The sequence below is a fragment of the Lethenteron reissneri genome, chromosome 36 (genome assembly GCF_015708825.2).
Source record: "Lethenteron reissneri isolate LAM-NWPU_2019-01 chromosome 36, ASM1570882v1, whole genome shotgun sequence".
Lineage (NCBI taxonomy): Eukaryota > Metazoa > Chordata > Hyperoartia > Petromyzontiformes > Petromyzontidae > Lethenteron > Lethenteron reissneri.
This window is the reverse complement of record NC_083814.1, coordinates 3859007-4003185: the sequence shown is the minus strand read 5'-3', so window position 1 is coordinate 4003185 and position 144179 is coordinate 3859007. Positions and strand designations below refer to the sequence as shown.

At 47.0% G+C, this 144179-nt stretch overlaps 3 protein-coding genes and 1 long non-coding RNA gene across 4 annotated transcripts; all 4 read right to left on the bottom strand.

Annotated features, from left to right (window-relative positions):
* Positions 1-39069: 39069 nt before the first annotated feature.
* Positions 39070-87086, bottom strand: LOC133351259 (mucin-4-like). Its single transcript, XM_061566363.1, has 15 exons — positions 85989-87086; positions 85369-85502; positions 84470-84637; positions 83662-83844; positions 82827-82963; positions 82064-82149; positions 80653-80871; positions 79844-80002; positions 78528-78644; positions 78013-78233; positions 76107-76173; positions 74742-74915; positions 61428-61503; positions 39911-40057; positions 39070-39217 (listed from the first exon to the last, which is right to left on the bottom strand). The coding sequence occupies exons 1-15, from the start codon at positions 86500-86502 to the stop codon at positions 39070-39072; spliced, it is 2550 nt and encodes an 849-aa protein (XP_061422347.1). The 5' UTR covers positions 86503-87086.
* Positions 87087-91160: 4074 nt separating this feature from the next.
* LOC133351258 (fibulin-1-like) lies at positions 91161-101419 on the bottom strand. Its single transcript, XM_061566362.1, has 7 exons — positions 101402-101419; positions 96018-96117; positions 94763-94888; positions 93534-93677; positions 92880-92996; positions 92099-92189; positions 91161-91602 (listed from the first exon to the last, which is right to left on the bottom strand). Exons 1-7 carry the CDS (start codon positions 101417-101419, stop codon positions 91302-91304), a joined length of 897 nt encoding a protein of 298 aa, XP_061422346.1. The 3' UTR covers positions 91161-91301.
* Positions 101420-103677: 2258 nt separating this feature from the next.
* LOC133351257 (mucin-like protein) lies at positions 103678-117761 on the bottom strand. The gene is made up of 11 exons (XM_061566361.1): positions 116990-117761; positions 114456-114566; positions 113354-113559; positions 112192-112258; positions 111820-111987; positions 111539-111655; positions 109639-109902; positions 108293-108439; positions 107738-107925; positions 106195-106376; positions 103678-103681 (listed from the first exon to the last, which is right to left on the bottom strand). The coding sequence occupies exons 1-11, from the start codon at positions 117759-117761 to the stop codon at positions 103678-103680; spliced, it is 2226 nt and encodes a 741-aa protein (XP_061422345.1).
* A 2054-nt stretch (positions 117762-119815) lies between these two features.
* Positions 119816-121038, bottom strand: LOC133351283 (uncharacterized). The gene is made up of 3 exons (XR_009756168.1): positions 120947-121038; positions 120365-120580; positions 119816-120004 (listed from the first exon to the last, which is right to left on the bottom strand). It is a non-coding gene; the product is annotated as an uncharacterized LOC133351283 (long non-coding RNA).
* Positions 121039-144179: the final 23141 nt, after the last annotated feature.

Here is a 144179-nt window from a genome sequence, read left to right as displayed (position 1 = left end):
GCGGTTGACTACGTACGGTGTGAAAGACGTTCAACATACATAACATACAAGGAGGGAGCTTGGACCTGCCATGGATCTGCCCTTATGCACGAGGCCTTTAGAAGAAGGACGACGTTGGGTTAATTCTGAAAGGAAAGGTGTGGTTTCACAAATAACCCAGGGAATCACACCCTGGGGTCCTGTCGCTCATTTGGTGCAATGCAAAACGCCGGCTGAAATGTTTAATCAACACTGTTACATAGAAGGGAACATGCAGTCTTGATAAAAAAAAATATAGACAGCTCGTATATTTATAACCAGGAAAGAACCCACTGAGATAGTGTTTCTTTTGCAGGGACAACTAAGGTAAACTGCAGGCAAAATAAAATACTTTACAAACGTCGTGAGAATTGTATTTTATTATGTTTTATTTTTATTATTTTATTATTTCCCTTCTACGTAACTTTACCAAAAGAACCAAGAAGATGAATCCCTGCAGTCACGAAAGCTTTAAATCGAAATTTAAGTGTCTAAAGCGGTCGCAGATGATACACCCATACAAGTTATAATTACTGGAGAAACCAGGAAAGTACAGTGTGAATAATTATATAATTAACTAGCGGAAGTACCCGGCTTTGCCCGGGTGAAAAATATCTTTCTTAAAAACCTTACATATATATACACAGATACTAAGGTATTGTCAAAGCCCGGTGGGCTGTTTGTACATTTCTCCACCAACAAATATATAAGAGGCTTTCACAAGTCCAAAAAGTTGTAGAAAGTGTGGGGTAAATAGTTGATGTCAAAATGTTTCCGAAAATTGTGGTCTCCCCCCCCCCCTCAAAAAATATCTTTACCCCTCGTAGGTATATATACTAACAACACCTTACATACAACAGAGGAAGTGGTATCTATTGACTCTGTAGTAGTATCTACTGACTGTACCGTAGTATCTACTGAGCCAGTAGTAGCTACTGACTGTGTAGTAGTATTTAGTGACTGTAATAACTACTGACCATAGTAGTATTTACTGGGCCTACAGTAGTATCTACCGACTATATACTCGTAACGACTAACTGTATAGTATCTGCTGACTATAGTAGTAACTACAAAATCTATAGCAGTATCTACTCACACTATAATAGTATCTACTGACTCTAGTAGCTACTCACCGTAGCAGTATGTACTGACTGTATAGTAGTATATACTGACTGTAGCAGTATTGACTGACTGTAGTGGTATATACTGACTGTTTTAGTATTTACTATAGCGGTATCTACCAACTCGATAGCAGTATCTACTATCACTACAGCAGTGTATACCGACTGAGGTCGTACCTGCTATCACTACAGCAGTGCATACTGCTGTGTTGGTACTTGTTATGATGACAGCAGTGCATATTGTGGTGGAACCTGCTATGATTACAGCAGTGCATACTGCTGTGGTGGTATCTGCTATGATTACAGCAGTGCATACTGCTGTGGTGGTATCTGCTATGATGAGAGGAGTACATATTGTGGTGGTGGTACCTGGTATGATAACAGCAGTGCATATTGACTGTACTCATCATTCACCCTCACCATTCACCACTCACAACTCACCCTCACCACTCATCCTCACCACTCACCACTCCCACTCACTATTCACCATTCACCCTCACAACTCACCACTCACCAACCTCCCTCACCAATCTCCCTCACCACTCACCCTCACCACTCACCCTCACCACTCACCCTCACCACTCACCCTCACCACTCACTCTCACCACTAACCCTCCCCACTAACCCTCACCACTCTCACTCACCACTCTCCCTCACCACTCACCACTCACTCTTACCATTCACCCTCCCCATTCAGCCTCACCACTCACCCTCACCACTCACCCTCACCACTCACCGTCACAACCACCACTCACCCTCACCACTCAACTTCACCCTCACTACTCACCATTCATCCTCACCAATCACCACTGACCAATAACCACTCACCACTCTCCACTAACCCTCACCACTCAACCTCACCACTCACCCTCAAAACTAACCACTCTCTCACCACTCACCCTCACCACTCAGCACTCACCCTCACCACTCACCCTCACCACTCACCCTCACCACTCACCCCTCACCGCTCACCACTCACCCATCACCACTCACAACCGCCACTCACCCTCACCACTCACCCTCACCACTCATCCTCACCACTCACCCTCACAACAACCACTCACCCTCACCACTCACCCTGACCACTCACCACTCATCCTCACCAATCACACCCTCACCAATCACCACTCACCCGCACTGCTCACCCTGACCACTCACGCTCACCCTCACCACTCACCCCTCACTAATCACCACTCATAACCGCCACTCACCCTCACCACTCACCCTCAACACTCACCCTCACCACTCACCGTCACCACTCACTCTCACTACTCACCACTCATCCTCACCAATCACACCCTCAACAATCACCACTCACCCTCACCACTCACCCTCACCACTCACTCTCACCACTCACCCTCACAACAACCACTCACCCTCACCGCTCAGCACTCACCCTCACTACTCACCCTCACCACTCACCACTAATCCTCACCAATCACACCATCACCAATCACCACCCACCCTCACCACTTGCCACTCACCCTCATCACTCACCCTCACCACTCACCCTCACATAAACCACTCACCCTCACTACTCATCCTCACCAATCGCACCCTAACCAATCACCACTCACCCTCACTGCTCACCCTCACCGCTCACCACTCAACCTCACCCTCACCACTCACGCTCACCCTCACCACTCACCTCTCACTAATCACCACTCACAACTGCCACTCACCCTCCCCACTCACCCTCACCACTCACCCTCACCAATCACCACTCACCCTCACCACTCACCCTCACCATTCACCCTCACCACTCACCCTCACCATTCACCCTCACCACTTTCCCTCAGCACTCTCCCTCACCACTCATCCTCACCACTCATCAGTCACGCTCACCACTCACCCTCACTACTCACCACTCACCCTCAACACTCACCCTCACCGCTCACCACTCACCCTCAACACTCACCCTCACCGCTCACCACTCACCCTGACCACTCACCACTCATCCTCACCAATCACATCCTCACCAATCACCACTCACCCTCACTGCTCACCCTCACCGCTCACCCTCACCACTCACCCTCACCACTCACGCTCACCCTCACCACTCACCCCTCACTAATCACCACTAACAACCGTCACTCACCCTCACCACTCACTCTTACCACTCACCCTCACCACGCACCCTCACAACAACCACTCACCCTCACAACAACCACTCACCCTCACTACTCACCCTCACCACTCATCCTCCCCAATCACACCCTCACCAATCACCACTCACCCTCACTGCTCACCACTCAACCTCACCACTCACGCTCACCCTCACCACTCACCCCTCACTAATCACCACTAACAACCGCCACTCACCCTCCCCACTCACCCTCACCACTCACCCTCACCAATCACCACTCACCCTCACCACTTACCACTCACCCTCACCACTCACTACTCACCCTCACCACTCTCCCTCACCACTCTCCCTCACCACTCTCCCTCACCAATCACCACTCACCCTCACCACTTACCACTCACCCTCACCACTCACTACTCTCCCTCACCACTCTCCCTCACCACTCTCCCTCACCACTCTCCCTCACCAGTCACGCTCACCACTCACCACTCACGCTCACCACTCACCCTCACTACTCACCCTAACCACCCACCACTCACCCTCAACACTCACCCTCACTGCTCACCACTCATCCTCACCCTGACCACTCACCACTCATCCTCACCAATCACACCCTCACCAATCACCACTCACCCTCACTGCTCACCCTCACCGCTCACCCTCACCCTAACCACTCACACTCACCCTCACCACTCACCCCTCACTAATCACCACTCACAACCGCCACTCATCCTCACCACTCACCCTCACCATTCACCCTCACCACTCACCCTCACCATTCACCCTCCCCACTTTCCCTCAGCACTCTCCCTCACCACTCATCCTCACCACTCATCAGTCACGCTCACCACTCACCCTCACTACTCACCACTCACCCTCAACACTCACCCTCACCGCTCACCACTCACCCTCAACACTCACCCTCACCGCTCACCACTCACCCTGACCACTCACCACTCATCCTCACCAATCACATCCTCACCAATCACCACTCACCCTCACTGCTCACCCTCACCGCTCACCCTCACCACTTACCACTCACGCTCACCCTCACCACTCACCCCTCACTAATCACCACTAACAACCGTCACTCACCCTCACCACTCACTCTTACCACTCACCCTCACCACGCACCCTCACAACAACCACTCACCCTCACAACAACCACTCACCCTCACTACTCACCCTCACCACTCATCCTCCCCAATCACACCCTCACCAATCACCACTCACCCTCACTGCTCACCACTCAACCTCACCACTCACGCTCACCCTCACCACTCACCCCTCACTAATCACCACTAACAACCGCCACTCACCCTCCCCACTCACCCTCACCACTCACCCTCACCAATCACCACTCACCCTCACCACTTACCACTCACCCTCACCACTCACTACTCACCCTCACCACTCTCCCTCACCACTCTCCCTCACCACTCTCCCTCACCAATCACCACTCACCCTCACCACTTACCACTCACCCTCACCACTCACTACTCTCCCTCACCACTCTCCCTCACCACTCTCCCTCACCACTCTCCCTCACCAGTCACGCTCACCACTCACCACTCACGCTCACCACTCACCCTCACTACTCACCCTAACCACCCACCACTCACCCTCAACACTCACCCTCACCGCTCACCACTCATCCTCACCCTGACCACTCACCACTCATCCTCACCAATCACACCCTCACCAATCACCACTCACCCTCACTGCTCACCCTCACCGCTCACCCTCACCCTAACCACTCACACTCACCCTCACCACTCACCCCTCACTAATCACCACTCACAACCGCCACTCATACTCACCACTCACCCTCACTACTCACCACTCATCCTCACCAATCACACCCTCAACAATCACCACTCAATCTCACCACTCACGCTGAACACTCACCCTCACCACTCATGCTCACCACTAACCCTCACCACTCACCCTCACCACTCACTAATCACCTCTCACAACCGTCACTCACCCTCACCACTCACTCTTACCACTCACCCTCACCACTCACCTTCACAACAACCACTCACCCTCACAACAACCACTCACCCTCACTACTCACCCTCACCACTCATCCTCACCAATCACACCCTCACCAATCACCACTCACCCTCACTGCTCACCACTCAACCTCACCCTCACCACTCACGCTCACCCTCACCACTCACCCCTCACTAATCACCACTAACAACCGCCACTCACCCTCCCCACTCACCCTCACCCTCACCAATCACCACTCACCCTCACCACTCAACCTCACCCTCACCCTCACCACTCACCCTCACCACTTACCACTCACCCTCACCACTCACACTCACTCTCACCACTCACTCTCTCCCTCACCACTCACTCTCTCCCTCACCACTCACTCTCTCCCTCACCACTCACTCTCTCCCTCACCACTCACTCTCTCCCTCACCACTCACTCTCTCCCTCACCACTCTCACCACTCTCACCACTCTCACCACTCTCTCCCTCACCACTCTCTCCCTCACCACTCTCACCACTCTCACCACTCTCACCACTCTCTCCCTCACCACTCTCTCCCTCACCACCACTCTCCCTCACCACTCTCTCCCTCACCACTCTCACCACTCTCTCCCTCACCACTCTCTCCCTCACCACCACTCTCCCTCACCACTCTCTCCCTCACCACTCTCTCCCTCACCACTCTCTCCCTCACCACTCTCACCACTCTCACCACTCTCTCCCTCACCACTCTCTCCCTCACCACTCTCTCCCTCACCACCACTCTCCCCCTCACCACTCTCCCCCTCACCACTCTCCCCCTCACCACTCTCCCCCTCACCACTCTCCCCCTCACCTCTCTCCCCCTCACCACTCTCCCCCTCACCACTCTCCCCCTCACCACACTCTCCCTCACCACTCTCCACCTCACCACTCTCTCCCTCACCACTCTCTCCCTCACCACTCTCCCCCTCACCACTCTCTCCCTCACCACTCTCTCCCTCACCACTCTCCCCCTCACCACTCTCCCCCTCACCACTCTCCCCCTCACCACTCTCCCCCTCACCACTCTCCCCCTCACCACTCTCCCCCTCACCACTCTCTCCCTCACCACTCTCTCCCTCACCACCACTCTCCCTCACCACTCTCCCCCTCACCACTCTCTCCCTCACCACTCTCCCCCTCACCACTCTCACCACTCTCTCCCTCACCACTCTCTCCCTCACCACTCTCTCCCTCACAACCACTCTCCCTCACCACTCTCTCCCTCACCACTCTCTCCCTCACCACATGTTAAGAGCGATCCTAAAGGAATCTACAACCTTCGATGATTCCTTTGCGCGATTCAAAGAATCGATTCCTGGCGCATAGGAGGTTTCCATTTTTAATTACAGAGTTTTATTTTCATTGTTATGTTATGTTTTAAAGTTTTCAGGAGTTTTTAATTATATTTTAGCCCCAGTCAACGCCGGATATTTCCCATTCGTAGCAGTTTATATCAACTCTATAACCAACTTTATTAAACGGAAATAAGGCGATTCTAAATGAATCTACAACCTTCGATTCCTTTTCGCGATTCAGAGAATCGATTCTTGGCGCGGTCGGGTTTATAATTTTAATTACACAGTTGTATTTTCATTGGTATGTTACAATAATACTGTCTAATCGCTATAATTTTATTATCTACCGACCCTATAATAGTAATTGCACACATTGGGGTGGAAGGGGAGTGAAGAGGACGTGAAACTTTGATGAATTTACCTCAGAGTCGCGTGTTAATGCGTGCGCATATTTGTAACGGGAATTAAAAATGGCGTCCACCCCGCAGCGAAGTTGTTGCTACCCGTTGCCAGGGGCAACCGCCGTGGTCCGCGCCGGCCGGCAATATTAAATAAATAAATATATACTTATATAACTAAATAAAGAGCAATCGCACTAAATCGATAATCGGTCCGATTTAAAGTTTAGAGACGAAAAATCGGAAATGCCTAAGTTTACCGCGGGCCGGGGGCGTGCCCACCTGCAAAATTTAATCTCGGCGAACCCCACGGTCCGAGAGCTAAATCCCCCGGAAGGGAGCGTACGCAGACGGATAAACAGACAGACAGACAGACAGATAGACAGACAGACAAAAAATGAATTATATAGATTAGATAAGTAATGCACACATACTTTTACAAACTGTTGCTGACTTCAGATAGTGTTCAAGTGACGAAAGCTGCCAACAGCAGCATAATCCAAGGAAAATGTAAACATGTGCAAACGTTTTAATTAATATTCTTGACGCTCTTGGTAGCAGTCACTTAAAAAGAGATTGAGGTCAAACGCTGTGGTGTAAGGGTCAGCACACTGTGGACACGCAGAGGGCGAGTTTATTAAATCCCCCCTGCCTGCGTCCACCCAGGAGTGCAAATGCATTAACACCGCAGTTAGTCGATCGGTAAGGCCACGTGGTGGCGGTGGGGTAAAGTGCGAACACTCCCGACCTCTTCCAAAACATCTAGGCAGCGTGGAAGAGTAGGCCAAATACCATCTTAAGTGGGTCACTCTGAGGGCTCTCTCAAGCGGCGGCAGCCCCTTCCATCAACAGCGGTGTGAGTGGGGTAATTTCATCCTTGCGCCTTCACATTTCCTGCGCGGTGGTCAACTGCACGGGGCTATTACTGGAAAGAGGAGCGACGGAGGGCCGCACCCGTTAATACGCAGTGCACACTCTCGTCACTCCAGGAGCCGCATGAGTGGAGGCGCGCTCGCTGCTATGTGACCTTGATCATCTCCCGTGTGCGTGTTGGGTTTAATGCGGAAACGGGGGGTGGGGGGGAGAGAGAGATTTGCCGAAATGATGACAGTACCTCGCTGGTTAATCCGCAGTGGAACGGACTTTACTTATTCATAAACGCCAATAATAATATCGTCAACGACCGCTCAGAATGACACGCTCCGAATGTGTTCCACCACCTTCTGGTATTTACGCGCTAAAATGAAACCTTTTCCATGGACGACCGCAGTCTCTGGATTCAAGTGACTTAGCAGACAGTTGCGTGCGTGCTCTCTGCGTTCATCAACTTACATCCTCGCCTATATCCGGCGAATCAGCTGATGGCCAGAGGCTTTTAAGTTCACTCCAAGTTTAGCAACGAAATTCGCCACGTCAATAAACGGCAGCAGGGGGAGTAGTTTCCATGATATCCATGAGGATGAAGACCCATAAAGGAGTAAGTTCAGGTCCAATAGTGCGGTGCTGGTGTGCACGTGTAGTTTAACTATTGTCAAAGGGTACATTGCTCGTGTTAAAGAAATCTAAAAAATATTACCATTGAGGACGTATTTTTTTTTCAATATGTAGCAAGGTTGGCCAAGTAAACAGTTCCAATATTATGAGCTTGAGCATTGTCCTGTGTATGCATGTTAAAAGCTACAGTGAAAAATCACTGGATCTGATATTGATCAGTCTTCTTGAGCGTTTTCTTTTAAATGCATCAGCTAAATCATATGTGAATAAAATTGCAGCATTTACCAATGAAACTGCTCATCTAACAGTGCTGTCAAATCGTGAGGGATTTTAAAAGTGCGGACAATTCTCGTTGCTCCGCCTAATGGCTTCAATTCAAGCCTCATCACGGATATCTCAGTGAAACTAAATATAATTTAAGATAAATATTTCTCAGTGACAAACAGGCAAGACGTCGTTCCTGTTGAGACAAAAACTGAAAAACGACACACCCTTGCGAATATTTCCACGTTCCATATTTACGCTCAAAAATGAGCAAACGAGCTGCTGCTCCTTTGCTGCAATGGACTTGTTTGGTTACGTTCCCACAACGTGGGAGTGACGAGGCTGGCTGTGTTACTTGGGAACGCAAGGCCCGCCTGCCACCCCCCCGAGGGGCATGCAACCACCCACTGAAGCCACCGTACCCCGGGGTAAGTGCACGGCGAGTGCTTGTGAGCCATCGCTTGGCAACCAGAGAGCGCTAATTCAGAGTTGGACCTATGCACGACGGGCACATCGCCACGTTAAAGAGGTCGGCGCATTCACACAAACATTGCATCACGGAGATGTGTGAGGAGTTATCCTTTCATTGTGCTGCAAATCACAGTGGCCTTTATGCAGCGGTCTATGTCCGTGTGTATTGAATTGCATTACACTGTGGGGAGCGGTAGTGTAGCGGTTAGCGCACTGCGCTACGAACCCGGCGATACGAGTTCAATTCCCGCTAATTGCCAACACCAGTGACGATTATCTGAACCAGTCCTGGGCCTCTCCTCGGTCGACTCAGCCTCAAATGAGTAGCTAGTGTGGTGTTTAAGCATTGCCACACGGGAGACAAAGGTGGTCGCGCATTGTGCTTTCATAGGTGCTCGCTAACTGTACTTGCCCCAACAGTATGTAAAGGCTATATGGGGGACATTTGTCTTGTTTTGTATTTCATTAATATATTTTAAATACAATGAAACTAATTGAAAAGTAAGTTTAAATTATACCATTATGATAAATACGAACTTTTTTAAAATAAGAATTATACAGGAGGATGTCTAACTTTTGAAAAGCCACACTAAACCACTGTTAATGAACAGATTGTAAAACGACGGGTTGGTGGTAGATAGTAGGAGGTGGTTGAATTGTTGCCAAAATCTGAAAATTACTGACATTTCATGTTGATATCAGGCTTTTTTGAGGATGCATAAATTTGCCTCGATAAGCAAACAATTAATGCATCCAGAAGCAGTTATTAACCAGCCCCCACCCCCCAAAAAGTCTTCCCTGCTTAAATATTGAGTTTCTTTTCTTATTATTGTTGCTGTTGTTGTAATTTGAACCTTAAATTGCTCTGGCATCACAGCCAGATTGTGATAAAAAAAATATTCCACTGGATGGAATGTGGAAATCGTTGCAGTTGTCTGCCGTAGGTGTTGTCGAAGAAAACGGCGCTGTTTGTGATGTTATTGATGTTGTCGACAATGGAGATGTCGCTCCTGATGTTGCCACCGTTAGAATACTGGAAGTTGTTGCAGTCGCTGATGTAAATGGTGTTGTTGACAATGCACAAGTTGCTGCTGCTGTTGAGACAGTTTCAGTGCTTGAAGTTGTCGATTCTGAGGTAATGGTGGATGGATAAATAGTTGTAGTGTCTGACAGGTGTTGTGGAAGAAAACGTTTTAGTCGAAGATGTGAAAGGTATTGTTGACAATGGATACGTTGTTTCTGCTGTTGAGACAGATTCAGTGCTTGAAGTTGTCGATTCTGAGGAAATGGTGGATGGAGAATTAGTTGTAGTGTCTGACATAGGTGTTGTGGAAGAAAACGTTGTAGTAGGAGATGTAAATGGTGTTGTTGACAATGGAGACGTTGTTGCTGCTGTTGAGACAGATTCAGTGCTTGAAGTTGTCGATTCTGAGGTAATGGTGGATGGAGAAATAGCTGTAGTGTCTGACATAGGTGTTGTGGAAGAAATAGTTGTACTCGGAGATGTGAATAGTGTCGTTGACAATGGAGACGTTGTTGCTGCCGTTGAGACAGATTCAGTGCTCGAAGTTGTTGATTCTGAGATAATGGTGGATGGAGATATAGTTGTAGTGTCGGAAATAGGTGCTGTCAAAGAAATCGGTGATGTTTGTGATGTGAATGATGTTGTTGACAATGGAGAAGTTGCACCTGATGTTGACATCGTTTCTATATTGGAAGTTTTTGCAGTCGCTGATGTGAAAGGTGTCGTTGACAATGGAGATGTTGCGGCTGTTGAAATCGTTTCAGTACTTGAAGTTGTTGCTTCTGAGGTAATGGTGGATGTGGAAATCGTTGCAGTGTCTGCCGTAGGTGTTGTCGAAGAAAACGGCGCTGTTGGTGATGTTATTGATGTTGTCGACAATGGAGATGTCGCTCCTGATGTTGCCACCGTTAGTATACTGGAAGTTGTTGCAGTCGCTGATTTAAATGGTGTTGTTGACAATGGAGACGTTGTTGCTGTTGTTGAGACAGTTTCAGTGCTTGAAGTTATCTATTCTGAGGTAATGGTGGATGGAGAAATAGCTGTAGTGTCTGACATAGGTGTTGTGGAAGAAATAGTTGTACTCGGAGATGTGAATAGTGTCGTTGACAATGGAGACGTTGTTGCTGCCGTTGAGACAGATTCAGTGCTCGAAGTTGTTGATTCTGAGATAATGGTGGATGGAGATATAGTTGTAGTGTCGGAAATAGGTGCTGTCAAAGAAATCGGTGATGTTTGTGATGTGAATGATGTTGTTGACAATGGAGAAGTTGCACCTGATGTTGACATCGTTTCTATATTGGAAGTTCTTGCAGTCGCTGATGTGAAAGGTGTCGTTGACAATGGAGATGTTGCGGCTGTTGAAATCGTTTCAGTACTTGAAGTTGTTGCTTCTGAGGTAATGGTGGATGTGGAAATCGTTGCAGTGTCTGCCGTAGGTGTTGTCGAAGAAAACGGCGCTGTTGGTGATGTTATTGATGTTGTCGACAATGGAGATGTCGCTCCTGATGTTGCCACCGTTAGTATACTGGAAGTTGTTGCAGTCGCTGATTTAAATGGTGTTGTTGACAATGCAGAAGTTGCTGCTGTTGTTGAGACAGTTTCAGTGCTTGAAGTTATCTATTCTGAGGTAATGGTGGATGGAGAAATAGTTGTAGTGTCTGACATAGGTGTTGTGGAAGAAATCGTTGTACTCAGAGATGTGAATAGTGTCGTTGACAATGGAGACGTTGTTGCTGCCGTTGAGACAGATTCAGTGCTCGAAGTTGTTGATTCTGAGATAATGGTGGATGGAGATATAGTTGTAGTGTCGGAAATAGATGCTGTCAAAGTAATCGGTGATGTTTGTGATGTGAATGATGTTGTTGACAATGGAGAAGTTGCACCTGATGTTGACATCGTTTCTATATTGGAAGTTCTTGCAGTCGCTGATGTGAAAGGTGTTGTTGACAATGGAGATGTTGCGGCTGTTGAAATCGTTTCAGTACTTGAAGTTGTTGCTTCTAAGGTAATGGTGGATGTGGAAATCGTGGCAGTGTCTGCCGTAGGTGTTGTCGAAGAAAACGACGCTGTTGGTGATGTTATTGATGTTGTCGACAATGGAGATGTCGCTCCTGATGTTGCCACCGTTAGAATACTGGAAGTTGTTGCAGTCGCTGATGTAAATGGTGTTGTTGACAATGCAAAAGTTGCTGCTGCTGTTGAGACAGTTTCAGTACTTGAAGTTGTCGATTCTGAGGTAATGGTGGATGGATAAATAGTTGTAGTGTCTGACATAGGTGTTGTGGAAGAAAACGTTTTAGTCGAAGATGTGAAAGGTATTGTTGACAATGGATACGTTGTTTCTGCTGTTGAGACAGATTCAGTGCTTGAAGTTGTTGATTCTGAGGAAATGGTGGATGGAGAATTAGTTTTAGTGTCTGACATAGGTGTTGTGGAAGAAAACGTTGTAGTAGGAGATGTAAATGGTGTTGTTGACAATGGAGACGTTGTTGCTGCTGTTGAGACAGATTCAGTGCTTGAAGTTGTCGATTCTGAGGTAATGGTGGATGGAGAAATAGTTGTAGTGTCTGACATAGGTGTTGTGGAAGAAATAGTTGTACTCGGAGATGTGAATAGTGTCGTTGACAATGGAGACGTTGTTGCTGCCGTTGAGACAGATTCAGTGCTCGAAGTTGTTGATTCTGAGATAATGGTGGATGAAGATATAATTGTAGTGTCGGAAATAGGTGTTGTCAAAGAAATCGGTGATGTTGGTGATGTGAATGATGTTGTTGACAATGGAGAAGTTGCACCTGATGTTAACATCGTTTCTATATTGGAAGTTCTTGCAGTCGCTGATGTGAAAGGTGTTGTTGACAATGGAGATGTTGCGGCTGTTGAAATCCTTTCAGTACTTGAAGTTGTTGCTTCTGAGGTAATGGTGGATGTGGAAATCGTGGCAGTGTCTGCCGTAGGTGTTGTCGAAGAAAACGGCGCTGTTGGTGATGTTATTAATGTCTTGCCTCACGGCAGATGGGGAGCGTACGTTAACAGGAAGTTCCTGTTTTTTTATGCTAATGTTGGTCACGTGACCAGGAAGTGACGATGTTAGATTTCCACTGTACCACGCGGGCTTCAGCCATTACTCAGATAAGTCAAGATGGCGGCACGCATCGCATCTCAGTGAGACCACAGCCGCACTTATCCATTGTGGGAGCTTAAGAAGCATTATCTGTAAGTTGTTTATATTCCTCTAATATTGGAAATGCTGTTGTAATGTTGGAATGACCGTTATAGCAATGTAAATGCCTTTATGGTGCCGTTAAGTTGTTGTAGTAAATACGAGGCCTAGTTAGTAACGAAGCGTGTGACTTTCCTTATTGTAGATGTTACTTGTGATTTAGTAGGTCGAGTCAGACTTGTGCCTATGTTGCGATCCTGAGAGTGATGACGAAGTATCTCATCCACAGTTTAGTGTTAAGTGTAATGCTGTACATTTGGGGTGCAGTGGGATGAATACACTGTGCCTGTATGCAACGCATCAGCTTGTGCCTTTGTCTAGTTGTTCAGGGGTAATGTGGGGGCCTGGTCCTTCCAGGATCTATTGTTAACTGAGACAATGTTCTGATGCTGTGGTGTTCATTGTGTGGGTGTTTCCGAATTATAACAGATGCTGTATCTGTGTTTTCTCACCAGTTTTACCTGTTACAATCAATAAATGACGATCGGAGTTAGACGGTCATCCTGGCTTCGAGGGTTTATTGAACACATGGTTGTCTACTCGACTAGCGGTGCAACGCAGCGCACAGCGAGGCCGAGATAGTAAAAATATATTCTTCCTGAAGCTCCCAACCAGTGCTGCAGCCAGCTCTCTGCAGCCAAGTAAAAAGATATTCTTCCTGAAGCTCCCAACCAGTGCTGCAGCCAGCTCTCTGCAGCCAAGTAAAAAGATATTCTTCCTGAAGCTCCCAACCAGTGCTGCAGCCAGCTCTCTGCAGCCAAGTAAAAAGATACTCTTCTTAAAGCTCCCAAGAAGCTCTGAAGTCAACTCTGCAGCCAGCTCTCAAGCAGTCAGCCTGCAGCAAGCAACCAGCTCTCAAGCAGTCAGCCTGCAGCAAGCAACCAGCTCTCAAGCAGTCAGCCTGCAGCAAGCAAGGAGCTCTGCAACGAGTCTACATTAAAATCGTGCTGCAAGCATCACAGCATGGAAAGACACAGTTCAGCAGGGAGAGATGCTGAAGAAGGTGAACCAAGCAATCCAGGATCTCCCATCCTGCCTTAAGAGGACCAAGGGAGTTCAAGGCCCCAGAGGGAGGTCAGGTTGACGCAACGGGCCTTGGAAAGCTATGAGGCTGAGAAACAGGACCTGGATGCCAGGATACAACGGGCATGGAACCGGGTTGAAGCAGATTTATCTGAAGCTTCAAATGCCTCAGACACAGTGGGCTCAATTCAGCGGGCCATCCAGCGAGTGAATGTGAGCAGCTCAAGCTACAAGCTCCTGGCAAATAGATACATCTCCCTCCTGATGAAGGTGAAAACAGATGAGGGCATTGAGGGAGTGCGCAGACAAGAGCACTTCCTTGAACTGCCCGATGATAATGTGCAGGCAGTGATACAAGATGCAATGGACCGTGTGGAGGGCTTAAGAGAGACACGATCTCAACACTCTGTCTCATCCAGGTCCACCACAAGATCTAAAGCCTCAGCACACTCAAAGACATCATATACTAGTATGGCAGCAGCTCAGGCACGCGCAGCAGCAGAAGCAGAAAACGCCCGTATTGCCTACATGGCTGAAGAGGAAGCCATGCTAATTGAAAAGGCTCGCATACAAGAGCAAGAGAGTACATTAGCAGCTACTGCCGCACGGAAGAAAGCAGAGCTTGAAGAGCAAGAGCGTATATTAGTGGCTACTGCCACACGGAAGAAAATTGAGCTGGATGCTAAGTTAAGCACCCTACAACTCAAAAGGGAAGCAGCTGCTGCAAGGGCCCAGGCAGAGGTGCTCGAAGCAGCAGCCAACCTGGATAAGGAAGAGAATTGGAGTGAGTTTGGCACGCAGATACCTGTCAAGGACCGTTATCAACTCACCAGAAAAAATATTTTGGACTGGTCTGAACAATGCATCAATGCTCCTCCACCAAACCATACTGAACAAATGGTGGACGTTCAGGCTTCGCCATCTCCACACCGAATGAACATGAATGCTGACTACGGGAATGGTGGAAATGCATATCCCGCTCTGGCAGTTAGTCGCCAACTCAGCGTCGCGCACGTGGGGTCAGACGTGGATGCACCAAGTCAGACCCACATTCCAGACAGTCACATAAGGGGATCCAACCAACGTGATCGAAACCCTTTGGGCCCACAGTCCAACGCCATCGCAAATGACGGCATGCAAGGCAATGCAGCAAATAATAGCACCTCACAAGCGCCAATATGGACACACTCTGGATCAGCAGGACTAGGGGACTTTGCTAGGTACCTGGCTCACCGCGAACTAATCAACACAGGACTCGTTAAGTTTGATGACCACTCTGAGAACTATCGAGCCTGGAGATCTACCTTCAGGAATGCAATCCGAAATGCAGACATCTCTGCAAGTGAAGAACTCGACCTGTTGGTGAAATGGTTAGGAAATGAATCTGCAGAGTACGCAAAGAGGATCCGTTCAGCAAACATTGACGACCCCGCCTCAAGCCTGCATGCGGTGTGAGAGAAGCTCGAGGAGTGCTATGGTAGCCCAGAAACCATTGAGAAGGCTCTCTTCAAGAAGTTGCAGAACTTTCCAAAAATCTCTGGTCGAGACAATAAAAGGTTACGGGAGCTTGGAGATCTTTTGATGGAGCTTGAATCAGCCCAGGCTGACCCCTACTTACCAGGTCTCATTTTCTTGAATACCTACCATGGCGTGAACCCCATCGTAGAGAAATTGCCATTTGACGTGCAGGAAAAATGGAGAACAGCGGGTTCAAGATACAAGTCAGAGCATCAGGTTGCATTCCCCCCATTCTCTTTTTTCTCAAAGTTTATCCGCAACCTGGCTAAGACTAGAAATGACCCGAGTTTCATGTTTGGCACCATGGGGATTTCCAGTCCAGATCTCCCAAAAATGGAAAGAGCAATGGCGAAACGAGGAACAGCGAGAGTGCCAATTTCCGTACACAAAACTGAGGTCTCTCCTACGACATTCGCAAACTCTGTCCAGGCAACCACCACAAAGAAAAAGATAGAGGATCCAGAGAAGCAATGCCCATTGCATGATAAACCTCACTCCCTCCAGAAATGCCGTGAGTTCAGGAGGAAGCCATTGGAAGAGCGGAAGAACATGCTGAAAGAATTTGGAGTGTGCTTCAAATGCTGTGCTTCTACGAACCACCTTGCAAGGAATTGCAAGGCAGATATCAAGTGCGAGGAATGTGGCAGCGACAAACACGCAACTGCTCTGCACACATTTTACTCGAAACCCAGTAGCACTAAGGCTTCCGATCCCGAAGCAGAGCACGGCGGGGAGCAAGGCGAGACCGCCGCACTCACTTCGTCAATCACAACCAAATGCACAGAAGTCTGTGGAGAAGGCTTCAAAGGAAGATCTTGCTCAAAGATATGCCTCGTCCGAGTCTATCCCAAAGGACATCCTGAAAGGGCAGTAAGGATGTACGCCATAATGGACGACCAGAGCAACAGGTCTTTGGCAAGGTCAGAGTTCTTTGATCAGCTAAGTGTAGGTGGGAATTCCTTTCCATACACGCTCAGAACATGCTCAGGACTGATGGAGACAGCGGGAAGAAGAGCGAGCGGCCTCATGGTGGAAACCATAGATAGCACCATGAAGCTAGCTCTTCCTACGGTGACAGAGTGCAACGAGATACCGGACGACAGGAGTGAGATTCCCACGCCCGAAGTTGCATGTCACCACCCACACCTGAAACCCATAGCAGAGTTCATCCCGCCATTGTGTGGAGCGGTTCTTGCTACAGAGGTGGCGGAACTGATCCTAGACGAATTTGACGTCAAACTGGACGCGGTCAAGTTCTACACAAACAGTAAGGTCGTACTAGGCTACATAAACAACCAAACCAGAAGGTTCTACACCTACATCAGCAACCGGGTGGAGCGCATCAGGAGATCGACGCAGCCGGAGCAATGGAATTACGTTCCAACTGACCAGAATCCAGCAGATCTCGCAACTAGGTCCGTCCCTGCATCTCTGCTGAATCAAACCATCTGGCTGACGGGTCCAGCGTTCCTGCTACGACGTGACGTTGGCCCATGTAGTACCAAGGAGACCTTTGGACTCATAGAGCCCGAGTCCGACAAGGAGATTCGTCCTCTAGTGACAACTTTCGTAACAAATGTGCGACCAAGAAGTCCACTGAGTCCACACCATTTTGAACATTTCTCGAAATGGACAACGCTCGTGCGAGCGATAGCACATTTAACGCATATTGCAGACTGCTTCCATCGCCCAATGAGAGGCACCACTGGTAGCTGCAATGGATGGTATTACTGCACAGTGCCACGCACTGAAGACGAGCTTTCCAGAGCAAGGAAATCAATCTTCCGCTGTGTGCAACAGGCAGCTTATGCAAGTGAGATCAAGGCCATCAACAAGGGAGAAGACCTTCCTAGGGTCATCACCCTCAGGAAGCTAAACCCCGGGATGGACAAAGACGACTTGCTCAGGATCGGTGGTCGGCTAGGGAATGCAAAATTAGATGAGAATGAACGAAACCCCCTCATAATCCCAAGCCAGAGCCACATCGCAATCTTACTCGTGCGCCACTACCACGAGAAGGTCAAGCACCAAGGTCGGCACTTCACAGAAGGAGCAATCCGATCTGCAGGGCTGTGGATCGTTGGAGCAAAGAGGTGCATCGCCAGCACAATCCACAAGTGTATCCGGTGTCGCAAGCTACGTGGAAAACAGGAAGAACAGAAAATGTCAGACCTCCCAGCCGATCGACTCAGTGTGGAACCTCCCTTCACCTCTGTAGGGATCGACGTGTTCGGACCGTGGACAGTCATCTCCCGCCGCACCAGAGGAGGGCTCGCAAACAGCAAACGTTGGGCAGTGCTGTTCACCTGTATGAGTACACGAGCAGTGCACATCGAAGTCATCGAGTCCATGGACTCTTCGAGCTTTATAAATGCACTCCGGAGGTTCTTCGCCATCAGAGGGCCAGCCAAGCAACTCCGTTCTGATTGTGGAACCAATTTCATAGGAGCATGTAAAGAGCTTAAGATCAATACAGAGAATGTCGAAGATTATTCTGTCAGGAAATACCTTAGTGATCAAGGCTGCACATGGATCTTCAATCCTCCCCACTCTTCGCACATGGGTGGAGCCTGGGAACGCATGATCGGGATTGCTCAACGCATTCTCGACTCCATGCTATGTGATGTCGGGTCCACACGGCTCTCTCACGAGGTCTTGACCACTCTCATGGCCGAGGTTTCAGCCATAATTAACTCAAGACCCCTGATTCCCGTCTCAACCGACCCGGAGTCACCATTCATCTTGACTCCTGCTACACTTCTTACCCAGAAGACAGATGTGCTCACAGCACCTACCGAGGAGGCCAGCACTGCAGACCTCTACAGACGTCAATGGAGACAAGTGCAGAGCTTCGCGAACACGTTCTGGCGTCGCTGGAAAAACGAGTACCTTACGACACTCCAAGTGCGCAACAAGTGGCAGTCTAATAGACCAGACATCCAAGAAGGCGACCTCGTCCTACTGAAGGACAACCAAGCCAAACGGAATGAGTGGCCAATGGGCCGCATCCTCAAATCGATTCCAAGTGCCGATGGAAAAGTTCGAAAGGTCGAGGTTATGATTGCGAAGCAAGGTGACGCAAGAACTTTCATCAGGCCCATAGTCGAGATAGTACTACTTCTCTCTCGCAAAGATATGGACAAATAAGTCGACCCGTTGAAGGTGTTATACACTTGTTTATGAGATAGGAAATAAATGGTGGTATCTCCTAGATACCAGACGAGGAGTGTCTTGCCTCACGGCAGATGGGGAGCTTACGTTAACAGGAAGTTCCTGTTTTTTGATGCTAATGTTTGTCACGTGACCAGGAAGTGACGATGTTAGATTTCCACTGTACCACGCGGGGCTTCAGCCATTACTCAGATAAGTCAAGATGGCGGCACGCATCGCATCTCAGTGAGACCACAGCCGCACTTATCCATTGTGGGAGCTTAAGAAGCATTATCTGTAAGTTGTTTATATTCCTCTAATATTGGAAATGCTGTTGTAATGTTGGAATGACCGTTATAGCAATGTAAATGCCTTTATGGTGCCGTTAAGTTGTTGTAGTAAATACGAGGCCTAGTTAGTAACGAAGCCTGTGACTTTCCTTATTGTGGATGTTACTTGGGATTTAGTAGGTCGAGTCAGACTTGTGCCTATGTTGCGATCCAGAGAGTGATGACGAAGTATCTCATCCACAGTTTAGTGTTAAGTGTAATGCTGTACATTTGGGGTGCAGTGGGATGAATACACTGTGCCTGTATGCAACGCATCAGCTTGTGCCTTTGGCTAGTTGTTCAGGGGTAATGTGGGGGCCTGGTCCTTCCAGGATCTATTGTTATCTGAGACAATGTTCTGATGCTGTGGTGTTCATTGTGTGGGTGTTTCCGAATTATAACAGATGCTGTATCTGTGTTTTCTCACCAGTTTTACCTGTTACAATCAATAAATGACGATCGGAGTTAGACGGTCATCCTGGCTTCGAGGGTTAATTGAACACATGGTTGTCTACTCGACTAGCGGTGCAACGCAGCGCACACCGAGGCCGAGATAATTAATGTTGTCGACAATGGAGATGTCGTTCCTGATGTTGCCACCGCTAGAATACTGGAAGTTGTTGCAGTCGCTGATGTAAATAGTGTTGTTGACAATGCAGAAGTTGCTGCTGCTGTTGAGACAGTTTCAGTGCTTGAAGTTGTCGATTCTGAGGTAATGGTGGATGGATAAATAGTTGTAGTGTTTGACATCGGTGCTGTGGAAGAAAACGTTGTAGTCGGAGATGTGAAAGGTATTGTTGACAATGGAGACGTTGTTTCTGCTGTTGAGACAGATTCAGTGGTTGAAGTTGTCAATTCTGAGGTAATGGTGGATGTAGAATTATTTGTAGTGTGTGACATAGGTGTTGTGGAAGAAAACGTTGTAGTAGGAGATTTAAATGGTGTTGTTGACAATGGAGACGTTGCTGCTGTTGAGACAGTTTCAGTGCTTGAAGTTGTCGATTCTGAGGCAATGGTGGATGGAGAATTAGTTGTAGTGTCTGACATAGGTGTTGTGGAAGAAAACGTTGTAGTAGGAGATGTGAATAGTGTCGTTGACAATGGAGACGTTGTTGCTACCGTTGAGACAGATTCAGTGCTCGAAGTTGTTGATTCTGAGATAATGGTGGATGGAGATATAGTTGTATTGTCGGAAATAGGTGTTGTCAAAGAAATCGGTGATGTTGGTGATGTGAATGATGTTGTTGACAATGGAGACGTTGTTGCTGCTGTTGAGACGATTGAGTGCTTGAAGTTGTCGATTCTGAGGTAATAGTGGATGGAGAATTAGTTGTAGTGTCTGACATAGGTGTTGTGGAAGAAAACGTTGTAGTAGGAGATGTAAATGGTTTTGTTGACAATGCAGAAGTTGCTGCTGTTGTTGAGACAGTTTCAGTGCTTGAAGTTGTCGATTCTGAGGTAATGGTGGATGGAGAAATAGTTGTAGTGTCTGACATAGGTGTTGTGGAAGAAAACGTTTTAGTCGAAGATGTGAAATGTATTGTTGACAATGGATACGTTGTTTCTGCTGTTGAGACAGATTCAGTGCTTGAAGTTGTCGATTCTGAGGAATGGTGGATGGAGAATTAGTCGTAGTGTCTGACATAGGTGTTGTGGAAGAAAACGTTGTAGTAGGAGATGTAAATGGTGTTGTTGACAATGGAGACGTTGTTGCTGCTGTTGAGACAGATTCAGTGCTTGAAATTGTCGATTCTGAGGTAATGGTGGATGGAGAAATAGTTGTTATGTCTGACATAGGTGTTGTGGAAGAAATAGTTGTACTCGGAGATGTGAATAGTGTCTTTGACAATGGAGACGTTGTTGCTACCGTTGAGACAGATTTAGTGCTCGAAGTTGTTGATTCTAAGATAATGGTGGATGGAGATATAGTTGTAGTGTCGGAAATAGGTGTTGTCAAAGAAATCGGTGATGTTGGTGATGTGAATGATGTTGTTGACAATGGAGAAGTTGCAATGGAGAAGTTGCACCTGATGTTGACATCGTTTCTATATTGGAAGTTCTTGCAGTCGCTGAGGTGAAAGGTGTTGTTGACAATGGAGATGTTGCGGCTGTTGAAATCGTTTCAGTACTTGAAGTTGTTGCTTCTGAGGTAATGGTGGATGTGGAAATCGTGGCAGTGTCTGCCGTAGGTGTTGTCGAAGAAAACGGCGCTGTTGGTGATGTTATTAATGTTGTCGACAATGGAGAAGTCGCTCCTGATGTTGCCACCGTTAGAATACTGGAAGTTGTTGCAGTCGCTGATGTAAATAGTGTTGTTGACAATGCAGAAGTTGCTGCTGCTGCTGTTGAGACAGTTTCAGTGCTTGAAGTTGTCGATTCTGAGGTAATGGTGGATGGATAAATAGTTGTAGTGTCTGACATAGGTGTTGTGGAAGAAAACGTTGTAGTCGGAGATGTTTAAGGTATTGTTGACAATGGAGACGTTGCTGCTGTTGAGACAGATTTAGTGCTTGAAGATGTCGATTCTGAGATAATGGTGGATGGAGAAATAGTTGTAGTGTCTGAAATAGCTGTTGTCGAAAAAAACGGAGATGCCGCTCCTGATGTTGCCACCGTTAGGATACTGGAAGTTGTTGCAGTCGCTGATGTAAATGGTGTTGTTGACAATGCAGAAGTTGCTGCTGTTGTTGAGACAGTTTCAGTGCTTGAAGTTGTTGATTCTGAGGTAATGGTGGATGGAGAAATAGTTCTAGTGTCTGACATAGGTGTTGTGGAAGAAATCGTTGTACTCGGAGATGTGAAAGGTATTGTTGACAATGGAGACGTTGTTGCTGCTGTTGAGACAGTTTCAGTGCTTGAAGATGTCGATTCTGAGATAATGGTGGATGGAGAAATGGTTGTAGTGTCTGAAATAACTGTTGTCGAAGAAAACGGAGATGTCGCTCCTGATGTTGCCACCGTTAGAATACTGGAAGTTGTTGCAGTCGCTGATGTAAATGGTGTTGTTGACAATGCAGAAGTTGCTGCTGCTGTTGAGACAGTTTCAGTGCTTGAAGTTGTCGATTCTGAGGTAATGGTGGATGGATAAATAGTTGTAATGTCTGACATAGGAGTTGTGGAAGAACACGTTGTAGTAGGAGATGTAAATGGTGTTGTTGACAATGGAGACGTTGCTGCTGTTGAGACAGATTCAGTGCTTGAAGTTGTCGATTCTGAGGTAATGGTGGATGGAGAAATAGTTGTAGTGTCTGACATAGGTGTTGTGGAAGAAATCGTTGTACTCGGAGATGTGAATAGTGTCGTTGACAATGGAGACGTTGTTGCTGCCGTTGAGACAGGTTCAGTGCTCGAAGTTGTTGATTCTGAGATAATGGTGGATGGATATATAGTTGTAGTGTCGGAAATATGTGTTGTCAAAGAAATCGGTGATGTTGGTGATGTGAATGATGTTGTTGACAATGGAGAAGTTGCACTCTGATGTTGACATCGTTTCTATATTGGAAGTTCTTGCAGTCGCTGATGTGAAATGTGTTGTTGACAATGGAGATGTTGCGGCTGTTGAAATCGTTTCAGTACTTGAAGTTGTTGCTTCTGAGGTAATGGTCTATGTGGAAATCGTTGCAGTGTCTGCCGTAGGTGTTGTCGAAGAAAACGGCGCTGTTGGTGATGTTATTGATCTTGTCGACAATGGAGATGTCGCTCCTGATGTTGCCAACGTTAGAATACTGGAAGTTGTTGCAGTCGCTGATGTAAATGGTGTTGTTGACAATGAAGAAGTTGCTGCTGCTGTTGAGACAGTTTCAGTGCTAGAAGTTGTCGATTCTTAGGTAATGGTGGATGGAGAAATAGTTGTAGTGTCTGACATAGGTGTTGTGGAAGAAAACGTTGTAGTCGGAGATTTGAAAGGTATTGTTGACAATGGAGACGTTCTTGCTGCTGTTGAGACAGTTTCAGTGCTTGAAGTTGTCGATTCTGAGGTAATGGTGGATGGATAAATAGTTGTAATGTCTGACATAGGAGTTGTGGAAGAACACGTTGTAGTAGGAGATGTAAATGGTGTTGTTGACAATGGAGACGTTGCTGCTGTTGAGACAGATTCAGTGCTTGAAGTTGTCGATTCTGAGGTAATGGTGGATGGAGAAATAGTTGTAGTGTCTGACATAGGTGTTGTGGAAGAAATAGTTGTACTCGGAGATGTGAATAGTGTCGTTGACAATGGAGACGTTGTTGCTGCCGTTGAGACAGATTCAGTGCTCGAAGTTGTTGGTTCTGAGATAATGGTGGATGGAGATATAATTGTAGTGTCGGAAATAGGTGTTGTCAAAGAAATCGGTGATGTTGGTGATGTGAATGATGTTGTTGACAATGGAGAAGTTGCACCTGATGTTGACATCGTTTCTATATTGGAAGTTCTTGCAGTCGCTGATTTGAAAGGTGTTGTTGACAATGGAGATGTTGCGGCTGTTGAAATCCTTTCAGTACTTGAAGTTGTTGCTTCTGAGGTAATGGTGGATGTGGAAATCGTGGCAGTGTCTGCCGTAGGTGTTGTCGAAGAAAACGGCGCTGTTGGTGATGTTATTAATGTTGTCGACAATGGAGATGTCGCTCCTGATGTTGCCACCGTTAGAATACTGGAAATTGTGGCAGTTGCTGATGTAAATAGTGTTGTTGACAATGCAGAAGTTGCTGCTGCTGTTGAGACAGTTTCAGTGCTTGAAGTTGTCGATTCTGAGGTAATGGTGGATGGATAAATAGTTGTAGTGTCTGACATAGGTGTTGTGGAAGAAAACGTTGTAGTCGGAGATTTGAAAGGTATTGTTGACAATGGAGACGTTGTTGCTGCTGTTGAGACGATTCAGTGCTTGAAGATGTCGATTCTGAGATAATGGTGGATGGAGAAATAGTTGTAGTGTCTGACATAGGTGTTGTGGAAGAAATCGTTGTACTCGGAGATGTGAATAGTGTCGTTGACAATGGAGACGTTGTTGCTGCCGTTGAGACAGGTTCAGTGCTCGAAGTTGTTGATTCTGAGATAATGGTGGATGGATATATAGTTGTAGTGTCGGAAATATGTGTTGTCAAAGAAATCGGTGATGTTGGTGATGTGAATGATGTTGTTGACAATGGAGAAGTTGCACTCTGATGTTGACATCGTTTCTATATTGGAAGTTCTTGCAGTCGCTGATGTGAAATGTGTTGTTGACAATGGAGATGTTGCGGCTGTTGAAATCGTTTCAGTACTTGAAGTTGTTGCTTCTGAGGTAATGGTCTATGTGGAAATCGTTGCAGTGTCTGCCGTAGGTGTTGTCGAAGAAAACGGCGCTGTTGGTGATGTTATTGATCTTGTCGACAATGGAGATGTCGCTCCTGATGTTGCCAACGTTAGAATACTGGAAGTTGTTGCAGTCGCTGATGTAAATGGTGTTGTTGACAATGAAGAAGTTGCTGCTGCTGTTGAGACAGTTTCAGTGCTAGAAGTTGTCGATTCTGAGGTAATGGTGGATGGAGAAATAGTTGTAGTGTCTGACATAGGTGTTGTGGAAGAAAACGTTGTAGTCGGAGATTTGAAAGGTATTGTTGACAATGGAGACGTTCTTGCTGCTGTTGAGACAGATTTAGTGCTTGAAGTTGTCGATTCTGAGGTAATAGTGGATGGAGAATTAGTTGTAGTGTCTGAAATAGCTGTTGTCGAAGAAAACGGAGATGCCGCTCCTGATGTTGCCACCGTTAGGATACTGGAAGTTGTTGCAGTCGCTGATGTAAATGGTGTTGTTGACAATGCAGAAGTTGCTGCTGTTGTTGAGACAGTTTCAGTGCTTGAAGTTGTCGATTCTGAGGTAATGGTGGATGGAGAAATAGTTGTAATGTCTGACATAGGTGTTGTGGAAGAAATCGTTGTACTCGGAGATGTGAATAGTGTTGTTGACAATGGAGACGTTGTTGCTGCCGTTGAGACAGATTGAGTGCTCGAAGTTGTTGATTCTGAGATAATGGTGGATGGCGATATAGTTGTAGTGTCAGAAATAGGTGTTGTCAAAGAAATAAGTGATGTTGGTGATGTGAATGATGTTGTTGACAATGGAGAAGTTGCACTCTGATGTTGACATCATTTCTATATTGGAAGTTCTTGCAGTCGCTGATGTGAAAGGTGTTGTTGACAATGGAGATGTTGCGGCTGTTGAAATCGTTTCAGTACTTGAAGTTGTTGCTTCTGAGGTAATGGTGGATGTGGAAATCGTTGCAGTGTCTGCCGTAGGTGTCGTCGAAGAAAACGGCGCTGTTGGTGATGTTATTGATGTTGTCGACAATGGAGATGTCGCTCCTGATGTTGCCACCGTTAGAATACTGGAAGTTGTTGCAGTCCCTGATGTAAATGGTGTTGTTGACAATGCAGAAGTTGCTGCTGCTGTTGAGACAGTTTCAGTGCTTGAAGTTGTCGATTCTGAGGTAATGGTGGATGGATAAATAGTTGTAGTGTCTGACATAGGTGTTGTGGAAGAAAACGCTGTAGTCGGAGATGTGAAAGGTATTGTTGACAATGGAGACGTTGCTGCTGCTGTTGAGACAGTTTCAGTGCTTGAAGTTGTCGATTCTGAGGTAATGGTGGATGGATAAATAGTTGTAGTGTTTGACATCGGTGCTGTGGAAGAAAACGTTGTAGTCGGAGATGTGAAAGGTATTGTTGACAATGGAGACGTTGTTTCTGCTGTTGAGACAGATTCAGTGGTTGAAGTTGTCAATTCTGAGGTAATGGTGGATGTAGAATTATTTGTAGTGTGTGACATAGGTGTTGTGGAAGAAAACGTTGTAGTAGGAGATTTAAATGGTGTTGTTGACAATGGAGACGTTGCTGCTGTTGAGACAGTTTCAGTGCTTGAAGTTGTCGATTCTGAGGCAATGGTGGATGGAGAATTAGTTGTAGTGTCTGACATAGGTGTTGTGGAAGAAAACGTTGTAGTAGGAGATGTGAATAGTGTCGTTGACAATGGAGACGTTGTTGCTACCGTTGAGACAGATTCAGTGATCGAAGTTGTTGATTCTGAGATAATGGTGGATGGAGATATAGTTGTATTGTCGGAAATAGGTGTTGTCAAAGAAATCGGTAATGTTGGTGATGTGAATGATGTTGTTGACAATGGAGAAGTTGCACCTGATGTTGACATCGTTTCTATATTGGAAGTTCTTGCAGTCGCTGATGTGAAAGGTGTTGTTGACAATGGAGATGTTGCGGCTGTTGAAATCGTTTCAGTACTTGAAGTTGTTGCTTCCGAGGTAATGGTGGATGTGGAAATCGTGGCAGTGTCTGCCGTAGGTGTTGTCGAAGGAAACGGCGCTGTTGGTGATGTTATTGATGTTGTCGACAATGGAGATGTCGCTCCTGATGTTGCCACCGTTAGAATACTGGAAGTTGTTTCAGTCGCAGATATAAATGGTGTTGTTGACAATGCAGAAGTTGATGCTGCTGTTGAGACAGTTTCAGTGCTTGAAGTTGTCGATTCTGAGGAAATGGTGGATGGAGAATTAGTTGTAGTGTCTGACATAAGTGTTGTGGAAGAAAACGTTGTAGTAGGATATGTAAATGGTGTTGTTGACAATGGAGACGTTGTTGCTGCTGTTGAGACAGATTCGGTGCTTGAAGTTGTCGATTCTGAGGTAATGGTGGATGGAGAAATAGTTGTAGTGTCTGAAATAGCTGTTGTCGAAGAAAATGGATATGTCGCTCCTGATGTTGCCACGGTTAGGATACTGGAAGTTGTTGCAGTCGCTGATGTAAATGATGTTGTTGAAAATGGAGACGTTGTTGCTGTTGTTGAGACAGATTCAGTGCTTGAAGTTGTCGATTCTGAGGTAATGGTGGATGGAGAAATAGTTGTAGTGTCGGACATAGGTGTTGTGGAAGAAAAAGTTGTAGTAGGAGATGTAAATGGTGTTTTTGACAATGCAGACGTTGTTGCTGCTGCTGCTGTTGAGACAGATTCAGTGCTTGAAGTTGTCGATTCTGAGGTAATGGTGGATGGAGAAATAGTTGTAGTGTCTGAAATAGCTATTGTCGAAGAAAACGGAGATGTCGCTCCTGATGTTGCCACCGTTAGGATACTGGAAGTTGTTGCAGTCGCTGATGTAAATGATGTGGTTGAAAATGGAGACATTGTTGCTGTTATTGAGACAGATTCAGTGCTTGAAGTTGTCGATTCTGAGGTAATTGTGGATGGGGAAACAGTTGCATTGTCTGATATAGGTGTTGTCGAAAAAAACGGTGATGTTGGTGATGTGGATGATGTTGTCGATAATGGAGATGTCTCTCCTGATGTTGCCACCGTTAGTATACTGGAAGTTGTTGCAGTCGCTGATGTAAATGATGTTGTTGAAAATGTAGAAGTTGTTAATGCTCTTGAGACAGATACAGTGATTGAAGTTGTCGATTCTGAGGTAATTGTGGATGGGGAAACAGTTGCAGTGTCTGTTGTCAAAGAAAACAGTGATGTTGGTGATGTGAATGATGTTGTTGAAAATGGAGAAGTTGTTGCTGCTGTTGAGACAGATTCAGTGCTTGAAGTTGTCGATTCTGAGGGAATTGTGGGTGGGGAAACAGTTGCAGTGTCTGCTGTAGGTGTTGTCGAAGAAAACGGTGATGTTGGTGATGTGGATGATGCTGTCGATAATTGAGATGTCGCTCCTGATGTTGCCACCGTTAGTATACTGGAAGCTGTTGCAGTCGTTGATGTAAATGTTGTTGTTGACAATGGAGACGTTGCTGCTGTTGAGACGGATTCAGTGCTTGAAGTTGTCGATTCTGAGATATTGGTGGATGGAGAAATAGTTGTAGTGTCTGAAATAGCTGTTGTCGAAGAAAATGGATATGTCGCTCCTGATGTTGCCACGGTTAGGATACTGGAAGTTGTTGCAGTCGCTGATGTAAATGATGTTGTTGAAAATGGAGACGTTGTTGCTGTTGTTGAGACAGATTCAGTGCTTGAAGTTGTCGATTCTGAGGTAATGGTGGCTGGAGAAATAGTTGTAGTGTCGGACATAGGTGTTGTGGAAGAAAAAGTTGTAGTAGGAGATGTAAATGGTGTTTTTGACAATGCAGACGTTGTTGCTGCTGTTGAGACAGATTCAGTGCTTGAAGTTGTCGATTCTGAGGTAATGGTGGATGGAGAAATAGTTGTAGTGTCTGAAATAGCTATTGTCGAAGAAAACGGGGATGTCGCTTCTGATGTTGCCACCGTTAGGATACTGGAAGTTGTTGCAGTCGCTGATGTAAATGATGTTGTTGAAAATGTAGAAGTTGTTTATGCTCTTGAGACAGATACAGTGATTGAAGTTGTCGATTCTGAGGTAATTGTGGATGGGGAAACAGTTGCAGTGTCTGTTGTCGAAGAAAACAGTGATGTTGGTGATGTGAATGATGTTGTTGAAAATGGAGAAGTTGTTGCTGCTGTTGAGACAGATTCAGTGCTTGAAGTTGTCGATTCTGAGGGAATTGTGGATGGGGAAACAGTTGCAGTGTCTGCTGTAGGTGTTGTCGAAGAAAACGGTCATGTTGGTGATGTGGATGATGCTGTCGATAATTGAGATGTCGCTCCTGATGTTGCCACCGTTAGTATACTGGAAGCTGTTGGAGTCGTTGATGTAAATGTTGTTGTTGACAATGGAGAAGTTGCTGCTGCTGTTGAGACAGTTTCAGTGCTCGAAGTTGTATATTCTGAGGTAATGGTGGATGGATAATTAGTTGTAGTGTCTGACATAGGTGTTGTGGAACAAAACGTTGTAGTAGGAGATGTAAATGGTGTTGTTGACAATGGAGACGTTGCTGCTGTTGAGACAGATTCAGTGCTTGAAGTTGTCGATTCTGAGGTAATGGTGGATGGAGAAATAGTTGTAGTGTCTGACATAGGTGTTGTGGAAGAAATAGTTGTACTCGGAGATGTGAATAGTGTCGTTGACAATGGAGACGTTGTTGCTGCTGTTGAGACAGATTCAGTGCTTGAAGTTGTCGATTCTGAGAAAATGGTGGATGGAGAATTAGTTGTAGTGTCATAGGTGTTGTGGAAGAAAACGTTGTAGTAGGAGATGTAAATGATGTTGTTGAAAATGGAGACGTTGTTGCTGTTGTTGAGACAGATTCAGTGCTTGAAGTTGTCGATTCTGAGGTAATGGTGGCTGGAGAAATAGTTGTAGTGTCGGACATAGGTGTTGTGGAAGAACAAGTTGTAGTAGGAGATGTAAATGGTGTTTTTGACAATGCAGACGTTGTTGCTGCTGTTGAGACAGATTCAGTGCTTGAAGTTGTCGATTCTGAGGTAATGGTGGATGGAGAAATAGTTGTAGTGTCTGAAATAGCTATTGTCGAAGAAAACGGAGATGTCGCTCCTGATGTTGCCACCGTTAGGATACTGGAAGTTGTTGCAGTCGCTGATGTAAATGATGTGGTTGAAAATGGAGACATTGTTGCTGTTGTTGAGACAGATTCAGTGCTTGAAGTTGTCGATTCTGAGGTAATGGTGGATGGAGAAATAGTTGTAGTGTCGGACATAGGTGTTGTGGAAGAAATCCTTGTACTCGGAGATGTGAATAGTGTAGGGGTGTTACGGAGGGGGTGTTATACAGTTGTGTCGGACGGTAAACAAACACACTGGGCGTGGCTATGTCTTTGCGCGGGGAGGTGCTCACAGCGACGTCCGCACCGTTCAGCCTTGGGGGCTGACACGGAGCTGGGATCCCCCGCGGCCCCACCCCTCAACGGGGGAGGGATATATAAAGGGGTGAGCCGGAGGGCTCGGGGCAGTATGTATTAAGCGTAAACCAGTGAAGAAGGAAGATCTACTAGATAGAGCCCTGGGACTCCCCTGGATCGCTGCCCTTCTCAGGGCCAACCAGGACCGAGCCAGTGGCGTGGCTCCGAGAGCCAGAGCCGATGCTCTTGTCAGAGCCGGTCTGCGGACTCCAGGCGCCGTAATCCCAGCTTAACCAGGGCTGGGTTAGCTAGCCTCCCCTAGCCCGATAGTGGAGGACCTAGAGGCAGGCTAGGTGTAGCCTGGAGCGTGACTTCCCAGTTAGACGGGTGAAGGGGCCGACACCCCTTCCAGTGCTGTACGTCCCGGTCTGTGTTGTACCTTGTACTGAATAAACAAGTGTGCCTCCAACCCCGGCGTCCAAGTCCTCCTGAACATTATTACATCTGGCATCAGAAGTGGTCTTCTACGAAGATGGACACGAGACGGACGGCTCGCACCAGGGAACCGGGGGCGGAGGAAACCACGGCCGACTTTGAGCCCGAGATGGCTGAAGGCGACACCGAGCAGCCAGGGCCAAGTCCATCCACACCGCAACGTCTGGACGGATGGGGGCCGTCGGCTGACGGACTGCGGCAGGCTCATTCACGACTGGTGGAACTACTTTACGCTGCAGCCGCCACACTAGAAGAAATTACGCCACTGGGGGCTGGTGGAGCTGCACGGAGCAATGACAGCCGACATGCAGCACCAGTTCCCGCCATTTCCATGGGGCCTGATTTCGAATTTTCCGCCATGGCTCCAGTGAGTGCTGAGGGCGTGGCCGGGCTAAGTCACACGTCCGACGTCGGGCATACAGAAGCCGCCACGTCGTCAGGAGTGGCCAGCGCGTCACCAACAGAGCGACCGCCGATGCCACATGCCCTTCCCGCCAAAACCGTGCGGAGTGACGGGAGCGACGGAGGGCGACCCTGGACTGCGGACGCCGCATTACACCAGCGCTTACCACCTCTCAAAGAGTTCGTGGGCGAAGACGGTGACTGGGGCGGCTACCAGAGACGTTTTCTCGCTCACCAAGAGATGGCACAATGGACGGATGCTGAAGCACTCCGCGCGCTGCCGGCGATGCTCGACAGTGATGCCCTCGCTACCCTCACCTCGGCGCCGAGAGCGAAGCGTGCCACGCTGCAGATGGCGCTTCAACTCCTGGCTGCAGTCTATGGACCACCTTCGGACTGCAGGCAGCTGTTCTACGATTGCCAGCGGGGTGCCAAGGAGTCACCCCTGGCGTACCGTATGGCTCTCCTGGCACTGGCGAAAACGGCTTTCCCGCGGATGGATGAGGAAGGGGTGGACGCCATGGTGATGGAGAAAATCCTGCTGTTGGCTGACGAGTTGGACAATGTCGTCTTGGCGCAAGACGACACGGAGATGTGTTCCCTGCGGGCCGCGCGACACATCCATGCGAACTTGCTGTCCCAGCGTCGAAAGGCCAGCAAGGCGGCGGCCAGCTATACCGTGGCTGCAGCCACCCTCCTAGCGGAAGAAATCTGTGCCGTCGATCGCCAGACAGAGTGGAGATCGGGAGTACGACCAGCTCGGGACGGACCGAGCCGCCAGGACCAGCCCAAGTCATCTGGAGCACTCACGCGCTGCTACAATTTTGGCCTCCGGGGCCATGTGGCCTCAGGATGCCGGGCTCCTCGACAGCGCGGGGCGACGCCTCGGCAGGACGTCGCGCCTCTACCCAAGCTTCACCAGCAAACCCCGGCGAGTCGTGGCACCCCACATGTTTGGCCTACGCACACACCCGTCACACACTCACGCACCGCAACGGACGGGGGTCGTAAATTACCTGTCGTCGCGCCGAAACGTGCCACTGTGGGGAGTGCATTCCAACCGAGCTAGTGGTCCGAGTTGGCCCATCGCGTTGTTGCCGCGTCGTCGGGGTCGTCGGTTGTTGTGGGGCATATTGACGGGGTTGAGGTGCGAATCCTGGTCGATACGGGAGCATCGGCGACTATTGTTTCCGAATTGATTTATAACATTCTCCCCATTCAAAGCCGTCCCCTGCTCCCCGTTGATGTTCCGTGCTACGCTGCTAACGGGGGCTCACTGGGCATTATTGGACAGATCCACGCGCAGATTTGTATTGGGGATATTAAATTTTCTGGCCCAATATTGGTCTCCTCCTCGCTGGCGGTTCCATGCCTGTTGGGGACGGATTTCTTGGCCAAAATGCCGATTCGTATCCTAGTCGATCAGGGTTGCATTGAACTCCCGTCGGGCCGACGTGTTTCGTTCCTGCCCTCCCCCTCTACGGGTCAGACGGCATTTGCGACGGTACCGGCGCTGGTTGCGAGGACGGTACACGTACCACCGGGAGCTCAGATGCTCGTGCCTCTTAGGCTACGTCGACCATTTGCCAAGGGGATTGGGGACCAGGGGGTTCTGTGGGGAATCATCTAAGGTCGGCGTTAACGGACCTGACTTAATACCGGCCCAGACCATCGTAAAAGGGGACAGGGACCCTTTCATCGCGGTCCTCAATGTGGGGTCGCGAACGGCGGTGGTTCTTCAAGGGACCGTGCTTGCGCACGCAACGCCGGTGCCCTGTGAGGAGCCCGTCATTAGTCACGTAAGCACTGCTCCTCCGTCGCAACCACATACGGACCGTGATGAAGGGTGGCTCGATGCGCTTTGTGCGGGATCATCGGACCTGTCCGACTCACAGCGTGAGAAACTTAGAATCCTTCTGCATGAGTTTTCCGACGTTTTTAGTCAATACAAATACGATCTGGGTTGTACTAAACTGCTGCGACACCATATTGACATGGGTGACAGCGCGCCAATACGCCAAAATCCTTTTCGGTTAAGTCCCGCCGAAAAGGACCATGTAAAATCGGCCGTTGATGACATGTTAGCCGCCGATATCATTTCTCCTTCTACCAGCCCTTGGGGTGCGCCGATTGTCTTACTTAAAAAAACATGACGGCTCGTTGCGCTTTTGCATCGATTTTCGTCGGCTGAACAAAATTTCTGTAGCCGACGCATACCCGCTTCCTCGGATAGACGAATCGCTTGACGCCTTGGCAGGGGCGCGATTCTTCTCCACATTGGATTTGCTTTCAGGATTCTGGCAGCTCCCTCTGGATGACGAATCAAAACCTAAAACTGCTTTCCGTACGCCGCACGGCCTTTTCCAATTCAACCGCTTGCCGATGGAGCTCCACTCAGCGCCGGCAACTTTCCAGCGATTGATGGAATTGGTCTTGGCTGGGTTGCAATGGGATTCATGTTTGATTTATTTAGACGACGTCATCGTCTTCAGTAAAACATTCGAGGAACACCTCCAGAGGTTCCGTGCGGTTTTTCTCAAAATGCGGGCTGCTAATTTGAAATTTAAACCCCAGAAATGTCATTTGCTACGCGAATCAGTGCGGTATTTGGGACACATCGTCGGACGCTCAGGTATTGCTACCGATCCTGCCAAAACGCAATGTGTCAGCTCCTGGTCGACCCCCCACCTCCGTGGGAGAGGTCAGGAGTTTCGTTGGATTCGCGTCATATTACCGACGTTTTGTCGCTGAATTCGCGACAATTGCAAAGCCCTTACATGCTTTGACATCGAAGGGGGTCAGGTTTCACTAGGGACAGGAGGAGGAGGCTGCTTTTCGATCCCTCCGGGACGCTCTAGTGGGGGCTCCGCCATTGATTTATCCTGACTTTACTAAACCCTTTTTGCTCGATACGGACGCGAGCAACACGGGCATTGGGGGCTTGCTTTCGCAGGTGGTTGACGGCGTGGAACGTGTGGTAGCGTACGGCAGTCGGGTGTTGTCTCCGGTGGAACAAAGATACTGTGTTACCCAACGGGAACTATTGGCAATTGTTAACTTCATTCAACAGTATCGCCCATATCTGTACGGTCGTCATTTCACCGTCCGCACAGATCATGCGGCACTGCAGTACGCCTTGCGAGTTCAACAGCCATCGGGGCAATTGTCTCGATGGTTGGAGATTCTCCAGGATTTCGATTTTGACACTACGTATCGTAAGGGCGTTCGCCACACGAATGCAGACGCTCTGTCACGGTTACCAACCACCTCCAAGTGCGCATGCCTCCTGGGTTCGGGGCGTTGCAAGCCTCCGAATGAGATATCTGATCTGGTCTTGGCGGCCGCCGCTGACGCGCCTTCGATAACGGGTCCGATTGAGCAACAGGGGAGGGATTCCTTGCTGGGGTTGCCTGTTGCGGAATGGGGGCGCCTCCAGATGGAGGACACCTCCCTCCTCGCTTTGCGCCATCGCGTCGGGGGGGGGGAGAATGTCGACTCGTGGGGGTTGGTTCAGGGTCTGTTGATTCATTGGGACGGGAGATCCCGCCGACACCGGCTGGTGGTGCCTTCCGCTTTGAGGGGTAGAGTGGTGTGGGCTGCGCACGAGCATCTCCTTCACCTGGGGACTCACAAAACCCTTGCCATGCTGCAGCTGGATTTTTCTTGGCCGGGCATGGCAAGGGATGTTGAGGATCTTTTAGGGTCGTGTACTCAGTGCGCGCAACGGAAACCACCAGCGCGGGGGTCTAACCCGCCATTGCAATCTACCAAAGTTTCCAGGGTGAACGAGCTCGTTGCGCTTGATATTCTAGGCCCATTCCCCGCTACGCCCAGGGGAAATAGATACCTATTGACCGGGGTAGAATATTTTACGTACTGGCCTATGGCCTGGCCCCTCACCAACCAGTCGGCAGCAGCCATCGTGGAGACCTTTGTCCAGGGCTACATCCTCGACAAAGGTGCTCCGGAGCGGCTGTTGGTGATGTGAATGATGTTGTTGACAATGGAGAAGTTGCACCTGATGTTGACATCGTTTCTATATTGGAAGTTCTTGCAGTCGCTGATGTGAAAGGTGTTGTTGACAATGGAGATGTTGCGGCTGTTGAAATCGTTTCAGTACTTGAAGTTGTTGCTTCCGAGGTAATGGTGGATGTGGAAATCGTGGCAGTGTCTGCCGTAGGTGTTGTCGAAGGAAACGGCGCTGTTGGTGATGTTATTGATGTTGTCGACAATGGAGATGTCGCTCCTGATGTTGCCACCGTTAGAATACTGGAAGTTGTTTCAGTCGCAGATATAAATGGTGTTGTTGACAATGCAGAAGTTGATGCTGCTGTTGAGACAGTTTCAGTGCTTGAAGTTGTCGATTCTGAGGAAATGGTGGATGGAGAATTAGTTGTAGTGTCTGACATAGGTGTTGTGGAAGAAAACGTTGTAGTAGGATATGTAAATGGTGTTGTTGACAATGGAGACGTTGTTGCTGCTGTTGAGACAGATTCGGTGCTTGAAGTTGTCGATTCTGAGGTAATGGTGGATGGAGAAATAGTTGTAGTGTCTGAAATAGCTGTTGTCGAAGAAAATGGATATGTCGCTCCTGATGTTGCCACGGTTAGGATACTGGAAGTTGTTGCAGTCGCTGATGTAAATGATGTTGTTGAAAATGGAGACGTTGTTGCTGTTGTTGAGACAGATTCAGTGCTTGAAGTTGTCGATTCTGAGGTAATGGTGGATGGAGAAATAGTTGTAGTGTCGGACATAGGTGTTGTGGAAGAAAAAGTTGTAGTAGGAGATGTAAATGGTGTTTTTGACAATGCAGACGTTGTTGCTGCTGCTGCTGTTGAGACAGATTCAGTGCTTGAAGTTGTCGATTCTGAGGTAATGGTGGATGGAGAAATAGTTGTAGTGTCTGAAATAGCTATTGTCGAAGAAAACGGAGATGTCGCTCCTGATGTTGCCACCGTTAGGATACTGGAAGTTGTTGCAGTCGCTGATGTAAATGATGTGGTTGAAAATGGAGACATTGTTGCTGTTATTGAGACAGATTCAGTGCTTGAAGTTGTCGATTCTGAGGTAATTGTGGATGGGGAAACAGTTGCATTGTCTGATATAGGTGTTGTCGAAAAAAACGGTGATGTTGGTGATGTGGATGATGTTGTCGATAATGGAGATGTCTCTCCTGATGTTGCCACCGTTAGTATACTGGAAGTTGTTGCAGTCGCTGATGTAAATGATGTTGTTGAAAATGTAGAAGTTGTTAATGCTCTTGAGACAGATACAGTGATTGAAGTTGTCGATTCTGAGGTAATTGTGGATGGGGAAACAGTTGCAGTGTCTGTTGTCAAAGAAAACAGTGATGTTGGTGATGTGAATGATGTTGTTGAAAATGGAGAAGTTGTTGCTGCTGTTGAGACAGATTCAGTGCTTGAAGTTGTCGATTCTGAGGGAATTGTGGGTGGGGAAACAGTTGCAGTGTCTGCTGTAGGTGTTGTCGAAGAAAACGGTGATGTTGGTGATGTGGATGATGCTGTCGATAATTGAGATGTCGCTCCTGATGTTGCCACCGTTAGTATACTGGAAGCTGTTGCAGTCGTTGATGTAAATGTTGTTGTTGACAATGGAGACGTTGCTGCTGTTGAGACGGATTCAGTGCTTGAAGTTGTCGATTCTGAGGTATTGGTGGATGGAGAAATAGTTGTAGTGTCTGAAATAGCTGTTGTCGAAGAAAATGGATATGTCGCTCCTGATGTTGCCACGGTTAGGATACTGGAAGTTGTTGCAGTCGCTGATGTAAATGATGTTGTTGAAAATGGAGACGTTGTTGCTGTTGTTGAGACAGATTCAGTGCTTGAAGTTGTCGATTCTGAGGTAATGGTGGCTGGAGAAATAGTTGTAGTGTCGGACATAGGTGTTGTGGAAGAAAAAGTTGTAGTAGGAGATGTAAATGGTGTTTTTGACAATGCAGACGTTGTTGCTGCTGTTGAGACAGATTCAGTGCTTGAAGTTGTCGATTCTGAGGTAATGGTGGATGGAGAAATAGTTGTAGTGTCTGAAATAGCTATTGTCGAAGAAAACGGGGATGTCGCTTCTGATGTTGCCACCGTTAGGATACTGGAAGTTGTTGCAGTCGCTGATGTAAATGATGTTGTTGAAAATGTAGAAGTTGTTTATGCTCTTGAGACAGATACAGTGATTGAAGTTGTCGATTCTGAGGTAATTGTGGATGGGGAAACAGTTGCAGTGTCTGTTGTCGAAGAAAACAGTGATGTTGGTGATGTGAATGATGTTGTTGAAAATGGAGAAGTTGTTGCTGCTGTTGAGACAGATTCAGTGCTTGAAGTTGTCGATTCTGAGGGAATTGTGGATGGGGAAACAGTTGCAGTGTCTGCTGTAGGTGTTGTCGAAGAAAACGGTCATGTTGGTGATGTGGATGATGCTGTCGATAATTGAGATGTCGCTCCTGATGTTGCCACCGTTAGTATACTGGAAGCTGTTGGAGTCGTTGATGTAAATGTTGTTGTTGACAATGGAGAAGTTGCTGCTGCTGTTGAGACAGTTTCAGTGCTCGAAGTTGTATATTCTGAGGTAATGGTGGATGGATAATTAGTTGTAGTGTCTGACATAGGTGTTGTGGAACAAAACGTTGTAGTAGGAGATGTAAATGGTGTTGTTGACAATGGAGACGTTGCTGCTGTTGAGACAGATTCAGTGCTTGAAGTTGTCGATTCTGAGGTAATGGTGGATGGAGAAATAGTTGTAGTGTCTGACATAGGTGTTGTGGAAGAAATAGTTGTACTCGGAGATGTGAATAGTGTCGTTGACAATGGAGACGTTGTTGCTGCTGTTGAGACAGATTCAGTGCTTGAAGTTGTCGATTCTGAGAAAATGGTGGATGGAGAATTAGTTGTAGTGTCATAGGTGTTGTGGAAGAAAACGTTGTAGTAGGAGATGTAAATGATGTTGTTGAAAATGGAGACGTTGTTGCTGTTGTTGAGACAGATTCAGTGCTTGAAGTTGTCGATTCTGAGGTAATGGTGGCTGGAGAAATAGTTGTAGTGTCGGACATAGGTGTTGTGGAAGAACAAGTTGTAGTAGGAGATGTAAATGGTGTTTTTGACAATGCAGACGTTGTTGCTGCTGTTGAGACAGATTCAGTGCTTGAAGTTGTCGATTCTGAGGTAATGGTGGATGGAGAAATAGTTGTAGTGTCTGAAATAGCTATTGTCGAAGAAAACGGAGATGTCGCTCCTGATGTTGCCACCGTTAGGATACTGGAAGTTGTTGCAGTCGCTGATGTAAATGATGTGGTTGAAAATGGAGACATTGTTGCTGTTGTTGAGACAGATTCAGTGCTTGAAGTTGTCGATTCTGAGGTAATGGTGGATGGAGAAATAGTTGTAGTGTCGGACATAGGTGTTGTGGAAGAAATCCTTGTACTCGGAGATGTGAATAGTGTAGGGGTGTTACGGAGGGGGTGTTATACAGTTGTGTCGGACGGTAAACAAACACACTGGGCGTGGCTATGTCTGTGCGCGGGGAGGTGCTCACAGCGACGTCCGCACCGTTCAGCCTGGGGGGCTGACACGGAGCTGGGATCCCCCGCGGCCCCACCCCTCAACGGGGGAGGGATATATAAGGGGGTGAGCCGGAGGGCTCGAGGCAGAATGTATGAAGCTCAACCAGTGAAGAAGGAAGATCTACTAGATAGAGCCCTGGGACTCCCCTGGATCGCTGCCCTTCTCAGGGCCGACCAGGATCGAGCCAGTGGCGTGGCCCCGAGAGGCAGAGTCGATGCTCTTGTCAGAGCCGGTCTGGGGACTCCGGGCGCCGTAATCCCAACTTAACCAGGGCTGGGTTAGCTAGCCTCCCCTAGCCCGATAGTGGAGGACCTAGAGGTAGGCTAGGTGTAGCCTAGAGCATGACTTCCCAGTTAGACGGGTGAAGGGGCCGACACCCCTTCCAGTGCTGTACGTCCCGGTCTGTGTTGTACCTTGTACTGAATAAATAAGTGTGCGTCCAACCCCGGCGTCCAAGTCCTCCTGAACATTATTACATCTGGCGTCAGAAGTGGTCTTCTACGAAGATGGACACGAGACAGACGGCTCGTACCAGGGAACCGGGGGCGGAGGAAACCACGGCCGACTTTGAGCCGGAGATGGCTGAAGGCGACACCGAGCAGCCAGGGCCAAGTCCATCCACACCGCAACGTCTGGACGGATGGGGGCCGTCGGTTGACGGACTGCGGCAGGCTCATTCGCGACTGGCGGAACTACTTTACGCTGCAGCCGCCACACTAGAAGAAATTACGCGACTGGGGGCTGGTGGAGATGCACGGAGCAATGACAGCCGACACGCAGCGCCGGTTCCTGCCATTTCCACGGGGCCTGATTTCGAATTTTCCGCCATGGCTACAGTGAGTGCTGAGGGCATGGCCGGGCTAAGTCACGCGTCCGAGGTCGGGCATACAGAAGCCGCCACGTCGTCAGAAGCGGCCAGCACGTCACCAACAGAGCGACCGCCAATGCCACACGCCCTTCCCGCCAAAACCGTGCGGAGTGACGGGAGCGACGGAGGGCGACCCTCGACTGCGGACGCCGCGTTACACCAGCGCTTACCACCTCTCAAGGAGTTCGTGGGCGAAGACGGTGACTGGGGCGGCTTCCAGAGACATTTTCTGGCTCACCAAGAGATGGCACAATGGACGGATGCCGAAGCACTCCGCGCGCTGCCGGCGATGCTCGACAGTGATGCCCTCGCTACCCTCACCTCGGCGCCGAGAGCGAAGCGCGCCACACTGCAGATGGCGCTTCAACTCCTGGCTGCAGTCTATGGACCACCTTCGGACTGCAGGTAGCTGTTCTACGATCGCCAGCAGGGTGCCAAGGAGTCGCCCCTGGCGTACCGTACGGCTCTCCTGGCACTGGCGAAAACGGCTTTCCTGCGGATGGATGAGGAAGGGGTGGACGCCATGGTGACGGAGAAAATCCTGCTGTTGGCTGACGAGTTAGACATTGTCGTCTTGGCGCAAGACGACATGGAGATGTGTTCCCTGCGGGCCGCGCGACACATCCATGTGAACTTGCTGTCCCAGCGTCGAAAGGCCAGCAAGGCGGTGGCCAGCCATACCGTGGCTGCAGCCACCCTCCCAGCGGAAAAAATCTGCGCCGTCGATCGCCCGACGGAGTGGAGATCGGGAGTACGACTAGCTCGGGACGGACCGAGCCGCCAGGACCAGCCCAAGTCATCCGGAGCACTCACGCGCTGCTACAATTGTGGCCTCCGGGGCCATGTGGCCTCAGGATGCCGGGCTCCTCAACAGCGCGGGGCGACACCTCGGCAGGACATCGCGCCTCTACCCAAGTTTCACCAGCAAACCCCGGCGAGTCGTGGCACCCCACATGTTTGGCCCACGCACACACCCGTCACACACTCACGCACCGCAACGGACAGGGGTCGTAAATTACCTGTCGTCGCGCCGAAACGTGCCACTGTGGGGAGTGCATTCCAACCGAGCCAGTGGTCCGAGTTGGCCCATCGCGTTGTTGCCGCGTCGTCGGGGTCGTCGGTCATTGTGGGGCATATTGACGGGGTTGAGGTGCGAATCCTGGTCGATACGGGAGCATCGGCGACTATTGTTTCCGAATTGATTTATAACATTCTCCCCATTCAAAGCCGTTCCCTGCTCCCCGTTGATGTTCCGTGCTACGCTGCTAACGGGGGCTCACTGGGCATTATTGGACAGATCTGCGCGCAAATTTGTATTGGGGATATTAAATTTTCTGGCCCAATATTGTCCTCCTCCTCACTGGCGGTTCCGTGCCTGTTGGGGACAGATTTCTTGGCCAAAATGCTGATTCGTATCCTAGTCGATCAGGGTTACATTGAACTCCCGTCGGGCCGACGTGTTTCGTTCCTGCCCTCCCCCTCTACGGATCGGACGGCATTTGCGACGGTACCAGCGCTGGTTGCGAGGACGGTACGCGTACCACCGGGAGCTCAGATGCTCGTGCCTCTTAGGCTACGTCGACCATTTGCTAAGGGGATTGGGGACCTAGGGGGTTCTGTTGGGAATCATCTAGGTCGGCGTTAACGGACCTGACTTAATACCGGCCCAGACCATCGTAAAAGGGGACAGGGACCCTTTCATCGCGGTCCTCAATGTGGGGTCATGTACGGCGGTGGTTCCTCAAGGGACCGTGCTTGCGCACGCAACGCCGGTGCCCTGTGAGGAACCCGTCATTAGTCAGGTAAGCACTGCTCCTCCGTTGCAACCACATACGGACCGTGATGAAGGGTGGCTCGATGCGCTTTGTGCGGGATCATCGGACCTGTCCGACCCACAGCGTGAGAAACTTAGAATCCTTCTGCGCGAGCTTTCCGACGTTTTTAGTCAACACAAATACGATCTGGGTTGTACTAAACTGCTGCGACACCATATTGACATGGGTGACAGCGCGCCAATACGCCAAAATCCTTTTCGGTTAAGTCCCACCGAAAAGGACCATGTCAAATCGGCCGTTGATGACATGTTAGCCGCCGATATCATTTCTCCTTCTACCAGCCCTTGGGGTGCGCCGATTGTCTTAGTTAAAAAGCATGACGGCTCATTGCGCTTTTGTGTCGATTTTCGTCGGCTGAACAAAATTTCTGTAGCCGACGCATACCCGCTCCCTCAGATGGACGAATCGCTTGACGCCTTGGCAGGGGCGCGATTCTTCTCCACATTGGATTTGCTTTCAGGATTCTGGCAGCTCCCTCTGGATGACGAATCAAAACCTAAAACTGCTTTCCGTATGCCGCACGGCCTTTTCCAATTCAACCGCTTGCCGATGGAGCTCCACTCAGCGCCGGCAACTTTCCAGCGATTGATAGAATTGGTCTTGGCTGGGTTGCAATGGGATTCATGTTTGATTTATTTAGACGACGTCATCGTCTTCAGTAAAACATTCGATGAACACCTCCAGAGGTTGCGTGCGGTTTTTCTCAAAATGCGGGCTGCTAATTTGAAATTTCAAACCCCAGAAATGTCATTTGCTACGCGAAATCAGTGCAGGTATTTGGGACACATCAGTCGGACGCTCAGGTATTGCTACCGATCCTGCCAAAACGCAATGTGTCAGCTCCTGGTCGACCCCCCACCTCCGTGGGAGAGGTCAGGAGTTTCGTTGGATTCGCGTCATATTACCGACGTTTTGTCGCTGAATTCGCGACAATTGCAAAGCCCTTACATGCTTTGACATCGAAGGGGGTCAGGTTTCACTAGGGACAGGAGGAGGAGGCTGCTTTTCGATCCCTCCGGGACGCTCTAGTGGGGGCTCCGCCATTGATTTATCCTGACTTTACTAAACCCTTTTTGCTCGATACGGACGCGAGCAACACGGGCATTGGGGGCTTGCTTTCGCAGGTGGTTGACGGCGTGGAACGTGTGGTAGCGTACGGCAGTCGGGTGTTGTCTCCGGTGGAACAAAGATACTGTGTTACCCAACGGGAACTATTGGCAATTGTTAACTTCATTCAACAGTATCGCCCATATCTGTACGGTCGTCATTTCACCGTCCGCACAGATCATGCGGCACTGCAGTACGCCTTGCGAGTTCAACAGCCATCGGGGCAATTGTCTCGATGGTTGGAGATTCTCCAGGATTTCGATTTTGACACTACGTATCGTAAGGGCGTTCGCCACACGAATGCAGACGCTCTGTCACGGTTACCAACCACCTCCAAGTGCGCATGCCTCCTGGGTTCGGGGCGTTGCAAGCCTCCGAATGAGATATCTGATCTGGTCTTGGCGGCCGCCGCTGACGCGCCTTCGATAACGGGTCCGATTGAGCAACAGGGGAGGGATTCCTTGCTGGGGTTGCCTGTTGCGGAATGGGGGCGCCTCCAGATGGAGGACACCTCCCTCCTCGCTTTGCGCCATCGCGTCGGGGGGGGGGAGAATGTCGACTCGTGGGGGTTGGTTCAGGGTCTGTTGATTCATTGGGACGGGAGATCCCGCCGACACCGGCTGGTGGTGCCTTCCGCTTTGAGGGGTAGAGTGGTGTGGGCTGCGCACGAGCATCTCCTTCACCTGGGGACTCACAAAACCCTTGCCATGCTGCAGCTGGATTTTTCTTGGCCGGGCATGGCAAGGGATGTTGAGGATCTTTTAGGGTCGTGTACTCAGTGCGCGCAACGGAAACCACCAGCGCGGGGGTCTAACCCGCCATTGCAATCTACCAAAGTTTCCAGGGTGAACGAGCTCGTTGCGCTTGATATTCTAGGCCCATTCCCCGCTACGCCCAGGGGAAATAGATACCTATTGACCGGGGTAGAATATTTTACGTACTGGCCTATGGCCTGGCCCCTCACCAACCAGTCGGCAGCAGCCATCGTGGAGACCTTTGTCCAGGGCTACATCCTCGACAAAGGTGCTCCGGAGCGGCTGCTGACCGACCAAGGTAAAAAAATTTCAGGTAAACTTCTCCACGAAGTCTGCGAGCTCCTGGGAACGAAAAAGATTCGTACCTCCCCATATCATCCGCAAACTGACGGGATGGTGGAGCGTCTGCATCGGACTATCACGTCCATGCTGTCCCAACAGGTCTCTGACTCACAGACCGATTGGGACCTTCAGATTCCGGGGGTGTTGGCGGCATACAGAATGGCTCCCCATGCGCGACCGGATTTTCGCCCTTCTTCCTGATGTACGGCCACGAGCCTAACCCACCTGTTCTGACTCAGCTGCAGATCTCCACGCCGCAGGGTAAATCTAAATTGGCCGAACATGTTAAATTCAACATCGCTAAGTTGACAGAGGCACGGGAGGCGGCCATGCAGAATTCGGACCTCCGCCAGAAGGCTAATGAGAGGCTCAGGCTGGGTCGGGCGCATGTGCTTCAATGGAAACCAGGTGACAGGGCGTGGTTGCACTGTCCCCAAGTACCACTGGCGACCTCCTCTAAGCTGGTGCCGCCGTGGCGGGGTCCTTTGGAAGTGGTGCAGGTTTTGCGGCCACAATGTGTGCGTGTCAAATGGGGGAAGCGTCGGTGGTTCGTGCACCCCTCCAGATTGAAACCGTTCGTTGCGGCCCGTGTTACCACTTCACACACGCGTGGCCAAACATGTGAGGGGTCCAACGACTCCCGGAGTCCGACTTCGCTGCTCTCCCCTAACTTGCCGCCAACTGTTCCACCTCCAGGTGCACCGGGAGTGACGTGCTCACGCCCGCCAACCCCTCCCGGGGAGGTCGGGGGTCACTCAGCAGCAAAGCCTGACTCCCTCGCAACCGGACTGTTGACACCCACCATTGGGGCAACCGGGGTTGCCCCGTGTGACGGGTCCGCTGCAAGAACGCGCACCAAAATGCGCAGACTTTTGTGAGGTCCTGAAAATTGTATATATGTTGCGTTTTTTTACGGGATTCGGTATTTATTCGGGGGGGGGTGCGTCGGGTTATTTTCTCTTTCCTATTGTTATTGTTCATGTTGTCGTTGTTCTTGTTAAAATTACGCGAGGCACACACGGATTGGGGGGGATACATCTTTATTGTTATTTTGTTGCAGCCGGGACGGCTGCAAGCTGTACAGGGGGGGGGGGGGGGGGTGATGTAGGGGTGTTACGGAGGGGGTGTTATACACTTGTGTCGGACGGTAAACAAACACACTGGGCGTGGCTGTGTCTGTTCGCGGGGAGGTGCTCACAGCGACGTCCGCACCGTTCAGCCTGGGGGGCTGACACGGAGCTGGGATCCCCCACGGCCCCACCCCTCAACGGGGGAGGGATATATAAAGGGGTGAGCCGGAGGGCTCGGGGCAGTATGTATTAAGCTTAAACCAGTGAAGAAGGAAGATCTACTAGATAGAGCCCTGGGACTCCCCTGGATCGCTGCCCTTCTCAGGGCCGACCAGGACCGAGCCAATAGCGTGGCCCCGAGAGCCAGAGCCGATGCTCTTGTCAGAGCCAGTCTGGGGACTCCGGACGCCGTAATCCCAGCTTAACCAGGGCTGGGTTAGCTAGCCTCCCCTAGCCCGATAGTGGAGGACCTAGAGGCAGGCTAGGTGTAGCCTAGAGCGTGACTTCCCAGTTAGACGGGTGAAGGGGCCGACACCCCTTCCAGTGCTGTACGTCCCGGTCTGTGTTGTACCTTGTACTGAATAAATAAGTGTGCCTCCAACCCCGGCGTCCAAGTCCTCCTGAACATTATTACAATAGTGTCGTTGACAATGGAGACATTATTTCTGCTGTTGAGACAGATTCAGTGCTTGAAGTTGTCGATTCTGAGGTAATGGTGGATGGAGAAATAGTTGTAGTGTCTGAAATAGCTGTTGTCGAAGATAATGGAGATGTCGCTCCTGATGTTGCCACCGTTAGGATACTGGAAGTTGTTGAAGTCGCTGATATAAATGATATTGTTTAAAATGGAGACGTTGTTGCTGTTGTTGAGACAGATTCAGTGCTTGAAGTTGTCGATTCTGAGGTAATGGTGGATGGAGAAATAGTTGTAGTGTCGGACATAGGTGTTTTGGAAGAAAACGTTGTAGTCGGAAATGTGAATGGTATTGTTGACAATGGAGACGTCGTTGCTGCTGTTGAGACAGATTCAGTGCTCGAAGTTGTCGATTCTGAGGTAATGGTGAATGTAGAAATAGTTGTAGTGTCTGACATAGGTGTTTTGGAAGAAAACGTCATACTCGGAGATGTGAATAGTGTCGTTGACAATGGAGACGTTATTTCTGCTGTTGAAACAGATTCAGTGTTCGAAGTTGTCGATTCTGAGATAATGGTGGATGGAGAAATAGTTGTCGTGTCTGAAATAGGTGCTGTCAAAGAAATTGGCATTGCCCTTCTCTGCCGAGAGGATGACTATATCATCTCTCTTTTTTAGGTCCGCGAGAGATGATATAGTCATCCTCTTGGTAGACAAGGGAAATGCCACGGTCATCATGGATAACGATTCATACAACAACAAAATCCTGGACCTTCTTAATTATGGGAGTTACTCCAAAATTAAAAACGATCCCACTAAAAGCCCAACGACAAAAACCAACAGTATCATCACGAGATCGACTTCCCTAATCGAACCAAGCAAACGTCCCTCTCTAAAACCATCGGTGGCTAGACCTCCCAGACTCTATGGTCTTCCCAAGATCCATAAAGAAGGCACCCCGCTACGACCCATCGTGTCGACGATAAATTCTCCTACCTACAAATTAGCCCGTTTTCTATCAGATACTCTGCTTCCCTTCACAGGCAAGACCTCTTCAGCAGTACTCAACTCAACCCAATTAGTCTCTATGGTTAAGGACATGGTACTATCTTCTGATGACATCCTTGTCAGTTTTGATGTAGTATCTTTGTTTACCAAAGTCCCAGTACCGGACACCCTAACAATAATTGAGGACTTAGTCCAACATGGATTGAATTCTGATGTACCTGCGCTGGTTAGGCATTGCCTCACCAACACCTATTTTACCTGGAATGGCACCTTCTACAACCAGAATGAGGGTACCCCTATGGGCTCCCCCCTGTCACCAGTTATAGCCAACATGTTCATGGAAAAGTTTGAATCAGACGCCATCCAGACATCCACCCTGCATCATTCCCTGTGGAAGAGGTATGTGGATGACACTTTCGTCATCTGGCCACATGGCATCCCAGCATTGAACCACTTCTTGGACCACATCAATTCTAGACACCCATCCATCAGATTCACCATGGAAGTGAAGAAAGATGGTAAACTACCATTCTTGGATATTCTGTTTGAGAGGCGACCTGACGGATCCTTGGGACATTCTGTCTACAGGAAAGCCACCCACACAGATTCCTACTTGAAACCGGATTCCCACCACCACCCATCTCAAAAGAATTATCTCATCAAAACGCTATACCACAGAGCCCATGGTATTTCTGACCAACACCACTTGGCCGGTGAATTAAGACACGTACATCGGGCCCTCAGGATGAACGGATACTCTGACCGCACCATCCGCCAAGCTGTTTCTCCCACCATACAGAAACAGCCACATGAAACTCCGACCAAAACTTTCACGTTACCATACATAGCAGGCGTGACCAAAAAGATCTCCAAAATTCTAAACAAACATAAGATCCAAGTTCGATTCAGTACAGTGCATAAAATCCGTGATCTGATTCCATCTGTGAAGGATGTCGTTCCTGACTTACAGTATCCTGGAGTCTACAAATTGAGTTGCAGTTGTGGTGATTGCTACATTGGAGAAACGAAACGTCATGTTTCTGATCGTGTCCGCGAGCACAAGTCAGATCTGAAACATGGCAGAACTGATTCTTCCGCCGTTGCCGATCATTGCTACAACTCTGTGGGCTCTCATGAAATTGTCTTTTCCGAGACCAAGTGCTCTGCAAACCTCCTGGCTACCATCAAAGGTTTGTACACGAAGCCATACAAATATACAAACACAGACATAATTTCAACCGTGATGATGGTTACAAACTGAGTTATCATTGGAAAGATGTGATTAACCATGCAAAAAAGATTTAACTACACTTATTTGGACCATCTTATTTGACAGAAAACTATTACAGGTTACTGATAGACAGCCAGTTTTGTTTTACCATGTTTAGCTTTCTACCAGGTTTAGCTTTCTTTTTTCACACTTTTGTTATGTAGGCCAGGCATAGTCACAACCCGAACCTCTCCATAATAAAGGCTCAGTCTTTTGTTATGCAGTCTATTCATAGTCTCAAGCCGCACCTTTAATCATTGGAAAGATGTGATTAGCCATGCAAAAAAAGATTTAACTACACTTATTTGGACCATCTTATTTGACAGAAAACTATTGCAGGTTACTAATGGACAGCCAGTTTTGTTTTACCAGGTTTAGCTTTCTACCAGGTTTAGTTTTCTTTTTTCACACTTTTGTTATGTAGGCTAGGCGTAGTCACAAACCGAACCTCTCCATAATAAAGGCTCAGTCTTTTGTTATGCAGTCTATTCTTAGTCTTAAGCCTCACCTTACCATAATAATAAAAAGTGGGCCATTCCTGGCCCTTCCCCCCTCCCCTCAACCATTATATATACGGAGTGGTATCTCCTGTAATCTCTCATTTACTTGATACAACTGTCGGGCTGTGACGGTTCCACCTGCAGACGGAAGCTTGTGTTGCCTCCGAAACGTCGTGATTTTTATTTTATTTTACTTTTATTAACTTTAATTTTTTACCTGCGTGACTTTACCGAAAAAAACCTATGAATATGATTCCTTGCAGTCACGAAAGCTTCAAATCCAGGGAGAATTCATTGGGGTACCTTCAACTTGTTTGTAGAATGTTCCATTCCAGGTGAAGTAAGTGTTGGAGAGGCAGTGTCTAACCAGGGCCTGTACATCAGAATTCAGTCCTCGTTGGACCAAATGTTCAATGATTGCAATGGTGTCAGGCATAGGAACTTTGGTAAACAAAGATACCACATCGAAACTGACAAGCAATTCAACTGGAGATAGTGATATGTCCTTAATTGAAGATATCAAGTGAATTGAGTTAAGTACAGCTGAGGTGGTCTTACCAATGAGTGGGTGCAAGGTTTCAGACAAAAATCGGGCCAGTTTGTAGGTGGGTTAGCTAATGTTGGAGACGATGGGATGGAGTGGTGTACTTTCTTTATCGATTTTTGGTAAGCCAGCAGAGGGTTTTAAGGAAACCGCTTTGTTGATTCGCTTAAAGATGTCGAACCAGTGATGATGTTGGTTTTCGTAACCAGGTGGTTGGTCGGATCTCTATTAATTTTGGTATAGCTGCCATCATTAAGTAGGTCCTGAATTGTGTTATTGTATGTGGTTTTGTCCATGACAGTGGCATTGTCCTTGTCGGCTGAGAGGATGACTATGTCATCTCTCTTTTTCAGTTGAGCAAGCTCAAAGCGCTCATCCTTGCTGATGTTGCTAATAGGTTTCTTAGTGCTTTTTAGGATTGCAGCGATTTCCGACCTCGCCACGTCTGCAGGAATGGGTCCCAACCCTGTAAGGGCTACGTCGACCTGGGCAATGATATCATCAACTGGGTTGTGTTTAGGGGTGGCTGCGAAATCCAACCCTTTAGCTAGTACCGATTTTAGGCTGTCGGAAATTGGGCTGTTACTCTGATTGATAAAAATCTTGTCAACGTCTAACTTTTTTACGTGTGGTTCTAGCTTCTTCTTAGACAGGAGGCTGAACTTGGAAATCAGGTTTTTTTGCATTTAGCTGACAGTGAGGCGGCTGAAGAGGCTGCCATGTTATCTATATGGTCCCAATCAGATGTAGACATTGTTTCTGTCAATGCTAAGTGTGATTGCAAGAGTCTTAAATTTCGATTTAAAGCTTTTTTAACTGCAGGGATTCATATTATTGGTTCTTTCGGTAAAGTCACGTAGAAGGAAAAAAGTTATCACGATGTTTCGATTGCAACACAAGCAATCATCATCAGGTGTGACTTTACCGAAAGAACCAATAATATGCAAGAGTCTTGTCTAAATTATCTAATTCAAATCAGAGCAATATTATTATTTTTCACCTGAAGACGATTGCTTGTGTTGCGATCGAAACGTCGTGATTTTTTTATTATTTTTCTATCTACGTGACTTTATCAAAAGACCCAAAGAGTATCATATTTTATTTATTCCACTTGTTTAGCCCAGGAAAGCCTCACCGAGTCTCAAGACTGTTTTTTTAAGGAGAAACCTGCAACGTTTTCGCAGAAGTGAGTTATTTTGCTACTTGTACACCCACATGAGTAATTGAGAGCATTCGAATGTTTAACCAATATCAGTAGCAATGTATTCTTCTTTAGCTATAATAGGCAAACCGGAAACCCCTGCGGATACCCATGCAGAACAAGAGGGAGAGCATACAAACTACTCCACGGAGAAAGGCGCCCGAGTCGGAAATAGAACCCAGGCCCTTGTTAGGCACGAGTGTGACCACTGCGCGCCACGCTGCCCCATAGCGACCTTCCATTTGTCTTGTCACCCATTCGAGTCGAGTGACGCACTTCTTATTTGCCCTCCTATTATCCGCTCTTCCTATGCACACAAAACCGATTGGGGGGTCCTCTACCCTGAACCGCGACGGGTCATGACGTCGACGTAGCCTTTGTTCGCCGCGCCGCCGCCGCTCAGTGCGGATTGGCCAAGGGAGCGTAACGTGGGAGGATATTCTTTGCTTCTTTCGGTAAAGTCACGTTTCTAAAAATAAAGTTAATAAAAAAGTATATAAATACGGACTGTGCTGCAACGCCCTCTACTGCACACAAGATAGCCCTGCAAGCCGTATTCTTAACGGAATGCACGCTTGCGGTTCAGTACCGTATTTAATTTTACGACCAAATATTTAGTGAACAGATCCGCCAATTTCGTTCCAACGTATGGCCCAATTATTTGACAATGTTCACCGCTATACCATCTGATCCGGGTCCATTCCTCTTTTACAAATTGCAAAGGGTCAGAGCAGTAAGTGGTGTGCAAAAGTACATCCCGAATATTCATTGCCACCATCTTCATCGTGACTTTCAGCCACCATCACCGCATCTTGATTTCTTCACCAGTTTTATGTCTATAAGTGTCATCGTGACATTGTCCCCCCCCCACTTCCAATTTATAAACTGGTTTGACAAAGGTGCCACATTACTATAAGCAGTTGATCATCGATTATTTGGTGCGCGATTATCCGGCTGCTTTCAACGTTATCCGGCGGTCCCGAGCCGATCTGGCAAAACTGTGTGTCCCAGACCAGCGATCGGCACCACGTGCGTGACAAAAAAAAGTAGTTATGCTTGATCTCACTGTCAAATATTATATACAGCACATTGTATAATACATGCCGCAATTCAAACGGTGAAAATAATGCACGTACGTACATTTTTCATGACTAATAACTACGGTCATAAAAACAAATATACACTGTGCTATCCGACGAGAAGTGCACGTAATTCGGCGTTGAACATCAGTCAAACACAACACAAGTTGTATTTGAAACACAAGTTGTGTTTGAAACAAGAGCGTTTTAGTGCTAGGTACCTCACCCCATGCAGAGTCTTCGAGATTCGAGTGGTAAGTACTGTACAGTAACGTTTTACGGAATGTTATTTTTGTCTATTTGTATGGTTTATTTATGCCAATTTGATATAGTAAACCATTTTAAATCCGGCACACCCTTCCCCCCGAATAGTTGATGTTCTACTGTCCTGCACAGTAAGTACATCATCAGAAAGCGGTAATTTCAAAGTATTTACTCAGGGTGACCCTTTAACTGGGGCAATGTGTCACGTTGTGTGGCTTTTCCCTCAAACGCATCGGTGTTTTAAATTTGTAGTAACCAATTGGCACGCGTTTGACCACGTTGCAAACCTTACTCATTGGCCGTGTCATGAATGGGGCTATACATTATATCTAAATGAAAGAAACGGTAAATCGCCCACGCGATGCCCCATCTCCATGGTGGTTTGTCCTGTCATAGGCGTTCTCTCCTTCTCACCAGAATCGTCCCGAAACCTTTATCCCTTCTGCTCAGCCAGTAGCAAGTCCACCTTTATTCAAGTGCTGTATGGGAGAGAAAGCGAGTGCGCTTGCTGGAGTGCCGTCGAACTGGTTACGTACGAGAGAGCGCTGTGGGAGTGTGCATACAAGAAAGCAAGTTGAACGTTTGGACGGGAGAGCAAGCGAGGGCGCCACACATGCTGCACCAAGTGGGACATACTTACCAGAGAGCATTTGTGCAAGAGTTTGTAGATAATGCACATTTGTAAACTGCCAAACCAACTGGGCCTTTGTATACAACGGGCTTTCTTTTGAGATTTTCTCCCACACGGAAACCAATTGCATAGTCGAACTTCCTTTAAATGTTTTCGAAATTACAGCTTCTCTGGATAAATATATTATATCATCTGCAGCAGCTAGAGCAATATCAGTAGCAACACCAGAAGCGTCAATGGCGATAACAGTAACAGCAATAGCAAGATCAATCACATGGTCATCAAGTAGCAGCAAAGGCGGCGGCAGCAGCAACTGGAACGAGGGCATAGGCGGAGTTTGACTCCTATATTTGGGGGGTGCAGCGGTTCGCTTCGTTACTCAGATTAGGAATCAGGGTGCGTATAATTTATGATAATCTTAATTATAAACTACTTTAAATTGCCCCCCCCCCCTCCAAACTCCGCCCATGAACAAGAGCATTATGAAAATACCAGCTGCGACGGAAGCAAGGCAGCATGATCGACATTTTTGGCGTGATTAATCATCGTCATGTCCTCAACCATGGGGGTAGGTCACTGCCATTGTTTACCTTAAGTAAACATTAGTGTTGGTTTCTGATGAGGATGTGATTACTGTGCAGTGTATTCTACTGTGGCATCTTTGTCAAACCAGTTTCCCAATCGGAAGGAAAATGTCATGACACTTATAGATATGAAACTGATGAAGAAATGGATGATGGAGAATGAAATCCACGATGGAGATGGTGGCAATGAATATTAGAGATGCTATTTTGCCACAAACTTACCGATACCCCTGGCCCTTTGCAATTTGAAAAAGAGGAAAAATCCCAGATCAGATCAAGTCACTAAACATGTTATGTACATGCTTCCTTCTATAATGTCTCACGTTTTGGGCCAATTTTACTGTTGCATTTTTTATACAAAGGCAAAAGTCACCCCATTTTCCCGAATCAGAACTTTTACAGCAATCCATTTAAAGTTTAGAAAAAAGATACCCCATTTTCCAAGTAAAATTTTAGTGTAAATGTAATCTACAAATGTCCATGTTTAATACATCTAAAGAGGAAATTTATCAAGCTCCGGCGTGTACAAAATTATTTGGCACGTGTCATGACGGGTACTGCAATATCTTAACATATCCGTCCGGTGCTCACCGAGCTGCAATGGCTTCCGGTTGCCGAACGAATACATAAGTTCGCACTCATTACACAAAAAGTGCTTGCCGCAAATGAACCACAATACCTTGCTGGTCTCAACAAGGAGCATAAACCATCACGCACACTCCAGTCATCCTCGAACAAAGACGGTCGCCACATCGCACACTTTCAGATGCACATCTGTGGCCGTCTGGAACGCTCTTCCTTCCGATATTAAGAAGCCACTGGAAGCTATGCATTTGAAAATGTAGATTAAAAACTCACTTCTTTAGAACTGCTTTTTGTGTTTAGTTTGTCCTTCCCCCACATGACTGATTAGTACTGTCTTGCCTCACAGCAGATGTGGAGCGTGCATTCACAGGAAGTTCCTGTTTTTTTATGCTAATTTTGGTCACGTGACCAGGAAGTGACGATTTTAGATTTCCACTGTACCACGCGGGCGTCGGCCATTACACAGATAAGTCAAGATGGCGGCACGCATCACATCTCAGTGAGACCACAGCCGCACTTGTCCATTGTGGGAGCTTAAGAAGCATCATCTGTAAGTTTGTTTATATTCCTATAATGTTGGCAATGCTGTTGTAATGTAGGAATTAACCGTTATAGTGATGTAAATGCCTTTATGGTGCCGTTAAGTTGTTGTAGTAAATACGAGGCCTAGTTAGTAATGAAGCCTGCGACTTTCCTTATTGTGGATGTTACGTGTGATTTAGTAGGTCGAGTCAGACTTGTGCCTATGTTGCGATCCTGAGAGTAAAGATGACGAAGTATCTCATCCACAGTTTAGTGTTAAGTGTAATGCTGTACATTTGGGGTACAGTGGGATGAATACACGATGTGCCTGTATGCAACGCACCGGCTTGTGCTTTTGTCTAGTTGTTCAGTGGTAATGTAGGGGCCTGGTCCGTCCAGGATCTATTATCTAAGACAATGTTCTGATGCTGTGGTGTTCATTGTGTTGGTGTTTCCGGATTATAACAGATGCTGTATCTGTGTTTTCTCACCAGTTTTACCTTGTTACAATCAATAAATGACGATTGGAGTTGGACGTTCATCCTGGCTCCGAGGGTTTATTGAACGCAAGGTTATCTACTCGACTAGCGGTGCAACGCAGCGCACAGCGAGGCCGAGATAGTAAAAAGACAGTCTTCTTGAAGCTCCCAACCAGTGCTGCAGCCAGTTCTCTGCAGCCAAGTAAAAAGACAGTCTTCTTGAAGCTCCCAACCAGTGCTGCAGCCAGCCCTGCAGTAGTAAAAAGACACTCTTCTTGGAGCTCTCAAGCAGTCAGCCTGCAGCAAGAAAAGAGCTCTCAAGCAGTCAGCCTGCAGCAAGCAAAGGAGCTCTCAAGCAGTCAGCCTGCAGCAAGCAACCAGCTCTCAAGCAGTCAGCCTGCAGCAAGCAACCAGCTCTCAAGCAGTCAGCCTGCAGCAAGCAAGGAACTCTGCAACGAGTCTACATTAAAAATGGTTAGGATTCTTTTCCTAGTACCTGTCAAGATAAAATCCTTTACAGCTTATCAATGCCATGTGGAATTTACCTCTTAGGTACTTACTTATCGGCCTACCAACATACTTGAAACCTTTTCCTCACCATTTTTTCTCCTCTTAGGCAATGACCCCTTCTTAACATATTAAACACAACACTAACAAACAAAAACATCTTAAACAACTACAACTATATGACCACAGTTTACAGTTTGTCTTGGTCACCCATCTTGTAGTCAAAAGTTCCTTGTTTCACCATGGCCTCCAGTAGCAACCAACAGTTATCCCTTGTGCTCTCGGGCTCCTTCTCACGATGGTTGGTTCACCTAACTTGTTATAGGTGAATGTTTTTGGCTGTCTTCTCTCTCGTTGAGGGTGGAGTCTCCTATCGTGATGACTACTCTCATCCTCTTCATCACTCTGTTCCAGATCCCTTGCAGATTCACCTGCTGGACTCAACTGTTCTCCTTCATTAGTTATAGCCAAATCGGTCTCACTATATTCTGATCCCTTCGGCGACAACCGTCCCTCAGTTGCTTCAGTTAACTGATATTCACTCTCTGAATCTGTCTCCCCGCTCTCTGTACCAGTTGGTGATAAATGTTCCTCGGCTGCTGCCGATAACTGTTGTTCACCTTCTGTGTTGTGCGGGTGGACTTCTTAAGCTTCTGGGTTCAATGGTGACTCCGTGTCTTGTATTACTGTAGCTTGCTGAACAGTTTTTGGCCAACTGAAGTAACCTCTGTCAAATCCATCCTCTGCTTCCAACTCACTGTCTGTTGGTTCCTTCATGTTTTTCCATGGGCCTCTCGTCCTTGTTTGGTGAGTTTTCTTTGTTGTTCTCTTACTCCATTGGTTTTGTGATGGCTGCTCAGTTGGGAGGAAGTCACAAGGTAGCAGCAAATTCCGAGTAATCACTTTGGTTCTCCCTTCACCGCTCTCAGGTTTCACCTCGTAAACTGGGCTGTCATTACTTTTTCTTCCAATGACAACATACAACTTGTCCTCCCAGTACGAGCGAATTTTGCCTGGTCCTCCTTTCTCATTCATATTTCTCACCAGGACACGATTGCCTTGTTGTAGCTCTGCCCCATGAATTTTCTTATCATACTGGTCCTTCCCTTTAGTGGCTCCTTTTGTTGCACAGTCGGATGCTATCCTGTAGGCTTCCACCATCCGCTGTCTCCACTTCTCCACATATTGCGTATAGGATCCTTCCTCTCCCTGGTGTTCAAAACCAAAAATCAGATCCACTGGTAGTTTTGGAGACCTCCCAAACAGGAGATAAAAAGGCGAGAATCCTGTGGCTTCACTACGAGTACAGTTGTAGGCATGCACTACCTTGGCCAGGGAGCTCTTCCAATCTGTCTTCTGCTCTTCAGTCAGAGTCCTTAGCATGGACAGCAGGGTCCTGTTGAATCGCTCTACCTGTCCGTTACCCTGTGGGTGGTATGGGGTAGTATGGGAGCCTCTTATTCCACAATTTTTCTTTAATTGGGCCATTAGTTGATTCTCAAATTCTCTTCCTTGATCATGGTGTATTTTTGTGGGGAAACCAAATTTAAGGGCATAGTCATTGAATAGCTTGTCAGCCACTGTTTTTGCTGTTTTGTTGGTTGTAGCATAAGCTTGAGCAAACCGTGTAAAATGATCCATTACAACCAGGATATATTCATATCCCTGCTTACATGTTTCAAGGTGCAGGAAATCAATGGAAACCATCTCAAAAGGGTATGTGGTTTTGATGTTAGCCAAACGTGCCCGTGTTGGTATGTTTGGCTTTCTTTTCTTTAGGCAGTCACATACCTTTGTGACAAAATGCTCGACGTCGTTCTGCATCCTGGGCCAATAAAATCGATCTCTGATCAAGTTCAATGTCCTTTCCACGCCAAGATGGCCCATTTCCTGATGCATTTCTTTATATACCAATGGGTGATACAGTTTAGGCAATACCAGCTGGGACCTGGTATGGGTTTTCCGGTACAGAATTCCCTCCTTACTGATGTGAAGCTTTGCCTATTCTCTTAATAATGCCCTCACCTCACGGTTTTCTGTCTGGCTGGCTTTTACCGTGTGCCTTTGATTTTTGCCTTTGTACTCCAATACTTGGCAATGACTGGGTCTCTTTGCTGGGCTTGTCTGAGTTCACCCCTTGGGATCGGCTGAATCGAGCAAGCTAGTGAGTCACAATCCTCCTGTATTTCAATGGCATGGAGTGGTATCAATCTGGACCAGGCTGTTGATTCCTCATGCTGAATGGTGACTCCCTGCATTGTAGCACTAATCACCTCTGGGCTGACTTTTTCAGTGCACTGAGCTATGAATCCATCAATGTCCAGGGGCATTCTTGACAGTCCATCCGCATCTGCATTGGTCCTACCCGGGCGGTACTTGATTGTGAAATCAAAGCCGGCCAATTCGGCAACCCATCTTTGTCCAGTTGCATTGAGTTTGGCAGTGTTGAGGACATATGTGAGGGGATTATTGTCTGTGTATACCACAAACGAAGGGGCATGATACAGATAATCTCGGAAACGTTCACAAATTGCCCATTTCAGTGCCAGAAATTCCAGTTTTCCTGAGTGAAGGTGGTAATTTTTCTTTGGTGGAGTGAGAGTTCTGGACCCATAGGCTATGACTCTCATTATTCCATCTTGCCTCTGGTAAAGGATAGCTCCCAGGCCTTCTTGTGAGGCATCGCAATGTAAAACGAATGGTTGATCAAAGTTTGGGTATGCCAATATCGGTGGACTGGATAGGTGATCAACCAATTGAATAAAAACTCTTTGGTGGGAATCTGTCCATGTTATTAGTGTTCTACTCAGCAGTTGGCCTGATTTTGTTCCCTGTACTATTTTGTTCTTTTGAAATTGCCTAGGTGTTGTTAAAAGCAAGTCATACAGTGGCCTGGCAATACTTGAAAAAATGTGTATATACGACCTGTAGTAAGAAATGAATCCCAGCATCTTCCTGAGCTCTCCCACTGTTTTAGGCTTCCTCGCTTTAAGTGCTTGAACTGGGGCCATCTCTGCTGGGTCCATAGTATAGCCATCTTTCGATACGATTTTGCCTAAGTATCGCACCTTGCTCTGGAACAACTCACATTTCTTTGCTGTCAGTTTGACACCATGTTGTTGATACCGACGCAATACCATTTGTACATGCCGCACATGATCTTCAAAGGACTTGCTATGAACAAGGTTGTCATCCAGGTAAGGCTGACAGATTTCATACCGAAGGCCAGACAGGCAGTCCTCCATGCTCCTCTGGAATTCTGCTGGTGCTGAACTCAAACCAAAGGGAATACGCACCCACTCATATAATCCCCATGGTGTGATAAAAGCTGTGAGGGGGCGACTTTCTTCATCGAGGAAGCCTTGATGATAGGCTTTCCCTTGGTCTAAAATCGAAAACCAAGAACTCCCACTCAAACTGTCAAGCATGTCTTGGATCCTTGGGATGGGATGCCTGTCAGGAACCGACTTCCGGTTCAGCTCTCGGTAATCACAACATAGTCTCAGGTTTCCGTCTTTTTTCCTTACGCAGACTATGGGTGAAGAATATGATGATCTAGATTTTGTCACCCAGCCTCAATTGATCACGTCTTGCAGATACTGCTTAACTTCATTATGCAATGGTTTTGGGACTGAAATGTACGTCTTTTGCACTGGAATCTTATCCTTAAGGGTGATATGCATTTTCAATGAAGGTATGCTCCCAACATCATTGTCATCCCTTGCAAAAGAATGACATTCCTCTCGGAGCATTACCTTGGCTGCCATTTGCTGCTCCTTTGTTAGGTGGTCCAGGTTTACCAATGGGTCCCATTTTTCGCATTGCTCTTTAATTATTGGCCTCAGCTGCAGCCCCTTAGCTTTTGCTCCACCAGTTGTGTGGCCATCCTGTGTTTGTTGCCATCTCTGATCCTGACTTGGGGTGCCTTGGTGGTATGCCACAGGTCTTACTGCTGCTGGATACACAGATTTCACCGGCTGTAATTGTCCTAGGGTGACCCGCTGATCAAGTGTGATGCTGTGTTTGGTTGTGTTGATCACTGCGATTAGTATGCAGGATGAGTTGCCTCTACTCAGTGTCACCAGGACCTCGTTGATGTGTAAACCCTCTGGCCATTGGGGCTTCTCTTCAGGGACAAACAGCATCACTTCATTTCCCCCCAGCTGTCCCGAATGAGCACGACTTCGAACCATTGTGACTTGCCCTGGTGGTAGCACCACTCTCTGTTTTCCTGTCTTGACTGCCCCACCATCACTGTCCCGGTTGCCAGAAGACAACAGGTGGATGAGGACGTTTGTGTCTCCTGGAGTGATGGAGAAAGCCTCACCCACAACCCCTACTTTAATGGGGTCCACAATTGTCTCTCCTCCTTCCACCAGCCCATTGATGACCTCCTCGATGACATTAAAACCAATAATGGGATCTTCTGCAACCCTGGGGTCACTGGATACCAGCATTGGAATGAGAAAGCACTGACTGGTCCCCATATTACTGTTCAATCTGAATACCACCTCTATCCAACCTGTGAATGGTATTTCTGTTTGGTTAACTGCCATTCCAGTAATTGTACCCGTCCCCAAGAGCTCTTCAACTGGTCTCACTCTTGACTTAGGTAGATGCTTATTTCGCCATGCTTCATTTATAACACTGGCTTGAGCTCCTGTGTCCCAGAGGGCAGAAGTTGATACGTGATCCAGTAAACACTTCACCATGCATCTTTTCCCAATTAACTTTAACAGTCTGTTGTTGCATTTAGGCCTGAGAAAGCTAACCTTGCCCATATTTGGGTTCCTCCACTCTGGTGTTCTTTGACATTCTGTTTTCTTCTGTAATGTGTTGATTGCTCTGCAGAGTACCTTGTGTTCTTGCCAGTGTTGTTTTGGCAGGTATTCGAGCAGTACTGTACTGCGTGACAACCCTGGCACTTCTGCAGTCTTACAACATCATTCTCTTCACGGAAACAGTAATGACAACCTTGGGACCCTGATTTGTAAGTTACTGCTGGTCCCCCTGCAGCAACCCTAGCCAGTTTCCCTGCTGCTGTCGAGAGGCTCGACATCCACGGGCCATGTGAGCAATCCTGTGCCAATCGATCTCAGGAACTTCCTGCGTACCATATCTGGATTGTACTGGTCATCAGCTCCTTTTTCTTTAGATGCAAATAATAGTCTGTCCTTTAATTCGATAGCTCGGAACAGAAAGTTTTGTGCAGTTTCTCTTGGCTCCTGAGAGTTGTTCATCAACTTCTGATAGAGATCAGATGTGCTTTCTTCTCTATAGTGTCCTTTCAAAATGGTTTTTTAACTTGTAAATAGTCAAATCATTTTTTATTTCTAGCATGTCCCTCAAATTTAGACCAGGACTGATTGCTCTGACTACTGCCTCAATGATGTCAGACTCGGCATGTCCCTTACGGGTTCCTGTGTCGATCTGGTGCATCAGATTTGTGTAAGATAACTTGTCTTTCTGCCCTCTTTCACCAATCTGCCCGCAGATCCTGAATTCTCTCCGTATTGTGACTTCCGGCACATTTCCTAGTCTGGCCATTCGTATGGGATTCAATGCTGCTGTAGTTTTTGTTCCACCTTCACTTGAGATGTTCTTTTCCTCAAGGGTTTTTCTGGATTCTTCTTGTGACTCTTGTATTCCACCATTCATATCTTCAGAAAGTTTTGATGGTGGCAGTATTTGACGCGTTCCACTGCTGTCTTTGTCTTTCTTCTGTATTGTTTCAATGAAAGACAGCAGGTTTTGAATGTATGTGTAGTATTTTAAATTACAGCGGGAGACCACTTGACGGGTAGCACACTTTATTAACTCTTCTCTTGGGCACAATGACACGTGTGGACAACTACAGCTCTTCCTTAGCCACAATAACACATGTGGACACTACAGCTCTTCCTTAGCCACAATAACACGTGTGGACACTACAGCTCTTCCTTAGCCACAATAACACGTGTGGACACTACAGCTCTTCCTTAGCCACAATAACACGTGTGGACACTACAGCTCACGCTACACGTTCCACCCGGCTACACACACACGGGCTCTCCAGCCCCGTAGCTTCCAGGGGAACCTACAGACCCACCCCAGCTTGGGTATGGGTCACGACCACTGGGTCCCGTGGCCCGGCCCTCACACGGACGTCCAGCCCCGGGTCCCAAGGTCCCGCCTCTGAGCCACACAGGGTCCCGGCCCTTACAAGGACAGCAGGACTAGGGGTCTCAGGGCCCTACCTCTTCCTCCTCCGTCTTCTGTCTTCACTGATCACCAACTCCCCGAATGCCCGCGCGCACCGCTTTATATAGCCCTCCGCTCCCGAGGAGACGGAGTCTATGCGGACCGCGATGTGAGCACCCACCCTAGTCGACCAATCACGAAGCGCTGTTCATACGATCCGTTTTCCCAGCGCGTGTTACCACCACACAACCAATCGCCCCGCGCTGCCACACGATCACTCCCTGTCAGCGCGCGTCACCAACACACAGCCAATCACCACCACATAACCCATGACCCCGCGCTGCCCTATGATCCCTCACCGTCAGCGCGCGTCACCGACACACAGCCAATCACCACGCGCTGCCACACAATCCCTACTGTCAGCGCGTATCACCACTACATCACCCCCTCCCACATAGCTCGCAGCCGGCCCGGCTGCCAAAAACCAAAAAAAAAACTCCACTCACCAAGTGTGCCCTGTAACATTAACCACAATGTAACACAGCAACACAACACCTGAACGTTAACTAGTAACAAGAACGAACTATGTACAAACCGACGAGTAACCGAATAAAAGTTATTTCGAAAAGACCGACGAGTCCAGTGTCTCCTCGACTCCCGATCCCCCCACCCGCTTGCTCCTTAAACGGAACGATAGAGCGGTCGAACGGACGGGGAACGCCGTGACGAGATGATCCGGACAACTCGTCCTGCACCTCCACCTCATTTATTGGGTGAAGAAAAGTTGCGCGATCTAGCGCTAGTCCGCCTGGCTGGTCCGTCGTATGGGACAGGACGCTGTCAACCGTCCGGTGGCTCCGGCAGCCCAGGAAGGCACGGATCGGGCCTGGAAGAACCGTCCGTGCCGCGGGGATCCGGTCGCCGGTCGTCGGCAGCCGTCAGTTCCGAGACACCTGGGAGCGGATCAGGCGAAAACATGTGAGGAGCAGGCGGAGACATTTCCCTCCCCGGTCACATCACATGCTCGGTCCTCCCGACACAAAGAAAGGCCATATGGTAGCGAGAACGGTTTCAGCCGGGAGGGGTGAACGTACCAACGCCGCTTTCCCCATTTTATCTGCACACACTGGGGGCGTGCAACCCGCACGACCTCCACGGGTCCCCGCCATGGCTTCAATAATTTAGGCGACATAGCCAAAGGTGCATGAGGGCAATGCAGCCAGGCCCTATCGCCCGGTTTCCAATCGTGCACGGACACCCTCCGTGCACGCAAGCGCTCGTTGGCGATTTGGCGAGACCTCTAATTAAGCCGTGCGGCCTCCCGTGCCTCGGCCAGTTTCGCAATGTTAAATTTAATATGGTCGGCCAACTTGGAATTAGGCTGTGGCACGGAAAGTCCCAGCTGAGTCTCCATGGGCGGATCGGCCTCCCGACCGTACATCAGATAAAATGGGGAAAATCCCGTTGCTGCATGGGGGGCCATTCTGTACGCGGCGAGGACCCCCGGGACCTGCAAGTCCCAGTCAACCTGTGCCTCGCACACCTGCTGGCATAACATGGAAGTTAAAGTTCTGTGGAGTCGCTCCACCATCCCGTCAGTCTGTGGGTGGTACGGGGAGGTACACACCTTTTTTGTACCCAACAGGTTGCACACCTCTTGCAACAATTTGCTCGAAAAATTCTTTCCCTGGTCGGTCAGCAAGCGTTCGGGAGCCCCCTTGTCCAAGACGTAGCCTTGGACAAAGGCGTCTGCTACGGCCGCCGCCGACTGGTTGGCGAGTGGCCACGCCATAGGCCATCGGGTAAAGTATTCCACACCAACCAACAGGTACTTGTTACCCCTAGGCGTGACAGGAAAAGGCCCCAAAATATCCAGCGCAACGAGCTCGTTAGTGCGCGAGACCTGAATGGACTGCAGCGGTGGATTCGGCGCAACGGGCGGTGGTTTCCGTTTGGCGCAATCCACACACCCCTTCAGTATATTGACCACATCGCTCCCCATCCCCGGCCAATAATAGTCACGCTGGAGCAGAGCGAGCGTTTTGTTTACACCCAAATGGAAGAGGCGCTCGTGTGCGGCCAGAACGACTTTGTCCCGCATAGCGGAAGGCACGACGAGTGCGTGCCGCCGGGACATATTGTCCCATGTCATTAGCAGGCCCTGCTTGAGCAGCCAGGAGCCAGCTTGCTTTCAACCCTTCTTGGGACCCCCCGCCCTGCGACGCAACGCGAGCAGGGAGCTGTCAGCCATCTGGAGTCGGCCCCACTCAACGAGAGACAGTGAGAGCAGCGAATCCCCACCCGCAGGGGTAGCGGGAACGTCAACCATCGGCGCATTCGCGGCCGCGACCAACTCACTCTCAGGTACAGCACCTGGCGGTTTACAGCGCGCCGACCCCATCAAGCACGCACATTCGGGACGAGGTGACAACCGCGACAGGGCATCCGCGTTGGTGTGGCACAACCCCTTACGGTAAGTGGTCGTAAATTGATAGTCCTGGAGGACATCCAACAATCCGTGACAATTGGCCTGAGGGTTGGGCGACCCTCAATGAATACTGAAGCGCCGCGTGGTCCGTCCGGACCGTAAAATGACGGCCATAGAGATAAGGTCTAAATTGCTGTACAAAAAAAACAATAGCCAGCAACTCGCGACGGGTGACGCAGTAGCGCTGTTCCGCAGGCGACAAAACCCTGCTACCATAAGCGACCACCCATTCAACTCCCCCAACGACCTGTGAAAGCACCCCCCAATGCCTGTGTTACTAGCATCAGTATCCAGCAAGAAGGGACTCGTAAAGTCAGGGTAACGTAAGGGCGGGGCACCCACCAAGGCGTCCCGGAGGGAGCAGAACGCGGCCTCCTCCTCTGGCCCCCATCGAAACCTGACTCCTTTGGCTGTTAGAGCGTGCAAGGGTTTGGCAATGGTGGCGAAATGCTCAACGAATCGGCGGTAGTAGGAAGCAAAACCAATGAAGCTGTGGACCTCAGAAACCGACGTGGGCGTTGGCCATGAACTGACACAGTTCGTCTTCGCGGGATCGGTGGAGATCCCTGAAGAATCGACAATGTGGCCCAAGTACCTTACGGATTTCCGCAAAAGGTGGTATTTCGCCTGTTTAAACTTCAACTTAGCCGATCGCATCCGCAAGAACACCCCTCTCAATCGCTGGAGGTGTTCCTCAAAAGTTTTACTGAAAACAATTACATCGTCGAGGTAAATTAAGCAAGTATCCCATTGCAGACCCGACAAAACCAATTCCATGAGGCGCTGAAACATCGCAGGAGCGGAATGGAGCCCCATGGGCAAGTGGTTGAACTGGAACAGGCCCCCTGGGGTCCGGAATGCGGTCTTAGGTTTAGACTCATCGTCAGGTGGCAACTGCCAGAATCCCGACAGTAAGTCAAGCGTAGAAAAATACCACGCCCCGGACAATGCGTCCAGGGACTCATCCATCCTAGGGAGCGGATATGCGTCAGCCACAGAGATTTTATTAAGGCGACGGAAATCTACACAAAAACGCAAGGACCCGTCTTGCTTCTTAACCAGCACGATAGGTGCTCCCCACGGACTGGATGAGGGCGAAATGATGTCGGCCGTCAGCATGTCATTGACGGCCGATTGAACGTGTTCCTTCTCGGCAGGACTCAGCCGGAAGGGATTCTGCCGGACTGGTGCCGCGTCACCTGTTTCAATGTGGTGGCGTAACAGGTCCGTGCACCCAATATCAAATTTGTGCTTGCTGGACACATCGGAGAATTCGATCAGCAGAGCATGCAGCGCACCCAATTGCACCCTTGACAAATCAGTGGAGTCCGCACACAGCGAATCGACCCATCCAAGGTCATCACCCGGTAGAATTTTCTGCACCGGGACGGGATCAACATGTGCAATAAGGCGCTCTTCCGCAGGGACCCGTGCCGCATGAGCAAGCACGGTGCCCTGCGGAATAACGGCCGGCGGTGAACCAGCGTTTAAAACCATAACGAACGGGTCCTCGTCAGCCCGAACCAACGTTTGAGCTACCGCCAAATCCAGACCGCTGACAGCTCTATTCGATGGACCCAAAAGCACGCCTTGTCCCGCAGTCTCTCCACCCAATGGCTTCCGCAACCGGAGGGGTATCAACATCTGCGAACCCGGGGGCACGTGCACCTTCTGTGTCGCTAGCGCTTGGATCATTGTGCACGCCGTCCGTATTTCAGTAGGATTAGACAAAAATGAAATACGGCGACCCGATGGCAGCTCAATACAACGTTGATCCACGAGAATTTTGATGGGCATCTTAGCCAAAAAATCTGTGCCCAACAGACAAGGAACCGCTAGGGAAGAGGAGACGAAAACAGGTCCCGCCAATTTAATATCCCCTATGCAAATGGTCGCCCGAATCTGACCGATAATACCCAATGAGCCCCCATTTGCAGCGTAAAATGGCACGTCCACCGGAAGCAGAGGTCGACATTGGATGGGGAGAATAAATGAGGTTGGAAATTATAGTCGCCGACGCTCCCGTGTCCACCAACACCCTGACCTCGACCCCGTCTATGAATCCCATAACGACCGAGGAACCCGCCGACGCAGACACTATTCTGTGGCCCAACTCAGACCATTTAACGTCCATTCCAGGTGGAACCTTCTACAAGCAAATTGAGGGCACCCCAATGGGCTCCCCCCTATCTCCAGTTGTAGCCAACATCTTCATGGAGAAATTTGAGACGGACGCCATCCAGACTGCCACTCTACGCCCGACCTTATGGAAGAGGTACGTAGACGACACTTTTGTCATCTGGCCACATGGCCGGCCTGCTCTAGACCAATTTCTCGACCACATCAATTCCATACACCCAGCCATCAGATTCACCATGGAAGTCGAAAATGATGGCAAGCTACCCTTTTTGGATGTCCTAATCAAAAGGAGACCTGATGGTTCAATGAGCCACTCTGTCTACAGGAAAGCCACCCACACGGATGCTTATCTAAAACCGGATTCCCACCACCATCCATCCCAGAAGAATTCCCTCATCAAGACTCTATATCATAGAGCCCAATGCATCCTCGACCATGAACACATTTCCAGTGAACTCAAACACGTACGCCAAGCTCTTAAGGCTAATGGTTACTCCGACTACACAATCCGCAAAGCCATCACTCCAACCATCAAGAAGGATCCTGTTCAGGAGCCTTTCAAGACCATCACCTTACCCTACATTGCTGGGGTCACAAAAAAGATCTCCAAAATCCTGATTAAACACAAGATCCAGGTCCGATTCAACACAGTATGTAATGCGGTTGTAAACGGCCCTTCTGAGGTGCCGTCAGGGGGGGGAGGAGTTAGGTCACGTGGGGGGAGAGGGGTTGAGTATAGAAGGAGGGGAACCGGAAGAGCAGGGGGAGTGACGGGGAACCAGGAACAGAGGAAGGCCACGAAGGGCGAAGCGGGGTGTGGCGAGATCGCCACGAACACGGGGGGAGCGAGGATCGGCACCGTTGGCCAGCGGTGACCGACCCGAAGCAGCGAGGAGGCTGCAGTCAGCAGCGGGGCTGCACAGAGAGAGTGGGCAGCGGGTCTGCATACAGTGACAGCCAGAGGGTCTGCACATAGGGGTAGCAGCAAGTCTGCAGGGAGGAGGTTACAGTAGATGAAGCAGAGAGTCAGAGGGGTGAGGAAGCTATAATAGCAGTGAATAGCCGGGGGCTACAAATACAGGAGTTATAACAGAGTGCCGTGTGGGTAAAGACGTGAACCTGAATAAAGACACGAAGACAGAAAGAAGTGTTCGAGTCCTTTTATTACACTGGAGTCAGAAGTGAAACGGCATGGCGAAACAACTGAGGAAGAAGAATATCCCATCTCCGGCGTCGGCTTCATCATCGGACGACGACGATCTTCCTCCTGAGGTCGGCTTCACTTCGGCGGAGGGAGAGATCCGTGAGGGCCCGGGTGTGGAGGAGGTTGCCGCTGCGCCCGACCCATCTGCGTTGAAGGACGAAGATTTAAGATGGACCCGGATGGCGGAGCAACTGGCGACCCTAAAAACCGTCATCACGGAGTTGTGTGACCTTGTCACGCCAAGGGCGGCGTTGGAAGGTGATGGTGGTGATCGGCAGGAGCCCGGGTCGTCTTCGATGGCGCCGCCATCGACCACGCGGCGGGAAGACGCCATCTTGGGCGTGGCGCACCACGGAAGGCGGGAAGCCGCCATCTTGGGGCCGCCACGAAGATCGTCCGCCATCTTGGCGACACCGCGTTGCGACGCCTTGCTGAACTTGCCGCCGGAAGAGTCGGTGACGGACGGAAGCAGGCCAAGGAGCCGCAGTCGTCACCTTACAACTGTTAAGGAGTTCTCCATCGGGGGCGATTGGAGTGCGTTCGCTTGTCGATTTTTGGCGGCGGTACGAACGGCAAGGTGGACGGACGCCGAGGCGCTGGAGGTGCTTCCGACTCTCCTTGACGATGAGTCTGTTCGTTTTTTTCGCTCTATAAAAGCTGCGAAGAAGAAAACATTGCGTGGAGTGTTCGACGAAATGGCGGACGCGTACGAGCCACCGGATGACGCCCATCGCCGCTTCGTGCAGCGGCAACGCGCACCGGAGGAGTCGCCTGTAGCGTACAGGGGCGCCGTGCTGGAACTCGCGATGGCCGCTTACCCGGAGACGGAGCCTGACCTGCTGGAACCTCTCATCTTGGGGAAGATGTTGGAGTTATCCCGGGATCTGGGCATTCCTATGCCGGCTTGCGGTCACGAGAAACTCACGTCCCGGACCGCGGCTAAGTGTTTGGACGCCCAGTTCAATCTCCGCCGCTGGAAACAAGTCACGGCGTGGACGGGCGGTCCTGTCGTCGATGGGGGGGTCGTAGGGTGGGACCCTACAAAGGCCGTGTACGTGCCGGATGCGACCGGCCCAAAGGAGCTGTCGGCCGCCTCCACTCCGTGGCCGGCTCGAAGCGAGCCGGGGCCGCGGGCTCCGCCGCCGGCGCGGCCACGTCGGGACGGGGTGCCTGCTGCGCGCCGACCCGACGTCGACTGTTTCCGCTGCGGCCGTCGGGGCCACTATGCCAGGGACTGCTGGGCCCGGGTTCCGGGGCCGCCCCAGCAGGAGGCCTCGATCGCGGACGTCCCAAAGAAAGACCCTCCGGCACAGGCAAGTCGGTGCGCACCAGACACCCGGCAAGGCCTGACACCTCACTCATCGCCGTTGTTGTGCGACGCGGATGTTCTAAAATATGGGAGGCCAGTATCTGCGCCTTGTCGCTCGATAACGCAGTGGCGTAAGTTGGCTCGGCGGGTTGTCGCGGCCGCTACAGGTTCGTCCACTGTACCGGGGTCGATCCAAGGGGTGGACGTGCGTATTTTGGTGGATTCCGGGGCGTCCGCGACCATTATTTCGGATGTCATATTCCATCTTTTGAACATCCCACCGGGGGCCGTGAGGCCGGCTTACGCTTCCTGCATCGCTGCGAACGGGGGTAGTATGGGCATCGTGGGACAGGTGGACGCTAATATTTCTATCGGGGGGGTCTCGGCCTCGGGCGTTGTGTTAATTTCGAGGTCCCTGGCGGTTCCTTGCTTGTTGGGCACGGATTTTTTGGCTAAGATGCCCATTTTAATTAGAATCAATGAAAATTGCATTGAACTGCCAGGGGGCCGCAAATTGGCGTTTTTACAGTCCACCTGGGGGCGACCGGCTCCGGTTGCCCAGGTGCAGGCGTTATCGGAAGTTTCAGTTGATATTCCACCTGGCTCGCAGATGCTCATTCCCCTACGATACCGGAAGCCGGTTCCGGGTCGGCAGGGTGCTTGTGGAATTTTGCTGTCGCCGTCCGCCGCTGTTACGGGCGGATTGGCACTGGTGGGGGCGCAAACCATTGTCCGTCCGGATCAGCGCCCGTTTTTGCAGGTGTTAAATGCGACTTCTGAAAGCGTGTGTGTGCCGGCTGGTACCGTTGTGGCACACGCCACTACGGCGTTTACGGCTCAGAGTGACATTCCGGACGGGGGGCTGGTGGGTGGTGTTTCACACGACGGAGGGGTGGACGATCGTTGGATCGCCGAATTATGTGCGGAAAATTCGGCCCTTTCCGCTGAGCAGCGTTGTGCGATTCATAAATTATTAGCGAGCTATTCCGATGTGTTTAGCTCGGACGATTTGGACTTGGGACGCACCTCGCTGCTCTCTCATCACATCGAAACGGGGGACGCGGCCCCTATCCGCTTGAACTCGCGTCGGATGAGTCCGGCTGAGCGTGAGCACGTTCGAGGGGCAGTGGAAGACATGTTGAAAGCGGATATTATATCTCCGTCTAATAGCCCGTGGGGTGCGCCTGTCGTGTTGGTTAAAAAGAAAGATGGTAAATTACGATTTTGTGTGGATTTTCGGAAGTTAAATAAAGTGTCGGTGGCAGATGCGTATCCCCTGCCGCGTATGGACGATTCTCTCGACGCCTTGTCAGGGGCTAAGTTTTTTTCAACGCTAGATCTCTCTTCGGGCTTCTGGCAGCTTCCCCTTGACGAGCCCTCGCGGGAAAAGACAGCGTTCCGTACGCCGCAGGGGTTGTTCCAATTTAACTGTCTGCCGATGGGGTTGAATGCAGCCCCTGCCACCTTTCAGAGATTGATGGAGTTGGTATTGACAGGGTTGCAGTGGGAGACATGTCTCATTTATTTAGATGATATTATTGTCTTCAGCCGCACATTTGATGAGCATTTATTGCGGTTGGAGGCCGTTTTTGCCAGAATGCGTTCTGCTAATTTGAAATTCAAGCCTAAGAAATGTCATCTACTGCAACGTTCCGTTCGATACTTGGGACATATTGTTAGTGCGGACGGGGTGGCCACGGATCCAGAGAAAACTGCGTGTGTCCGGGATTGGGCAACCCCCGCCACGGTGGGTGATGTGCGTCGGTTTTTGGGGTTCGCCTCATATTACCGGAGGTTTGTTCCGAATTTCGCTACTATCGCCAGGCCTTTGCATCTCCTTACTGGGAAGGGGCACAAATTTGTGTGGGGACCGCCGGAGGAGGCGGCGTTTCGGAGCCTGCGCGACCTACTGGCTACTGCGCCGACGTTGGATTATCCGGATTTTGAACATCCCTTCATTCTGGATACTGATGCGAGTGACACCGGGATTGGGGCGGTGTTGTCCCAGTCAAAAGGTGGTGTTGAGCGTGTGGTGGCGTACGGGAGTCGGGTTTTGTCTCCCGCGGAAACTCGTTACTGCGTCACTCGCAGGGAACTTTTGGCTATTGTGTATTTTCTCCGCCAATTTCGACCGTATCTGTACGGTCGGTCGTTTATTGTCCGAACGGACCATGCGGCCTTGCAGTACGCTCTTAAGATGGACCAGCCATCCGGACAATTGGCGAGATGGCTGGACACGTTGCAAGAATTCTCCTTCCAAATTCACCATCGGAAGGGTGTGCGTCACGCTAACGCGGACGCACTGTCCAGGTTGCCGCAACAATCCCCTTGTGCGTGTGCGTCGGGGACGCATAGGTGTGGACCGGCTCAGCCCCCCCCTCAACCTGTCGCGCGGGCAGTGGATGTTCTCGAACCTCCGCTTACACCGGGACCGGTTGAAGGGGGACCGGCTGACGGGATTTTGCGTCTTCCAAGGTCTGTGTGGATTCGGGAGCAAATGTTGGACGATTCTTTGGTGTCGTTACGGAAACGAACGGAGAAGGCGGGTAAGGAAGTCGGTGCGGGTGGTAATTCGGAAACTGCTCTCCGAGATGGGTTACTGATGTGGAGGGAAGGGATACAGGAACACTGGCGTCTCGTTGTGCCTGCGTCATTGCGCTATGAGTTGATTCGATCTTTGCACTGTGACACACTTTTACACCTGGGGGTGCAGAAAACCCTATTGACGCTGCAACGAGACTATTATTGGCACGGCATGACGACGGATGTCGTCGGTCACGTTCGCGCGTGTCCCGATTGTGCCCGCCGTAAGCCGCCTAAACATCCATATGTTCCGCCGATACAATCGATTAAAGTATCTCGGGTTAATGAGTTGGTGGCGTTAGATATTTTGGGACCCTTTCCGCCATCAGCTAAAGGGAATAAGTATTTACTGGTGGGGGTGGAGTACCTCTCTCGCTGGCCGATGGCCTGGCCCTTGCCTGACCAGTCAGCGGCGTCTATCACGGACGCCTTTCTATTTGGGTATGTAATGGACAAAGGGGCTCCGGAGAGGCTCCTTACGGATCAGGGACGTAACTTTTCGTCTAAATTGTTGGGGGAGGTGTGTGCGGCTCTTGGAACTAAAAAGATACGGACGTCCCCCTACCACCCGCAAACGGATGGTATGGTGGAACGGTTGAATCGGACTCTGTCCGCCATGCTGTGCCATACAGTCGGGGAAAACCAATCTGATTGGGATTTGCATATCCCTGGGGTGCTTTCGGCGTATCGCATGACGCCGCACGCGGCTACTGGATACTCGCCGTTTTTCCTTATGTACGGCCGTGAGAACGTGCCGCCGATTCATGACCAGTTGGGAACCGGTGCGAGGGGGCCTGTTAAGCCTCTTCCTGAGTATATTAAGGACAACGTTCGGCGTGTCGCTGAGGCGAGGGAAAATGCCCGCATGGCTACTGCCAAGGCTCAGGCCAGGAATGAGCGGTGTGCCCGACGTTCAAAGGGGGAGTGTCCCTGGAAAAAGGGGGACCTGGCCTGGCTTCATTGCCCACAGGTGCGGCCAGGTACATCTCCTAAATTACATCGACCTTGGCAGGGTCCGGTCCGCCTCATTGAGGTTCCCAACCCACAGTCGGCGCGTGTTCAGGTTGGTGCACGGCGTTGGTTCGTGCACACGTCCCGGTTGAAGCCATACATTGCCCCACGGCCGGATGCGTCATCTCCCCAAGTTGCCTTGCCGGGGTCTGTTGCTGCCGACTCGCCCTTGCCTGTGTCTGCTGACCTTGCGAGAGCGCCTGTCGTACCCTTCACAGACAAGCCGGCCGTGACAGCGCAGGGAGGAGGACCTTCCGCTTGTGGGACGCCGACCGGAGCCGCAGAACCCACGGGACCTGCAGCTCTTCCTATCCCTCCGCGGACGCGAGTACGGGATGTTTCTGGACGCGAGCGGGACAGTGGCGGGCCTCCAATGGCGACGGAAGAACTTGCGCCCGTCGCCCCTAAAACCCTTCCACGTTCCCGCTCGGCGGGTGGGCCGCCGACCGTCCGGGACGGCCCGGCTACCCGTACTCGCTCGAAATCCCTCACGTTTCGTTAGATTGTGTTGTGTTGTGTTATTGTTATAATGTTCTTCAATGCTTCGTGTCTTTTTGCGTGTTGGCCCTTTACACCCGCATTGCTTTTCAGGTTGCAATTCAGCCGAGGTCGGCTGGATTTTCTTTAGGGGGGAGGGTGATGTAATGCGGTTGTAAACGGCCCTTCTGAGGTGCCGTCAGGGGGGGGAGGAGTTAGGTCACGTGGGGGGAGAGGGGTTGAGTATAGAAGGAGGGGAACCGGAAGAGCAGGGGGAGTGACGGGGAACCAGGAACAGAGGAAGGCCACGAAGGGCGAAGCGGGGTGTGGCGAGATCGCCACGAACACGGGGGGAGCGAGGATCGGCACCGTTGGCCAGCGGTGACCGACCCGAAGCAGCGAGGAGGCTGCAGTCAGCAGCGGGGCTGCACAGAGAGAGTGGGCAGCGGGTCTGCATACAGTGACAGCCAGAGGGTCTGCACATAGGGGTAGCAGCAAGTCTGCAGGGAGGAGGTTACAGTAGATGAAGCAGAGAGTCAGAGGGGTGAGGAAGCTATAATAGCAGTGAATAGCCGGGGGCTACAAATACAGGAGTTATAACAGAGTGCCGTGTGGGTAAAGACGTGAACCTGAATAAAGACACGAAGACAGAAAGAAGTGTTCGAGTCCTTTTATTACAAGTACATAAAATCCGTGATCTGGTCCCGTCTGTAAAAGATGTGGTTCCAGACATACAGTACCCTGGCGTCTACAAACTAAGTTGCCTCTGTGGTAGCAGTTACATTGGAGAAACCAAACGACATGTCTCGGACCGCATCCGTGAACATAAGGCAGACCTGAAACACGGTAGGACAAACACCTCAGCCGTGGCAGATCACTGTTACAATTCAGTGGGCTCACATGACATTGACTTCTCCAAGACAGAGGTTCTCTGCAAGTCATCTGGCTATCATGAGAGATTCGTTCATGAGGCGATCCACATATACAAACACAGAGACAATTTCAACCGAGAAGATGGATTCTGGCTTAGCAATCATTGGAAGGACGTAATAAACCATTTCGGATCTTAACTGATTGTGTTCACGTTTACGGTGACTTTCCGACCGCGTTCCACTCACTGGCATGGTGCAGTGTGCAGAGTAATGTATGGTGTCGTAATTGTATAGTAAACATATAGCAGTGTGATACACATTAGGGTGGGTAGAATAATACATAGTGTTATATTAAAATGGATAAGGCAGCAACTGCAGCAGCAGCAAGTGCAGCAGCAGCAGCAAGTGCAGCAGCAGCAGCAACTGCAGCAGCAGCAGTAACTGCAGCAGCAGCAGAAACTGCAGCAGCAGCAGTAATTTCAGCAGCAGCAGTAACTGCAGCTCCCTTTGATGCTGTTAATCCTGCATAATGCACATGCATATGCAGGACTAATCACATTCCTGCATTTCCCATAAATATGCTAAATTCCTCTTGATATGCAAATTCCTTTGTCAATGCGCCCAGCTTATATATATGCTCCAAGCTCGTGTGCTGTTTCATTCACCTGAGGACGGCTGCTTGCGTTGTGGCCGAAACGTCGTGAGAATTGTTTTATTATGTTTTATTTTTATTATTTTATTACTTCCCTTCTACGCGACTTTACCGAAAGAACCAAGAAGATGAATCCCTGCAGTCACGAAAGCTTTAAATCGAAATGTATCGATAACATTACCAAGTTATCTCCCACTTGCCCCCAATTACAGAATGTCACTGTGGAGGTCACACTGACCCAACCCAAATAACACCAATAATAAACCTTACAGTAACTGCTCTCCATTTTAGTTTCTGTACGTATGTTGAATTTATTTCACTGTACGTAGCCAACCGTGCTAATCGGAGGTGCGGGGGAAGGACAACACACTAAACACAAAAATATTGCGAAGGTAGAGGCCAGTTTATCCAAAGATAAACCACTATTCACTTCTTACAAGGTGATACTTGGTTTTTATTGACCCCTTGGGCACTATAAAAAACAAAACTGGCACTTATATCACGTCTTTGTGAATCCTGTGCGAGTGGCTTCCTAGGATTCCCATTCTGCAGACAGCTTTGAACATCAGAAGGAGAATATATAGCCCATGAAAATACCACAGCCTGTTTAGAATGACGTTACGTAATAAAGTGTACATTTATACGTATTATTACACGCTTCCTATTACTGTAACTCACTCTGTTGTTGTTGTCGTATCCTCAAATCTAGTAACTCAATTTTAACCCACTCCCCAATGTGGTATCGACTGAAAACTTGGTATACTTATGTCTTACTGATGACAATACTATATTCTATCATTAATATATATATATATTTGTAAACATTATTTTTACACGATTTCTAATAACTCACTATGTTGTTGTCGTATCCTCAAATCTTGTAACTAAAATTGAACCCACTTCCCAATGTGGTATCGACTGCAAACTTGGTATACTTTTGTCATACTGATGACAATACTATATTATATCATTAAAATATATATTTTTAAACATTCATTTTATATGTTATGTTTCGGCTTGGGTCTAATTGTCCACGCTCAACTGACGTTGGCTGTATATCACCACGGTCCCTTACGTCACGGCAAGCTTCAGGGCCACTTCCTGGAGTCGTGGAGTTCTGCCATTACTAGTACGGTACATTTCATTAAAGCTGTTTATTTAAAAAAAAATATTTTTAAATATTACGTATTAGAGTTGTGCTGTACAGCTCTGCGATGTATTTTTGGAATGTGGTGGTTTTTTTTCGATGTCTGAATTTTTCGCTCCACCCACTTCCCGAAAGCAGCGCCCAGAATCTGAAGAAGCTCCCAGCACGGGGATTGAATCGTTGAACAACATGCCGAGCAATACGTGACAAAATGATCGGAAAATGCCACGGAAGAGCTGAACGTTTAAATGAAAATCTGCTTGCCCTTGGCCCACATTTACTTCATTGTGAACGAGCCGCCAAACTCACCCAGCAGGCCCTTTGTTTTGGCAGATGCAAAGCGCTCGGGCAGTAGCGTGATGAAATTGAGGGCTCCTGAAGTCCCCGACACATTCACAGAGATGCCCGAGGAGAACACGGCCGCCACATTCGCTGGGCCCGTCTTAATCGCTATGTTTCCATTGCTATACGAACCTAACGAACCTGAGAAATTCAATTTTAAAACATCCGAGATTAGTTGTGTCAGTTCACTACCAGTGTAAATTACTTCACACGTACTGCTGGATAATGGCCTTCCCACGCCGTGCAGGCCAGTGGTGACCCATCCACTGTCCAAGCTCAATTCTGTTAGGTTCTGAGATCTGATGAGATTGGGTCCATTGTTGGGTGATTTGGTCATTGACGATTTATTGCAGAATAGGCTCGATTTCCTTCTGAGAACTTACCAATTATGATTAACAACATATCATACCTAATATAGTTAGAATGTAAAGATACCTTCCATTGATTAACCTCATCATTATGCATGTTTAGCGCTGATCCTACACCAAAGTCTACAGCAGAAAATCGTCATCATCCTTGCTCATCCTTCCTTTTCATCCTATCAATCTCATTCCGAATCCTGTACACATACGATTAAGTATTTCAGTTATTGTTCAACTTCTAATTTACATTCTGTGTAATATGGCACAATGGTGCATTAACATTTTGCTAACTTCTTAATTTGTGGATTTGTTTACAGGTGTTAAAAAAAAAAACACAGATACTGCACATCTCAGTCACTATTATAATTTAAAAATATATTTCGTCAGCCAATTTGTTCGATTTTTTTTTTACTTCTGCCTCCCTGTCCCGCTCCCCACCCACTCACATTCCAACAGTGCACTTGTGCTACGAGTTAAATGATCCATTCAGAACTGTTGTCATGTGTCCCATCACCGCATGGTTGGAGAACAACCAGTGGAAGTTTACACCACAGATCCACACGTGATATTTTCTTCAGTTACTGCTTTTATCCACACAAACTGGAAGGCGCTATACTTTCCCCATGCAGAATGATAGTTGATGCATGTTTTATGCTTTAACTCCCAGAGCTTGAACTTCGATCAGATTAAGTGGAAAGAAAATGTTTATGCGGTGGTGGGATTTTTGTTTTATGTAGTTACTGTTGACCTGGATAAGTTACCAAAAACATCCTACACTGAACCCTGAGCCACTCAGTTTCACCTAGTTGAAACAAAAATGTCAGTGTTGCTCATGAAAAAAAAATGTTTAGGACACAATATATCCTTATATAGGGAATATTCAGACATCACTGGCTATGATCATGCATCGAAATGTATTGTCAAAAGAGATGCTAAAACTTTAAGTGCATTATATTAAAATGAGTGTTACCGTTTACACCCACAACTGCACCGTTGACTAACATTACAATGCTGGTGTTCTTCAGGATCCATTCAACCTATCGAACACATATTTTTAAAAAGGTATAACAATCTCACAAGACTATAGGATACAAAAAGCATTGCAAAAAATACAGATTTCTCAAATATATCCCTCTGAAAATATAATTTTAGTAAAGTAATTATACTTTTAGAATTAATTTAGCACATTATTCAATCAAAGTATTTCAGTTGCTTAATTTAACAAACGATATTTATTTGTAAGGTTATATTTTTACATCCGCTCTATCTGGGCACAGTTTGAACATAGAATCCAGATCATATTGTGAGCCCACATAATTTGCGTCGCACACATCCTAACATTTAAAATGCTATAGTAAAACAAATCTACCAATGTCAAACGATTAATATTATGTTGTATTTATGCAACCCAGAAAATGTACATAAATTGTCTACCTAATGTGGATTGTTTAAAGCTGGTAAAGATAAATACAGCAATATAAGGTGTTGGTTTAATTTAAATTCTCAATAATGATTCAGAAAATGTTCCCATGACTAAATATTTCATCAACATCGTACATTAGTGGCCCATTAACAGTTAAGAAAATTACTCAAACTCTTTGGTTCTTTCGGTAAAGTCATGTAGGTAGAGAAAATATAAAATGAAAAATAATAAATCACGACGTTTCGACCGCAACACAAGCAGTCGTCATCAGGAAATATAGTGAGGGATCTGCCGCAGCAAGAGGTTATAGAGGTTGGATCTGTGTGCAACCCAAGGGTAATTGGGCGGGGCTATAGATGGATTTGCAAGTAAATGTAGAAGATTAGCGTGACTAACCTGGTGTGTGTGTGCTGTGATGTTTCCATCCTGCCTGTCGTTTGGCTGTTACCCTCCGACTCTCTGAGTTGTATTTCCCTGTTGGATGCCCTTGCATTAACAGGCTAGGGTATCACTAACATGGCCGCTTTTGCTCCCTTAGCCTAGATGTATCGATGGCTCTTGCTGTTTCATGGGCTGTATGTCTCACTGGCTCGGCCACCATAGCCCTTTACACGCTTTCCTCTCACAGCGCAGCTGCCAATGCCGTAGATCCTGTGGCCCTTGAGGTGCTTTTGTGCCCGGTTCTCTGACATTGACATGCTAATCTTCTACATGTACATGCAAATCTATCTCTAGCCCCACCCACTTACCCTTGGGTTGCACACAGCTCAAACCTATATAACCTCTTGCTGCGGCAGATCTCTCACTATATTTTCTGATGAAAACTGCTTGTGTTGCGGTCGAAACGTCGTGTTTTAATATTATTAATTTTATATTTTCTCTACCTACGTGACTTTACTGAAAGAACCAAAGAGTATGGATTCCTTCAGTCGCGAAAGCTTAAAATCAAAATTATTCAAACTGATAACTATTGTACACATTTACACGTGATAATTAACATGCAATGTTAACTAATTACCATCAGCTATGATCAATCCACTGCTGGATGAAAGCCTCCCAAAACCATCGGCGATCAGGGGCTTAATTTCTCACTAAATATTTCTGTAACACTTTAAGGCTGGTGTGCAGTCGGGATTATCATCATGGGGCACGGTCAGTACAAGGTACTCCTGTCGGTAATAATCCTAGACACACCACTGCTGTATCATGAGGACAAAATAAGGAGGGAATGGATGTGGCATGCCGAGATAAATCCCGAAACAGCAATCCACGGTCCCGGCTGAATTTAAGCACTGCTCACGGAACTGCGACATAACAAAATTAAATACCGATAGCAACTTGGCTTCCATATGATAATATACCTCGCACAGTGCGTGTTCTGTGCAGTCAAATCCCTACATTAATCTGCCATCCATTTACACCCGAGACCGTTTAACAACCACCTGGTACGTACCTTGTCATCACCGATCTGCTGTGCTACGATGGCTATGAATGAAGTGGCTTTAGTGGTCACATTGGCACTCGCATTGGCGCTTGCAATTCCAGTTCGACCCTGCATGGTGAAGTTCATGACATTGTTTGTAAACACTTCCAGGATTGTGGACTCTCCAAGGCCGTTAAACGTGTAAGGGACGTTGTCCAGTGTTGTGATGTGAGGGTCACCAATGAGAATTGCTGAAAAAAATCTAAAGAAAATGTTTAATATCTATGGGACCTTTTTGCCAGTATCTAAATAATGAAAACTAAGAAGTCACGTTGATAGGTTCAAAGAAAATAACAAAAAAGAACAAAAAAACTCCGACATTTCGATCGCAATGCAAGCGGTCGTCATCAGGACCACTTCTTCATGGTTTCCATATAAAGGTCAAGGGTAATAATGAAGATCAAATCGATATTTTATTTTGTCCTACATACTGATATCTGTTAACAATATAGACAACAGTGAACACAAATTCAGAGAAGAATCACCGTAGAAAGGTGGTCTGTAGTATGAACAACGGTCAGAGGGACGCCTCTGCTGGTACATATTGCACAGTCCCTTGTCTCCAGATCTGCAGCAAGCGTTGTACGGGTCCACTTCGTTTGCTGAAAACATATAAAAAATGTAATGTAAAGAATGAATGACTATGGCAACAAGTCCACAAGTCATTGTTGCATATGCGTTCAAGTTCTATACTCATGATTTTCAAACATGCTGAATTGTAAATTTGACAAAAACAAACATACTGCGCATACGTAACAATAATTAACAATGTCGCATCTGTAAAAGGTATATTTTACTCAATTTAAATAGATTGTAATTTACATAAAAGAAGGATATGCTGTCATGGTTTAATGGTTGGCAATCCAAACGTCGCTGGTTCAAATACATATTTCGGCATAGCAGTTGATACATTTCCTCCAACCTCGGTCCACCTAACAGTATTACTATTTACTGTTATTTAGCTTGTTCACCAAGGACAGTCTCACTGAGTCTCTTTTTCAGGAGGGTCCTGCCAAGTTTTCACAGGAGGGGGCAATGATTGCTATGTACATCCAAGCGAGTCATCTCTTCAAATTTGGCATATATTGACCATGAAGCGGGCATACAATGACCTACTTCTGCAGATGATGCCACGGGGTCTTTAAAGTCCACTGAATGAGTCAGTGCATAGTATTTTCATAGTTAATCCACCTGCAGTAATAATCAGAGCAGCCGCTAGATTAAAACCGTAAACCTCTACAACAAGATGGTGCATGCGCTATTACTGAGCCACGTTACTGCCTTGTAAATGAGTACACCACTAAAAACTTTTTTCTATTTTACCAGGTCAGGCCAACTGAGCTATATAGCTATTTTTCAGAAGCGACCTGGCCACAAATGATAGCACAACGAAGTGGCTTATCACATGGAAATGTATAGCAGCCAAATACTCTCAACGGATATGTCTAAATGTCGAGGGAAATACCAAAGGACCAGAGAAAATCCACGTGACCATGGGGAAATAATATGCAAATTCCAAATATACAGGCATCGGGGTCGGGATCAAACCCACGACCTTCTGTATACCAGGTGAAGTAGCTAACATCTCAGGTCATGTGTGGTGGGATAATGTGTGGGTAATCCCACCTCTTCCAAAACCAGCATGGAAGAATAGGCCAATGACCCTCTCAGAGGGACTCTCCAGAGCTCCCTCTTGTGGGAGGCCCTTCTGCCAACAGTAGCGTGAGCAAGCGAATTGCCCCGGCTGCACCTTTGACCTCTTGAGTTGACCAGGTTAAACTATTTAAACTTTGGGGCTTACTCAGGTACTGCTGATTCGTTACTCTTGACGAACTCGTCCAGGGGGTGGGGAGGTAGCGCTCATACCACCTGGACACCAGGGCGCCCCACCGGTTGTAGTGGCATCTCACCCCTCCACCATTGGCATCTGTCCAGAAGTTTTGAAGACTCCAAAATGCACCTGGGAAAAAACAAAAATAATCAACTTTGGTCTTAGCACAAGAGGGTAAAGGAAAAAAATATTTACGGATGACATACAATGTGCGTTAAACACATATACAATGGAGAGCGGGGTTTTATTTTGGCCCAAGAGGGAACGATAGCACGTGTAGAAGGAGTAAAGGAGAAAGGCACAGAGTTATCAGCATTTTATATACATAAATAAAAGCCTTTAAATATGAATGTAATTTGTAGTTCTCATATTTTGCCCTGCTAAATGTATTTAATAAAACAGTGGGTGCATTTTGGGGGATATTTTGTGAGCTGGAATAAATATGTCAATTTGTCTTCCAGCATGACTTGAGAGATAGTTACATTGCTTTACAATACAATGTAATAAAACAATGTTACATCACAACACATGATCGCAGTGATGCAAACTGGCCAGTATACGACGATATGCCACACCGACACTTCTCAGAACACAACATGGGTACACACCGGGCACTGTTTAGAACTTTTTTTTTAACCGAAAGCAAACACTCGTCTTCTTTCTTTTTGAGAGATAACAACTGATGACATGGGCTACAGGAGGAATATGTTTTCATACCAGGATTTTCCATCTTCCATTTCGACCAATGCAATGCAAGTAAATATTCGATAAACATTTACCCGGGACATATGGAAGATGGTAGCTGTACGTGGTGATGAGGTTTCCATCCACGTAGGACATGTCAAACATTCCTTGCCAAAAGGAACAGGGACAGCTCTTGATGGGGTTGATAGACGGCTGAGCTGTATCGTTTGAATACCAATTCAGACACTGATGCTTTGTATTTTTTCTATTTGGCACGATGTCTGTCAGATTGTAGGCGAATCTTCCATTTAGGCCTGAACAAAACAAAATCATTACTCTGTTAGCATTGTGTGAATAATATATTGTTTAACTCTTGATTTCCATATAAGGGTTAAAAATATATACGGTATTAAGATACCATCATCACCATACAAAATAACGACCATATGTGTACAAATGTTTTATTTAGAAGTCGTATTCTCTGCATCAAACCTAAAGCGTCGTGAAATCCGGTGGGGCAGGAGGGATTTAGAGGCGGTTGAGCTCCTCTGCTGAAGGTTCAGCCCACCCACCTCTCCACCAACCCACCTACACACCCCCCACCACCCACCTGCCCCTCACTTACCCCCCACGCAGCCCCCTCACCCACCCACTTACCCCCCCACCCACCCACCCACCTACCTACCCACCCTCCACCCACCTCCCCCCACCTAGGCCCCCCACCCACCCACCAACCTATCCCCCCACCCACCTACCTCCCCACCCACCCACCTATCCCCCCACCCACCTACCTCCCCACCCACCCACCTACCCCCCCACCCACCCACCTCACCAACCCACTTACCCCCCCACCTACTCACCTCCCCACCCACCTACCTACCCACCTACTCCCATTCCACCTACACCCCCACTCACCTACCCTCCCCACTCACCTACCGACCCTCCCACTAAATTATTATGCTCCCTAAAATGATTAAAGTGTGAACGTGTTAGGTTTTAAAGTGAGCCAAGTGGGGAAATGAATGCATCAGCATGGATTCCGTAATGCTTTCCCGCATGAACGTTTGCTCTCGGAAGTATGTTTTTGTAAACATTGCTACGGTGTATGGATCAGACACGTGGACGTGTACAAAATAAAACTGAATTAAAAACTGAAAAGTTCACAAAGGAAGTGTGTAGAGGTGGTAGTGCATCCTCGGAATTGCATAGAGACTTAGAGGATCACTTGGATTCGAAAACCTATACAAGTTGAAGGCGATCAAATTTTACTCCAGTGTTCATGCAAGTGATTTGCCTGAAGGGTAATAAATATAAAAGTGGCAGCTAGGGGGAGGGAATGTTCCCGAGAGGACGTCCACCGGGAAGATGGAGCGATTAATTCAGTTGGCGTGCGAGGCACTGAGGTGGGTTACTATGTCAGTGGGCAACATCTTTCTGAGGACATCCAGTAATAGGCTGATAATAAACAATATATAAACATATATACACCACATTATGCACGTTTACCAGTAAGCAATCCTTTGACCTGGTCGGGACGATACTTGGTTGTTGCATTCAATGACACTGGGTCGATGTATGCGGCAGATGTTCCACTTGACAAAGATGATAAAAACGTGGCATTTTAGAATCAAATACAAGCACATGCTATTTCCACAAGCGGCAAACAAAAGTAGATGGTGTTAAAGCAGTGAATGTTATAGTGTGTAGCCTCATTGCGCTTTAAATACTCCGAGGATAAAACCTAAATGCTGTACTGCATTGCATACCGCTAGGCCACTCGATTGTTGTTGTGTTCCACTTCACAGAAATGAGTGAAGTGTGTTAAATCATTGTTTATTAAGAACACCTCTGCTACCCCGGAGATTAAATGTGGCTGATGATGGTGACGACGCTGCCTTGCCTACTTTAGAGAATGTTTTTTTTATGCATTTGCTTTAGAGAAGTGGTTCTTCACCCGGGGTGTACACATACCTGCCGGGGGCGCAAGACATGCCAGATTTTTTTAGAAAGTAAATGAACGAAACACAAATTGAGCACGGTCACCTAAGTGCAACTATTTTGTTTCATCAAACCCCATGTATTTACTATCATTTTGTTTACACTTGAGAACAAAAGGGATGTAAGGCTGCAGTCAAGGTAGAGAAGCACTGCTTTAGAATGTTTGACGAATACAATTTCAGGTTGTGCTCGATTTGAAATGCTTCTTTGAGATAAAATCTTAACGGAATGTTTAATCATAAGAGGGCCAAAGCTGACTTCGATCACCCACCTGTTGAATCCTATAAAAGCGTTGTTTGCCAGCTTGTCCCTAGCCTCCGTCCTCCATTGCATGCCTCCATCCTTAAACATGATCAGGCAGAATGAGTAGACGCCATCGGTGCTAATCACAGCCTGGAATGTGTTTGTCTGAAACAAAAAGAAAGACACATACCCAGTGGTTAAAACAAAGAAGCGTAAATACGCATCATCATCATTACCATTACACTAAATTTTAATATCAATATTAGAAGCAGTCCACAACTAGTTGCGCTTTAGGTATGGCTCTTTATTAAGTCAGCCGCACAATGACGCTCACTCGTAGGAAGCTCTATCTGAAAGGCGATCAGAGTTCTATTCATGCCCCATTTTATACTTTTTACTGCTCTTTTCGAAATATTCTAAACAGGGCCCCCCTCCTTCAAATCAATTCCAAATAAGTCACCCCCGATGGATCTCTAACCGAATATGTTTTACCAGTTCAATTTCCTCGCGTTTTACCCAGTCCAATTTTCCTGGGTTTTCACCAGTTCAAGTCCATCTATCAATGGAACACAAACGTCTCGCACCAATCGGCCCCTGCTCTGTGACGGCTGGTCAACGGAAAGAGAAAACGGCCCTTGCCATTTAAAAGGGAGTACGTCGTTTCTCGTACGTGCACTGTAATGTAAGTGCAATTATTTAATAAGGTACGCCTGAGATGACCTTTACAAAGAGGGCTATTTCATGCCAATAGTGAGCGTTTGGGCTATATGATGGCATTAGTGAGTGTTCGGGCTTGACGGCCAGGGGTGGGTAAATCTAAATGTGCATCGACATTTGATGAATACTATAAATCACATCCTTACGTAATTCAAATTGCTGTTGGCTGGCACAGCTGTGGCGTTTTCCCACGTGATCTTCAGCATCCATACGGGCGTGTAGGTCTGCACTTCCGTTTGCGTGAAGTTGGCTCTGATCTGCGCCTGCACCATCTGCCGAAGTTCCTTTGCGTGCGAAGTTTGGACTTTGCCGTCCGTAAAATCATACTCCTGCATTCAACAAAAAAAGCGGGGTTGAGTTAACTTGAATGACTGTATTAGACTTTGAATTATATATTTTTGTCCCAATAGAGATAATCCTGCCAGTTGGGCCAGCGGTGGAGTGAGAAGCTCTAAATCGAAAGGTTCCAAGTTCAAATCCTGGTTGGTGCGTTGACTCTGCCCACCAAAGCCTCTGGAGCCAACAAAATGAGTTACCATTTTGTGGCGAAGTCAGCAGCAATTGTCCTTTGGATAGACTCGCTCTAACATAGAAATGTGGAACTTTCCTCCACCAGCTCAGGGCCATAAACGGGAGATGAGCACTGCCTCAATGCTCATCTGCGCAGGGAATTACTGCAACTTTTTTTGACTACAATATAAAGGAAATTACACATTGTCTCAAAGAACGAAAACACATTTCTCCACGCATTAATGTGTGTTTAGAAACATAAAAGCAGTATATCGTTGGATCGATACTGCAGATGAAATTCCCATGATGATGCTGTATGATAACCTACGCACGCAATTGCTAAAGGCAAGGGACAAGATTAAAAAAAACATCACACGACCAATGCAATCTGTATTGAAAATGTGTAATTCATGAATTAAGCGGAGTGCAGTCGTCATGGCAAACCTGATAATAGATCTTGCCGACATTCGACGAGGAGTCAGAATCATCCCAGAAGACAGCAATCATTGTGACTGAGAATGAAGTTGGAAAGCCACTGGAGAAGGGATTTGGATAGGAAAATGTATTCGTCTCTTCACTTTGCTGGAAGACGATCACCCCATTGTCTGAAAACTGGAACACAGGAATAGCAGATCATTACAAAGCAACATATGCATACCTGTCAACCCATAGGTTTACCATGTGTTCTTGTACAGGGAAATAGAGTTTTCAGGTCCATACAGCGTACAGCCGTTTCAGTACGGCGAAAACAAATCAATTTGTGTTTCTCCTTTGTGATGGGACTTTGTAGGATGAACGTTGAGACTTATAAGGGCATGGGGTGTCCAATAAGGTCTAAATTGGTCTGTAATAAGGTAGGAACTGATAAGGGCTTGACAGGTGTGCATATGCAGCATGTGATGACATTGGTGTAAGTCATCTTATAAATACGTATTCTCGCGGAGATTCAAATTTTAACACAACTGTATTGGCAAGGGAATGTGACTTCAAAATGTAGTCAGGTTTACTTCGGCGTATCCTTCCTTCGAGGCTATATGAAGGAGTGCCATCTCTAGGGCATTACTTATTGCAGTATCAGCAGATATTGTTCTACAGACACTTATTCTCACAATATAAAGATGATATATCCATTACTGTGTCAGGAGCACCATTTACCATATATTAAATGTACACAACGGTACGATAAAAATGTAATTGTTACAATCTCACTAAAAACAATTATAATCTATAGAAATATGACTTTCACACACAGTATAGTAGATTACATCTAACTTGAATGAGAATTAAAAAAAAAAATATTGCACGAGATATTTTACACTGAGCACTGCCACTACGGTACTTACGTATAGTTTCTGGAAGAACTTGGAACCAAAAGGAAAATCATAGGGTGGCATGAAGTACGGAGACACAAAGTCTGTCAATCGGGACTGCAGAATGATATCGTTTACATTTGTGCCATATGCAAAAAGTCTGTAATCTATGAAAGAAGACACAGACACATTCAAACATTAATCAACCAAAACGCACGCGTCTATTATACTCTAACATTAATTTAATTTGGAGCAAGTGAATCTCATTATTAAAATAAGACTTCGATAACACGTGTTTTTTTGGGTTAGATCGGGGAAATATAAATGTGTCGTTATATCCGCCACCACCCAACAGCCAATTAATAAGGGTTGTACGTAAAACACATGCCAATTACGTGACAATCACGTGACAAACCTCACTAATTGGCTGTGTCGGGTGGTGGCGGGCTTAACAAAACGTTTATATTTACACAATTTAACCCAAATAAACCTCAATTATGGATAATATTGATCATGAAAGCCGACGTGTTTAACCAAAATAAGACATCGCAAAATCGCACTTACACCATAGCCATACACGTTCAGCCAGCAAACGCATCTTGCTCGCTTACAACGCGTCACAATGTACCTAGCTTACCACGACGTGACCTCACCTATAAGCGTGGGAGACTGTGTGGTGGTTGTGGATGGCTGCGACGTGGTCGTTGTCCCGACTGACGTCGATGTCGCGGTTGAAGATGTGGATGGCGGAACTATAACAGTCGAAGACGCGGTTGCACCTGATGGAGCTGAAGTGCCCGTTGTGTTCTGAGCCACCGTCACGGTTGACTGTGAAGTAGGTGGAACAGTCGAAGTCACAGTTGTGGCTGACGTGGAACCGAGAGTATCAGCTGTCACATTTGTCCTGCTGGTCGATGTTGCAGTTATTGGACTAGAGGAAGTGCCTGTTGTAGAGGAAACGGTTGTTGAAGTTTGCCCTACAATGGGGGAAACTGGAGATGTTGCTGTGGTCGAAGCATTTGTTGTAGAATGAACTCCGTCTGTAGAAGTTGTGATTGGTGATACTGTTGCTGGGCTTGTGACAATCGTATAATTAACTCTGTCCGTCGAAACTGCGATTTGTGATGCTGTTGCTGGGCTTGAGACAATCGTAGAATTAAATCCCATTGTAGAATTTGCTGTTGGTGAGGCTGTTGTTGGGCTTGAGACAATCGTAGAATTAACTCCGATTGTAGAATTTGCTGTTGGCGAGGCTGTTGTTGGGCTTGAGGCAATCGTAGAATTAACTCTGATTGTAGAAGTTGCTGTTGGTGAGGCTATTGCTGGGCTTGAGACAATCGTAGAATTAACTCCGTCTGTAGAAGCTGTGATTGGTGATGCTGTTGCTGGGCTTGAGACAATCGTAGAATTAACTCCGATTATAGAAGTTGCTGTTGGTGAGGCTGTTTCTGGGCTTGAGACAATCGTAGAATTAACTCCGATTGTAGAAGTTGCTGTTGGTGAGGCTGTAGCTGGGCTTGAGACAATCGTAAAATTAACTCCGTCTGCAGGATCAGTGATTGGTGATGCTGTTGTTGGACTTGAGACAATCGTAGAATTAACTCCGATTGTAGTTGCTGTAGGTGAGGCTGTTTCTGGGCTTGAGACAATCGTAGAATTAACTTCAATTGTAGAAGTTGCTGTTGGTGAGGCTATTGCTGGGCTTGAGACAATCGTAGAATTAACTCCGATTGTAGAAGTTGCTGTTGGTGAGGCTGTAGCTGGGCTTGAGACAATCGTAAAATTAACTCCGTCTGCAGGAGCAGTGATTGGTGATGCTGTTGTTGGACTTGAGACAATCGTAGAATTAACTCCGATTCTAGTTGCTGTAGGTGAGGCTGTTTCTGGGCTTGAGACAATCGTAGAATTAACTCCGATTGTAGAAGTTGCTGTTGGTGAGGCTGTAGCTGGGCTTGAGACAATCGTAAAATTAACTCCGTCTGCAGGAGCAGTGATTGGTGATGCTGTTGTTGGACTTGAGACAATCGTAGAATTAACTCCGATTCTAGTTGCTGTAGGTGAGGCTGTTTCTGGGCTTGAGACAATCGTAGAATTAACTCCGATTGTAGAAGTTGCTGTTGGTGAGGCTGTAGCTGGGCTTGAGACAATCGTAGAATTAACTCCGTCTGTAGGAACAGTGATTGGTGATGCTGTTGTTGGACTTGAGACAATCGTAGAATTAACTCCGATTGTAGTTGCTGTAGGTGAGGCTGTTTCTGGGCTTGAGACAATCGTAGAATTAACTTCAATTGTAGAAGTTGCTGTTGGTGAGGCTATTGCTGGGCTTGAGACAATCGTAGAATTAACTCCGATTGTAGAAGTTGCTGTTGGTGAGGCTATTGCTGGGCTTGAGATAATCGTAGAATTAACTTCAATTGTAGAAGTTGCTGTTGGTGAGGCTGTTGCTGGGCTTGAGACAATCGTAGAATTAACTCCGTCTGTAGAAATTTCTGTTAATGGTGCTCTTGTTGAGCTTGATGTATTGGCTGTAAAATAAACTCCTGCAGAGGGTGAGGCTTGTGTTGTATTGGTAATTCCTGTTGTTTGAGGCGGTGTAGTCGTTTGAACTGTTGGATTAATATTACCAAAAATGGTTATTCAACACGTAATTCAATTTGCCAACTTTTTGTTAAAGGTCAAAGTCAAAGTGACTTCTCGCTCAAATGATTAGCGAGGTAGTGCTCATTGCCTTACAGTTTTGCAGTTCTGAGCCAGTCATGTAAACTTTCTTAATAGGACACCTATTGTTGATCTCCCCCCAAAAAATGGTACTCGTTTTACCCACCCCAGAGGAATGACTGACAGGTTGAGACAACCACATCCAGGATTTTAACTCGCAACCTTCCGATTGTTGAGCTGCTTGTTCTACCACTGAGGCACCTGGCCTGTCTCAAATAAACATCAGAGGATGCAATACAAATTGGATGTATGAAGTACTGAGAGAACCTACATGTGATGGCACTACTTTATGCTGCACAAGATTACAATCTTTCATTCTTTAATTTTTTTTATTCAGCTCCTGTTGTACATTTTTTGCATTTGAATTGAAGAATACGAATTATACTCCATTGAATAGTGTCCTTTTTTCTGGAATACTAAGGTGCAGTTGTTTAGAAAAAATGCTGTATAATTGCGAGCACAAAATGTGTTGTACATCAGTTCGCATTTCATCGTATAATACAACAATATAAAAGAGATGAAAAGAAAATAAAGAAAACAAAAACAAATCAAAGGAACTGGCGACATATTCAACATACATTGTTAATAAATATCCTCACATGCATTACATTAATCACGTAATTGAAATACTGTATATTATGCACGTACACTAATTAAAACGTGTTTGTTTTACATTTTAAAATGTAATTGTTTCATCCAAAGACCAGTTAGCGTTTAGGCATTGCCGGAGAGCGAAATACGCGACACAGGTTCTGGGTGACCTCCATCACCCGCCCGCACGGACAAGCATGGTTAAGCATCGTCAACAACAACCATGCCCGACAAGGGTGTGGTAGGAGGCGGTGGGAGTCTGCATATCGCAGTGGATGGACAAAAGGTATGTAAATAATGTGGACTTACTTGTGCAATTTGCATGTGTATCATCTGTCATAGGAGGGGACAAAAACATGACATTAGAGTTTTATAAACACTCATGATAAATATTTTTTTTATAGATATGGAATTTATCTAAAGCCTTGTATGGTGGGTTATGTCGGGCGATTCTGTAGGTCGGGTTGGTGAATCGCGCCAATTTCATCATGTGCTATGAGATTCCGAAATCCTTTGAGTGGTGAAGTGGCCCATCACAACCAGCCTCCTAATAAGAGGATTTACTCCAGTTATTCAATTCAAAAAGCCCCCCCTTTTTATTGAGGTTTTTTTGTCAACAAATATGAAAAATATTCGTGGAAGTTCAGCAATATGGAGGTATATATAGTACAAGCGGGACATTTTGCTGGTAATCCCCGGCCGCGATATCGGGGAAAACAAAAGGGAAGCTGCAGAAGTGAGTTAGCGAAAATCAGCAGAAGCGGAATGAGGAAACGGATGAAGAGCTGGGAGGTTGTATCCGGAAAGGTGCACATTGTGGAGATAGGAGTCAGGTTAGAGTCAACAACAGGAACCATATTTTTGCATCAGCCACCAAAGGCCCCCACAAAACAGTTACTTTATTTTAAGTAGCTAAACGTATTAAGACCTTCCTAAAATGGGTAATTAAGATGCACATTTTTTAAAATCTCTATATAAATAATGAAATGCATACAATTTGTTCCTTATTAAAATAATTACACAAATGCACAGTATTGCACATTCAAGTTTTAATAAGAGGAATATTAAATGAGACGTTTACTTGTGGTGCGCTGATATCCTTGAATGCATGGGCAGTTGTATGACCCCACTGTATTTTCACAACTGGTTCCAGATCCACAGTCGGCTGTATTTCTCCCACATTCATTAAAGTCCACGCATAGTGCCCCATTACCTATTGACACAGGCATATTTCATTACTCAGGCGATGCTCGGTTAGCACCAATCTAAAACACAAGTATGACGGCAGATAACGTGGAAATAACTAGAGTGCAGTCTATGACGTTTTAACCAGCTTCTTACAATCTGAAATTATTGTTCTCACACTTGTAATTCCGCAAATCATTGCACGTGCCACAAATTAAAGCGGATTCGAGTGCGAATTCTGCATCGTAATTGCTATGCACAGATGCACCAGAGTGAAATGTGGCCTGGCAGTAACGCATCCTTCCGTTTGCTACAGACTCGCAGTTCGAATCCAGCGGCTGCTCCAAATATCGTTGCTCCTGTGCCATTACCATGATTGTGCTGGACGCCGTCTGCTTCACGGTGGACATAAAGGTCCGCCTGATATCGTTCGTGAGGGTGGGACGTTGTGTCAGCATCAGGGTCAAAATTTGCCAAAAATAAAAAAAATCCACGACAAATTACTCAACTGGGACTCGCAGTCATTGCCCCCCTACTGGCGGACTAATGCCTTAGTTCACGCTTGCAAATGAGAATATCCTGGTTTATTGTCCACATAAACTTGAAACTTGAATATTAATTTTATAACAGACACAGAGGGTGAGCGACACAGTTGAACATAGTTTGAAATCTATCATCGCATTGTCGTCGGTAGGATCCTTGGGTGTTCATACAATTTGAATTTGCACTGCGGTTGTGCTGCGGGCTCAAGCACTCATACACATCCTGGCAAATATTTTCCACAAGCGTATATCCCACAAGACAATGGGCAATTGAATGAACCGGACGGGTTACAGCACGCAGACCCTGCCGCACATGCAGCACCACCGGCAAATTTGCACTCGTCCACATCTGCGCATTGACTTCCACTCACTGAAAAAAAGCGTTGGCCGTGAAAACGTTACCAACCCATGTTTATAATTTCCCTTTCCCCCTTCCAAACACACTTTTTGTCATAGCATACGATAAAGCTGTGAAAAAGTGGACATCACAGCTTTTATTCCAATTCATCTCTCGATTGCATCGCACACACAATTACCAGAGATATAATAAAGTACTTTCTTTAAGAAGACAGTTTACAATTAAAGCTTAATGTAACTTTACGTGTACACCACCGTATAACTCAAACAACATGTGACTATTGCGAAGGTTTTCATTCATGCAGGTACTATAGAACTGTCCACCAAACACAGACATATCAATACCCGCCATTGGCCACTAAGTGACGGTGACGTCACCACGGTGCCTGTGCCAGGCCAGGTGCACTTTGAGGCCACATGAAGTGTCGGAAGGCTCGTTGACAGGTCACGGGACAGACCCAGGTACCATGGGTTGTCTTCTGTGCCAGGCTAGGTACAGGAGCTCACCGGACAGATCCAGGTGCCATGGGTTAAATGACTGAGATGACTGGCAGATGCACCACCTGTGCCCCCCTATTGTGCAAACTTACTGGCATATCCATTATTGCAGGTGCAGGTATAATTTCCTTCAAAGTTATAACACGTGGAATGTTGAGTGCAGTTGTCGATTCCGATCTCACACTCGTTCACATCTTTGCAGGTCCGGCCGTCGCTACCGATCGTGTACCCAGACACACAGCCACACGTGAAGCTGCCGATTGTGTCACTGCACGTCCCGTAATTGGAGTCGCAAGGCGTCTGTCTGTTAGCCACGGATATGCTGCACTCATTAACATTGATGCAATCCGTTTTGCTCGTGCCGTTTAGAATATATCTGGAATGAAAATAAATTTCGTGTTCAAAGTAGCTGTTTCTCATTATTTAAATAGTGTACACTACTGTTCCGTGATTTAAATGCGGTAGAAGTGGACAATACAATGTACAACATAAAGAACATAATACAAGTTTAAAAATAGAAGAGCAATGCAATGATGAAGTAAAATAACTAATAAAAGTGGAAGAAGTAAAACAAAACGTGATACGCTTTCTAATTAGTTTAAATAGAAGCACAATTTAAATGAATGAGCTTAAAAAATATATTAGCTGATAAAATTTGAGCACATTGACATGAATTATAAAAAATAGAGTACATTAGGGATAATGCTTCAAAGGTCTGTGCATCCAAAAACACAGTTCGAAAACACTGCATTTATTACTGTTTGAGTAGGAAATGTTTAATAGATTATCAAAATAAAAACAGGAAGGCTCAAACAATGTCACGGTGGTCTGTGAGATCTGCTAATAGTCCAGGCACAATGAATGATACATACCCATTATTACAGGCACAGGCTTTGGAATTCGTGCTGTCTATGTAACAGGTGCCCGTTGCATTGCATACATCTGCCTGACAAGAAATATTTGCTGCAAGGAAAAAATAACACAACATTCATGATTATTATTTCTCACATTCAAAAAAATATATAACTTTATTAGCTTTACATTAATTGGTGTCGCATATGACATTTAAGTCCATCAACCAAATGCCTGACTGATGAATTGTTTTCCAGCACATTTGTTGTAAGCAAGGCATTGCGTTATTTGTGGATGGCTCTTGCTTCTGACACCAAGCAACCTGCGAGCTATTGTTTCAGGGACAAAGCCCTGTTGATGAGACTCAGGGCCATATTAATTGGCCAGGGCTGTCCAGTGGTCCAAGTAAGATCTTGGTTAATTCAGTCATAATATATCAAAAGTACTGCATGCTGTTTGTTAGGCATTATATGTATTGTACATCTAATGCCCTTTGTTAATTCACTGTGGGATGATGGCCTACTCATGCAATGTGGGTCATGGTTTGTTTGGCCATACTTGATGCTGGTCAGTGCAGGTTGGTGAAGGTAGGGAGCACAGAAGTACAGTACAACGACAAATTAACACTTCTGTGCCAATTCCAATCAGTACGTATCCTTGAAACATCCATATCTCAAACATCGTTTATAACGTTTTCAAGCCATTTGCAATCAAATGTATCTCCACCGTTTAATATAAAATAGCATTGTATAAAAAATAAAACGTGACAGTTAAAAAAACGGTATTTGGTCTTCTACATACGTTGACAAGTGCCATTCACGTTGCTGAAGAGATCGAAGCAGCTGCACTCATAGCCTCCTTGAGTGTTCGTGCAGTTCTGAGAGCAGTTGTGAAGACTTTTCACACATTCATCAACATCTGAATAAAAGGTGACGAGGGCATTTGCAGCAATCAGTAAATGTTCAATCCGTCACGCGCGAATAGTAGGTCCTCTATGTATTATTATTGCTCAAGATATACTTGTAGTTTCATAGCCATTTGAAATGCATACAATTGTCGAGAACGGTTCATCATGATCACCATCAGCCATGATCAATCCACTGCTGGATGAAGGCCTTCCCAAGCAGTCACCATCTTTGATGGTTCTACGCTGTAAAATGCACCTTGCATCTGCACACAGCCTGGATTCACCGAACCATCACACACATTCCATTCCTCGCCTGCCACTCATTGTCTTTTATACTTATTTCATTTTATAATGCAATTATCTGCTGTAGGTATTTTACAAACATATCCTATGGGGTATCATTTTCTAGCCAGATCTGTTGGAATGACAGTCAGAAGAGTGAATGGAACCATGTTAAAATCACAATCTATGCTTCCAACCACATACATAAACAATGCTTATGTCTTTCATTCTCAATTACACCTAAACATCTTTCATTATTTCCAGACCTAGGCAGGTTGTTCCATCATTTTCCAGGTAATATCCAGGTGGACAAGTGCACTTGAAAAGGCCAGGGGTGTTGGTGCAGTTGACACCAACTGGGCCTTTGCAAGGCTGAGATGTGTTCATTGGTGGATGACACTCATCAATGTCTGAAAAGCAAAAAGTATTATCATTAAATCACAGACCGCATAATATGATGGTTGTTTGCAACGCTCAATCATTATTGTCTGCATACATGTAGAGAATAATACCGAATCGATTAATTACGGTTGTTTTTATTTTAGCACTTCTAAAATAATTCGATAATTGAGTGTGTTTGCATTTGTGCTCTATAGTTATTCGATGTGTTTCCACTCTGGGTGTCGGGCAGTTCCTTCAGTGCCTGAGCCTCCTGCAGAAGCACTTGACACGTCCGGGTGAAACATCGGACATCACGCAGGACAACACGTGGTGCAAGCCGAAAAACCATCAGTGAGCTATAATTTTGTGTTAGATCTATGTTAATTTTGATTGGACTCACAAGATATGCTCACTTGTTTTCTTTGTGGATATACCCCAATTTTTATTTCATATTAAGCTGAACTGGCAAAATTATAATTGTCCAAATGATGGCCGACTTTGTTGAGCTATCATTTGTGGCCAGGTTGCTTCTGAAAAATAAGTTAATACCTCAATGGACGTTGCCTGGTAGGATGGGGATGGTTTAGTGTTATTTGTATGTTTGGGTGATTTATTTACCTTTCTAATATTTTGCACTCCTATCGTGTTTTTGTACTGTTTGTTGTTGTAACATTCTTACCTGCCGCGACTGGACATCTGTGACAAGAGCTTTACAGCTCATCGGATTCTTCCAGTATAAATACATGTTTAGATTCTGATATATCATTGGCTCTATCTGATGGCCTTCCACAGTTACATGACGAAGAAAGAGTGTTTCGTTGCATAAATCCTAAACCTCCCTCTATTTGACTACCAACACCTCTAAAATAGTTGTGAGTGCACTGGGCAGGAAGCTAAGAACCTCCAATAAAGACTGCACAGGCTTTATAAACCACAGCCAAGCAGCAGAAACAACCATAGGAAAAAAAAGACCTTTAGTGTCTGAAGAGGGCACCTACATTTTTTTTTGCACCCTGCATGTTCCTAAACTGTATGTGAGTTACATAATAACTTCTGGGTAGATGTGTGCTGTGTGAAGTTGCAACAAATGATTTGTTGTTTTAAATATTTTTACCGGTGCAGTTTCCTCCAGTATCCCTGTATCCAGCCTTGCACTGGCAGGAGTAGCTGCCATCAAAGTTCTGGCAGACACTTTCCGCCATGCATTTGTTCAGGGATGTGATGGCACACTCGTTGATATCTTGAAAACAAAAGGAGACAAATCGTTCAAAAAGAGCACAGCAAGTTCACCTTCATTCGTTCATTTGCTCCCGGTTTTGTTTTTTTACATCATTTACTTTGGGAGAGCGATGAGCGGAGTTGGGTGTCAACTCAACCCTTAATTTCTCAATTGTTGACGGACAAAGACAAGAATAAGTAAAGGGTCGGCAGCTTGCTGTTGCCCTGTGGTCAACGCCATGGGAATACGCGATTTCTACTTCGGACTCATGGCCATCAATTGAAGGCGAGCGATGACTCCGGTGACGAGATGTCAGCTACCTCGCTCGGTGTACAGGAGGTTGTGGGTTTGATCCCGACCCTGACGCCTGTATATTTAGAGTTTGCATGTCTCTCTCCCCGTGGTCGCATTTATTTTTCTCTGGGTCCTCCAGTTTTTCCCTCCACATTTAGAATCACCATCACGTGTTTAGAATATGTGGCTGATATACATTTCAACACAATAAACCACTGCGTTGAGCTGTCATTTGTGATGGCCAGGTCGCTTCTAAAAAAAAAGAGCTATACAGCTCAGTGAGCCTTACCTGGCAAAAATTAAAAGTTTATAGTTTATTTATTTATATGACTCGTTTGACTGCGGACAGCCCTTGGCTTGAGATGAATGTCGTACAGAGTGAATGCAACGGTGCAGCCATGAAGTGCCTTTCTCACACTATCACTCGAGGAAGCTCCTGGATAAAGACCTCAGGCATCTAGGGGGTATATCCCGGCGTACTCGTCAACGATGGCCGGACGCCTTGACAGGGGTGGGAGTACCCATATTTTCTACCCCACCGCAATTCACCACAACCGGCAGCGTGTCCATTTATACTTCTGGGTGTACAGAGGCGGGGGGTGGGCAGGTGATTTAAGAATCTTGCACAATTTTTACGTGATACAGCAATATTTGCACATTGCAGGATAATTAAATAAGTAAAAACATAGAGTAATCACCTGGGTAAAGTGTTGTTTTTTTATTTAAACAAAACACTAAACGACAAACTGTCCCAAAAAAACCAGCTATCACGTGCAGAAGACATTCCTTCCCTCACTCTTACAACATCGAGTGCCACACGCATGTTGTGCGGGTTGAGATGCGTCCGCTTGTTTACCTGTACAGTTGCCGTAGGCGTCCAGCTGGTATCCTGCATTGCAGATGCATGTGTACGAGCCATTGTTGTTTATGCATATCTTGGTTTTCTTGTCGCATGGCTGTGATTCCGCACATTTGTAATAAAAGGACTCAGACGCTTCTCTCTGACTCCGTGTCCTTTATTTGGGGTTCGCGTTCTCCTTCCCACACGGCACTCCTCCTGAGACTCTCTCCCTGGCAGCCCCACATCTGCCTTCGCTCCCGTAGCCTTCCACGCTCCTGCAGCTCCGCTGCAGGCTCTTGGTGCAGCCCTCTGGCTGCTCTCACAGCAGCTCCATCGCTGCTCCCTGTTCCTCCGTGCGTGGCGATCTCGCCACCTCCCAACGTTAGCCCTTCGTGGCCTCTGTGGCTATCTCGCCATTTCCTACCTCAGCCCTTCGTGGCCTCTGTGGCTATCTCGCCATCTCCTACCTCAGCCCTTCGTGGCCTCTGTGGCTATCTCGCCACTTCCTACCTCAGCCCTTCGTGGCCTCTGTGGCTATCTCGCCATCTCCAACCTCAATCCTCCACTCTCTCTTCCACCCCGCTGGCTGGCGCCGTCATGAGCCCCTCAGCCACCAGGCTGAGGCACGGCGACCACCCAACGTGTTCACCACCCTTCACTCCCCCGACTGACCCAGATGGCTTCCTGTCTCCCCGCTATAACTTCTCCCCCACGTGACCCTGACTCCTCCCTCTCGGATCGTCATATCCGCCCCGCCCATTTACGCCCGCATTACACTACCCTCCCCCGTAGAGAAAATTCCAGCCGTCCTCGGCTGAAACAGAACAAAATAATGCGGGCGAAGGCATCACAACCAGGAGTCCGCCAGACACAATAGACCTTATAACAACAACAAGTAACAAAAGGGGAAGGATCAGGAACCGGAACAGAACAACAAGAATAATAATAGCACAAAGCACAACAACGGCCACCAACACGCAAAATAGCACACGCGCACAACCCAGAAATGTGGTGTCTCAAAGCGTGTCCATGTTGTTGTTCCATCCGCTCGGCTCAAGTCCAACATCAAAGAGCAAGTGGTAGAGCAGAATGACGAACGGCGCTCAATTGCTCCTTCAAGTCCTCATCCAGCTAGCACACCAGGTAACACCCAGTGCGACGGGAGCTGAAGAATCTGTGACGAGAAGGAGAATCCAATCCCCTGAGGCACAGCACAACAACGCACATCCGCATGTCGTACACGACAGCCACCCGGCCTCAGGGTAGTGGAGATGATGTAAATCCGGCCCGCTTAAAAAAAAACCCAATAATTACCCAAATTAACCGCGATCGATGCCCCAGTATTTACATTTTAACAACAATATTATTTACACGTGACAACAACAACAACAAAAAAATTCTGCTCTTACCCACCAGCAGTCCTCCCTTGAGGACCAGCACAGACCTCAGACGTACACAGCATGTACCCACAGTCACTCTCAACAAACCAACAAAACGCCTAATCGCACACCCTCGCGTGGAGAGAGCCACGCTCCCCAGCGGTGACGTTTAACCCGCCGTAACCCTCACCGTGGTCGTCAACCCACAGCAACATCCATTTACCATACTCTCGGCTAGTGCCATTTCGGGGATGAGCAGCACTCGGCCATGCTCCTCCCTTACTATCCCATCAGCGATGGACACACACCAGCCTCGTATAGTCTGACGCTTTATAGTCCAGGGAAGGTTCATCCCCCGGCAATGCCAGACCCCATGGACTCCCCCCACAGGGCAATGTTCTCTTATAGAGACAATAACACCCTAACCCAGATCCCGTGAGCCCCCGGCACACCAGGTTCAGTCTGCCACCGCACAACTGAACCATGACTCCCCGAGCCATATGAGCACATGGCCCATTAGTTTAAGACATACCATGGAGGTTTCGCCTCCGGGCTGTCAGGTCAGCCATCAGCCATAGGCCGATGTGACCACAACTCGTGCATCACCCAATCAACAATGGCAGGCATAACAGATGGAATATTTGCCCCACCCCGGTTTTTCCCGCACGCTCAAAATGGCGTCCCCCTTCGCCCAGCGCGTTTGCGCAATCTCTCGCGCGCACTCAAAATGGCGGCCCTTTCCGCAAAGCGCATCGTCGCCATACCCCGCGTGCGCGCAAAATGGCGGCCCAACGTGCGAACACGTGGCCAGTTTTCTCCATTCGTGCACCCCAGCTTCCCTATGCTGGGGGTCACAAAATGCATCCCCCGTCTAATTGTAACAACCCCAACAACGATAGACGCACAGCCCCAGCTTGCTGCGCGCAGCAGTCATATCGGGGAATTTTAACCAATATTTTACCAACCACATTAGTTACACAACCCAACTCGCAAAGCAACTCGTGGCTGCATGCAATCAACCAATACACGACGCCACTTGGCGCCCATTTACGATCCCATTAGCATTAACATCTAAGCCACCCACAACGGCGTCATCGCGCACCCTCATTTTCAAAAAGCTCAATTACCCCTATAATATACACGCAATCTCGTGTGCACAACACCCATACAACCAAATTTGTGGGTCCCCCTCTATAATATACACGCAATCTCGTGTGCACAACACCCATACAACCACATTTTTGGGTCCCCCTCGAATTTGTTACCAATTCCCAACAGGTACGCACAATATAATAACAATCCCAATTCCAATAGTCAACCACTGCATCGCACCCCATAACCGTACAGAACGGTGTAACAGCACATGCAGTCAGCATATCGCGATCACACGCGTACATTTAAGCACAATAGCAAACAGATCTGCAGGCAACCAACACACCATTAATCCTGTCGTAGCTTTGCAGCAACAACACAAATATTCTCTCTCTTGCAACAATCGCATCGCACACAGCACCTCGCAGCACAATACACCAAAAAAAAAAAATATTTTTTTTTTCCAATTAAGCCCATCGCACAAGGTAACCCACAAATAATACAGCGCAAGATACCCGATGCTCCCAAGTTAATAATTAACTTCACCATCAAGATTTCAACTCCACGCAGCAGCGCACACACACAATTTGACACTCAGCAAATACAGCAGACTCTCCGTCCATTCTCAACACACGCACACACTTACATTGACACCAAGCAACAAGCAGATAGCGCGTTCATCGTTATTACACACACATACACACAGTCCGAACCGCGCTCTGCACAATCGAGTCATAAGAGAAAACCAAAATAGCCCCCCGGCCCTCGAAGGATGAGTGAGGTGTGTGTTAAGGCCGGGTGCGTATCGTTACGACTCGCCCGGGGCTGCAGCAAGAAGAGGACGGCAGGGTGGCAACTTGAGACGCCTCGCAGAACTCGTTCGGCGACTTGACGGCTCCGTTGTCACGCACCCGAGCCAGGACGGGAAGCTCCCGCCCCAGCAGCTGCAGCATCGGCGTCTTCTCCTCGCAGCACCCCCTCGAAAAACAGCAGCTCACAGCAGGCTGCTCACCCCGCGGCACCTCCAGATGGCAGCGCAAGGCTGCCTCTCCGCCGCGATGTTGAAGATGGCGGCGTCCTCCCGCCGCGGTGAAGACAAGATGGCGGCTTCCCGCCGTTTCTCCCCTGCCACGCCCAAGATGGCGTCTTCGTGCCACGTGGCAATGGCGCTGGCAGCGCAGGAAAGGCAGAGGCCTGCGGATCACCACCGGGCCTCCCCGACGTCGTCCTCGGCGTGGTGAACTCACACAGTTGCGCCAGCACGATTTTCAAGGTCCCCATCTGCATCACCATCTGTCTCCATCGTAAGTTGGCGTCCTCCGGCACAGACAGGTTCACCGACGCGGCGACACCTTGCTCACCCGGACCCGTACTCGTTCCAGAACGGATCTCCTCTTCCATCGCAGGCAGGTCCACCGTCTGAGGAAGGTCGTCGTCGTCGGATGATGTAGCAGATGATGGCGCAGGAATATTCTTTTTTCTTTCTCTCAGTTGTTTTGAGATGCCGTTTCACTTCTGACACCAGTGTAATAAAAGGACTCAGACGCTTCTCTCTGACTCCGTGTCCTTTATTTGGGGTTCGCGTTCTCCTTCCCACACGGCACTCCTCCTGAGACTCTCTCCCTGGCAGCCCCACATCTGCCTTCGCTCCCGTAGCCTTCCATGCTCCTGCAGCTCCGCTGCAGGCTCTTGGTGCAGCCCTCTGGCTGCTCTCACAGCAGCTCCATCGCTGCTCCCTGTTCCTCCGTGCGTGGCGATCTCGCCACCTCCCAACGTTAGCCCTTCGTGGCCTCTGTGGCTATCTCGCCATTTCCTACCTCAGCCCTTCGTGGCCTCTGTGGCTATCTCGCCATCTCCTACCTCAGCCCTTCGTGGCCTCTGTGGCTATCTCGCCACTTCCTACCTCAGCCCTTCGTGGCCTCTGTGGCTATCTCGCCATCTCCAACCTCAATCCTCCACTCTCTCTTCCACCCCGCTGGCTGGCGCCGTCATGAGCCCCTCAGCCACCAGGCTGAGGCACGGCGACCACCCAACGTGTTCACCACCCTTCACTCCCCCGACTGACCCAGATGGCTTCCTGTCTCCCCGCTATAACTTCTCCCCCACGTGACCCTGACTCCTCCCTCTCGGATCGTCATATCCGCCCCGCCCATTTACGCCCGCATTACACATTCATCGATGTCTGTTCAAAACAAATAATTACATTGTAACAAAGCAACATTGTACACACCAACATGGACCAATTAGTTCGACCATACACTATTATTTTAGGATTCAAGTCTTGACATTTTTTGTAATATTCTGTCTCTGCATGGACGATGAACAGACCGGTTTAAAACAAGTCACTATTATTTGTTTGCAGTCCTATGTCAATCAACTGACGGGATGGTCTCCCCTATGTCAGTTATGGGGGTTATTTTACCATACTTCACCCTGCTGGGCAATGAGGATTTGGTGAAAAAATTCAGATGTCGCTCGCCACCCATGTTAGCCACGGCTGGCAATCAAACTCGGGTCACCGAATTCAGAATGATTTGCCCGAAACGATGCACTACCACTCCCCTCCAGAGTGAGCTCTGGAGAACCCCTCTAGAGGCTTTTTTGGCCTCTTCTTCCACGCTCGCTTTTCCTTATTATGCCAACTGTCACACCAGGAGATAACATTGAACCGGCAAACTCTAAATTTAAAAGTCCGATGCGCTAACCATTACACCATGGCAGCTTGATACGTTTAGTGTAACTGGAGAGATATTGTTAAGTGATGTCTTTTGTAAGTCAAGCCATGAAATTAAAAATATATATGTATTGTCCACCCAAATATTGCCATCTCTCAGTTACTTTTGTTGAATTTTCACAGCCATTCAACTTGTTAATGGACGTTACTGAAAAGGATTGTGAATAAGGGATTCGTTTTATGCCATGCCTCACCTGTACAAAGGGTTGCATTCCGTCTGTATCCAGCATTGCACTCACAGGTATAGTTACCGGGTATGTTCATGCAATTTTCATTGGCTCGGCAGATGGTTGTATTCTCGCATTCATTGATAAATGCACATGAAGAGGTACATGTTGATGGCATTTCAATTTATAATATCAAAATCAGTTGATACAAAATGGTAATTCTTCAAATGCCTTAAAACGCATTTTAGACTATTAAAATAGATGAATTAACAACCATCTGATTTATAAATGACACATATTCCTTCTGGTAAACATTAATTATTACAATCATCAAGCCAAGGCAATATGAGTACATTTCCAGGAAAACGTGAAGTTAATTATTGTGTAGTGTGGTAAAATACGTGGCGCACACTGTTAGCCGAGGGCAACCTAGGACACACACGTGCGCGTGTGCAACATAAGGTTGCACGGGCAAACCGCCACCTCAATAGGGGGGGAAGCCGGTGCAAACCAGGTCGACACTAGGGAGGAGCTGGACAATTGGGAAGGAGATATAAGGACACGTGTGAGAGCGGAGCGGGTGTTCGTGTTGCTGGGACAAGAGGGAGAGAAGACGTCTCGCCGCTGCCGTTCAAGCCGGGGACGGACCTCGACCCTCACGAGTCGCCGGGCGGGTGATAGTTGATCCCCCCGCCCGGATCGGACGAGTGAATGGGTTTGAGGGAATGTAGGCGAGGGCAGCGGCGCTGGGTGAGAAGCTGTGTGAGCGCTGCTGTGTGCAAGCCTCTGTGTGAGCGCTGCTGTGTGCAAGCCGCTGTGTGAGCGCTGCTGTGTGCAAGCCGCTGTGTGAGCGCTGCTGTGTGCAAGCCTCTGTGTGAGCGCTGCTGAGTGCGGAGCTACTGAGAGCGAGAGTTGCTGTGTGCAGGTTAGCGAGGTGGGACTTGATTAACAGAAGTTACCATAGAGACAGTGATTGGAGTGCCGACAACAGGTGCAAGAATAGGCAAATACAGTGTAAGCAGGTGACCTGTTACAACGTGTTAGTCTGAGTGATTTTACAAGACACTACAATTGTATTAAGATGTTTTATGTCCACAAATTGTATTGCACAGTAAGGCAACAAAACAGATAAATGAAGCCCAAGAGGCCAATCAAATCATTAAATATGGAGCTTGTGTGCATGACTAATATTGTTACAAATACTTGTCAAAGGCTACATTTTGATCAATTTGTGATGGGCTTCATATATGTTACGTCAAATGGACTTAAAATATATTTTTTATGATACGTAGCAAATCTGTGAAAACAAAAAACTTTTGATATTTTCGCAAATATTCCACCACAAAACACCCAGTGTTCAATCCACCTGTCGCATTTTCAGAAATCTCATCCACATTAAGACAGTTTTTAAAAAAATATACCTGTGCAGTAGGTCCCATTGCCAGTGTATGCGCTGGCACATAGGCAAGTGAAGGATCCAATGGTGTTCACACAGTTTGCATAATTCCTATCACAGTTGCTTTTCCCATTCGAAAACTTGTCTTCATCGGCGCAGTTCATGCCATTTCCGATGTAGCCGGTGTTGCAGCTGCAACTGTAGGAACCGTCCGTGTTGGAGCATGTGGCATCTGAGTGACATGAATCATGGCCACTTGTACACTCATTTATATCTGAAAAAAAGAATGATCGTACATATCACAGTCATTTAATATAGTGTTTCAATGCTGTTTTCTAAATGCATTCATGGATATATTTTTACATGCAGTGATATCAATAGGACTTTTTTGCCAGTATCAAGACGATGAGAAAATAATAATAGGCTTTACCCTTTCTGGCAATAAAATAGGTGTTAAGATGTTCTAACATCCAATAGATACCGTTTGCACAGAATCAAGTCTGCATTAGCCACACATACTTGTTGCAACACATGCTTCTTTATGCAATACATGTCTTCTTTATGGCCCTGTCTGACCAGTGTCGGCCAATCAGTTTCAAAGACAATGCATATATAATTATTAGAGTATGTATATTTGCATGTATTACCACAAGTATGTATGGTTAATGCAGATTTGATGCCTAGCAATAGGTATCTATTTGATGTTTGAACATCTTAACACCTGCTTTATTTCCAGAAAGGGCACTTACACATATGCTAATAGTTTTACTGTATAAAGATTGTACTACCTGTGCAGTTTGGTCCAGCGTAGCCAGATGTGCAGTTACAAGAATAGGACCCTTCACTGTTCAGGCAGACCGAATTGTTAATGGAAAAGGAGGGATTGGTGGCCAATGCACACTCATCTTTATCTGTAGGAGAAAAACAAACATGAATTGAGATTCAAAAGGGGCAAGTGCATGAATAGCAAAGTGTTCTCTTTGACCTCTTACATAAATTTAAAGAGCGGTATGAAGCATACTTTCTGTATGGGTCAGAGGAGATGCAGTGAGCCAGTTCACTGCAAGCAATCTGATGATACATTTACTGCTGAGAAAAACGTATTTTAAACACATTTGAGGACAAAATGGACATTCAATAGTGGATCGAGCAAGTTTCAATCAACTACCATTAATATTGCATTACCCATGGGTTGCAAGCACATCGAGCAGGGCTAATATCTACACAATTGCACCTTAATAATTAAAAACAATTTCCTGTCGTCGTGGGCTGGACACATGTATGTAGTACATGGGCCCCAGATACATCCACACCGCATTGCTTCGATGAGGTCACAAGCTCACAAAGCATGGCAAACTTTGCACTATAATTCGGCCCTTTACTTAATTTAAGATGTCCCTTTCTTGCACACATGGTAAGTGAACCCCACGCGATTTGCGGTTATCTTTCCATGCCGCCTTCCAGTACCACTTAAATGTTGTTTGTTTTCCTTAAATGGTCTTTGTTACTCAGTGTCGAGCAATGTTATAATCTCTTCGCTGATGTTACTCTCTTTGTTTTTTCACCAAGGTCCACCGTTGGGGTCATTCTTGTGAATCGGATTGAGGCCAAATGTTTCTTACCCACGTAAACAAATAGATCAATAAAAATGAACGGTTCGAAACCCTGCAATCACATGTGTTTTTTTAAGTGAGCCATGCATGTGTACATCTACAAAAGGGCATTTGCATTGTTATTCAAAAATCATCCAAGCAACCAAAGATGTAGAGCATCGCACGCGATTTCTTACCTATGCAATATAATTTTCCATCTCCTTGGAATCCAGGTTTGCATGTACAATTGTAACCCCCAGGTGTGTTCACACATTGGCCATTTGCACGACAAAGTGTAGAGTTCAAGGCGCACTCATCGATGTCTAAACACAGAGAAAAGTTGTACATGTTAAAACAATACATTTTCAAACAATACATGTCAAACACTACATGTTAAAACAATAAACTTCCCAAACAAAAAATAATAACATTAGTTGATGAGTAATGAGTAACTATCCCCCGAGTTTGGGGTTTCGACTAATATAAGCAGCATCTCTGCAAACACGGTATTTTAAGATGTAAATAAATGTACATTAAGTTCCAGCAAGCAAGTTATGGGAATAAAAAAAGAGAACAATCGACGTGTTTTTTTGTGTTAAAGGCTGGAGTGGAATCAAGTAGTTGAGCTCCGGAGGGTACACTTTAGCCAACTCTATAAGTTGGGGGGTAACGTCCTTAAATAATTACAACATCTCATTGCATAATATATCTATGACAATGCATACGTGTAAACCCATATCGTTTACCCGTATTCTTGTGAAGGGAAATAGAGTTTTCAGGTCCATACAGCGTACAGCCTTTCAATACGGGCAACAATAAAATGTTTGTCTATCTGTTTGTGTTTCTTCATTGTGATGGGACTTTGTAGGATAAACGTTGATATTTATAAGGGCACTGGGTGACCAATAAGGTCTGAATTGGTCTGTAATAAGGTAGGCACTGATAAGGGGTTGACAGGTATTAAAATGTGTTTGTTTCCCCAGCATGAGAGGCTGTCAGGCCAATACATTGCTGAGTCACGTGATTTTAAGAAAGACGCTGTTGCGTCCCAGGGCAATTCGGTAAGCCCATGTGTCATACGAAAACCACAGCATCCTCGGAAGTAACGTTGTTTTGCAGGCTCTACACTTGACAACCTCGATTTAGGCTACATTTTGCGAGTGGCATTTTTAACTACAAATGTGCAGGACACAACGCACCGTCGCATTGTGTGCTATTTTCTGTGTTGATGATGAAGCCAGTGGTACAGTTGCATTCGAAGCTTTTGAGCGTATTCAAGCAGGTCTGCTCGCATGGTGGGGGCGAATTGAGACATTCGTCCACATCTGAATGAAAGAAAGCATGAGACAGCATGAATACAAATCAATAATTGAGCTGGAAGGCAACGTAAGTGTACTCTTTTATTGTATATATCCTATTACACGGACTTAATTGTCAAAAGGTGACAATGCAAATTAAACTTTTAGCATATTTTAATCTTTGATGCAATATTTTCAACGAGAAAAATGACCATTGAGATGCAACATTTCTTTTGCAAGGAATCAATTGACACACACGCACATACAAGCACATTGTGGATTCTCTTGATCAATTCATCACAAGGTCGTTGATTCATCGATCTCCCGCCACAGCAGTTGAAAGAATCAGTACGTTTCTTAAGCCTTTATCGCTGCAGTAAGTTATTTTAATATGGTGGGTTTTTAATGTATTTGTTTTACTCAGGAAGAAAAAAAATCTTCATTGATTTCCTAAAAAGTGTCTGTACTGCACCTCATTCATTTGTAGCAAATGACGGACTAGTAAACAAAATCAACAGTGAAATATGTACACACCGAAACACTTGCTGCCTGTTGCCTGTGAGCCCAACGGGACAGGGCCCACACGAAAAGCCTAGGGAGGGTGCAGGTTGATCTGTGCAGGTCACTCCAGGATGACAAGGGCTGTCTACACAGGCATTGTAGTCGTCCGTGCAGTATGCTCCCGCGTAGCCAGGATCACACAGACAGCCGGCAACCTTCAGACGATCGCAGCAACACGGCAAATAAATGAGGCGTGACACGGGTTATGTACGCAAACTAAAGCCATCTTCCCGCTAAGGGCCGATCAAGCATTATGATGAAACGGTATATATTCAAGCACACCAAAAGTGGTAAGAGGATGCTGTTTTCTGATACCACAATGATTTTTACAAAATCATATAATCTGTCTCTTAGTACTCAATGAAAACGTATTAAAGTTGAAAAACAGTACATTTTGTGTATGTTTGAGTACATTTGAATTCAGCAGTGTCTGTACATATCGGGCTATTTAAAATGAGATCTTGACCTTTTGAATGAGAATTTATCATTATAGCCAGCCAATGAAATACAGATGAAAACTAAAACTAAACTTTCATTTTCTGCTAATTTAAGAACCGTGAATCATGTTATAAATATAGACGTTCCACCAACGCAAAGTTGCCTCACTTTATATACAGGCTTTGACGACCAAAATGATGATTCATATTAGTTCATTATGGTTAAGATCTTGCAGCTATAGTGTCAATTTTCAACTCGAACCCTTCACCACCCAACAAAGCCAATCAAATAATTTTGCCAGGTGGGCAAATGTGCCACTTTATTTGATTTATCCGCAAAAATGGAGGAAGGTTGAAAAGCAAGCAACACATTCCTGCGGAGGGAGCTGGTAGGAACGTTGGGTTGCTCGGTCAATGGCCAGGGTCAACGGCGGTGTGGTGTATTCCGCAAATATGCCCGACTGTGAGGGCGGGCACAAGCCGGCGTGAGTAGGTTAAACGTTGAGTTTTATAAGGGCACCACGAGGTGACCAGCCCCTCCCCACCCAGCCCCCCCTCCCACCCCCCACCCAGCCCCACCCTCCCCACCCAGCCCAACCCTCCCCACCCAGCCCCTCCCCATCCAGCCCCTCCCTGCACGATAACACAATGATCCCCTGTGGGCTGGTGTAACCAGGAGGTCCTACCAGTAAAATGTTCCAGATTTGTCTGACGTTTCGCTGGAGATTACACCCAACATCATCAGTTGTCTCTGCTTTGTCTACTCTTAGACTATTTGGTTCTTTCGGTAAAGTCACGAAGGTAGAAAAATAATATATCACGACGTTTTGATCGCAACACAAGCAACCGTCTTCAGGTTAAAAGAGGGGGAAATCTTTCACCTGAAGACGGTTGTTATTGACGAATGTGTAAAGTTTTTGTTATTCTGCCCCACTGCCATCGTTAAATTAAGAAATTGAACTAGAATAAGCCATTAAAAACAATGTATTTGGTCAACTTTCCATGAACGTCATTTCTGAAAACAACTATCACGTAGTGGCTGCGATTGAAGTCGTGAAGTGAGGGACTTCCCAGCTGACCTGGAAAGAGGATCCATCGCTGGAATTCATGCTCAGGGTGGTCTGGTTGTAGAGGCACGTGGAGTGGGCGCTGCAGTTGCACAGAGTGAGGTTGAGCAGCAGCGCAGAGGAGGCCTTGCCGTCGCTGGCGCTCACCACGTCAAACGCTGGCTTCGAGCTTCTGGGGCTCCACGTCAAATTGCCATCAGCTGCAACAAGCAGCACCCAAAAACCACGGTCATTTTGGTACACTGAGGGACGTAGTGGCCTCTCGTGGTCTGGAGATATGTGAACCCATTATATACAATGTGCACGGATTGAAACATCAATTCTTACACACACACAAACAACGCATATCATTAACGTAAGAATCGATATTAAGTATACACCTGAACATTCATTTTAGTAACGGGAAAGTCCAAGTAATCCCAGATCATATACAATTACAATTTTCTTACACTGTGCAGGAAACAGAGTATGTTTAAAATCCAAATAAAATGGTCATCATTGTACACAATCGTAAGTTACAAAACGTACGTCGCAAATTAGAATTCTAGACATGCACAAACTACTCACGTGTGACTGTAAGGCCTGACGAGTTGGTTGCCATGGAAAATACGATGGTGTCGTTGTTGGGGTCCTTTGCATTGATCTGCACCGAGACCGTTTGATTGAGGCTGGTGAAGAGTCGACCGCCCGTTGTGATGTTGGGAGGGAAGTTTTCTGCAACAGAAATTGAACAAGGGTCATCTAAGAACTATGCCGAAGTGTGTAGTCATCCTCTTCTCATATAACACGAACCACTTATCTATAAATAAGAGTTCGCTCTATGACGTCTTCCAGTTATTTTTTATTGTCGAACCATGTATAGATATTGTTACAATAACGGGATCGCGTGATGTAAAAACACAACGATCGCATTGAAAGCCTCTAGAATGTCCCCTTCCGAACGGAGACGGGGGGGGACATAAATTCCCCGAACAGCAGCCCCGTATTCGGCGCGCCAGGTGCCCACTTAAAGGCGGGGTGGGAGACCTGGGTTCACCGCCACATCCAGGTGGTGACCATGAGTGGGGACATGAACGTTTATACCGGGGAGGGGAAAAGGGTAGAAGGGGAGAAAATAATTAACATACCTGGTGAATACCCTTAACATACTTGGTGAATACCCTTATTAAATATTTTCTCCGTTACTCTGTGAGATACGGAGCCTTCGCTTTCTCAATACCCAACCACCTGTTGGAAATAAAGTACCATAAGAGAGTCATTGGAAATCAGTGGGGTCTCTATAAATGGATCACCCTGTATTACTGAGCCTCTAATTACGAGTTAATTTCGGTTCATTCAGTTCCCTGCCGTTTAGCAGGATATCTGAAGTGTTCCGTGGCGGGAGCTCCGAAACATTCGGTTCCTGAAGGAGATTCCAACACGCGGAGCGTGACATCAGACATTGATGGTACAACCCATAAACATATCAGGAAGCTTTCCAGCAGAGCCACTAAAACCTGCATAGTACAATCTGCAAAAACACATTCCTGTGGAGGGAGCTGGTAGGAACGTTTGGTTGCTCGGTCAATGGCCAGGGTCAACGGCGGCGTGGTGTATTACCGCAAATATGCCCGACTGTGAGGGCGGGCACAAGCCGGCGTGAGTAGGTTAAACGTTGAGTTTTATAAGGGCACCACGGGGTGACCAGCCCCTCCCCACCCAGCCCCACCCCTCCCACACGCCACCCAGTCCCACCCCTCCCACCCCCACCCAACCCCACCCCTCCCACACCCCACCCAACCCCACCCTCCCCACCCAGCCCATCCCCACCCTCCCCTCCCTGCACGACGGACGGACGGACACAATAATCCCCTGTGGGCTGGTGGAACCAGTGGGTTCCTACCAGTAAAATCTAGACTGTAGGTATATCTCACGCAGTGCTTGGCCCTGAGATCCAAAATCTCCAGCGCTGTTCTTTGTGGCCATTCCAAAGTTGGTGTCGTTAGTGCTGAGCACATCAAAAATGCAGTCCTTTTGCCCTCCGCAGGAAGCGTTGACGAAGGCCAGTCGTTCTGGAGATGTCTGGTTTATGAGGTCTTCGTAAAATAACGGCACGAAAGTGTTGTTGTTGTAGGTGTGCCAGCTCTCCCCATCACTGGTGTTGTAGGAAAACAAGCTCGTGTTTGCAGTTATTTGCCCTGTGAAAAGAATAAGGTAATACTTTATTTTCACAAATGTGGGTGCATTTAGATGGCTTACAATACACCGTTTAGGAACTAAATCGAAGCACAGTAATATGCAGGTTTAATATCCATGTGACATGTTCTTATTTTGTTATTAAACCATTTGGGCTACGTTGCACGATATGTTGATCGCGTCGTATAGTTAGGCATCAAGCTGGAACACAAGAGTATTTCATTAAGTAAACAAATCTTTCGGTAAATCTCGAACCTATGCCAGTGAGATTTAAGTTTCAGAATTGCAGAGTGAATTGGGTATAACCCCTGGTACTTATGTGCAATTTTATCATCTCCATGAGATGCAGCACGTGATCAAAAATGGTGACACCCTTCCACACATTAAGAAAAACAATGGCGACAACTGTTTTAATTGGTGGAATGGCTACAATGAGGATGCGAACATGTTCATTTTGCCAATAGAAGTGGGAGGCCAGTTTTTATTCAAATTATAGCCAACATTGATCATGTTCATAGGTTGATTTTGGATCAATATTGACATGTAAACACAATATCACGGTGTGTTGATAGAGTTCGCACAATAATGTTTTATACTGCACAGGCAATAGTGTAGCTGCTAGAAGCTGTGATGGAATAGTCATCTAGAGCAGTGGTTATTAACCTTTACTGCAGCCTAGCACCCTTTTAGTTCTCAGTCGTTATAATGTGATGTTAATAAATACATAGGTTTGATGAAACAAAGTAGTTGTACTTACATGCCCATGCTTAATTTGTGTTACGATGATTTACACTCTAAAAAAATCTGTCCATATCTGGCACCCCCAGAGAGGGCATCTTGCTCCTCCAGGGGGTGCATGCACCCCAGTTTAAGAACCACTAATCTAGAGCATCTGGCACACAGCCGGGCGCTCGACTCTTCAGACTTCCAACTGTTTAAAAAAATATATATATCTAGTTGCTGAGTGATTTCAGCACCTAGATATTCTTGTTCTTTTTATTTTTATTCAACACAGTTGCTGAGCACAGACACCAAAACGTCAATTGCTCACCAACAAACAGCACTATGTTTTGGGGATACGTTTCTTGAATTGAGTAAGCAAAATAGACGATGGGAGAGAATTCCAAAGTTCAGCAGTTCATGGGAACAAGCAGGAAAATTAATGTTTTAACCTTCAGTGTGGTCGTGGTTGAGCACAGTATGGATGCGACAAAACAGTAATTTTTTTATTATTACTTGTAAAATGGTGCGGTGGTAACTATCACGGCTTAAGGGCCAACCAAAATACATTTACACTGTTGGAATTATGAAGATTATGAGACACTGGGAAACGCATATTTTAGGAGTTGAAGATGACCGTAGAAAAATAGTCTGCCAAGTTAATGATAACGGATGCTTTCTGAAAATGTACGTTTTAGTCATTGAATTAATCTCACATTAAAATTACCATTACTTATTGAAACACCATTATATATTATTCAAATGTCCAATACTCAAGTAATATTGAAGGCTCGTCACCAAAATCTCACATGTGCTGGTATATTAACAGTAAAAAAAAGGAATGAACAATTTGTTATAATTTTTACAATAAAAGTCTTACGTACACAAGTGTCACGCACACTAGTTATGAATACTTACATGTAACCCCAAATTCATAGTAAATCCTGGACTCTGAAGGTACATCTGTCCCGTTAAAAGGTAGCACAGTGCCATTTGCAGCTCGGAAATCATCTGTTGGATCTTTGTTGAAAACGCCTGCAAATAAAAAAATTGATCGGAAGAAATAAAGGATACGATGCCATGTTAGCGACGTAACTTTCTCTGACGCCACGTTTTCCGAAATTTCAGATGAATATTAAATTTGGCAACACACCGCTGGTAGAATCGCTGTTAGCCACGGTATCAGTTGAGTCCCTTACCCAGCAAACCCTGCGTCATGTTGATGAAGCTCTCGGGCAGCATCGTGATGAAGTTGAGGGCCCCGTAAGAAGCCGTTACGTTCACAGAGATGCCCGACGGGAAGGAGGCAGTGATGGAGGAATTTTCTGATCGCCAAACGGAGGTTTTATTGAAGTAAACGCGTGAATCTGCAAAAAATCGTCCAGAAGAGAATGCACGGGCAATGACTTTTGGGCAGACATCTGTCATTAAAATTTGGGAAAGGTGGTTGTGCACTTATGCAGAAAATAGCATAAGATAGTATTCACGGTAAGCTTAATAAACAGGTTGATATTTATTTAGGTTCCCATTGCAATATGTGTAACGTGTGCAAAGATAAAAGGGAGATTTACCTGTGATATTTGCAACGTCACCATCTACTAGGATTATTGTGATATTGTTTTTGAGAATCCATTCAACCTTTAAATTACACACAAAACAAGTTTAAGAAAACAATACATTACACTATCTGAAAATACTCTATCACAGTCTTCAATAATGACTGAATAAAAATATATATATACAAAGCTTAAGTTATCCATTAACATATATTTTTTTATGTATGATACCTTTACACTAATTAAGATTTGCAACACACTGGCACATCACTGAGTTATACTGGTTAAAACGGTGGTCCCATATTGTCAATATTCATGTGTGGTGGGGAAAAATGTGAGTATCCCCCACCAAGGTCTGGCCAGCGTGGAAGAGTAGGCCAGAAAATGCCGTCTAGAGGAGCTCTGTAGAGCCTTCTGTAATTGACAACCTTCTGCCAACAATGGAGTGAACAAGCAATTGCAGTGCTTCACCTCTGCCTTATTTTTTTTTAAGTACAGGCTTACAGCCAGCCTAACCCAAAGAGCTCACTCCATCCTGGCAGGGGGTGTAAAACACACATAAGGGATGTTCCCAAGTTCGGATTGTGAAAATCAGGCCTAGGTACGGCATTTCATTATATTGATTATTGAGTTTTAATTGAGTCTAGATTTGAAGTTTTCGTGACTGCAGGGATCCATACTCTTTGGTTCTTTCGGTAAAGTCACGTAGGTATAAAATAAAATAGATTAAATCACGACGTTTCGATTGCAACACAAGCAATCATCATCCGAACACTAGAAGTGACGTCACTTTCACGCTTTTTCCCAGACAAAAGTGGTTTTACATGGTGTCAGGTGACATATACTATTGCATGTATGTTGAACTTCTTTGGCACCGCACAAAGCCACCCCTGATAATCGGAGCACTTTACTATTGTTAGCACAGACACATTTTACATTTGTACAAAATGGAAATGATCTATGCATCTTAAAGAAGTTAAAAAAATAGTCCCTAAATTTTTTTTTTATCTGAATGTCATCCCTAAAACACATGTATATTAATTCAGGTTTAGTCTTTTGTTAGGCAGGTGATTCGGAATGTTTGTGTGGCTATTATTTATACAATGAATGAGTAAAAACCTATGTACATGTAAAGTTAAATATACATAACATACTATATCGCGTCACTGCCACATACCTTTGCGGATCCATTTTCTTGGGCTACAATGGCAACAAAAGAAGTGGCTTTGGAGACTCCAATGACACCTGCAATTGCTGTCCGGGCCTGCATGGTGAAAGTGATGTTCTCTCCAAATGCTTCTAAGACCGTGTACTCTCCCAGGCCATTGAAGGTGTATGCGGCATTGTCCAGGGTCGTGACATGAGGGTCGCCAATGAGAAACGCTGCAATGAAAAAGGTAACCAAGTTGACAATGTTAAATGGTGAAGTTCATAGTCCCAGTGCGCCAAACATTTCACCATCCCAAATTATTATTTTTGTGAGTAACCGTCAAGGTTCGTGATGTGAGGTTCGCCGAAGATTAATGCTAAAATAGCAACAAGAAAAAGCACAACGTTCAGTCAACCAAGTCACAACTCCTTTTATCTTCACCCATTTCTTATAGCACGAGGCTATCCATAAGGCAATGTGTTTCACAGGTGCGTAATGTCTCCAGTAGTTTCACAAGTAGTGGGGAGATGCTGCTATGTCCTGCAGTTATATCCAGTGGAATAATCTGCGAGTAATTTAACGTTTGATTCAGATGCAATTCCAAACAAACTCAATTTATCATCTACATGAGATGTAAAAAATACAACTGAGAATCTGTCACATCTGACAACAATTGATTCAACCATTCAATGGCGGTGCTGTACCATTTTGAAACACAGGAGATCATGCATTATCCGGCGGCTTCGGAGATGTTGTGTATGCTTTGAGTGTTTGAAATTTGTTTAGGATATGAAATTGGAATAAATAAACAAAGAGGCAAAAAAATATCCTACTTTAAAAAGTTGAGACTCTGCATGGGGTGATGTATAGAGTGCAGTATTTTCAACGTTTAAGTTGCATGTAGTGAATAATGTACCGTACATAATATATAACACTTAAATCAAGCATAGGTACTTTTTTATCACGCACGTGGTGCCGATTGCCGTACTGGTACAGTTACAGCATTTGGAGCGGTGTTGCCGGTTTCGGCAGATCGGCCTGGGACCGCCAGAAAATGTTGGCAGCCGGATAATCGCGCGCTGGATAATTTATCATAAAACTTTATTGTGAAGTCATAAAATAGGCTCACCGAAGAAAGGAGGTCTATAGTAAGTGCATCGGTTAATAGGACGCCTCTGGTGGTACAAGCTGCACAGCCGATTGTCCCCGGACTGGCAGCAGTATCTGAAGGGATCCACGTCTTATTCTGATACAAGAAGACATTCACAAGTAACATTTTAATTATTTCTAGAGATTTGAAGCTTTCGTGACTGCAAGGATTCATATTCTTAGGTTTTTTCGGTAAAGTCACGTAGGTAAAAAAATTAAATTAATAAAAGTAAAAGAAAAAGAAAAATCACGACGTTTCTGAGGCAGCACAAGCTTCCGTCTTCAGGTGGAACCGTCACAGCCCGACAGCCGCACCTTACCATAATAATGAAAAGTGAGCCGTTCCTGGCCCTTGCCCTCCCCCTCAACCATTATATATACGGAGTGGTATCTCTTGTAATCTCTCATTTACTTGATACAGCTGTCGGGCTGTGACGGTTCCACCTGAAGACGGAAGCTTGTGTTTCCTCTGAAACGTCGTGATTTTTATTTTTATTTTACTTTAATTAATTTAAATGTTTTACCTACTTGACTTTTAATTATTATTGTTGATTAAAAGAATACACGGTTCATCCTTCAGGAAGTGCACTCCAGTTTGTGATGGAGCTAAAATTAAAACGAGGTAGTTTAAGACTACCAAAGCTCGTAAACATAATGACTACATAGCTTTGTTTTATAGGAGTATTATAGTAAAAACGTATAATTGATATACAGTATATTAGTATACAACAATTACAGGCTGAACCATAAAGAGAGCCATAAAAATATGCAGATCTACAATATAAGTATCTAACTTTTTTTTTACTCTTGATTCTTCTTCTTCTTCCTAGCGTTGTTCCCGCTGTGGCGCAGGGTCCGCTTTTCGGCATTGTCTTCTCCATTTGGCTCGGTCCAGGGCATCTTCAGGGGATGCGTTGACCGTCTTCATGTCTTCCTTTATTCGGTCCATCCATCGCTTCTTCGGACGTCCGCGTGGACGGCGGCCCTCTGGCTCAATACGCACGGCAGTCTTGGCCACTGATGACTCTTCACTTCGCATCACATGGCCGTACCACCGAAGCCTTGCCTCAAGCATCTTGTCCGCAATGGGGGCCACACCAAGTCGCTTCCGAACGTCTTCGTTCCTGACACGATCCCATCGAGTGAGCCCGAGGCTCCATCTGAGCATCCTCATCTCCATGGTGTGGAGAGCTTGTTCGTGTACAGTTGTGGCTGGCCAGCACTCGGATCCATAGAGTGCCACCGGTCGGACGATGGTCTTGTATATTTTTCCCTTCAGCCTATCCGGCATTTTCCGATCACAGAGGACTCCGGTGACTTGCCTCCATTTCATCCACGCCGCATTGACTCGTGACCTCACATCAGTCGTGATGCTACCATCTGAGCTGATGGTGGAGCCCAGGTACTTAAAGTCCGTCACTTTCTTCAGATCTTCTCCGTCAATACTGATGGTGCCGTCGGTTTGGGGGCCACACTCCATATACTCCGTCTTTTTGATGTTGAACCTCATCCCGTTTTCGTCCAAACGTTCCTTCCACAGGCGCGTTTGTCTTTCCACTTCTCCTCTCTCTTCATCTGAGAGGAGGACGTCATCCGCGTAGAGAATTGACCATGGAAGGGGCGTGTGCAGGTCGGCAGTGATCGTGTCCATGCACAGGATAAACAGGAGTGGTGACAGGGCCGATCCTTGGTGCACTCCAACGCTGATGGCAAATGGCGGTGATATGCCCACTGCACACCTGACTGCACTGGTGACGTTCTTGTATAGGAGTTGCACCCAATGCAAGTAGGTTTCAGGGACTCCATGGGATCGAAGCGAGTGCCAGATGAGGTCGTGGGGGACCCTGTCAAATGCCTTTTCAAGGTCGAGGAACGACACGTGCACAGCTTTGTTCTTCTCTCTGTGCCTCTCCAGCAGGAGCCTCGCCGCGAATATGGCGTCCGTAGTGCCACATCCTTTGACGAAGCCGCATTGGTTGGGTGATAGGGTGATGATGTTTCTAATCCTCGTGTCCAAAACTCGCTCAAAGATCTTCATCGCATGACACAGGAGCCTGATTGGCCTGTAATTCGAGCATTCTGCCACGTCCCCTTTACCCTTCCAAATTGGAACCGTCGTGCTGGTCGAACAGGCTTCTGGGACCTCACTGGTGCTCGTGATGGTGCTGAAGAGCTGGGTAAGGAGGGCAGCACCCTGCCTGCCAATGATCTTCCAGGCCTCAGCAGGGATATCGTCTGGGCCAGTCGCTTTCCCATTCTTCATTCTCTTGATAGCTTGTTCCACTTCAGTGATGGTGATAGGTGAAACCGGACCGAGGACGTGTTCAGCGCTAATAATAGGTGGGTGGGGAAATTCCTGGTTGCAGATTCCAGAGAAGTAGTCGCTCCAGCGTTGAAGGATGGCGGGCGGGTCTCTGAGAGCGCTGTGATTCTCATCCTTTATGCATTTGACCTGACCAATATCCTGAGTCGAACGATGGCGCGCCTCTGCCAGTCGATAGATCTTATTGGCACCTTCTGGGGTGTCCAGTTCGACATACAGTTGGTCGTATTGAGCTAATTTCACCGCTGCAACTACTCGCTTCGCTGCCGATTTGCAGTTTCTGTAATGTTGGTAATCCAGATCTGTGAGCGTTTGGCGCCACTTCTTGAAAGCTAGCTTCTTCTCTTTCACTGCTAGCTGAACTTCTTCGTTCCACCACCATATTTGCTTGTCAATGAAGTGTTTTCCCGGCTTAGTTAGCCCCAGTGCTTCCGTTGCTGCTGTGCACAGTTGGCCGGCGAGATCTTCCCAAATCGCATTCGCCGGTCGGTTGGTGTTCACGTCAATCTGATTAAAGGCAACTCTCAGCTGATCCTTGCATTCCTTCATCCGCCACCACTTAATTCGCTGCTGTCCAGTTGTTGGTGGGCGATGTCGCTGGCCAATGTCCATTTTTATGTCCATGACCAGGATGCGATGTTGTGGGGCGATGTTGTCCGATGGTATGACTTTAGTGTTTGTCACCGTTTTCAGCTTATCCCGCTTGACAAGCCAGTAATCAATTTGAGTTGATCTCCCACCACTGGCGTACGTAATGAGATGGGACGGTCTCTTCTTGAAGAAGGTGTTGGCGAGGACAAGATCATGGGCTTCCGCAAAGTCCAGGGCTCGGTTTCCCTCATCGTTCCGGGTACCATATCCTTGGCCACCATGGTTTCGAGGGTATCCATCCAGGGCGCTTCCAACGTGTCCATTTAGGTCTCCACCAATTACTAACTGCTCTTCTCCATTTATCGATTGCATGTGTCCATCAAATTGTTCCCAAAATTCCTCCTTGGTATCTGCTGGGCAGCCGGGCTGCGGCGCATAACAAGATACCACCCGGAGGCGTAGGTCGTTTGAGTCGATTTCGATGGACATGAGGCGGTCGGAAACGCGGTGGACGGCCACGACGTTGTCTCGTAGATTTTGGCTGACTGCGATTCCAACGCCGTTCTTGGTGTTTCTTTCACCGTTGTAGAACAGTTTGTATCCTTCTCCAATCTCCCTGGCCTTTGCTCCACTCCACTTCGTTTCTTGGATGCATACGATGTCGATACGACGGGCCTTTAGGGCAGCTGACAATTCTCGACTTCTCCCTGTCAATGTTCCGATGTTGAGTGTTCCCAGCCGTAGTCGAACTAACTTCTTTAGCCTGCCCCATCCATGAGCAGGTAGCCCTCGTCCACTTCTCGCGTCGTTTGGGCGAGGACGGCGCGCGTTTCCCCCGAGGGGTGCCCTAGCTTGTTCCAAGTTGTTTTGACGTTGCCATAGATGCGACACAGAAATACTTTGGCCGGTGGGTCGCTCCATCTGACGCCAAAGACCCTCACCGTTGGTTGGAATCCAGCCGGCACCGCGTGGAGGTGGTGATGGGATTTTGCCGGCCTTTTTTTTTTTTTACTCTTGATTAACTAGAATTATTAGACAGGCACGTGTGTAGATCAGCAATAAGGCACTTGGTGTAGATTAGCCAAACCGTGGCATGAGAAAGTCAGAATCATATGTTTACTTCCCAATAAGTAATGAAGGCCATTTAACTAATAAGCTCTCTTTTTTTCAAGGGCGACTCAGCTGGTAGACAACATCAAAGCATTCCACAATTACAGAATGACACGAAAAAAACGTAATAATCACAATTATTTCTGTAAAATTACATTCACACTTAAACGTTAGTGATTTTAATTAAGTCAGTTTTAAATGAAGACAGAGATGGCAAAATGGGGATGCCAAGAGACATACCTACTATAATCACCTAGGAATGTCTGTCCTTAAAGCTCGTGACGTCACTCCACATCGACCAGCCCCCCTCATTAATATCCATGAGCAGGTGACGTCAAGCCACATGGAGCACCCCCCCCCCCTCATTAATAATCATGAGCAGGTGACGTCACTCCACATCGAACAGCCCCCTCATTAATAATCATTAACAGGTGACGTCCTCCAAATGGACCCCCCCCCCATTCATAATAATTTGCGGCTGACGTCACTCCAGATGGGGGGCCGAGGCGCCTCCTCCCCCCTCTTCGGCGTCAACTTCTAACCCTCACTATAAAGGCAGAACCCTCACATCACGCGATCTCCGTAACGCTGTTGTTGAGACATCAAAGTAAAAAGGACGTCATGATGAAAAAGGAATAACCTTAAAAATGAAATAAGTCTGTGTCACCGCGCCCTTACAAATTGCACACGCATTTTGCAATACACCCGTCCTTGGACGGGCAAAAGGCTAGTAGTAACTAAGGTTGTCCCAAAAATTTGGGCAGCTGCATGTAATGTTTTTGCTTCAAATTGTGTGCAAAATTTGGGAACTATTAACAGGTAATCATATGCGTGTCGCTGATTTCTGTTTGGATTGTCCATTGTTAATGACAACAGGTCAGACAAATAAAAAAGCAGAACATGTAAATTAAAATAATCATCATCATCACGATCTATGTGCAGATAGCCCCGTAGGTGTCCACTGCACATTTCGTCATTTGTTTCCACTTTCCTTTGTCTTGTGCCAATGTGCTCAAGTAGTGACCACATCTTGTCTTGCACCAATCTCTGATGTCAATCTCTTATGTCGTCAGGCCATTCTCTGCCAGGTCTTCCTCTCTCTAGCCAAAAGTAATTTTAGGGCTGCACCTTTACCTTTTACTGTGGGCCTGCTCTATGGCTACTGCTCTGTCCAAGCCACAGGTCCAAGCCGATGGTCATTAGTCGGGCGAGTGTTATCAAACAAGGTGTATCCTCATATGAGGTTTGTCAAACTCTTCTTGGACGCTCACCTCCTTACCAATAAACAATATGCGTATTCGCGTGCAATAACTTACCGGTATAGGTGTTACGTTCGGCCGAAAACGCAGAGTAGTATGACCACCACCACCATTGGTACTGAAACCACGGAGTGGGCAGATATTTCTCGTACCTTCCATACAGCAACGCTCCCCACCAGCTGTAATAGCACCTGACCCCTGCCCCGTAAATATCCATCTGCACGCTTTGTAGACTCCAGGATGTGCCTGTAAATTACAAATACCTTTGATAAGCATAAAACATTCCAACTACCGATGTAACAAATCAACCCCCTCCACGAATATTTGTTTTAGTTTTTTTTGGGGGGGGGGGTCAGAGTTGCATTTGTACATTGATGTTATGTTGTTGCTGTTGTGATGCTTGGAAAATTAAATAGTGGCAGCAGTGTTTCCACGAAGTGATCACACACAACACATACGAATTGCGATCAATTCTTACACTGCACAAACTTGATCCATTTATCACGTGTGAAAGCATTCGTGTTCCATAGATTATTGTCAATATTTATTGCATCGCAAATCAGCATTGTAGCTTGTGCAAAAATGAACGCGATAAGTCCGACTCACCTGGGACATACGAAATCTGATATCCATAATTAGCTATGTTGTATCCGTATGTGTATCTGCTGTCAAATAGCCCTTGCCAGAGAGAGCAGGGACAGGTAGTGAATGGACTGAAGTTCATCATTTGCTCGCTTTGATACCAGGTCAGGCACTGGCGCTTTGGGTTCTTGGTCGCCGCTGAGTTTGAATCCAGTCTGTACGCCAACCTTCCCTTTAAACCTGAAAGTAATTAAACACATTACGACATTGCATAATGAGACCATCACATATAACTGTAATTTTTATAGACGTTCACAAATATGACCTTTTCACAAATCTACTATAAAATACAGCTATGTTTTACTGTATTTTTAAAAAAAATAATCATCATACACTTAAAACTTAAATATAATGTATAATTTATATATATTTGTCCTTTAGGCCTTCATATCTACCTTTTCTATTCTATATAGAAAAAAAACTATACAAGCTAATGCTTAACGGTTAAACTTAAACACATTAAAGTGCATTTAAAAATATTTCCCACAATGTCATAAAAAAACACTTCAATCAGTATGGTTCAACAAGAAAATGAACGTCGTTTACCTGTGTTTTCTCCAGCAAACACGTCGGGACGATAGCGATCCACAACGTTTTCTGATGGTATTTTGGCCCTGTAAAAGGTCGATGAATAATCTCTGGAAGAGAGGATAGGGGAGAGGTAGAGAAGACTTCAGTTTCTCTTCCACTTGAGGCATGACGTATGGTGTATGCAGAGGAATGCACAGTTTCAAATATAGGACCGTACATTTGTATGATAATACATATACATAGAGATATATTATAAAAAAAACTAAAACATAACCGCTACATTTACATGCTCACACAGTCTGCTCAACGACTTGACTGACCAGCCTCCAAGAAAGGCATTCTTAAGCAGTGCAAAGAATTGGAGACATGGATATGTTTTCCTTTCATAAGGACTAATCAACTCGCTCACTCAGCTGTAGCCTAATGGGGACCCGTGTGATTATGTTATAGGCAAGGAGAACAAAGCCAAAGCATGGAGCTACTGAGAGTATCAGCAACAGATTTGGGGGTAAATAATCCGCATGTTGGTAATTGTTTTTTTACCCTTTTATCTGGCAACAAAACTGACACCTTTTTTACGAGGAGTCATGTTTGCATAGACCACAATACCTGCAGTCATAATGCAAACAAAAAACATAACTCTGATAATGTATGCACTGTCCTTGAAGTTGATTGGTCCACACCCGAGACAGATGACGCCAAAAGGCGTCATCTGGTCCAACACCATGTGAGACTAGGCTCTGAGGAAAGCTGTTGTAGCCCTGGCTGTTCTCAAAGAGGTTCAGCTCATTGCACACCTGAGCGCATTTGCTGGTCCCGTCGCTGCACTCGTCAGAGTCTATAGGGGAAACAATGTCGTCAGGCTTAACGGCAATCGCTGAACATTAGCTCTGCATCGTGTATGACCCAGTGTAAACGCGAGATATTTTTTTCAAAGTTAATAACAGACTTTATAGTAGTGCAAAACAACAGATGCCATTGAAAAGTTTCGAACATTAAGGGCAAGAATAAAATGAATGGACAATAGCTACAAGAAATAAACGTCAACTGATCACAATTGGAGCTACCTGTGCATAATCAAGAGTACGTATTGCTAACTATATTCTCATTTTGATTCGAAGCTTTCGTGACTGCAGGAATCCATACTCTTTGGTTCTTTCGGTAAAGTTACGCAGGTAGAAAAATAATAGATCACGACGTTTCGATCGCAACACAAGCAATCGTCATCAGGTGGGACAACCACAGCAGGAAAAACTGCCGAAGCAGAATCAGATGGTGGAATTGTTGGCTAAAGTTGGTCGGATGGACAGACACACGGACGGATGTGATGGACAATATCAACAAATGATTGTGCAGCAGCTATGACATTCTTTGCTTCACGCTGACCCAGACGTGTTGAGAGAGGTGGTTCGTACTCTCACGTTGCCCCGCCACACGCGATCTGCCGATTGGCTGTGGTTGTAGTACCTATCTGGCTGGGTCGATTTTAAGAAAGGTGCCCATTGTTTTAGTTGTCACGCAGGAATATTTTTCTAAAAGGCAACCTCTGGATTACCAGTGTATACTCGTATTTATAGGTATGTCATTAAAACACTGCGTACCAGAATTATTTCAGTTAACCATGAATATGTTAACATTCCATGAATAGTTTAACATTAATGATGATAATACATGTGCTAAACCACACACTGAAGCAAATAGTTTAATTACTCAAATGTCATTGAATTGCAATGTCCAAGACAAGTGGATTGATTATTGCATGTGTAGTGCTCGGACCGACGCGACAACTTCTTGTCTTTCCTCGTTTCTTTATTCAATTACATAGTTCCACATTTCTCCCTTCAACACCGCTCAATGTTCTTCCGTAAACTCCAACCCACAACTCTCCGTTAACACCGCGCAATGTTTCTCTGCTCGCTCACTGCGCAACGCTGGCCTCGCTCGCTCCCCTCTGCTCCTCCGTCGACTCTCCTCTCCGCTCTCTCCAGCTCGGCTGCTCTTTGTCAACTCCGTCGTAACTCTCTGCCGTCTCTCTCCTCTGATGCTTCCGCTACTCCGCTGCTACCCTACACTATCCTCACTATTCTCCACTGCTACCCTACGCTGTACCCACTCTATCCACTGCTACCCTACGCTGTACTCACTCTATCCACTGCTCTGTCTCTCCATCTGTCCGTCTCTCGTCCCAGGCACCAACTCCCGTTTCATTCCACCATGTCACACTTTATCCCTGAACCAATTACCCCTAATTAGGTCATCCCTCGCGACGCCACGGCCAGCCAATCAGCGCCCTGTGTCCTCATTCGCCCTCACTGTCCGCCGCGTGCGCGCATACCGACCCAGCGCGTGACGCGTATCTCAAGTACTACACATGTGATATAGTACTGTATGTCACAATTGTACAGTATGACATATGTTATGGCTTAAAAAAAAAGGGCTTTTCACTATCAGGTTTCATGTTGACTCGCCATTCGTTGGCATAGGTACATCAGAATTAAACGTTTCATAATTTACAATCACTCAATCATGCGGGTACCCACCTGTACTCTGCGTCACGGACACTCCTTCATCGGAGACATTTCCTTTTCCGATGGTTTTCACCGTGACGATGTACTGGACTCTGGGCCTCAACCCAGCAAACTTGGCGGTGAGTGAACCATTATAGTTGATGGAAATGGAGGGAGAATCTATGGGAGCGATGAGCGCCGTGTATTTCTCCACAGCTCCCAACGCACTCAACCAGGTGACCTCCAGGGATGTGTTCGTCACTCCTCGATTCGTGAAAGTTAGGTTTCTTACCGAGCCGTGGACAAAAATTACGGCCGTAGACGACAGCGTTGTAAACCATACACCGGATAATGTACTCATTGTGGACAATGAAAGATTAGTGGCCGACGGTAATATTGTGGTGTTCGTTTGATGCTGTGGGGATGTTGAAGCTGTAACAGGGGGTAGAATATGCAAAACAGTGATTTTGTTTAATTGCATTGCCATCACCATTATTTTATCATAATAAAAACACTTTTCAGATACAGGTGCCTAGACTACATCATGGATGAAAGTGTTATTATTACGCCTTCCTGAAAAAAGTTGATATTTTAAAAGAAAGTAATTTCAACTTTTGAAAAATGTATGTGGCTCAGCATATTAAAGTACAACGGTAATTATGTGAACAGCTAAATAAACAAATAGTGCGCCGAGTGCTGTATTTAAGTATCAACATATATTATGTTGGGATGATGCAATGCAGTAATTATAATTAATTTTTAAAAAAGTTACTTTTGATCTGGTGATGGAGGGAGGAAATCAACTTACCCGTTGTGTTTCCTGAGACTAGATAATACACTGAAGTTGACGATGTGGATGTTGGAGAAGTTTTATTGGGAGATGGCGTAGCTGAAGTTACAACTGTTGTTGTCACCGATGTCACTGTTGTTGTCGCCGATGTCACTGTTGTGGAAGGTGTCATTGTGAAAAGTGTTGTCAATGGTGATGATGCTGGTGGCGGCTGCGTGGCATTGAGGGCACCAGTCATTGGTGAGGATGGTGGTGGCAGTTGTGTGGCATTGAGGGCACCAGTCATTGGTGAGGACGCTGATGGCAGCTGCGTGGCATTGAGGGCACCAGTCATTGGTGAGGATGGTGGTGGTAGCTGTGTGGCATTGAGGGCACCAGTCATTTGTGAGGATGCTGGTGGCGGCTGTGTGGCATTGAGGGCACCAGTCATTGGTGAGGATGCTGGTGGCGGCTGTGTGGCATTGAGGGCACCAGTCATTGGTGAGGATGCTGGTGGCGGCTGTGTGGCATTGAGGGCACCAGTCATTGGTGAGGATGGTGGTGGTAGCTGTGTGGCATTGAGGGCACCAGTCATTGGTGAGGATGCTGGTGGCGGCTGTGTGGCATTGAGGGCACCAGTCATTGGTGAGGATGCTGGTGGTGGCTGTGTGGCATTGAGGGCACCAGTCATTGGTGAGGATGGTGGTGGCAGCTGTGTGGCATTGAGGGCACCAGTCATTGGTGAGGATGCTGGTGGCAGCTGTGTGGCATTGAGGGCACCAGTCATTGGTGAGGATGCTGGTGGCAGCTGCGTGGAATTTAGGTCACCAGTCATTGGTGAGGATGGTGGTGGCAGTTGTGTGGCATTGAGGGCACCAGTCATTTGTGAGGATGGTGGTGGCAGTTGTGTGGCATTGAGGGCACCAGTCATTGGTGAGGATGGTGGTGGCAGCTGTGTAGAATTTAGGGAACTGATGAATGATGAGGATGTTGGTGGCACTTGTGTGGCATTTAGGGGATCTATCATTGGTGTGGATGCTGTTGCTAGCAGTGTGGAATTGAGGTCAATTGTTAATGGTGAGGATTCTGTTGGCAGCTCTGTGGAATTCAGAGCATCTGTCAATGTGGAGGATGCTGGTGGAAGTTGCGTGGTATTTAGGGAACTCATGAATGGTGAGGATGTTGGTGGCACTTGTGTGGCATTTAGGGGATCTATCATTGGTGTGGATGCTGTTGGCAGTTCTGTGGAATTTAAGGCATCTGTCAATGGTGAGGATACTGATACTGGCTGTGTGACATTTTGTTCAATTGTTAATGATGGTGATGATGCTTTTGGCTGCTGTGTGGAATTTAGGTCAATTGTTAATGATGAGGATGCTGTTGGCAGCTCTGTAGAATTTAGGGCATCTGTCACTGGTGAAGATGCTGTTGGCAGTTCTGTGGAATTCAGGGCATCTGTCAATGTTGACGATGCTGTTGCCAGCTGTGTTGAATTGAGGTCAATTGTTAATGGTGAGGATGCTGTTGGCAGTTCTGTGGAATTCAGAGCATCTGTCAATTTTGAGGATGCTGTTGCCAACTGTGTTGAATTGAGGTCAATTGTTAATGGGGAGAATGCTGTTGACAGTTCAGTGGAATTCAGGGCATCTGTCAATGTTGAGGATGCTGTTGCCAGCTGTGTTGAATTGAGGTCAATTGTTAATGGTGAGGAGTCTGTTGCCAGTTCTGTGGAATTCAGGGCATCTGTCAATGTTGAGGATGCTGTTGCCAGCTGTGTTGAGTTGAGGTCAATTGTTAATGGTGAGGAGTCTGTTGGCAGTTCTGTGGAATTCAGGGCATCTGTTAATGTTGAGGATGCTGTTGCCAGCTGTGTTGAGTTGAGGTCAATTGTTAATGGTGAGGATTCTGTTGGCAGCTGTGTGGAATTAAATTCTGTCCATGGAGAGGATGTGTTTGTATATGCAGTAGAATTTATATCTTCCGTGGTTTGGGTGGTTACATTTTGGATATCTGTTGATGAAAAAGATATTAAACATGCTTATCATTATACAACATGGTTTATATCAAAACATTTGTTGCATGTTAATTCCTATTTAGTCAGTTACCCAGCTAGTTTGCAAGGGAGATATGTGGTGCATCGACACAGAACGGGAACATCGACATAAAAGTGATACACATAGAGGAACAGGTGACAAGGAACAGAACGCCTCAGAGGTGCAGGCAAAAAATAGTGCATGAACAAAAATAACAATAGTAAGTGAATAAACAGGCATATTGCAACCAAAAACAAGGTTCAACGAAATGAATGGTTGGAGAAGAGATGAGGTGTGAGAAAAGCAAACACGATGGAGCGAGTTAAACCACCATCACGAGAACACATGGAAATCAAACAGCGAATGGGTTGTGTGCCGGTTCAGCAGGAGACCTGCACGTTCTGAGCCAGCGGTGATTTGCAATGGTAGTCGAGGAGGGGGGAGAGAGAACCCAGCCTAAGCTGAGAGGCGACGGCATTCCGGTAAGGTGGGGCAGCGACGTGGATGGTCACGTCACCAAAAAACCCCAGGTTAAAAAAGCTGGTGAGGAGATCCTTTGGATAAGTTGATGGATTTGTTTCAAATTACTTTCAGCCCAGTCAGTGGTAGTGGTCTCTTCGGTTTTCCAGGGGGGAGAGAGGGGACAAATTGTAGGTTGCAAGGAAAAAGCAGAAGCCCCAATGTGGTAGACTGTAACAAGCTGTTTTAGAGGGCATTCAGAGGTCTAGAAAGTAGATGATGTTGCAACAATCAAAAGATGGGTATCATGGTGGCTTTGACTATATTGAGTTGGTATATTATGGTTATTTCTGCAGAGGCACCCACTCGTTTTATTATCTTCATTGGTCATATGATGTCCTTCAAGGATAACACCTCGATTTTTTGTAGATATCTACCTATGCAATGGGCTGTGAGTCCAGAAAACGAAATGCGCAGAGAGGGCAAACTAGGCTTGGAGTAGCCAGAGAACAACGTAACCTTGGTTTTTTGACATTGAGGACTAAGTTTAAGACATTAAACCGGAGTTATAGATGATCAAAGGTCTGTTGTAGCTGTAGTTGTAGATCATCCATCGACTTCCCAGATACCACCAAGGCCGAGTCGTCAGAAAAGAGATTCATGCGAGAGTGAAGTTTGAGAATACGTAGATTGTTGACATATGGGGATAACAGAAAGGATAGCGCATGTACAAAGTGGCTTATGGAATCTCCCATAGTAATGGGGGTGTTTTCAAAAGGTATCAAGGAGACCAGTTGGAACCCATCAGAAAAGTAGCTGTAGATAGTCACGCATTTTAATCTCTGTGATATTTTAATATTTGGTGCTTAAACAAATGCTAATGGGTAACAATAGTTTATAAGACGTATAAGCAAATGGATTTCGTATATATTCATGTCCGTTGGTGTGGAAAGCTAATAGCTAATGAAATAAAAACCCTATTTCTATCCCTAAATATATTTAATCCGTGACACATTATAAATGACAGTCTTAAGGAAGTGAATGCATTATTTTATTTGTGGGCAAAGGGAGCCCACATTACAATTGCCAATGATCACTTCGCTCATGACACCAGTTACAATTAACTTTGAAAATAGACTATATAAACATTCCATTTAACCCTTGAGTATTTCCTGGCATTGAGAATAATATATGTTGAACTTCTTTCACACCATACGTAGCCAACCGTGATTTGTTCATATTCATGCTTCCAATACCATGAAGTATGAATGAGAGCATAGCAGAAGGGAAGTTTCACTATGCTGTAGAGCAAGGATCCTCAAACTACGGCCCGCGGGCCACATGCGGCCCTCCGAGGACATTTATCCGGCCCATGGTCACTAATTGGGCTGCACTTGTGAGCACTAATTGGGCTGCGCTTGTGAGCACTAATTGGGCTGCGCTGGTGAGCACTGATTGAGCTGCGGCGGTGGGCACTCATTGAGCTGCGGCAGTGGGCACTCATTGGGCTGCGCTGGTGAATGGTTCAATGGGCCAATTGACTGGACTTGCCCCCCACTCCTAAGGCTGCCAGCCCTCCCCTGGCTGCGCTTGACTGGCTCTCCCTCCCTAAGCTCTCTCTGATCTCTGGAGGGGCTGCCTGTTGTTTTCCCGTGCTGGTCAGTGACAGACAGCCGAGGAGTAGGAAACCCAATTTAAATGACAGTAACTGCATTTATATTCTGATTGCTATTCAGTTGTATGAGGTTATATGTTGTATGTTGTGTAAGCCCCAGTTCATACTGTTGCGATCTCTGAGCAGTGCGAGTTCAGCCATATGCTTGTATGGCTGAACTTACATTAGATTCGGAAGAAAAAAGTCACATGTGCCTTCTTTTTCCTGCAGTGGAATCGGATCGCATGGGTCTTCTCCCCCGTGATCTTAAGCCTCACCTTACCATATTCATAAAAAAGTGTGCCGTTCCTGGCCCTTCCCCCCCTCAACCATTATATATACGGGGTAGTATTTCTTGTGATCTCTCATTTACTTGATACAGCTGTCGTGGCTGTGACGGTTCTACCTGAAGACGGAGGCTTGTGTTGCTTTCGAAACGTCGTGAATTTTTTTAATTTGTTTTATTTTACTTTTATTAATTAAAAATTTTTACCTACGTGACTTTACCGAAAAAACCTAAGAGTATAAAATATTAAAACTGAAAAATACATTAACAACTCAGCAAAATACTTTTGTGAAGCAGAAGCAGCTAAATATTTCATCACTGCGAGCAAGTTTTCAAGTTGCCAAGCTAATAGCGTGCACTGGCAGACCATTCGTGGAGGGAGAATTTGTTAAAGAATGCCTTCTTTCTGTTGCCAAAGAGATGTGTCCAGAGAAGGCCGATTTATTTAGTACAGTGAGTCTTTCAGGACCTACAATTACACGGAGGATTGAAGAAATGGGAGACAATTTGCATCAGCATTTGCAAAACTCCACAAAAAAACTTTCCTATTTTTCCTTGGCACTCGACGAAAGCAATGATGTTCGTGATTCTGCACAACTTCTAATTTTTATTCGTGGGACGAATGACTATTTCGAAGTCACAGAAGAGCTTGCTGCACTGCAAAGCATCAAAGGAACAACTACAAGAGAGGATATCTATGAAAAGGTTTGCCAAACTGTGAATGGTTTGGAGCTGAACTGGGCTAAACTAGCCAGTGTGACAACTGATGGTGCTCCTAGTATGGTGGGGTCTAAGAAAGGAGTAATTGCTCGCATTAATCAAGAGATGGACAAACATAACCATTCTCATCCAATAGCCATACACTGCCTCATCCACCAATAAGCGCCGTGTAGTAAATCACTGAAGTGGGACTCTGTTATGAAAATTGTGGTATCTTGTGTTAACTTCATTAGAGCTCATGCACTAAACCACAGACAATTTCAGGAATTTCTGTCTGAGCTAAATGTTGACTATGAAGATGTTCTGTACCACACAGAAGTCCGTTGGCTGAGTCGAGGGAGAGTTTTGAAACGTTTCTATGACTTACTTCCACAGATTACAGCTTTTCTGCTTTCAAAAAACAAAGAAGTACCAGAGCTCAATGATGCAGAATGGAAATGGCACCTTGCCTTTCTGACAGATGTAACAGAGCTACTCAGCAGTTTCAATGTGAAACTTCAAGGAAAGGGGAAGCTCATCTGTGATATACAATCACATGTCAAAGCATTTGAAGTAAAATTAGGCCTCCTCATCAAACAAGTGAAAGAGGAAAACTTCTGCCATCTCCCCACAACTCAAAATTTGTTAGCGGAAAAACCATTGGTTGCATTCCCAAACAAAACATGAGTGGATTCACTGGAAAAATTGCAAAAGGAGTTCCAATTTAGATTTAAAGAGCTTCATCTCCATGAACAGGACATACAGCTTTTCCGTAACTCATTTTCTATTGACATTGAAAATATGGATACAATTTACCAAATGGAACTGGCTGAACTGCAGAATTGTGACTCTCTGAAAGACGCATTCTAGTCAAGCAGCCTTCATAATGTCTACGCATCTCTCCCCTCTGAGACATATCCTCATCTCAGGAACCGTGCACTCAAAATGGCAACCATCTTTGGCAGCACTTATGTCTGTGAACAGACTTTTTCCAGAATGAAACATTTGAAATCTCCAACCAGATCTAGACTAACGGATGCACACTTGCATCACTTGTTACGACTAGCAGTGACAAATATGGAACCGGACATTGACCATCTCATTAGACAAAAGCAGGCCCATAGTTCCCATTGAAATACTGGCAAGTTTGTTGATTTAACTTTACTTGTTCTTCATTTTAAATATTGTATTTGTTCCCGTTTTGTTTCTTTACTTCAAAATAAGATATATGCAGTGTGCATAGGAATTTGTTCATAGTTTGTTTTTTACTATAGTCCGGCCCTCCAACGGTCTGAGGGACAGTGAACTGGCCCCCTGTTTAAAAAGTTTGAGGACCCCTGCTGTAGAGTGTAGATGGATCTATTGTTGACTTTAATGAATTGAAAATGCTATTTTTAGAAAGACAATTCAAAAGACGAAACACAATTGTAATTTAATCTTGTTTTGTATTTAATGCACACGCTTCCACGCCCAATATTGTGATGAACAATTGTATGTCGTACTCCCTCTTTCACACGGCACAGGTAAATAAATAAATAACTAGAGGCGTTGTGTGAACAATCGCTGCCAGATTAGTATTGCTTCTGCACACCGGTATGTTGGAGAGCAATCCACATTGTACCAGTATCAACTTGTTAAATACAGATCCACTAACATGAATTTTGTATAACTGTAAACAAATATTTTGAAGTATTGTGGTCTTAATTTAAAAATGAATTCTGTAAAAAAATTGGGTTTATTTGGCTGTGTCCAGTGGTGGCGGGTTTTAACGCCACATTTATATATTTATGCGATCTAACCCAAAAAAACCTATAGTATGGTTTATTTTCCATTAACTGCAGTATTTTCCACAATTTGTTGAATTCAATGCGAGCCATGGAAATCTAAGAGTTGTGTAAGCCCCCTTACAATTTTGAGCCAATGACAGAGATTTGCAAACGTCACTTATAATTGTTGGTGGAAAAATCGGAGAATGAACGAGCCATAAGTTAGAACACGTCACAATGCAACATAGCCATTCTACACCACAAGTAAAGCTCTTACGTGCCAATAGCATGAGTGGCAGCATAATTATCACAACCACACATCAACTAGCGATTAGTTTAAGTATCAACAGGGACATTATATCTTCTTGGTTCTTTCGGTAAAGTTACGTGACTTTACCGAAAGAACCAAGAAGATGAATCCCTGCAGTCACGAAATCTTTAAAGGGACATTATAACCCTATATTGTAATATAGAGACACACACAGATAACGTTAATCATGTTTTAACACGTTTTTGCGATATCAGAATTGGACAGCTAAAAACACATAGTAATTACTGTACCAGAACATTTTAACTATAAAATAAAGTAATGGGTGACCACACAATTTTCAAGGCTCTGTTATGTAGCAATAATTACTTGAATCGGTGTAATCCTGCTCATTCGGTAAAAAAGCACCCCTTGAATAATATAATAATAATAGAGCACCGTACGTTGTCAAACACATATACGACAATGTTCAAAGAAGAAAGACAAGACTTTTTTTTACAAAGTACATTTTTCAACTTCCGTGAAAAATTATTCAAGCATAACAATCATGTACCGTGAAATTAAATTATTTTTTAAGTTTGGCAATGACAAAAAATTAACCTGTAAAAACAAAGTTTTTCACTATAAATCCTTTATATGAGTGGCATCGGTTTTATTTTATTATTCATTTCTGTTTTTCTTGAGTAAGAGTTTCATTTTTATCACATTAGTATTTAAAATTAAATCAGAATTTTTTTTTCCTAAAAAGTGGAAAATTTTGGAAAAAAATTTTCATGCAAATAAATTATCACACACAACGAGTCTGTGTGCAAAATGTCAGCTCGATTGGATCACGGGAAGTGGGTTAAAAAACGACCGAAAGATTTGCACGGTCGTAAGCGCGCAAGCAAGTGAACTTAATATAAAGGATTTAAAAAGTAAGCACGTTTAATAAAAAAAAATTGTGCTCGTTGAAGTACTATAGAATTGAAACGTCCCTTAAAGCACGTTGTCTTGTCGATGCTATTTCAAATGCTTAATTAAATAAAAAAAACAGATATTGTACATGTGCATAGGTTTGCGGTAATAGTTCATGCACGTTACGGTAAGGTAATAAAACTATACACTTTAGATGAACATTGCTATTACAAGGCACAGTAATTAAAGAAACGTACTTGTTGACAAAAGCAGCAGCGGCAGCAGTATACAGATGTAATGCGAGCAAGGACAGGGTCACATGAGTGTGGGCGGAGTCAGGGTCACGTGCGGAGGAGGAGGAGTCAGGGTCACGTGAGGGGGAGGATATAAGGGGAGAACCGGAAGGGGATCGGGAGTGGAGACAGAATAGAGAAGGTAGAGGCCACGCGGAATGCTGGCGAGGAGTGGCATGATTGCCACGAGGCAGGAGTCACGGCACCGTCGGCCAGCGGTGTTCGTTGAGCAGCGGGAGTGTCTGCTGGGTGTGCGGAGTCACACAGAGCAGCAAGGGGGCTGCGGAGTGTGCGGAGCACACGAGCAGCGGGGTGGCTGCAGAGAGAGAGAGCGGGAGCGGAGGACTCAGACGACGTGCGGAGGCACGAGGCGGAGAAGGTGTGGGTCGGAGCGGAGACATCACGGGGTGCGAGCAAGAACCCAATAAAGGACACGGAGAACAAGATCGGCTGAGAGTCCTTTATTACACTGGGGTCAGAAGTGAGACATGTCGAAACAGCTCAGAAGAAAGGCCATACCTGCACAATCTTCTGCGCCATCTTCTGAAGCATCTTCTTGGTTCTTTCGGTAAAGTCACGTGACTTTACCGAAAGAACCAAGAAGATGAATCCCTGCAGTCACGAAAGCTTTAAATCGAAATCTTCTGAAGCAGACGATGACCTTTCTCCGGCAGTGGCGCTACCAACAATGGAAGGCGGAGGCGAGACAGGGACGGGCGACGCGCCGAGAGTGCAGGATGTCACCGGTGCAGCGGGACCGTCTCTGGGGGTGGGCGCTGAGGAAGGGTGGCGAAACGTGGCGGCCCAACTTGAGTCGCTGAAGGCTGTTTTAACTCAGCTTTGCACCCTGGTGACGCCCACGACAAGTCCGGGGAGCCCGAGCAAAGGGCAGCCAAGTGGGGCCTTGTCGTCGCTTCCAGCCCTCTCCGCCACGCGGCACGGGGCCGCCATCTTGGGCGTGGTCGGGGAAGAACGGCGGGAAGACGCCATCTTGCCGCCTCCGATGCGGGAGGACGCCATCTTGGGAGTGGTCGGAGATGAACGATGGGGAGCCACCATTTTGAACACGTTGCAACGTGACGCCATCTTGTCGCTACCGCATGGGACATCATCGGCGAATGAAGGCGGCGTGGGGACCCGCAGCCAGCGTCTGACGACTGTGAAAGAGTTCTCCATTGGTGGAGATTGGAGCGCATTCGCCTGCCGTTTTCAAGCGGCGGTACGATCCGCTAAATGGACTGATGTGAAGGCTTTGGAGGTCTTGCCAACGGTTCTTGACGACGAGTCCGTCCGGTTCTTTCGCTCCATCAAAGCCGCTAAGAAGACGACGCTACAGGGGGTCTTTGAGGAAATGGCGGAGGCGTACGAGCCCCCGGACAATGCACACCGCAGGTTCGTGCAGCAGCAACGGGCACCTGAAGAATCGCCGGTGGCATTCTGGGGCGCGGTGATCGAGTTAGCAATGGCCGCATATCCAGAGACTGAGCCCGATTTGTTGGAACCCCTGATACTGGGCAAAATGTTGGAGTTATCCCAGGATTTGGGCATCCCCATGCCCGTGTGCTGCCACAATAAGTTGACGTCCCGGACGGCGGCCAAGTGCCTGGATGCCCAATTCAATCTTCGCCCGTGACAGCGTGGACAAGGAGCCCCACAGTCGACGGCGGTGCAACAGGAGGGGTCCCGAAGGAGGCCGTCTACGTTCGGGACGAGAGGGGTCCTGAGGAGCTGACGGCGGCATCGACCCAGTGGCCGACTCGGGGGGGAGCGGGGTTGCGACCAGGGCCGCCGGCGCGGGAGCGACAAGACAGAGGGGGTGCTGCACGGCGAGCCGATCTGGCATGTTTCCGCTGCGGCCGTAAAGGCCACTTCGCCAGGGAATGCTGGGCTCGCGTTCGACAGCCGCCCCAGCAGGAGGCCTCGGCCACGGACGCGACGGGGAAGGACCACCCACGACAGGCAAGTCGGTATGCATCAGACACCCGGCAAGGCCTGTCACCTCATGCATCACCATAGATACGCGGGCCGGGTGCCATTACTGACGGGGGGGCGTTCGGTGGTCAGCGTCGCTCGCTGACGCAATGGCGCAAATTGGCACGGAGAGTAGTTGCGGCTGCTACGGGCTCGTCGACCGTGCCGGGGTCGATCCAAGGGATCGACGTGCGCATTTTGGTTGACTCGGGAGCGTCAGCGACCATTATCTCCGACATGATATTTCACCTCTTGTCCATTCCGCCGGGGCGCGTGAGGCCGGTTTACGACTCTTGCATAGCGGCAAACAGGGGTAGTATGGGCAGTGTGGGTCAGGTGGACGCCAATATATCGGTTGGGGGTGTTTTGGCTACTGGGACAGTGTTGATTTTCAGGTCCCTCGCGGTGCCCTGTTTGTTGGGAAACAATTTCCTAGCCAAGATGACAATTCAAATAAGGGTAGATCATAATTGTATTGAATTGCCGGGGGGTCGGCGTGTTTCATTCTTGCCGTCACCCTGGGGCCGGGCAGCTCCTGACCGTCAGGTGCTGTCCGAGGTATCGGTCGATATTCTGCCTGGCTCACAGATGCTTATTCCGCTGCGGTATCGGAAACCGGTGCCTGGAATCGAAGGGGCGGCGGGTGTTTGGTTATCACCGTCCGCTGCTATAACGGGTGGCTTGACGCTGGTGGGGGCACAGACGATTGTCCGGCCGGGTCAACCTCCGTTTTTACAGGTATTGAATGGGAGCGGGGAAAATGTGGTTGTACCGGCCGGAACGGTTTTGGCTCACGCTACAACTGCTTTCACGAGCCATGGCGATCATGACCGTCGAGGCCTTGTAGGGGGGGTATCGGTCTCAACGTCACAGGACGATCGATGGATTGCCGAGTTGTGCCGTGAAAATACGTCTTTGACTGCGGACCAGTGGTCCGCGCTCCGCGCACTGTTCGGAAGGTATTCCGACATCTTTAGTGTGGACGATTTCGATTTGGGTCACACCTCCTTGCTTTCCCACCACATTGATACGGAGGATGCCGCTCTGATTCGGATGAACCCGCATCGGTTGAGTCCGCCGGAGCAGGATCACATTCGCGGCGCGGTGGAGGAGATGCTGGCCGCCGACATTATTTCCCCGTCAAACAGCCCGTGGGGCGCGCCGGTGGTCCTTGTGAAATAAAAGGATGGGAAGCTGCGGTTTTGTGTGGATTTTCGCAAATTAAATAAGGTGTCGGTTGCGGATGCGTACCCCCTGCCGCGAATGGACGATTCCCTCGATGCCTTGTCTGGGGAATATTTTTTTCTACTCTTGATCTCTCATCAGGATTCTGGCAACTTCCCCTAGACGAGTCCTCGAGGGAAAAGACGGCCTTCCGGACGCCGCAGGGATTGTTTCAGTTTAATTGTCTTCCCATGGGCCTGAACGTCTCCCCCGCGATATTCCAGCGGCTGATGGAGCTCATGTTAACGGGTCTGCAGTGGGAGACGTGCTTGATATATTTAGACGATGTTATCGTTTTCAGCCGCACGTTTGAGGAACATTTGCGGAGGTTGGACACGGTGTTTGCCAGAATGCATTCGGTCAATTTGAAATTTAAGCCCAAAAAGTGTCACCTCTTACAACGATCCGTGCGCTATTTGGGCCACATTGTTAGTTCCGACGGGGTCGCCACGTCCATAACTGGTCGACTCCGGCCTCAGTGGGCGACGTGCGTCGGTTCGTTGGGTTCGCCTCATACTACCGCCGGTTCGTTCCTAACTTTGCCACGATCGCGAGGCCGTTGCACCTCCTTACGGCTAAAGGCCGGAGATTCAGCTGGGGACCAACGGAAGAGGCGGCGTTTCAGGGCCTGTGCGATCGTTTGGCGTCGGCACCAACGTTGGACTATCCAGATTTCACTCGACCTTTTATTCTGGATACTGACGCTAGTTACATCGGGATTGGGGCTGTTCTCTCCCAGTCTAAGAACGGCGTTGAACGCGTGGTTGCATACGGTAGTCGCATGTTGTCTCCTGCGGAGACCCGTTACTGCGTTACTCGCCGCGAACTTTTGGCCATTGTACATTTTCTTCGCCATTATCGGCCGTATTTGTACGGCCGTACGTTTATTGTGCGCATGGACCATGCGGCTTTGCAATATGCCCTGCGAGTTGACCAACTGTCTGGCCAATTGGCACGATGGTTGGAGACTCTGCAGGAATTTTCGTTCGATATTCAATATCGGAAGGGCACGCGTCACGCGAACGCGGACGCACTCTCCAGATTGCCGCAGGGGCCCCCTTGCGCTTGCGCTTCGGACACGAACAGATGTACGCGGGTTCAGCAACCCCCTCGGCCTGTTGTGTCCGCTGTAGAAGTGCCCGAGACTCCCGTTTGCCCGGGACCGGTTGAGGTGCCCGAGGTTCCCGTATGCCCGGTACCAGCTGAGGTGGCCGAGGATTCTGTGTGTCCGGGACCGGCTGATGGCGTTTTGAACCTGCCACGTTCGGTATGGCTTCGCGAGCAATTGCTCGATGAGTCGCTGGGAGCCATGCGGAGTCGGGCTGCAAAGGGGACGGGGGGCCCGCTGTCCGGTGGGATACCGGGAGCCGCTCTCCGGGATGGGTTGCTAATGTGGAGAGAAGGGTTGCACGATCGCTGGTGCTGAAAACCTTGTTAACGTTGCAGCGGGACTACTTCTGGCACGCATGACGACCGATGTCGTCGGGCACATTCGAGCGTGTCCCGACTGTGCCCGGCAGAAGCCGCCTAAACACCCATATGTTCCACCAGTGCAGTCCATACAGGTGTCCCGGATTAACGAGTTGGTGGCGTTGGATATTTTGGGGCCTTTCCCGCCGTCCGCTCGGGGGAATACATTTTTTCTGGTCGGGGTGGAATATCTTTCCCGCTGGGCTATGGCTTGGCCCTTGCCCGACCAGTCGGCGGCGTCTATCACGGACGCGTTCCTGTTCGGATATGTATTGGACAAAGGGGCGCCAGAAAGGTTGCTCACAGACCAAGGGCGAAATTTTTCTTCTAAATTATTGGCTGAGGTGTGTGCTGCACTGGTAACCAAGAAAGTTTGAACGTCTCCCTACCACCCTCAAACGGATGGCATGGTGGAACGGCTTAATCGGACCCTGTCGGCTATGCTCTGTCACACGGTTAGAGAAAAGCAGGCTAATTGGGATTTGCACATCCCTGGGGTGCTCTCTGCATACAGGATGACGCCTCATGCGTCGACGGGGTACTCACCTTTTTTTTTAATGTACGGCCGTGAGAATGTGCCGCCGATGGACGTGCAGCTGGGTACGGGGGCGAAGGATCCTGTTAATCCTCTTCCGGAGTACATTCGGGACGTCGTTCATCGCGTGGCGGAGGCACGGGAGGTGGCCAGATTGGCTACGGCTAAGACCCAGGCCCGGAACCAACGTTGTGCTCGGCGCTCGGATGGGGAATCCCCCTGGCGAGTGGGGGACATGGCCTGGCTGCACTGCCCGCAGGTGCGGGTGGGGACATCCCCTAAGTTGCACAAACCATGGCAGGGGCCGGTTGTGCTTATCGAGGTGCCTAGTCCGCAGTCCGCGCGTGTTCGTTTCGGATCGCGGCGCTGGTACGTGCATACGTCTCGATTGAAACCCTACGTGGCCCCACGGCCGGATGCGTCATCTCCTAACGTTGCCTTGCCGGTGTCTGTTGCGTCCAATGCACCACTGACTTTGCCTGTTCACCCTGCAAGCGCACCTGTCGTGCCTTCTACAGACGGACCGGCCGTGACACGGACGGGGACAGTGAGTTCTGCTCCGGGTGGGCCTACCACGGCGACTCTTGGCCCCGCCACCCCTCCAACCCCGCCGCGGGCGCATTTGCTGGAGACCCCGGCGACGGGTCTCCCGGGGGTACGGGACTCTGACATTGGCGGGACTCCAACAGCGGCGGGTGGTTCCGATCCCACCGCTCCTAAAATCCTATCGCGGTCACGGTCTATGCGGGGGCCGCCCCCCATTCAGGACGAGCCGGCGACCCGCACGCGTTCCAAGTCCCTTTCCTTTCGTTAATTGTGCTATTTATTGTTGTTGTGTTGTTGTTGTTGTTATAATCTCCGTTGTCTTGTTATGCCTGTTGCTGGACTTTTGCTCGCATTATTTTGCTCTGGGTTTTTCTACACGGGGGGGGGGGGGGGGGGGTCATGTAATGCGAGCAAGGACAGGGTCACGTGAGTGTGGGCGGAGTCAGGGTCACGTGCGGAGGAGGAGTTAGGGTCACGTGAGGGGGAGGATATAAGGGGAGAACCGGAAGGGGATCGGGAGTGGAGACAGAATAGAGAAGGGGGAGGCCACGCGGAATGCTGGCGAGGAATTGCGCGATTGTCACGAGGCAGGAGTCACGGCACCGTCGGCCAGCGGTGTTCGTGGAGCAGCGGGGGTGTCTGCAAAGTGTGTGGAGCACACGAGCAGCGGGGTGGTTGCAGAGAGAGAGAGCGGGAGCGGAGGACTCAGACGATGTGCGGAGGCACGAGGCGGAGAAGGTGCGGGTCGGAGCGGAGACATCACGGGGTGCGAGCAAGAACCCAATAAAGGACACGGAGAACAACATCGGCTGAGAGTCCTTTATTACACAGAGGAAACCTGGAAGCTTCATTTTTTTCCGCATTAACATGATGACAACCTTGCACCTTGCAGGGTACAATGACTTATATATGGGTGGTATACCTGTCCATTTCCTGGTCGGTTTTGACTTGAAATTCCGGAGCGGTGGAAGTAAAAAGGGTTGGGCCAGAACACCGCCACCTGAAGACCATCTGATAGCCAGTTTGTCTCTACCGACGGTGGCACGGCAGCCCTCATCCAGCAGTGGATAGATGATGGCTGATCATTATCAAACTAAGGTACAGCAACAACAACAACAACGATCCGTATCGTACCTACCCTTCATTATTCATACTTTTGTTGTTTTGCAATTTGTGTGCAATACTTACTGGATGTCTCTAATACTGCACATTGATTTCGTCAAATGTATTTTAATACTGTGCAGTGCAAAACATAGGCAGTGTACCGTATCAATTAATATACCAACTAATGTAACACTTTATCATATACATTATGAATTACGTTAATTGTAATAATATGAATGAAGTTACAGAATGTTGTATTTTGAGTGCGTTTAAAGTATATGTTTGCATGGGGCTTTGATATGTCTCACAGCAATGAGCACCTGGGTTAAATTCTCACCTTGGGGGCCTGTGTTAATGTTGATGTTATCTTCCTGTTCTGCATGGGGTTTCCTCCGGGTTCTCCAGTTTTCTGCCAGAGACCAAAAAACCCCTTACGTGGTAATTGTTATTGACCAAAGCCTCTTGATGCTGAAAAATTGCGTGCAAATTGTTCTATTTAGATTTTTTTGTCCTCTACTTCGAAAACTTGACAGGACCCAACCTAAATAATAGATTATTGATACTAGTAAGGCTTTACTCGGTAAACAAGGGTGCTTGTCATAAAACATTATCTTGAGCCCAACTTCGCAGCAGTCTTTAACAAGTAATTAAAAAAATGTTTCACCTTTTATAAATGTTCTATTGTTGATAAAACTGACTGTCATCAAAAAATTGGAGATTGTTAATATCTTTTCATTACATATATTACGCTTTTTTTACCAAACAAATAGTAAAAAAAACAAAAACCCAAATGTATTCTAAATGCTACTGTGAATGACTTTTGTGTTCGATTCCCCTTGTAATGTTTATTTTGTTACTTCACCGAGTCTTTTTTGAGTTTCTTCATTTAAAAAAAGAATAGTTTACAATTTCTATGTATGTTAGAACTATGAACGACTGCATTTATTTGCTTATAGTGAACTTCCTTGTCGATAGGCAAAGGATTTGCACAATTATATGTTTTATAAAGGCTTTATTTCCCAGGAGCGTATGGATAGTGTGTATGTTAGATTTTATTTATTTTAGATTTTATTGTAGCAGGAAGGGCCCCATGAGCTGCTAGGCTCTAACTCGTGGGCTGTCCTGTAAAGGTGCGGATATTAGGCAGCACAGATCTTAGTTAATCATGGTTACATAGGTCGCAGTACAATCAGCAAGTATCGCTATGTGTTTTACACGTTACAGAAATAGGGAACCAGTCTGTTCTGCCTCACGGCAGGAGTTTTGCCTCACGGCAGATGGGGGGGGCGTATGTACACAGGAATTTCCTGTTTTTGATGCTAATTTTGGTCACGTGACCAGAAAGTTGCGATTTTAGATTTCCACTGAACCACGCGGGCGTCGGCCATTACACAGATAATTCAAGATGGCGGCACACATCGCGTCTCAGTGAAGCCCGACGCAGTTGCCCATTGTGGGACTTTGAGAAGCATTGTCTGTAAGTTTGTTTATATTCTTATAATATTGGCAATGCTGTTGTAATGTTGGAATGACCGTTATAGTGATGTAAATGCCTTTATGGTGCCGTTAAGTTGTTGTGGTAAATACGAGGCCTAGTAAGCAACGAAGCCTGCAACTTTCCTTATTGTGGATGTTACTTGTGATTTAGTAGGTCGAGTCAGACTTGTGCCCAGGTGGCTATGTTGTGATCCTGAGAGCAAAGATGACGAAGTATCTCATCCACAGTTTAGTGTTATGTGTAATGCTGTACATACTCTTAGTTCTTTCAGTAAAGTCACGTCGGTAAAAAAATGAAATTAAAATTAATAAAAAATAAAAACAATAAAATCACGATGTTTCGGAGGCAACACAAGCTTCCGTCTTCAGGTGAAACTGTCACAGCAAAATATCTGTATCAAGTGAAGAGAAGTCCCAGGAGGTACGACCTTATATATTGGTTAAGGGGGGAGGAGCCAGGAAGGGCCGCAGAAGAGGAGTTGTGAGATGATCAGTACTGCTACTGGGACTGAGCCTTTGTAATGTAGATGGCATATGTAGATAAGCCAGCTAGGATTAAGCCGCCTTTTGTTATGCTGCTGGGTGGTTAAATTAATTAAATACGATTAAGCCGCCTTTTGTTATGCTGCTGGGTGGGTAAATTAATTAAATACGAAAAAGGTAAGTACTGTTAAACGCTGGGGATGTTAACACTCGGTAGAGTAAAAAAGTGCCTGTCAGATAAGATGGTCCAAAAATGTGTAGTTAAATCTTTTTTGAATGGTTGATAACATCTTTCCAATGATTACTAAGTTTGTACCCATCATCACGGTGGAAATTATTTCTGTGTTTGTATATCTGAATGGATTCGTGTACAAACCTTTGATGGTAGCCAGAGGGTTTGCAGAGCACCTTAGTCTCAGAGAAAACAATATCATGAGAGCCCACCGCATTGTATCAATGATCGGCAACGGCGGAAGACTCAATTTTGCCGTGTTTCAAATCTGACTTGTGCTCGCGGACACGATCAAAGACATGACGTTTCGTTTCCCCAATGTAACAGTCACCACAGCTGCAACTCAGTTTATAGACTCCAGGGTATTGCAAGTCAGGGATGACATCCTTCACAGATGGAATTAGATCATGAATTTTATGTACTGTACTGAATCGGACTTGGATCTTATGTTTGTTTAGAATTTTGGAGATAATTGGTTCTTTACCCTTCTATCTGGCAACAAAACTGACACCTTTTTGCAAGGAGTCATGTTTGCATAGACCGCAATACCTGCAGTCATAAATACAAACAAAAGACATAACTCTGATAATGTGCACTGTCCTTGAAGTTGATTGGTCCACACCCGAGACAGCTTTCCTTCGAGCCTAGTCTCATATGGGTTGGACCAGATGACGCCAAAAGGCGCACAACTCAAGGACAATGCACCATCAGAGTATGAGAGCTCGGGGCAAGCATCTACACTATGGGGACCTCATTTGCCAGTAAAAATATGATAATTGGTTCTTTACCCTTCTATCTGGCAACAAAACTGACACCTTTTTGCAAGGAGTCATGTTTGCATAGACCGCAATACCTGCAGTCATAAATACAAACAAAAGACATAACTCTGATAATGTGCACTGTCCTTGAAGTTGATTGGTCCACACCCGAGACAGCTTTCCTTCGAGCCTAGTCTCATATGGGTTGGACCAGATGACGCCAAAAGGCGCACAACTCAAGGACAATGCACCATCAGAGTATGAGAGCTCGGGGCAAGCATCTACACTATGGGGACCTCATTTGCCAGTAAAAATATGATAATTGGTTCTTTACCCTTCTATCTGGCAACAAAACTGACACCTTTTTGCAAGGAGTCATGTTTGCATAGACCGCAATACCTGCAGTCATAAATACAAACAAAAGACATAACTCTGATAATGTGCACTGTCCTTGAAGTTGATTGGTCCACACCCGAGACAGCTTTCCTTCGAGCCTAGTCTCATATGGGTTGGACCAGATGACGCCAAAAGGCGCACAACTCAAGGACAATGCACCATCAGAGTATGAGAGCTCGGGGCAAGCATCTACACTATGGGGACCTCATTTGCCAGTAAAAATATGATAATTGGTTCTTTACCCTTCTATCTGGCAACAAAACTGACACCTTTTTGCAAGGAGTCATGTTTGCATAGACCGCAATACCTGCAGTCATAAATACAAACAAAAGACATAACTCTGATAATGTGCACTGTCCTTGAAGTTGATTGGTCCACACCCGAGACAGCTTTCCTTCGAGCCTAGTCTCATATGGGTTGGACCAGATGACGCCAAAAGGCGCACAACTCAAGGACAATGCACCATCAGAGTATGAGAGCTCGGGGCAAGCATCTACACTATGGGGACCTCATTTGCCAGTAAAAATATGATAATTGGTTCTTTACCCTTCTATCTGGCAACAAAACTGACACCTTTTTGCAAGGAGTCATGTTTGCATAGACCGCAATACCTGCAGTCATAAATACAAACAAAAGACATAACTCTGATAATGTGCACTGTCCTTGAAGTTGATTGGTCCACACCCGAGACAGCTTTCCTTCGAGCCTAGTCTCATATGGGTTGGACCAGATGACGCCAAAAGGCGCACAACTCAAGGACAATGCACCATCAGAGTATGAGAGCTCGGGGCAAGCATCTACACTATGGGGACCTCATTTGCCAGTAAAAATATGATAATTGGTTCTTTACCCTTCTATCTGGCAACAAAACTGACACCTTTTTGCAAGGAGTCATGTTTGCATAGACCGCAATACCTGCAGTCATAAATACAATAAAGCTGTCTCGGGTGTGGACCAATCAACTTCAAGGACAGTGCACATCATCAGAGTTATGTCTTTTGTTTGTATTTATGACTGCAGGTATTGCGGTCTATGCAAACATGACTCCTTGCAAAAAGGTGTCAGTTTTGTTGCCAGATAGAAGGGTAAAGAACCAATTATCATATTTTTACTGGCAAATGAGGTCCCCATAGTGTAGATGCTTGCCCCGAGCTCTCATACTCTGATGGTGCATTGTCCTTGAGTTGTGCGCCTTTTGGCGTCATCTGGTCCAACCCATATGAGACTAGGCTCGAAGGAAAGCTGTCTCGGGTGTGGACCAATCAACTTCAAGGACAGTGCACATTATCAGAGTTATGTCTTTTGTTTGTATTTATGACTGCAGGTATTGCGGTCTATGCAAACATGACTCCTTGCAAAAAGGTGTCAGTTTTGTTGCCAGATAGAAGGGTAAAGAACCAA

Excerpts from the sequence above, each read along its gene's own strand:
- LOC133351259 (XM_061566363.1), bottom strand. The coding sequence starts at position 86,502 with ATGGGATTTAATTCTACGATTGTCTCAAGCCCAGCAACAGCATCACAA. Across the intron at positions 78,234-78,527 it reads CTACAGACCACCTTTCTACG|CAATTCTCATTGGTGACCCT; the intron begins GTGATTCTTCTC and ends GATTTTTTTCAG. Across the intron at positions 39,218-39,910 it reads AGTGCCAGGAGAGCCGTACG|ACGTTGCGGTGTGGATGGAC; the intron begins GTACGCCAGGGG and ends CCATCCGTCCAG.
- LOC133351258 (XM_061566362.1), bottom strand. Across the intron at positions 92,190-92,879 it reads CGTGAATGGCACTTGTCAAC|CAAATATTTCTTGTCAGGCA; the intron begins GTATGTAGAAGA and ends TTTTCCTTGCAG. Across the intron at positions 91,603-92,098 it reads GCCTGTGCCTGTAATAATGG|ATATATTCTAAACGGCACGA; the intron begins GTATGTATCATT and ends TTTTCATTCCAG.
- LOC133351257 (XM_061566361.1), bottom strand. The coding sequence starts at position 117,761 with ATGCAATCGATAAATGGAGAAGAGCAGTTAGTAATTGGTGGAGACCTA. Across the intron at positions 108,440-109,638 it reads ATCTCAGGGCCAAGCACTGC|AAAACTTCCCTCCCAACATC; the intron begins GTGAGATATACC and ends TTTCTGTTGCAG. Across the intron at positions 107,926-108,292 it reads GTCAGGCCTTACAGTCACAC|CTGATGGCAATTTGACGTGG; the intron begins GTGAGTAGTTTG and ends TGCTTGTTGCAG.